This window comes from Marmota monax, unplaced genomic scaffold, assembly GCF_021218885.2.
Source record: "Marmota monax isolate L192 unplaced genomic scaffold, Marmota_monax_Labrador192_F-V1.1 WCK01_AAM20220418_F8-fsc00024, whole genome shotgun sequence".
Taxonomy (NCBI): domain Eukaryota; kingdom Metazoa; phylum Chordata; class Mammalia; order Rodentia; family Sciuridae; genus Marmota; species Marmota monax.
This window is the reverse complement of record NW_026695224.1, coordinates 1,249,302-1,355,962: the sequence shown is the minus strand read 5'-3', so window position 1 is coordinate 1,355,962 and position 106,661 is coordinate 1,249,302. Positions and strand designations below refer to the sequence as shown.

The following is a 106,661-nucleotide window of genomic DNA, read 5'->3' as shown; positions in this document are numbered from 1 at the left end:
CAGACACAATCATCTCAAATGTCCTGTTTTCATGATGCTAATTTCTTCTTTTGCTTGTTTAAGTCTGCTATTGAACCCCTCTAGTGAATTTTTTTTTAAATTTTTAGTTGTGGATGAACACATACCTTTACTTTATTTATTTTTATGTGGTGTTGAGGATTGAACCCAGCGCCTCACACATGCTAGGCAATTTTCTTTATCACTGAGCTACAACCCCAGCCCCTCTAGTGAATTTTTAAATCAGTTATTATAATTTTAAGCTTCAGGATTTCTGGTTTTTGTTTGTTTTGTGCTGGCGATCAAACCCAGAGCCTCATGCAGGTGAGGCAAGTGTTACCAATGAACCATTATCCCTAACCTTGTTCATTCTTTTTTTATAATTTTTTGTTAATTTATTTCAATTTGCTAATATTTATTTTTCAGTACTGGAGATTGAATCCAAGGGTCCTCTGCCACTGAACTACACCCCTGGCCTTTTTCATTTTTTATTTTGAGAAAGGGTTTCATTAAACTGTTAAGATTAGTCTTGTAGCTGTGTGTGGAGGCACACACCTGTAATCCCAGCAGCTCAAAAGTTTGAGGCAGGAGGATCGCTAGTTCAAAGCCAGCCTCAGCAAAGTGAGGTGCTAAGCAACTCAGTGAGAACTTGTCTCTAAATAAAAAGACTAAATAGGGCTGGGGATGTGGCTCAGTGGTTGAGTGTTCCTGAGTTCAATCCCTGGTATAAAATAATAATAATAATAATAATAATAATAATAATAAAGGCTGGCCTTGTACTTGTGACCTTCCTGCCTCAGCCTCCTGAGTTGCTGGGATTATAGGTGTGTGCTACTATGCCTGACTCTGATATTCCAAATTTGTTTATGTATTGTTTTTCTAATTTCCTTTAGTTCTTTGTATTACTTTTTAGATCTTTGAGCATATTCAAGAAAGTTTTTTTTTTTAAAGGTCTTTGTCTAGTAAGTCTGGTACCTATGTTTCTTCAGAGATGATAGCTGGCCAGGCATGGTGGTACACACCTGTAATCCCAGCTACTCAGGAGTTTGAGGCAGGAAGGTCACAAGTTAGAGACCAGTCTGGCAACTTGGCAAGGCCTTATCTCAAAATAAAATAAAAAGGGTTGGGATGTAATTCAGTAGTTGAACACCCCTGAGTTTAATTCCTAGTAGCAGAGAGAGAGAAAGAGAGAGAGAGAGAGCAAGCAAGAGCTTCTGGACACTTATTTTGGTCTTTTGTATGTCCTGGATCTTTTGGTAAAAACTTAGCATTTGAAAAAACAGTCACCTCTCCCAGTCTTAACAAATTGGCTCTGTGCAGCAGAAGACCCTCAGTAATTATGCAACCTAAAGCTTTAAGGTCTTCTCAAGCTGTGTCTCCTCAATACTCCTGTATATGCAGCAGCTCAGTCAGTTGTTCTGCATTCCTCGTTCAGTAATCTCTTGCCCCCTGTATCTGTGGGTCAGTAGTCTTCCAGTGACTTTCACAAGTGATGCCTATGTCTAGCAGTCACTGATCTTATCCATCTGGGGTTTGCTATATCATCTATCAGAACACAGTCCTGAAAGTTCTGTTCTCTTTTTCTTCTGGAATCTGGCGTTCCAGTTCCTTACCCTATTTGCTTCAGGAGGAGGTGGTGTGCCTTGAATATGTGGCTTTACCATGGGCAGAATTAAAGTTGCGTACCTCAAGTCACAGGGAGCAGAATTGGCTCTTAAAGAGTTTGGGGAAACAGAGAAGACAGAAATAATACAAAAATAATGAGAAAAAGGCAATCTTACAAAGACCTAACAATTCATAGTAGAGTACCTGCCGCAGTCTGGCTGGGCACGAATAACCAAGCCACCACAAAGCCTTGTAGGTTCAAACAGCAACTACTTTATTTCAACTCTCACCAGCACTGCACGCATGCTTTTCCGCCAACGCCACCCACGTGGCCCTTCCAGAAAACCCCCACACCAGAAATCCCTCCTCCGGCACTTCGCCAACCAATGGGAACTCTCCGGGAATCCCCAGGAGAACTCCAAAGTAGCACAAGAACTCCATAGTAGCAGGCGCCCGAGGCAGCAAGAGCCTCCCCATAGATATACAATACAATCAAATATACAATACAATCAATCCAGCATCACAGCAATTATATACAGCTTAACTCAAATCATCATCTCAATGGTTCGCTGGCGTCACCTTTCAAACATTCCCTCTGGCAAATGCCATGCTCATCCTGACCCAGCCGTGGCTCTCAACAAGTACCCAGGACCCTACTTGGCCAGTCAGGACTTCTTGGAGATTAAGAAAGGCTCCATCCAATTCAGTTGTTTGAGAATCACTCTTGCATTAAAGGGGAAAAGGCCAAAGTAGAGTACAAGAGTTGTGACATTTTAATTGATTAATGTATATATGTATTGTAATGCCAGATTCTTGGGACCCCAATAGACCTCCAGGAGCCGAATCCAATGCAATCACACAAGAGTCTTTATTGCAAGCTCGAGCCTGGACTCACAACCGTTTCAGACGCAGCAGTCCCAGGGAGTGAGTTCTGGTCCTTTGTTCAGTGAGATTTTATAGGTTTTGGGGGGTTACTCTATGTGTCACAACATCACACAGCAAATCATTTCACACTGAGGGAAAGTCAAACAACAACTCAGCAGGGTGGGGATGTGCCTAGAAGTGCTCTGTGGGTTTTTCCCAGGACAAGGATCATGCCCCCTTCCTTAGGACAGGCCTTGAGGTAGAAAATTGTTTCTCAAAAATGGAGTCACATCAGTTTCTCAGTATGTATTTATTTTTGTGATAACCCAGGGTTGCTTTTCCAGTTAGCTACGTTCCCAACCACTTACCTCTTTTTTTCAGACTGGGTATCACTAAATTGCCAAAGCTGGACTTGAACTTTTGATCCTCCTGCCTCAGCCTCTTGAGTCCCTGGGAACACAGGTGTGTGCCACCACAACTGGCTTATTTATGTATTTTGTAAATTTTTTATAAGAAAAATTTCAAACCCATGGAATAGTCAGACACTCAAATACTCACTGCCTAGATTCAACAACAGTTAACATTTTTTTAATATTTATTTTTTAGTTTCGAGTGCACACACAATATCTTTATTTTACATTTATGTGGTGCTGAGGATCAAACTCAGTGCCTCAAGCATGCTAGGCAAGCACTTTACCTCTGAGCCACAACCCCAGCCCCTGTTAACATTTTTGCTATATTTGCTTCATCAAATCAAATCAACAATTTCCTGGAGATACCTTATCACCTGGCTTTATTGGAGATATTGTCCATAGGTTTTTGGTTTCATCATCTGCTTTTGCTTGCTCTTTCTTTCTTTTCTCCTTAGAGGGTAGAAATCAAGGAAATTAAAACAACAATAACAACTTATCTCTGCTGTGTCTTTTCTGAATTATGTAGGGAAAAAGAGCCAGGAGAGTAAATTAATATATTTGCTTCCACTGCCAGACCAGGACCATGTGATATGTCCTTGAACCAGTTAGTTACAAATAGAAGGTGGTTTCCAGGAAGTAAAAACACAACAGATGGCTAGGCATGGTGATACACACCTGCAATCCCAGCTACTCTGGAGGCTGAGATAGGTGGATTACAAGTTCAAGACTACTGGGGAAACTTAATGAAAACCTGTTTCAAAATTAAATAATGAAAAGGACTAGAGCTTGGCATGGTGGCACATGCCTGTAATCTTGACAATTTGGTAGGCTGAGGCAGGAGGATCACAAGTTTGAGGTCAGCCCCAGCAACTTAGTGAGGCCCTAGGCTACTTAGAGAGATGCTATTTCAAAATGAAAAATAAAAAGGGCTGGAAATGGGCTGGTATTGTGGCTCAGTGGTAGAGCGCTTGCCTAGCACAGGTGCGACCCGGGTTTGATTCTCAGCACCACATAAAAATAAAAGCATGGGCTGTGTTGGGAAAATGTATAACGGCAGCAGCACCCAAGAGAAAAACCCCAACATGGCGCTTAATGACCCTCTTTCTCCTCTTTTTTTCTTTCACTGGCGCGAAACGTTCCCACTGGCGCCAACGTTCAAATCCTGCGGGTGGGAAACCTTAGCCCCAATAAGAATTAACTTCTTGGGCTCTGGAACTGACATATGGAAGAGCTTGCCAATAAACGGGTGACCCATTATCTACCTCAGCCCTGCTACCTCTCCTTAGACCTATATAAACACACAGCCTTTTGTAATAAAGCGGAACCTCTTCGGTGATCTGTGTCGTGTGGTGTCTCCCATTCGTAGTGCGGTGTGGCATCTTCCAGTCTTACAGGCTGGGAATGTGGCTCAAGTGGTAGGGGGCTCACCTGGCATATATGGGGCGCTGGGTTAGATCCTCAACAGCACATAAAAATAAAATAAAGATGTTGTGTCCACTAAAAAATAAATATTAAAAAAATTCTCTCTCTCTCTTTAAATAAATAAAAATAAAGGCACCTCCATTTAACCCCTGGAAGAGATCCCTAGTACTGCTAAACAAAACAACAATCTGTTGGGAAAAGTATAAACGGCAGCCATACCCCAGAGAAAAAACCCCAACATGGCGCCTAAGCACCTCTTCTTCCTACCTTCTTCTTTTCTGCAGTGGTGCGAAAAGTTCCCGCCCATGTGAACCCCCCCCCCCCCCCCCCCCCGCGCCAATTTCAAATCTCGCTGGCGGGGAACCTTAGCCCCAATGAGAACTAATTCCTGGGCTCCGGAGCTGATATCTGAAAGAACTTGCCAATAAACGGGTTGCCTGCCATTTATCTAAGCCCTACCATCTCCCCCTTAGTTCTATATAAGCACACAGCTTTTTGCAATAAAATTGAAATTCTCCCGGCGAAGTGTCTTTGCGTGGGGAATTCTTTCACAATCGACATTCACTATAGCATTTTTATATAAGATTTCATTTGAGGAATCCCATACAAAAGTATAAGAATATTCATCTAACACAGTGTAATTATATGACTTGTTCTTTAACTCCAACTTTTAAAAGATAACTTTTAGTTATATGAAGAATTCATAAATACCTTTTTTTAATAAGAGATTAACACAGATAAAGCTAAAAGCCACATTGACTATTCCCCCACCCCCAACTGAGGTTCCCTGACTATTTTTTTTTTTATTGCCTGGCTGGACTTTAACAGGACTTTAACAAACTCTGGGTTCTGACCCTCTGTCCTGCTATAATAGCATTTCAAGTCATTTTAACATTAACCAGAGTTAATTGTAATTATGAAAGTGAATCTGTAAACAGCAGTTTTGAGGAATTGTGTTGTTGCTGTCCTCTGTACAAAATGTTAAACTTGAGAAAGGTTAAAAATTTTAGAACTATGTTACTGGTTCTTTCTCTGTTCTTCAGCATAGTGTAGGCTGCTTACTCTTCCACCAGAGCATTGCTAACTGATAGGTCTTTTGGCTTTGTTTATTGGTTTATTGAGTTTGTTTTGATTAGGATGTTTATGATTCAAGAGGCAGAAAATCCTACTCACATTGGCTTTTAAAAAGGTATTTATTGATTCATGAAAGCCAACCATGTGGAGGTGTTTGACACTTCGGGAGTGACTAGATTTGTAGCTCAAATCAGGTGAGGGCTGCTGGGAGCCATTAGCCAAGTAGGTATGACAATTTCCTTGCCAGCGTACCCCATGTTGCTGACATGTTGCAGTGACATTGAATGTAGGTGACCTTGCTCAAGGACCAAGGCAGATTAGGGTGTTCCCGGTTTTAAGATAATCGTGTTTAGGGCGTTCCCAGTTTAGGTTCCAGGTTTAAGGTTTAAGATTATTCCTGCTGGGAATAGGGCGTATCCTGCTGCCTGAGTTCCCCTTGAGTTCTCACGGGATTCAGACAGTATATTTTGGAGATAGAAGCCCAGTGGAGGTGGATTTGGGCAGAGAACGTGGATTTGGGAAGAGAACGTGGATTTCCCCAGAACGTGATTGTAGACGGCTGGTGTGAGTTCGGGAATAAAGAGTTGCTGTTTGAATCTACAAGCTGTGTGGTGGCTCGTGATTGTGTGCCCAGCCAGACTGCGGCATTTGTGCCCAGCCAGACTGCGGCATTTGGTGGCCCGTACGGGGAACTTCTGAAGCTTACAGGTAAGTGAAATTTCTCACCCTTGAGGAAGAGAGAAAGAATGGGTGACCAATTCAAAAAACAATGTGTTAATGTTTTGATTTATTTTGTTTTTATTTCAAGTTGCCTGTTCCTAGAACTTTCTCAGGCAAACTGGGGAAAATGGTTGACTCAAGGTTTGAAGTTGTTAGCCTCTGAGCAAGAGAAATTGTTAGAGGAAGGAGGCACCCCAGTGAGACCAAGAACAATTAGGGCATATGTTGATACAATACAAAAATGTAGCCCATGGCTTTTTAAAGATGCGTTATTAAGTATATCAATGGGACCATCATGGTATCCTGTAGAAAGATTTTTCTTCAACAAGAAAGAGATGGCTAGTTCTGTTTACTACATTTGTCTAAGATCTTGGTTTTCACAGACATCTAATTAATTTACAAAGCTAAAGTGTTAAAATATCAACCACTAAATATAAGATCAAGTACTCTTTACTTATTAAGTTCCATAAGGTAATATATTTAAACATTATGTGTGTTTTCATAAATTGGTGAATGGAAAAAAGGTTTAATATTGCTTTGGTCTGTGTCTTTGTTAAAACAAGGTTACTAAGTGTTAAGATTCTATCATGTGTAATTTATATACAAAGAGTAGAAAATTTTTCAGTTGGGTTTCAATTATAGTATTATAGTATCATAAAAAACATGAAAGTCTTTCATCTTATTAAAGTGGAGTAATTTGTCTAAATCAGAAATTTTATAAGAGTTGTTTCAAAATGTGAATTTATAAAAGGGTTAACAGTTAAAAAAGAGATAAAAAGATTCAAGATGTGGGAATATATTTTAATATAAAAGGTTAAAGGAGAAAGAAATGTTTCTAGATGAGATAATCTCTATGTGGTAAAGTAAAAGTTGTAAAATGCCATTTAAAAAGATTTTGAGGAAACTAGACTTACTTTAAAAGCTTGAGAAAGGAAGAAAGAAGAAAAAGGTATTTGTACATGGCAGATTGAGACAAAGCTTCTCAATGGAGTTTAAAAAAAAAAAAGCCTTTGGTTGAAGGGCAGCCATGTAAACTAACATTAAAGCGATTTAAACAGAATCTAAGCCTCGTTTAAAAGAGTGAAGTTGTAGGTGGTGAAAAAGTACATTTAAAAGTACAGTATAGATGATAATTAAAAGGCTTTAAAAGGTTAAATTGAAGGTGGTCGAGATACCTTCATGGCGGAAAAAAGATTGCTTTATTGCATCATTCGAAGCCTAGTTAATCTTAAAGGCATTACTTTAAAAAAATGGGAAGATAACAGGATAAAAGATATTCAGATAAAGAAGATTAAAAATTTGAAGTGAAAAACTTTAAAGACAGAAGTACAGAAAGGTAAAAAAAAAAAAGAGAGAAGATGTAGAAAGATAGATTAAAAATTTGAAGTGGAAAACTTTAAAGACAGAAGTATAGAAAGTTAAAAAGAAAAAACATAAAGAAGATGTAGAAAGATAAAAAAAATGTAGGAAGACAAGAATTTTAAACCCACAAAATAGGAAGAAAAAAAAATAGGAGGAAAAAAAAGCAACTAAGGGTGAATGTACTAACCTTAAAGGAAAACTAGAAGATAGAAACAAGATTAAAAAATGGTTAAAAATGTTAAGCAAAGGTATTTCAGATAAAAAATACAAAAAGCTAAGACAACTATTAGATACAGACATATACTTATTAAAGCAAAAAGAGGGAATTGGAAGGGGGTATATATCCCCCAAAGATAAACTTAAAATAACGCTTTTTACTCTAAACTTTTTAAATTTGGATTCATCAGGACTTAGTGCTGCGGAAAGGCATATGTATCCAAAAAATGTACATAAGCCTAAAGTACTTTGGAAAGATATTCTAACAGGACAATGGAAAGGTCCTGACCCAGTGATTGTCTGGAGTCGGGGGTCTGTTTGTGTGTTTCCACAGGGAGAACAGCAGCCGATTTGGATTCCAGAGAGATTAACTAAAACAATTTCTACAGATCGAAAAGAAGATGATTTGACTCAAATCCATAACAGCTGATATCCAGAACTCCAGCTTGGCCATTCTTACATCTGTGACAGTGATTAACCAGGATGCTTTTTTCAATAGCTATTTTATTATTGCATTTTTCCACATCATAAGGTTCTATTTTTATTTTTTGAGCTCATACAAACCTAGGTTAATGTTTTTCTGATCAGTTTTATTTTTTGACTGTGGAGTTTTTAAACATTGCAATAGAGATTTCACCTAGGTAAAGCTACAAGGCCTTTACTATTGTCTTATGTGTTGTACGTTTGTGTGCACTCTTGTGTTTTGTGTTGTATGTCTGTATGTGCGTATGTCCATATTTCTTATATGAGGAGCGCTCATGAAAAAATGGATCCGAATTATTATTTTTTTTTTATTCACGTGATTTAAATGGTTTAATTTAAATTATGTAAACAGCTGTTAAGGATTGTTTTTAAAGGTGGTTAACAGATCTGTTTGTTTACTAATTTAAATTAGGTAAAAAGCTGTTAAGGATTGTTTTTAAAGTAGGTTAACAGATCTGTTTGTTTACTTTCACCTTTCCTTTTCATTATATTTAATAATTCTTTTCAGGATAATGTCTCTTTAGCATCATTGCCAGAATTCCTATCTCCATCCCAGTGCCGGTGAAGAACTCAACAAGTAATGCTCAATCAAAGAGTCAACTTACTTTGGGAGGAAACAGATTTTGGGAGGAAATGGACATATTGATAGATTCCTCTGCTTTGAACTGCTTGCAGAACTTGCCTGGACTATGTAACTATCGTTTGGTGCAGCGAATTGTGGTAATGCTGGCATATCTTTGCTGATGGTGTCACTGGTGATGCAATTTTTCCTTGCCAGCACACCCCATGTTAATTGTGGTAGTGCTGACATATCTTTGCTGATGGTGTCACCAGTGATGCAATTTTTCCCAAGGAGCCGTCAATTGGCTTGGTGTCATGGCATTTCTGTATCCTCCTCCCTTCTGCTAGTGATGGTCTAAAATTTGGGGGCCAATGGCTTATGCTGGACCGGTAGTCAGTGACGGGTATGATCCAATTGCAGTGGTATCAACCTAAGACAGGAGGCTGACGCCTAAAGGTCAGTTTTCCGATGACGGATAAGAACCATATGTTGAATTGGACAACCTACCAGGCACGGTCCATAAGCCACATTAACCTCACTCCCCCACTGGCACCAAGGCCAAATTTGGGGGCCAACAGAGGTGAGGCAAAGAACCTCACCCCCCCACTGGTGCATAGACCTATCCACAAGTATGGCTGTATGCTGGACCGGTAGTCAGTGATGGGTATGATTCAATTGCAGTGGTATCAACCTAAGACAGGAGGCTGACGCCTAAAGGTCAGTTTTCCGATGACGGGTAAGAACCATATGTTGAATTGGACAACCTACCAGGCACGGTCCTTAAGCCACATTGCTTGTTGTTTAATTAATCAGAAGGGGGGAGATGCTGGGAGCCATTAGCCAAGTAGGTATGACAATTTCCTTGCCAGCGTACCCCATGTTGCTGACATGTTGCAGTGACATTGAATGTAGGTGACCTTGCTCAAGGACCAAGGCAGATTAGGGTGTTCCCGGTTTTAAGATAATCGTGTTTAGGGCGTTCCCAGTTTAGGTTCCAGGTTTAAGGTTTAAGATTATTCCTGCTGGGAATAGGGCGTATCCTGCTGCCTGAGTTCCCCTTGAGTTCTCACGGGATTCAGACAGTATATTTTGGAGATAGAAGCCCAGTGGAGGTGGATTTGGGCAGAGAACGTGGATTTGGGAAGAGAACGTGGATTTCCCCAGAACGTGATTGTAGACGGCTGGTGTGAGTTCGGGAATAAAGAGTTGCTGTTTGAATCTACAAGCTGTGTGGTGGCTCATGATTGTGTGCCCAGCCAGACTGCGGCATTTGTGCCCAGCCAGACTGCGGCAGTGAAAAGGTATTTATTGATTCATGAAAGCCAACCATGTGGAGGTGTTTGACACTTCGGGAGTGACTAGATTTGTAGCTCAAATCAGGTGAGGGCAATACTGCCCTGCCCAACCCCAGGAGGCCCCATTGTGTGGCAGGAGGAGCCACAGTGGAACATGTGATATGACCTTCTGGTATAAAACCTGGGTCCCTCTCTTTATTCTGCTTTCTCTGTGGATTGACTCAAAAAGCAAGTTGTATATTGACTCAAGAGGCAAGGAAGATGGAATCAAGCATGGTTAACAGGGGAAGGAGGTTGTGACAAGGAATGGCTCAGCAAGACTTAGAGACTTCTCTCGGAAGGTGCAGCATATCAGGATGGTCCAGGGCATGGGCTATGAAATCAAACCACACTGGTTCTAATTCTGACTTTACCATTTAAGGGTGTGTGTAAATTACCAAATCTCTCTGTGCCTTTCCCCTCATAACATTGTTGTGACACAAAATCGATTCAATAGGCTTGGAACAACAACTGATGAGTCAAGATCTAGATGAGCCTTTGCCATTATGTAAGTTCAGAGATCCTTAGGAGACTGTGGGGGAAATCCTCACTTTAGTGCATGTTCAATGAAGGATATGGTTCCTTTGATCTAAGGTTGTAATTTTGGGCCTGGTAATGACCTTTTTTTTTTTTTTTATCAGTTCATCCATCTTCTTTGGATCTAAGCAGTCTCCAGATTCCATTCATTTGCATGCTGGGATGTGGCTTGTTTTGAGGCAGGCCTGGGGGTGAGGGTGCAGATGGTGAATACCACTATGGTCAATCCTTTGTGAGATCTGATTCACATTGTTCTAGAACTTTAGACTCTGATTCATGATTTTGTTGCCAGCCTGTGCAGCAACAACTGCTTCAATTTGTGACACAACACACTGATTTATAAACCATTTATAGTTCTCCTCTCCACTTAACCCAGCTGTTCCACAAATGCAGCTAGGGGGAAATTGTGGACTACTATTGAACTTTCTCTATAATGAAGTGTAAATTGTCCTTTTGAATAGGAGTTTTCTTTATAAATTCCAGGTCTCAAATGTGGTAATTAAGAGAAGGCTGAAAAAACAAAAGAGGCTTGTGTTCCAGGTCTTCTTTTCAAACTCCAAATGCTGCATTCTCTGTGCCTGTGTCCTGGCCTGGCATCTTATTTCCCTCAATGCCCTCCTCCCATGCCTTTCTTAGTAACAATCTCACATCCTGGCAGCAAATTATATGTGAAGCTGGGCACATTTTTATTCTACCCAGAAGGGTTATATAAATCTTCCTGTTTTAAAGTTATTTATTTTGCCCTTTATTTCTTTTGTGTGCTTTTAGGAATCTGCATGGATTCCTAATGGGCTAGATCTCTGGCTAGCTTTGTTCTCTGTTTTAAGCTAAACATATTGATTCCAGTTACTTTTATCTAGGGGTTCAAATATTTATTGAGGTCAAATTATATGATAATTGCCTTACTAGGCCTTGATAAAGAGCTTCTTCATATCCTTTTTAGCTAGTTCTTTGTCCAGAAACATTCTTTTTTTTTTTTCATATTCCCCCTTTAATTTTCAATTTTTTTTAAAAGCATTGGCCTGGCTATAAGACCTAGTTCCTATATAATTACTTCCTGTTTTGGGAAATTAATGTGGAGAAAGTGAGGCCATCAACTGGCCACTGAATACATCAGGCTATGTTACATTTTCTTGTCTACCAACATGCTTCAGAGGGCACCATCTTCCTCTCCTTCATCTTGCTGATAATTCCTTATCCTTTTGCTAAAGTTAGGTCAACATCCCGAATCTGCTGAGAAGCTTCCCTGGATCCCTTTCATTTAGATCATCCTTTCCCAGGATCCTTTGAGTCCATCATTCTTGGAGAAAGCATTGCAGTTGGACTGTGATCGTTGATTTATATCTCTGTGTCCCTCATTAGGATAGAAGCCAGGAAGGGACAATGTCTAAGTGGATTTACTATTCTTGGTTTTTAATAGATAATTATCAAATAAATGAATGAAATATATTTACTGAGTTCCTACTGTGTGCCTACTATAATAGGCTCTGGGAACACCAAAGACCTTGTCCCTTTGAAGATTATAATCTCGTGGAAAGATACTTCTAGGATAATAATCACACATATCACTATGTAATCTTGAACTGATCAGTTCTTTGAAGGAAAAGAACAACATGTTAGGAGCCTACGTGATAGGAGGACCCAGAGACAGAATAAGCAGGACTTTTATCTTGAGAGAAAGGGAGAGCAGGGGCTTGAAAGTGCTTTGAGGCAAGAGGGTCTGAGGTGTACTGAATGAATGAATGAATAGATTACTGTGTGGAAAGAAAAGAAAAACTAGCTGGTCATGATGGACATCTGCTGATTGAGCTTGTCTTGTGTTCCTTCTTTGGGTGACAGAGCCTTGATTTTATTTTTTTTAAGCTCCAAACCTCTCATTCTCATCCTAACCTCCCTCTCTAATAATGGGCACTTGGCCTGACTAATGGGGGTATGTCATCTCCCAGGTCTCCTCCCTGTGATTAATTTAGGATTGAGTTTGACTTTAGGCAAGTCTAGGGCTTTTGACAGAACTATGAGGAAAGACATGTTTCTTTCATCACTTGGGAGATAGTGTTTGAGAGAAAATGATGATGTAGATGGAGACAAATAGATTCCTGATGATATTTTTGAGCACCTGGATCCAGGCATGCCTGAAACTCATATGATTGATAAAGCCATGTCTAAATTCACATACTTAAGGCTCTTAAAGTTATTTGCTAAATAATTTCCCCATCTTTTTATTTGGCTTAAGCTAGTTTGCACAGGGCTTCAGCTATTTGTAACTAAAAGTGTCTTTATTAACATAATGGTTTTGATTTGTGTTACTCATTTGGCAAGTCCAAAGAGGGTGGGGGTGACCAACTAAAGTGATTACTTAGGGTTATTTAGCCAGGAGGAAGGACAGCCCAAACACACCAATATTTGTTTCCTGGTTAGAAGGGTGCATATTCTACAGCAATCTCCCCAGAGAACCAGACCCTTGGGTCTGTATAAATGTTTAGGTGTTTAGCAACGAGTGGATAGAGGGCAGGTGAGGGAGATATAAAAAGGAAGCTTCCAGGTCCTGGCAAGGCAGGAAGGCCCAGGTATCCAAGGTGCTGAAAAACAATAGACTGATTCTGCCTTGAAAGAATGGGGGAAAACCCTGATTTGAATGTGGAGAGCTGGCTTTTGCTGAACTGTGAATAGTGAACATGCCTGGCCAGGCAAATGGGGACTCCTAATGGGTGTCTGTGAGCAACAACCGTGGTGGGTCACAGCTGCCACCTAGCGCCAGATGTTAGCTTTTACAAGTTGTTTATTGCCTGTTTCCAGTTGGAAGGCTTTCAGAGGGCCAGATTAGGGGGAAGAAAGATGGGTCCTTATCTCTACTTTTATATTCAGGAAAAAAAAAATCAGACTTTCAGTATGTTCTCTAAATTAGTGTATTACATGTATAGTCCTAGAGTCAAAGTGTTTGGGTGGGGAAAATGGAGACACAATCTACAACATTAAACTTGCATCCCATTCCAAATCTCTGGAGTGCTATGAATTTTATAGAAACAGTTTGGATAGATAGATATTTTAAAAGATAAGTTGTCTTATTTGTTTATTTAGTGGTACTGGAGATTTAACCCAGAAGTGATCTACTACTGAATTACACCCTCAGCCTTTATTTTTATTTTAAGACAGAGTCTCACTAAATTGCCCAGGCTAGCCTCGAAGCTGTAATCATGAGTCTCTGGTGTTACAGGTATGTGCGCCATGCTTGGCTATGTAATGGTCATATTTATAAAGATTCAGATTTCTACCTGGGCACAGTGGCCCATGCCTGTAATCCCTTCAGCTCAGGAGGCTGAAGCAGAAGGATCCTGAGTTCAAAACCAGTCTCAGCAATTTACTGAGGCCCTAAGCTACTTAGTGAGACCCTGTTTTTGTTTGTTGGTTTTTTTTTTTTTAATAAAGCAAAAAAGGGCTAGGGATATGACTCAGTGGTTAAGTGCCCCTGGGTTCAATCCATGGTACCCACTACCTCCAAGTAAGATTCAGGTTTCTGTCAGGAAATACCCAAAGGAATGACTAGGGAGAGTTGAATAAAAGACCACAAACAAAGATGTGAGAAGGAATCAAAGAAAACATTCAAGGAGCAGGGTTAGTGACAGTAGGAAGTAGCTACCCCTCACAGGTCTGATGGGTAAAAAGAGAAAACCCAGTAGAAGCAGGTCAGTAGGAGAGAGCCAGTTGACGGGTGCCCCAGTTGTTGATTGATGGTTGGGTTCCTGAGAAGCACACCCTAAGAGAGGAGGATCCATGTGTAAATCAGTGTTTAAGGAAGGACTCCCAAGGTACATGGGCAATGGAGTGGGAAGGAACAGATCAGACCTGGTGAGAGGAGACAGGAAGGTGTGATCTCAGGCCAAGTCCTAAGAAGGGTGGTTTCAGCCTGATCTTGCAGAGACACTCTGAAAGACAAGTTATATTTCAGAATGTCTGACTGGAGGCAAAGAGGCCTGACACTGAACTCCTGACTTGTGTCATTGATAAGTGGGAGATGAGCAGGAAACGTGGGGAAGTCATTCCCCCCCACTCTGCACTGTGGACTTTCTGCACGTTGGGCTGGGCAAAGTGGTTTCAGTACTCTGACAGTTAACTAGCTGAGCAAATGTAACATCCAGAGCTAGGTGTTAGGAGAGCAAACTGAAAAACAGCAGAAAGGGGCTGGGTGCAGTGGCACATGCTTTTGTAAACCTAGCAGTTTGTGAGGCTGAGGCAGGAGGATTGCAAGTTCGATGCCAGCCTCAGCGAGGCCCTAAGCAACTTAGCGAGGCCCTGTTTCAAAATAAAAGGGAAAAGGGTCGAGGATGAAGCTCAGTGGTTAAGCACCTCTGGGTTCAATCCCTAGCACCAAAAGCAAAACAAAACAAAACAAAAACCAGAACTAAGGGACTCACAGGGATCTGTGTGAAGTAAGGACAACTGCGCTTCACATGGGGATTGGAACCAGAGACATGATGAGGCTTTGGCTTCTGAAGGAGCAAGACAGTGAAATGGAGTTTGGAGTATAAGGTTTGTTTAGGAGAAAGGGCAATGCCTGTGGAAGATAAAAGAGGAGGAAGTGGGGTTGGGCAGGAAAGGTTTAGAGCACAATCAAATCTGACGTTCTAGGCAAATTCCATGGGGAGCTCTAGAGCAGAGGTGGCCCATTATGGGAGACATGCACTGAGCAGAAATGACCAGGTCCTAGTACAACGCATCATGTCTAGTCATTGGATGGTGATTGAGAAGGTCACGGATCCTGAAAGAGGTACAGTTGGAGGCTGTAAACCAATTGTGCACCTTATAGCAATAGCAAGTTACTCTTGAAGGGAAAAAAGAAAAAATGGAGCACTTCTGTGGCTATCCCACTTAATGAAATGTAGCATATTTGACAATTCTAGTCATCCTCCCAACACCAACATGGAAACGCCTACCTGGAAAGGATGCAAAACAAAGGGCAGAGGGAAAAATAGGGTTCTTGTGGCTCACATGAGCACATAGATCTAGCTGTGCCTGAAACCCATAAGATTCTTGGCTTTTTTTTTTTTTTTGGTTATGTAAGTCAATAAACAGTCTTTTTAATTAAGCCATTTTCTAGATCAGCAAAATTTCTGATTCTTGATTTGTATATTGCCTCAGATTTATTTTCCTTACCCCATTTCAGGATTTGGGGTGGAAGCACAGGCACAGAGTAGTTGCCCAATAAATAGCATTTATACTATGAAAGGAGAAAGCAATGGAGGCAAGATAATGTGTGGGGCTCCTAGAAGCCCCTCTAGTGTCCAGGGCGGGCCAGTGGGCTGAGTTCAGTGTTCAGTGAAGGCTGATGCTTGATTTGGACTGATCAGGGTTACCCAGCTGTAAAGGAGTGATGGCCCCTTGAGTTGCTTAGAGCTTGTGGCTTTTCTCCAATCAATGCTCCCTCCCAATGCTTTATTAGCCATGTAGGAGGAAAAGAAATCTTTCAGGACACAGATGAGGCTTCTCATGCTTTTTTCTCAGTTCTTTGCACTTGTTTTTGTTCCTTTTGTTATATATGACCATTTCTTTGTAGAAATATGTGAAGTTTGTAACAAAATAAAAGGAATAAACAAGCAATGACCACATTTGCAGCACTGTGGTGATTACAAAGCTTTTGGGGAAAAATCACAAGCAAGAAGATCAAAGACCTATACTTTGTAACTATTTTTTTTAACAAAAATGGTAATTTTATATTTCAAAGATCTGCTGAGACTCCTATTGCCTTTCTCTTCCTTCTCTCACCAAAAATGTAAAAGCTTTAAATGGCTCATTGGTAGATGTATTCTGAATATTAAAACAATGACAAGAATAGAGGTGGGAACTGTTGTATCTAATTTCTTCCAGTCTTCCTGAGGAAGCTCAGGTCCTAATTATAAAAGAGAACAAAAGGCTGGGGATGTAGCTCAGTTGGTAGAGGGCTTGCCTCCATACACAAGGCCCTGGGTTCAAGCTCCAGCACCACACACACACACACACACACACAAAGAGAACAAAAACCAGCTTTGAATAGCCATTTTGTTCTTTGAGTACTTAATACCTGTTATTAAAGGAACATCTGCCTAGTCTAATTGCATATTTTGAGACAAGAAGCACCTATAGCTACTTAGCAGTATGCCCATGAAAGATCTTGAGCAAAGTAAGAAATAGCACCAAAAGCCAGTGAAAAGTGAACTTCTCTGGCACCCGTCCTGGTTTTTTCTATCTTCAGGTCAAGGACAGACTAGATGACATTTACTGGTCCTTCTCATTTTTCTCAGGGTCAACAGGATTCCAAAGGCCCACTTCTTTTTAAAAATTTTAAAAATTTGTTCTTTTTAGTTATATGTGACAGTAGAATGTATTCTGACATACATATATGGAGTTATATATATACATGGAGTTGTATGTATCCATTCTTGTGGTTGTACATGATGTGGAGTTACACTAGTTGTGTATTCATATATGAGCATAGAAAGTTATGTCCAATTCATTCTACTGTTTTTCTACTGTTTTTCCTATTCCCTTCTCCCCTCCTTTCCCTTCATTCTCTTTTGTCTAATCCAATGAACTTCTATTCTCTCTCCCTCCCCTTGTTATGTGTTAGCATACATATATCAGTGAGAACATTTGGGCTTTGCTTTTTTTTGGGTTTGGCTTATTTCACTTAGCACGATAGTCTCTAGTTCCATCCATTTACTGGCAAATTCCCTAATTTAATTCTTTAAGTCTGAGTAATATTCCATTGTGTGTACCTCATTTTCTTTATCCATTCATCTGTTGAAGGGCGCCTAGGTTGGTTTATAGCTTAGCTATTGTGAATTGAGCTGCTATACGCATTGATGTGGCCTTGTCACTATAATATGCTGATTTTTAAGTCCTCTCGGTATATGTAGAGGAGTGGGATAACAACTGAGTCAAATGTTGGTTCTATTCCAAGTTTTATGAGGAATCTCCCTACTGCTTTCCAGAGTGGTTGAACCAATTTGCAATCCAACCAGCAATGTATGAGTGTACCTTTTCCCCCACATCCTCGTCAACATTTACTTTACTTGTATTCTTCTTTTAAAATATTTTTTTAGGGCTGGGGATGTGGCTCAAGCGGTAGCGTGCTTGCCTGGCATGCGTGCGGCCCGGGTTCGATCCTTAGCACCACATACAAACAAAGATGTTGTGTCCGCCGAAAAACTAAAGAATAAATATTAAAAAAAAATAAATAAATAAAATAAAATATTTTTTAACTGTCAATGGGCCTTTTCTTAAAATTTATTTATTTGTTTATATGTGGTACTGAGAATTGAACCCAGTGCCTCACACGTGCTAGGCAAGTGCTCTACCACTGAGTACAACCCCAGCCCCTGTTACTCATATGTTTTGTTTGTTTGGTTGGTTTTAGTTGTAGTTGGAACAATACCTTTATTTTATTTATTTTTATGTGGTGCTGAGGATTGAACCCAGGGCCTCAAACGTGCTAAGAGAGTACTCTACCACTGAGCCACAACCCCAGCCCAATTTACTTTCATTCTTGATAATTGCCATTCTGAGTAGAGTGAGCTGAAATCTCAGTGAAGTGGGGTTTAGTTTTTTTCTTTTCTGTTTGTTTTTTAAACTGGGGATTAAACTCAGGGACACTCGACCACTGAGCCACATCCTTAGCCCTATTTTGTATTTTATTCAGAGACAGGGTCTTGCTGAGATTCTTAATTGGCTTTGAATTGGTGACCTCTTGCCTCGGCCCCCTGAGCCACTGGGATTAAAGGCATGTGCCACTGCACCAGGCTTCAGTGCAGTTTTAATTTTCATTTCTCTAATTGCTAGTGATGTGGAAAAGTTTTTCATATATTTGTTGACCCATCATATTTCTTCTGTGAAGTGTTTGTTCAGTTCCTTTGCCCACTTATTGATTGGATTATTATCATTATTATTTTGGTGTTAAGTTTTTTGAGTTCTTTATATATCCTAGAGATTAATGCTGTATCTGAGATTCAGGTGGCAAAAATAGTCTTCCATTCTTTGGGCTCTTTGTTCACATTCTTGATTGTTTCCTTCATTGTGAAAAAGCTTTTTAGTTTGATACCATCCCATTTGTTAATCATTAAAAAAAATTTTTTTAGTTGTAGATGAACACAATACCTTTGTTTATTTATTTACTTTTATGTGGTGCCAAGGATTGAATCCAGTGCCTCATTCATGCTAGGCAAGCAGGTCAGCCACTGAGCTACAATCCCAGGTCCTGCATTTATTAATTCTTGATTTTACTTCTTGAGCTTTAAGGGTTTTCTTGGGGAATTTGGTTCCTAAGCCCAGATGATGGAGAGCTGGGCTTATTTTTTCTTCTAGTAGGTACAGGGTCTCTGTCTAATGCCTAGGTCCTTGATCCACTTTGAGTTGTATTTTGTGCAGGGTCTAATTTCATTTTGGTACATATGGATTTCCGGTTTCCCCCAAAACCATTTGTTGAAGAGGCTATCTTTTCTCCAATATATATTTAGGGGCACCATTGTCTAGTATGAGATTACTATTTTTATGTGGGTTTGTCTCTGTGTCCTCTATTCTGTACCGTTGGTCTTCATATCTGTTTTGGTGCCAATACCAGGCCATTTTTGCTACTATTGCTCTGTAGTACAATTTAAGGCTTGATATTGCAATGCCTCCTGCTTCACTTTTCTCACTGAGGATTGCTTTGGCTTTTATGGAAGAGCCACTTCTTATGTCACTTCCTCTTTAGTACTGGAAATTGAACTCAGGAGTACTCAATCACTGAGCCACATCCTAGTCCTATTTATTATTTTATTTGGAGACAAGGTCTCACTGAGTTGCTTAGCACCTCCCCGCTGAGGCTGGCTTTGAACATTTGATCCTCCTGCCTCGGCCTCTTGAACACTGCTGGGATTACAGGCGTGCGCCTCTGCACTGGCTGCTAGCTGGGTTTTGATAAGGATAGTGTTGACTAAGTAGATCCATTTGGGGAGTATTGTTACCTAATGAACATGAAATACCTTTCCATTTATTTAGAACTGTAATTTTTTTTCGTAATGACTTGTAGTATTTATAGTAAGTATTTTTTTTTCCTTTATTTTGGGGGTGGTAGTGATGTTAGTGAATGAGGTCGGTCTTGCTAAATTGCCTAGGTTGGTCTCCAACTCCTAATCTTCCTACCTCAGCCTTACAAGTAGCTGGGACTACACACAGGTGCCTCTATGCTTGGCTCTAAGTTTTTTTTTTTTTTTTTAATCCTTATTTAAAATTTTTTTAAGTTGTTGATGGATCTTTAATTTATTTATTTATATGTGGTGCTGAGAATCGAATCCAGTGCCTAGGTTGCTAGGCAAGTGCCCTACCATTGAGCTACAAATCCAGCCCCAGCCCCAGCGTTTACAACTTTTTAAAGACAAGAATTCGTCAGACCTGTTCATTTTTCTAATATCTTTGGTATTTTAAATGATTCTAATATATTACTTCCTCTTTTGCAATTTAGGTGCTTTATATTTCTTTTTCTTGCTTAATTATTCTGGCTAGAACTTTTAATGCTGACTTAAGTAGAAGTGAATCTGGGTATCCTTGTCTTGTTCCTGATTTTAAGGGAACAATTTTCAGTCCTTCATCATTGAGTATGATGTTAACTGTGGATATTTCAGATATGGGCTTTTGTCATGTTAAAGATGTTTCCTTCTATTTCTGTTCCTTATATCATTTCATTATAACATTTCAAGTCTCATTATATCATTTTAAGTATACAGGTTAGTGACATTAAGTACATTTATATTATTATATAAGAATCACGGCTCTCCATCTCATACCATACTAAATTTTTCATCATCATACCATACTAAAACTGTATGCATTAACAATATTTATCCCCTTTTTCTTTTCTCTAGGGTCTGGTAATTGATGGTCTACTTTCTGTTTCTATGATTTTTTTTTTTTCAGTGCTGGGGATCAAACTCAGTGCCTTGTACATGCCAGGCAAGCAGTCTACTACTGAGCAAGTATACCTGTAGTCCTTTCTCCATTAATCTGATTACTTTAGATACCGCATATAAGTGGAATCATATTTGTCCTTTTGTATCTGATTTATTTCACTTAGCGTAATGTCGTTAAGGTTCATTTGCCATCTGCGGTCCAGCACAGATGGCTAACTCAAGGTCACTCAGGGGAAATTCCCAAGGCGTTAGAAATAAAACAGACACACAGTTTACCTTTAAACCAAGCTCGGGATGGCTCCTCTGCCCTCGGCCTCATGCTCTCCAAAGGGGAGACCAAGGAACTACAGAAGAGGCTGGTGAGAGAGAGAGAGAGAGAGAGAGAGAGAGAGAGAGAGAGAGAGCGCAAGCATGCTTTGGAGTGACCTTTTATTAGAGGAATCTAAATTCTTTGGAAATCCTGTCCGATAAAGGTCAAGGGGGGCAGGGTTACAAGGACAGGTGAGGTGATTGGATCCCTGGGGATGCGGAGAGACACACCCCTGCACAAGACACAGTCACTGGAACCCTAGAAGACTGGGGCTATCTAGCAGCATGACCCCACAGGATGCCACACTGCTCAGCAGGGGAGTCGGACCCAGTTACATGCTAGATTGGTCTCCCACATTCATCCAAGTTATAGCATGTTGGAATTTCTTTCCTTTTATGGCGTATAATATTCCATTGTATTCCATACCCTACATTTTGTTTATCCACTCACCAGTCAATGGACATTTGGGTTATTTCTACGTTTTGGTTTTTGTGAATAAAGCTACCCTAAGCACTGGTGTGCAAATATCTGTTTGAGTCCTAGCTTTCAAATTTTGTGTATGCTATGATTTGAATGTGGTTCTCCCCCACCCAAACTCATACTAGAAGGGGTATGTTTTCTCTCATGTGGAAGTTAGAGGGAAAAATAGGAGGAATCTCTTGAAAATGAAAGGGAGATCAGTAGAGTAGAGAAGGGGAGGAAAAGGGAAGTACTGGGAAATGAAATTAACCAAAGGATATTGTGTGCATGTTCAAATAAGTAATAATGAATCTCACTATTAAATATAATTATAATGCCCAATAAAAATTTTAAGAAACCCACACTAGATTTTAACTTCCATTGTAAGGTATTAAGAGGGTGGAAATTTAATCTGATTATGGGTGTTTAGAGGTGGGGCCTTTGGGAGGAGCTTCGAATTAGATAAAATCATCATGATGGATCCTCTATGATTGAATATTAGTGAAGAAAGACCAGAAGATACATACACATGTGTGCTCCCTGACTCTTGCCATATGATGCCCTGCCCTGCTTGGGGACTCTGCCAGCAACAAGGCTGTATTAATCAGAATCCCATAAGAAATGTAGAGAATTGTCTCATGTGATTATAGAGGCTCAAAAGTCCTAGACAGATCCTCTGCAGGTTATAGACTCTTTGAATGCTGGTAGCATTTCTCAGCCCACATCAGCAGGCCTTCAAATCAGGGAAGTTACTGGTGTTAATTCTCTACAAAATCCTGAGTACCTTGGGAGGGAGCTGATGGAGTTAAGTCCTAGAGTGGAAAGGCCAATAAACCTGTAGATAACAAAACAAAACAAAACAAAAAACAAAAACATGTAGATCTGATGTCTAAGGCAGAAGACAAGTATCAGAGGGGAATTATCAATTTGCCCTCTGTATTTATTCTCAAAAGACCCCAGCCTAATGGATGGTGTCCAACCACATTGGGGGACATGTATTCCCTAACTAGTCTGTTCAGACTATCTTCTCTGGTAACACTCTCATAGACACACCAAAAACAATGTGTTACTCCTTAATCCAAATTGACTGTTACAAATGTCATCACCAGAATGGTCCCTTGACTTTGGACCACAACTGTGAGTGAAAATAAGCTTTTTTTAAAATAACATACCCAGTCTGTGGTATTGTTTTATTACCAAAAGAGAATGGATTAATATAGTACATATACCTAGAAGTTGGACTGCTGGATTAAATGCTAATTCTATGTTTTATATTTTGAGGAACATCCATGCTGCTTTCCACAGCAACTGCACCATTTTATACTCCTATCAGCAGTGGACAAGAGTTCTAATTTTCCACATCCAGGTGAACACTTAATTTCTGTATTGAGTGTTTTTATCGTGAAAGAGTCTTTAACTTTGTCAAATGCTTTTTCTGCGTTAATCAAAATGGTAATATGGTTTTCCCCTTCCTTTCATTAATGTGGGATACTACATCAGTTGATTTTTATATATTGAAACATTCCTACATTCCAGGAATAAGTCCTACTTGGTCATGGTGTATAATTCATTTAATATGTTGCTGAATATAGTTTGCTAGTATTTTGTGGAGGATTTTTGGTTCTTAATAATTTAGTGTAAGGAAGAACATAGTATGTTTTTCCATTAGGATCAAGGGTACAAATTTAAGTTAACTTGGAAGAACATAAATATTGTTATGAAATGTTCCATATTTTAACAATTTTTATTAATCAAAGAGGCAAGGAGCTTGACATCACACAGCTGTGAAAAGTTATAACTAAAAATTTTACAAATATGAGACAAAAGTTTTGAATTTAATTTTCCCTTAAAAGAAAATTCATGCATAGGAAATCATGGCTTTGGAATTCATTTCTTTCAAGGAAAGATGATTTAAAATTTACTACTTTATAGGACAAATTGTTAGAACTGGCCAGTTATGAGGATTGTTATATGAATTTTCAATATACATCACCTTTTTTTTTTTTGGTACTGGTGATTGAACCCAGGGGCACTGAACGACTGAGCCACATACCCAGCCCCCCAACCCCTTTTTGCATTTTATTAGAGACAGAGCCTGAGTTGCTTAGTGCCTCGAGGCTGGCTTTCAATTTGAAATCTTCCTGTCTCAGCCTCCCGAGTCGCTGGCATTACAAGCGTGCGCTACTGCACCCGGTATCAATTCATTTTGAATAGAAATTTAAAATGAATATCCTTGCCGGTGTGGTGGTTCATGATGTTATCCCACCTATTTGGGATGGGAGGCTGAGGCAGAAGGATCACAAATTCCAGGACAGTCTGGGCAACTTAGGCACCCGCTCAGAGTGGAGATTGCTCCTCCAAGGCAGACATTTAATATTATTCAATGTATCTGCAATGGGCCTTAAACAATTATTTTTTGACTAAATGAATGAACTTTCAACTACTGCCTCGGGTCCAAGGCTTTCGTCAAATATCTATTATAGTTGCTCGCCAACTAGCCTTGCTAATATTTACTGAAGTGTACTAAATGACAGGACCTGTGCTAAACATGGTACCGTCCCCTTTCCCTTCAGGGAGTTCAAACAATTTGTCCTGCAAAGGAACAGTTAAAAGTTTCTTCTGCCAGGGAGGGGGCGTGCCCAGCACCACGGCCCGCCCTACCCCGGCAGCCGTAGGCCGAGCTCGACCCCGGTTCCCGGAGCCACGCACACCGCAGTCCGCCCGGGAGGAGACTTGGCCATCGCCACGCCAGACTGCCCAGCAGGCTCCTCGTGAGACTCGGGGCGAGCTCCGGGGGCGCAGGGTGCAGGGCACAAGCTGAGGCACTGGGGCACGTGAGCCTCAGTCCCGAGGACCGGGCGCCGGGGACCCTCAGTCCACCGCCGGCCACCACGGCGCCCCGCCCCTCCGCACGCAGGCCCGGCACGAGCTCGCGCACGTGCGCGCGCGCCGTCAGATCCTGGGTCCTACCTGCGGGAGTGAGGACGGGGCTACCGGAGGCCGGGCTGCTCAGGTACTTAGGGGAGGAGCCCGAGCCGCCGCTGCCGAAGGAGAGGAGCATGTCTGCAACTCGAGCCAAGAAAGTAAAGATGGCCACCAAGTCATGTCCGGAATGCGACCAACAGGTGGGCGCCGGGGGCCGGGCGCGCGCAGGCAGGGGCCGTTGCTAGGCTGCCGTTGGGACCGGTCGGGCGGAGCCGAGGGGTTGCCAGGGAAACGCCCGGGCCGGTGGCCAGACTGGAGGCCCCCTGGTGGTCTGACCCGGCTGCGCGGGAGGGGGCGTGGGTTTGTGTCGGGACCCTACGGAGTCGCCTTGCGGGCCGCGGGTGACAGCGCTAGGACCTTAGGGGCCGCGGCCCCAGTGGAGGAGCAAGGCCCCTTCTAGCTCCCTTGGGCTGGCGGGAATGCCCGGTGTGCCCGACTCCGAGTCCAGGCCCCTGGCTCCGAAGGCTCCGTCCTGCCACACAGGGTTGCTTTGTTCCCATTTCAGTTGTGTGTGGTGATCTCCCAAAATTGCCCAGACAGTGTTTGGGTGGACACTTTAACGTGACGAAAGGGACCCTGATGTAATGACGTAATTCAGTAAATTGGTGATTTTAATATACTTTAAAATTTAATAACCACAGTAATAATCTGCTGTAAAGTTTTTATTTGAATTTATACTTTATCATTATTAGCAAATATTAATTGTACAGAATAACGAGTTTCATTGTGAAGTATCCGTGCTTTATTGATAACCACTCTCTCTGTTTACATATTTTACTGACACACTCCCTACTACTTTTTGTAGTCCTCCTTACCCAACCTTCACTCTCTGTGCCGCATTTGAGGAAATGTGGAATACTTGTATGAGTCTGGCTTATTTCGCTTAACGTGATGATCTCCAGTTCCATCCATTTACCTGCAAATGACATAATTTCATTCTTCTTTATGACTGCAAAATACTCCATTGTATTATATATAGCATTTTTTAATCCATTCATTCATGGGCATCTAGACTGATTTCATATCTTCGCTATTGTAAACAGTGCTGCAATAAACATTGGGAATGCAGGTGTCTCTTTTTTTGCATGCTAGCATTGATTCATTCTGCTATATACCCAAGAATGATATAACTGTATCGTATGATGGTTATATTTTTAGAAACCTTCATACTGGTTTGGCTTTACTAATTTACATTCCCATCAGCAGTGTGTAAGGATTCCTCTTTCCCACATTCTTAGCATTTGTTATTTTTTGATTTCTTACTAGTAGCCATTCTGGTTGGGGTGATATGGAATCTCAATGTAGGTTTTTTTTTTTTTTGGTATCAAGGATTGAATTTAGGGGCACTCGACCACTGAGCCGCGTCCCCAGCCCTATTTTGTATTTTATTTAGAGATAGGGTCTCATTGAGTTGCTTGGTGCCTAGCTTTTTTTTAAAATTAATTTTTAAAAAAATATTTTAAAATTTATTTATTTAAATTAAATATATATAAATATATGAAGCGCCTAGCTTTGCTGAGGCTTGGGTTTGAACTCAAGGTCCTCCTGCCTCAGCCTCCCTAGCAGCTGGGGTTCCAGGGGTGCTTCAGTCACCACACTGGCTCAGTGTAGTTTTTGTGATTTGCATTTCCCTAATGGCTAATGATGTTTACCATTTTTCATATTCTTATTGGCCATTTGTGTTTATTTTGGGAAGGTGTCTGTTAAACTCATTTGCCCATTTATTGATTGGATTACATTTTTTTAGTTCTTTGAATATTCTGGATATTAATTCCTGTCAGATGAGTAGCTGGCAAAGATTTTCTCCCATTTTGTAGGCTGTCTTCATCCTGTTGATGGTTTCCTTTGCTGTGCAGAAGCTTTTCAATTTGATGTAATCCCACTTGTCATTTCTTGCTATTATTTCCAGAACTATTGGAGCACTATGCAGGAAATGGTTGGTGAAACCAATATTTTGAATTGTTTCCCTTATGTTTTCCTCTAGTCATTAGAAAGTTTCAGAACTTAAGATCTTTGATCCATTTTGAGTTGAATTTTGTACAGGGTGAGAGATAAGGATTTGAATTTCAATCTTCTACAGAGGGATATCCCATTTTCCCAGCACAATTTGTTAAAAAGACTATTTTCATAAAAAAAAAAAAATTTTGACTCCCTTGTTTAGAATCAGATGACCTTCAGTGTGTGGGTTTATTCCTGTGTATTCTTGTTCTATTCCATTGGTCTTAATGCCTATTTTTATGCAAGTACCATTCTGTTTTTGTTATTATGACTCTAGTACATTTCGAAATCAAGTATTGTGGTGTCTACAGCATTGCTCTTTTTGCTCAGGATTTCTTTGGCTATTTTGAAGTCTTTGTGCTTCCATATGAATTTTAGGTTTGTTTTTTCTAGTTCTGTGAAAAATGTCATTGGTATTTGATAGGTATTGCACTGACTTTGTAGATCAATTTATAAGGCAATTTTAACTATTAAATTCTCCCAGTCCATGAACATGGGAGATTTTCCACATTTACTGTCTTACTCAATTTCTTTCTTCGTTGTTTTATAATTTTCATTGTAGAGGTTCTAGATCCATTATGTCTTGGAAATTTTGTTTTTCTTAGCCTTTAAATTTTTTTTTGTAATTGTAGATGAACAACATGACTTTATTTTATTTTATTTATGTGGTGATAAGGATCAAACCCAGTGCCTCACATGTGCTAGGTAAGTGTTCTGCCACCGAGCTATAGCCCCAGCCCCATTTCTTAGCCCTTGATCAAAACCTTACAGGGAATGTCATGATTTTAATGTATTTAGGGAGGTTCAGAGGTATGGCTTTTCATTAGGTGCATCCTCAGTGCAGAAGCCAAATGGGTCATTTTTACCAAAAGCAGAATTGCCTGGTAGCATTGCTGACATTCCACCTCTATCATACTAATAGTACCAGAGGAAGGTTCACAAATGGCTTTGTTCACATAAAAGTTTTGTTAGTCCTTTACTCATATCATAACCCAGATTTTTAAAACTGTATCCTCTGTGAAAGTATATAGCATATAATTATTCTTGACTAGAAAAGTTATTCATTTAAAACTCCCTCTTAAAACCATTTTAAGGCCTCTACTTTCATGCCACAATGTGAACCTTACTCTGTTTTTTTCAAAATAATTACCTCTAGCTTTCTCTCAGCAAGAGAAGTTTATTGCCTCCTCTTCATTTCTCTCAGCAGTGTTTTCCATTTTCAGTGTACAGGTTTTATACATATTTTATTAAGTTTATCCCTGTGAATTTGTTTTCAGGATGCTATTTTGAGTGCAATTGGTTTACAATTTTTTATTATTTTTTTAGTTGTAGTTAGACACAATACCTTTATTCCATTTATTTATTTTTATGTGGTGCTGAGGATTGAACCCAGGGCTCTGTGCATGCTAGGCGAGCGCTCTACTGCTGAGCCACAACCCCAGCCCTTGGTTTACAATTTTCATTCATTGCGGATTATATGTAGTGTTGAACTTTTTATTGTGGTAAAAATATATACTGTTTTCAGGGTTCATCCAGATATGTAGCATGTGTCAGTTCTTCATTCCTTTTCATAGTAAAATGACATTTTGTTTATCCATTCTTCTATTGAGGGACATAAATAATACTTGTTGGTTATTGTGAATAGTGGTGTTGTGAACATTCATGTACATGTTTTTGTTTCAACACCTATTTTTACTTTTAGTATATACCTAGAAGTGGAATTGCAAAGGCATATGACAATTTTAACTTATTGAGGAATTGCCAGTTTTCCACAGCAGTTGTATTATTTTAAATTCTCATCAGCAGTGTAAGAAGGTTCTAAGTTTTTCATATCCTCATCAATACTTCGTTAGTTTTTGTTAGAAAAAATAGTCACACTAGTGTGTGTGATATGAGATATCAATTGTGGTTTTAAACTGAATTTTTCTATTAAGAACATTGAGCATCTTGTGCTTATTGGCCATTTGTATATCTTACTTGGAGAAAAATCTTTTAAAAAAAAAACTTTTTTTTTTAGTTGTAGATGGACAAAATATCTTTATTTATTTATTTATTTATTTTTATGTAGTGCTGAGGATTGAACCCAGTGCCTCATATGTGCAAGGCAAGCCCTCTGCCCCTGAGCTACAGCCCCAGCCCTGAAATGTCTAATTTTTTAAATTGGGTTTTCTTCTTGGTGTTGTTATAAGAGCTTTTGTACATTTTGTATATTAGAACCTTATCAGACATATTATTTGAAGATATTGGCAAAAACTCATTGTGTAGGTTTTCTTTTTTATTTTCTTGATAGTCTTTTGATGCTCAGAAGTTTTAAATTTTGATGTAGTCCAATTTGATGTAGCTGCTTGTGCTTTTATTGTCACAACTAAGAAAGTATTTTCAAACCCAAGATCATGAAGATTTACCCCATTTTTCATCTAAGAGTTTTATACTTTAGTTGTTCTATTAAATAGGTCTCTAATTAATTTTGAGTTAATTTTCATTTATGATTTAAGGTAAGGGTTTGACTTCCTTGTTTTGTATATGGATATCTAGTTTTCTTGGCACCATTGGTTGAAGAGGGGTTTTTTCCCTTATTGAATGATGGTGGCATTGTTACGGAAAATCAGTTGACCATAAATGAATTTGAAAAAGATTGGAAATAAAAAGTGAATCCTTCAATTTTGTTCTTCTTTTTTAAGATTGTTGTGGCTTCTAAGGATCCTATATAATTCTATATTAATTTTAAGATCAGAGTTTGCATTTTTGCAAAAAAAAGACTATTGGAATTTTGGTAGGATTGCACTGATTTTATAGACTGCTTTTTGGAGTATTGGAATCTTAATATTAGGTCTTTAATTAATGTTGTCTTACATAAAGGGTTGTCTTACCGTTTATTTACGCTAAGATTTCAGCAATGTCCTGTAATTTTGAGTGTATATAAGTCTTGTATTTCCTTGGTTAAATTTATTCCTAAGTGTTTTATTTCAATTTTTTCCCAGAAGAGACAGGCTCTCAGTATATTTAATAGGCAGGCCTTGAACTCCTGGGCTCAGGTGATCCTTGATTCTCCTGCCTTAGTTTCTGTTACTAGTACTCACTGTGGTGCCTGGCTGTGTATTATTTTATTCTTTTTGATAGTCTTATAAATTAATTGTTTTTTGGATTGGTCATTGCTTGTATATAGAAATAAGGCTGATTTTGAGTTTTTTTTTTTTTCTTACATCTGCCAATATTACCTGCAAATAGAGATAGTTTTGCTTCTTTTTCAACTTAGGTGCCTTTTTAAAATTTTTCTTGCCTTATTGATCTGGTTAGAACTTCTAGTACAGTGTTGAACAGAACTGCTTATAACCAAAGCAGATGAAACTGGATGCCGTGGTACATGTTTGTAGTCTCAGCTGCTCAGGAAACTGAGGCAAGAGGATCATAATTTTAAAGGCCATCTTGGACAATTTAGCAAGACCCTGTATCAAAAAAATTTTTTTTTAATTGTTTGGGATATAGCTTAGTGGTAGAGCACTTGCCTAGGTTGTAGTAGGCTCTGGATTAAATCTCCAGTAAAACACACACACACACACAAAAAAAAAAAAAAAAAAGGCTCAGTTTCATTTGAAAGGAGCTCATTGGGTATTGTTAAATTAAATTTGGCCTAAACCTGACTCCTATCTAGCTAACCTTGACTTTAGTTTGTAAATAAGCTGTAACCAACTTAAGTGTATATTCTTGTGACAAATTGCTGAGTCTCAACCAGTCATGGGCTGCCAATTGATCAGAATACATCCAGAGCAAGCTGTGCCCTGCTCTGAATTACTCTGTTGTATAGAACAGCAGTGCCTAGCCCTGAGTTTTTCCATTTTGTACTCTATCAGTTTGCTTTTAGCTATGCCATTTTGGTGCAAGGGCTAAGGCAGAATGACTTGGTGACTTGTCTGGGCAAATAGATAACCACCAGACATTGGACTTATAAAATTTGTCAAAAAGAGTAATATCCAACTGCACAGCAAGATCCTAAGGCACAAACTGATAACAAATTAGTTTTGCTATAATAATAATAATAATACACCTGCGGAGTATCTGAACTAAATCAGAAGCACATGGATGCATGGGTGTATAAAACTCTTGAAAGCAGGCCCTAGAATTTAACAGATATATCAGACCTCTGAATGGTGCAATTCCTTACCTAAAACACATAAAAGTGGGGTGGGGTTGTGGCTCAGTGGTGGAACGCTTGCCTACCACGTGCAAAGCCCTGGGTTCAATCCTCAGCACCACATAATAATAAAGAAAATAAAGGTATTGTGTCTAATTACAACTAAAAAATAAATATGAAAAAAGAAAAAAAAAACACAAAAGGAGAGGCACCTAAGTTAGTGGTATGAGTGGGTACACTACAATCCCTCATCTTGTTAGACCACGAGATTGACAGGCCACAAACTCCTAACTCCCTAGGTCTTTAGATCTGATCAGTCTCCCTGTTTGATGTGGCCCACTTAATACTGCCTGCTGTCCAGACCATTTGGACTCGAACAGTTTTGTACCCTGAGGGTTCTGTGCCCTAAACAAGTTCTTTGATTGGTTCTTAATCTTATCTAACCCACCTGCATTGACTCTTTTGCATATATATTCAGCCCTCTGCCTTTGCTCTCAGTTCTGCCTCTTGGAACCCTGTGACCACTGTTAACCGTTTCTTAGAAGTTTTGTAACTTCTAAATCACTATGTAAAGTGTGATATGTGACTTGAGTATTATAGTTAATAGTAGTTAAGATTGGAATGGAATAAAAGAATTGTGATTGCTTTGGTCATAACACAAATGAACCATGAGTATTTTGATGAGTTGAAGTGGATGAAAGTGATGTAGCTTGTGACGTTATTGTTATTCAGTAAATTTTTACATTGTGGAAAGACATAAGTGTGTGTGGTATATATTAATGATAATATATATTTATGTGTGTGTGTGTGTGTGTGTATATATATATATATGTATATATATATATTTAAATGATATAGCTCACACGGGACTTATCATGTCCACATTTGGGCCTCATATTATGCCCAAAGTAGGCAGTTGAGACCTGTAACTATTTAAGATATTTCTGTATTTTTTTCTTTCCTTTTTTTTTTTTTTTTTTTTTTTGTCTAGAAATACTGCCTACTTATATTGATGGGTGGAGTCCTCTCTTCTTTTTTTTTTTTTCCTGGTACTGGGGGTTGAAACCACAGGTGCTTTACCTCCCCAACCCTACTTTTAAAACTTTTTTTTTTTTTTCCTTGAGAACAGGGTCTTGTTAAATCGCTTAGGCTGGCCTGGAACTTTCAATTCTCCTTCTTCAGCCTCCCAGATTGCTGGGATTACAGGTGTGCATCACTATACTCTATGAGCTCAGGTGGAGCTCTCTGAACTTCTGTTGGTTTGGGGTGATGCCCAATTCATTAATTGTTTTTTGTGTAAGTAAACACTTGTGAGTATTTTGTTAAAAACAAAATGTTACAGTATGTTACATATATTCTTTTTTAAAAATATTTTTTAGTTGTTGATGGACCTTTATTTTATTTATTTGTATGTGGTGCTGAGAATCAAACCCAATGCCTCATGCATGCCAGGCAAGTGCGCTACCACCGAGCTACAACCCAGCCCACATATATTCTTTTGAGTATACCAAATATTACATAAATTGGAATACATCGTGTTAGTTAAAGGAACTAGTATTCATTTTAGTAAAAATAACTGAAGAAAGTAAAATTGTTTTTTGATTATAACGGGATGCTTTCTAATTTGGCGGGGGCAGTTTACTGGAGATTGAACCCAGGGGTACTTATAACCACTAACCATGTCCCCACCCCTTCTGATTTTTCATTTTGAGACAGGTCTCACTAAGTTGCTTAGGGCCTCGATAAGTTGCTGATGCTGGCCTTGAACTTGTGATTCTTCTGCTTTAGCCTCCTGAGTTGCTAGGATTACAGGCATGTGCTACTGCTTGACTCTAATTTTTTTTTTTAAAGGTGAGGGTTCTTTTTTTTTATTATTAATACTTAACTCTGGTTATGAAACTATGCTTTAAGTTTTAAATAGAGGAGCAGGATGTATCTCAGTGGTCAAGTGCTTGCCTAGTGTGTGCAAGGCCCTTAATTTAATTTCCAGCACTGCCAAAAAACAAAACCAAAACCAAAACACACACACACACACACAAAAAAAAAAAAAAACCCACAAAATTGTTTTATTTTTTGGAATCAGCCTAGATGCCCTTCAATAGATGAATGGATAAAGAAACTGTGGTATATATACCCAATGGAATATTACTCAGCATTAAAAGAGAATAAAATTATGGCATGTGCAGGTAAATGGATAGAGTTGGAGAATATCATGCTAAACAAAGTAAGCCAGAAAACGAAGACTGAATGTTCTCTCTGATAAGTGGATGCTGATCCATAATGTAGGGGCAGGCATTGGAAAAATGGAGGAACTTTGATTGGGCAAAGGGGAGGAAGGAGAAGGGAGGAAGAATGGGGGGCAGGAGAGATGGTGAAATATGGACACCATTACCCTAGGTACATGTATGACTGCACATATGGTGTGATGCTACATGGTGTATAACCAGAGAAAGAAAAATTGTGCTGCAATTGTGTACAGTGAATCAAAATGCATTCTGCTGTCATACAGACCCAATTAGAATAAATAAATAATGAAAAAGCAAAAACTCCAAACCTCCAAAATGAAAAATAAAACCCTCAAATCCCCCAACAAAAATATTAGGAGTATCAAAATTGAGACCCTGATCAGTGTTTTTTACTTTTCATTTTCAAGGTGTTTCATATCTGTTTTTCTTATCACTCAGTTTACTAAGTCCTTGTGATGTGTATATTTTATTCAAAATTATTACTATTCTTTTAATATTTTTTAGAATTGTGGTAAAATATGCATAACTACCATTTTAATGATTTTTCAGCATATAATTCAGTAGTGTTATGTACATTCATAGTGTTGTGCAGCCATCACAACTATGAATTTCCAGAACTTTTTCATCATCCCAAAGAGAAACTGTGTCCATTAAATAATAACTTCTCATACTTTTCTATACCCTACTCCCCTGGTAACCTCTTTTTTTTTTTTTCCTGTCTCTGAATTTGCTCACAGAAGTTGAATCACATGATATTTGTCCTATCTAGTAATTTTTGTTTATAAGTTTTAATTTTTACCTTAGTTTTCTCCTATTTGGTTTTTGGTATAGAACAGATTTTTTATTTTTATTTTAGAGACTGTTCATAGAATATTTTTTGTTGTATGTCTACTGACAAATGATTTTTGGTTCTTAAAATAATAAAAGGTTGAGAAGAATTATAGAATTTTAAAGCCGCTTTAAAAGGAAACAAAATAAGACAAGGTCTTTTTTTCTTTTCTTTTTTTTTTTTTTTGACTTTTTTTCTTAATAGTTTCCTTCAGTCTTACTTTGAAAATATAAAAACAACCTGTGTTCAAAGAATCATTTAATATAGTGCTCCACAATTTTTTTATGGTTGCATGATTTTTTAAAAATATTTTTTAGTTCTAGTTGGATGCAATACCTTTATTTTTTTATTTTTTTAAAAATACTTTTATTTTATTTATTTATTTTTCTGTGGTGCTGAGGATCCAACCCAGCGCCTGGCACGTGCTAGGCGAGTGCTGTATCTCCTGCTGAGTCACAATGCCAGCCCCATGGTTGCATATTTTTTATGCTTAATTGATCAAGTAAAACAATAAGAACAACAAATGTGATAGCAATACTTTTTTTATCATAAATAAAATTACAAATATGCACTTCATGTGCTCTGTGAGGAGGAAAGAGAGTAAGGTGAAGAAACTTTCATACAGGGTGCTCAAGGAGCTGTGGACAGGGTTAAGAGAATGAATGGAATCCTGGGTCTAGGTAAATCTATAATTAGAAGAAGGAAAAGCACAAATACCCAGAGAGTAGAGTCCATCATAGTCATTAAAACCAGCACTCAAATTTTGCTTTGATATTTTTGACAGTTAAGGTTTAAGGAAGATATGGTCCTCAGTATCATCCTCCTCATAAAAATATTTGCCATTCATTCATGCAAATACCCTAGCATGGTGCTGAGTAATTGTTAGAAAAATCAACTGGAGTTAGTGAGAGGACAGTGAATGCCCCCTTTCTGTTCCTAAAAAGCTAGCCAGTTTAGGGAATGATGGGAGCAAGTCTGGGCCAGATGGTCCATAAACATGCTGGTTTGTTTGTTTCTTTCTAGATACACATGACAGTAAAGTGTATTTTGATATATTATACATACATAGAATAAGTATAACTTGTTCCAATTAGGATCCCATGATTATGGTTGTATATGATATGGAGTTACATTGGTTGTCTATTCATATGTAAGGATAGGAAAGATACGTTTGGTTCATTCTACTCTCTTTTTTATTCTCATCCTCCCTCTCTGCCCTTCATAATAAACTTCTAATCTTCCCCTTTCTTGTTGTGGGTTAGCATTCACATATCAAAGAGAACATTCTGACTTTGATTTTTGGAGGGACTGGATTATTTCACTTAGCAGTTCCCTCCTTTTACAGTACCATTTTTTTACTGGCAAATGCCATAATTCTTGTTTATGAGTGCCCCACAATTTTATCAATAAATATTTTAACTTTAATTTTCCTTCTTAAATTCCTGGAAATACAGGATTAGAATAATTTATCAATGGATTCCACCTCTTGGGTCCCCTTCTTCCTCCGGGAGAAGTCTTTTCTGCTGTCCTTTAATAAACTTCTAATTTCTACTCTGAAAAAAAAAATAATAATTTATCAATAATTATCTTCAACACAAAATACAAATTATATTGTAATTAACCCTTGGATTAATGCTATCCAGCTTGTTCAACCCATTTTATAAGTGTTTTTACAGTAAACTTTCTTTTCATAAATGGATTTTGTGGAAGTAGTGATTGTTTTTGTTTGTTGTGGGAGGTGATAATTAGTTCAGTAGATGGGATGTTTATATTAAATATTTTCATTAACTAGTGGAAATCAACCTTTTTAATTGAATATCAGCATATCCTTTAACTAGAAAAGTCTCTGCTAGTTTTGAATAAGGTCATATGATTTTCCTCATATCTTGAATTTTTTAGAAAATGTTTTTAGTTGTAGATGGACAAAATAGCTTTATTTTGTTTGTTTATTTTTATGTGGTGCTGAGGATTGAACCCAGTGCTTCACATTTGCTAGGAAAGTGCTCTACCACTGAGCTACAGTTCCAGTCCTGATATGTTGAATTTTAAGCAATGAGTTAATTGTCTTTGAATTTCATTTGAACTGAGATGTAAAATGAAAAACAAGCAAATGTACCACACCTATCTATGGCATATTTTACTTTAAAAAAATAATTTTTAGTTGTAGTTTGAAATAGCCATGAGTCATACTTAATAAAATATGGACTTGAGTTTATCTGGAGTTTAGTTGTGTTTTATAAATTAATTATTAAGGATTTTATTCTCTAAAATACAGGCTTTTGCAGTATTTTTTAAAAAAACTATTATTGTTCATTGTTGTTTTGGCTATATTATTTACAATTTCAGCAGCATCTTAAATAGACAGCATGTCTAGGTACAATGAAATAGTCTTACAATATTTTTATTGAAAAAGGAATACTAGAATTTGTTAGCTAATTAGACAACATGTTTATACACTAGAGTATTAGGCATTTATAAATACATGAATATAAAGTATGACAGCTAAGCTTTATTAGATAAAAACAGAGAAGAATTGGCTTTTTTACAATTTTTTGGCTATATAGCAGTTCCTCCTTATTCTCACGGGATATGTTCCAAGGCCTTATATATTTATTGTTGTTTCCCTATATATATGCATACCCATGGTAAGTTTTAATGTATAAATTAGGCATAGTAAGATATTAAAAGAACTAATAAAATAGAACAGATAAAGGAATAAACTGAAATAAAATTGCTAGCATCACTATTCTTGTTCTTTGGTGTCATTATTAAGTAAAGTAAGAGTTACTTGGAAATATGCATTGCTGTACCAAGACAGTTGGTCTGATAACCTGGAGCTACTAATAGGTAGATAGAAACAGTGAACAAAGGGATGATTCACATCCCATGTGGCATGAAACATGTTGGCATAAGATTTCATGCCATTCAGGCATGTAATTTTAATTTTATAAATTATTTCTGGGATTTTTCATGTAATATTTTGAAACCTTGGTTGACTGCCAGTAACTAAAATGGGAGAAAGTACAATTACAAATAAGGGAGAACTGTACTTATTCTTGCAGATACTGTTTTGTTGAAATTCATTTTGGGGTTTGATAAATCTTAATTCAAGGATCTTCATTATTTGGGGGTGACATCTCTTCAACAGATTCTCTTATAGGGAATTTAAATATTAGAATATGGAAATGTCTGAATGAAATCAGTGAATTGTATTAATATCAATATCCTGGTTGTAGGAACTAGGAGTATGTATTCACAAGGCCCTAGGTTCAATCCCCAACAACTCCCCCCCCAAAAAAAATTCTAGTTGTGGTATTTATTATACTATTTTTTTTTGCAAGGTGTTACTATTGGAGGAAACTAGACACAGTATATAAGGAGTCTCTGTAGTGTTTCTCATAACTATATGAATCAAAATTTTCTTAAAGGAAAAAAAATGAGAAAAGACTTTCATTTTTCCTCCCCCATGAAACAACTGTAAAAAAAACAGGTGAAATAATTGAAATGATTCTTTTCAAGGCGTTGGACATTATGTAGTGAAAGAATATTGACCTTGAAAATTTGAAAATAGAGGTCTTTTATTGCCTTGTGCCCTTGAGAGAATTTTTTTGTTGTGGCACAGGGAAAGGAAACAGCAGTAACATGGAAGACTCTACTAAACCTCCAGAAAGACTAATGAAACAAAAAAACTGAAAAAGTTCCAAAATTTGGTGTTTTTTTTTTTTTTGTTTGTTTGTTCTTTTGTTTTTAATGTGGTATGGGGGATTGAACCCAAGGGCATTTAAGTATATGGCACTTAACACCAGCTGGAGCACATGAAACCCTGAAGATCTTCCCTGCTAATTCAAGCAGTTAATATGGCCCAATATAATTTTTTTTAAAAAGAGAGAGGGAGGGGGGAGAGAGAGAGAGAATTTTAATATTTATTTTTAGTTTTTCGGCAGACACAACATCTTTGTTTGTATGTGGTGCTGAGGATCGAAGCCGGGTTTCACGCATGCCAGGCGAGCGCGCTACCACTTGAGCCACATCCCCAGCCCAGCCCAATATAAATTTAAAAAAGGGCCTTGATGGATTGAAAATTGGTATATAAGACCCACTTAGAGAAGGGATTGTTATCTTCTTGGCTTGCCCATCTAATAATCCAATTTTACTTTCTTTTTAAACTTGGAAAAAGTAAATAATGCCTCACAGTTGATTGCTGCCCCTTAATGCTATAGTTCTATTTGTCAAGGCCTCCATACCCAATATTATTGAAATTATTGAGTCTTTCTACTATATAACTCATAGGCACTCTGCATAGGTTTGGCTAACATATTTTGAACAGTCCCTATTACAGGAGTCTCTCAGCTGTAGTTTGCTTTCATTTTCAGGAAATATAACACTTTCCTAGCCACCTATAAGGTCCCTATTCCTCAATAGCCCTGCCATCACATACATCTTTATAAGCAAGATCTTAAAAATATCCAGCTTTTTCCAAAAACACAGGTAAGACATATCATTGATATTATCTGCCTCTGAAGAGATTGATGTGTAACTTTTTGTGTGTGTGGTGCTGGGGCTTGAACCCAGGCTCTTGTGTGTGCTGGGAAAGAGGCCTGATGAGCTACATCTCTAACCCCCAAGAGATTGACTTGTCAAACTCATTCAAGACATATAAATACTTAAAAAGGATTTCACAAAAAGAGCATGGGTTGTTGCCTTAAACACAGTATAAGGCCCTGCCATCTTGGTTAAATTCTTGAAAAATTATTTTGTTAGCTGAGGCCAGCTCTACCCTGTCTAGAAACAGGTATTAACTCCTCTGCAGGTCTCATATAGTACTATAATGACTTGTTTATAAACAAATTCACATTCAGTTAAACTGCACACTTTAGTGATCAGGTAAACATTAGGGAGTGAATTGTAATAAATTTATTTTTGCAGTACTGGGGATTTTTTTTCCTTTAATTTTTATTGTTGGTTGTTCAAAACATTACATAGTTCTTGACATATCATATTTCACACTTTGATTCAAGTGGGTTATGAACTCCCATTTTTACCCCGTATACAGATTGCAGCATCACATCGGTTACACATCCACTGTTTTACATGTTGCTATACTAGTGTCTGTTGTATTCTGCTGCCTTTCCTATCCTCTACTATCCCCCATCCCCTCCCCTCCCCTCCCATCTTCTCTCTCTACCCCATCTGCTAAAAATTTGTAACTGAACATCTTTTTTTTTTTTTTTTTTTTTTGGTGGTACTGGGTATTGAACGCAGGGCCTTGTGCATGTGAGGCAAGCACTCTACCAACTGAGCTATATCCCCAGCCCTTTGAGCTATATCCCCAGCCCAGTACTGGGGATTGAACCCAGAATTTCATATGTGATAGGCAAGCACTGTGCTACATCTACATCTTCAGATCTTTGTTTCCCCCATTTTATTTTGAGATAGGGTTTTACTCAGTTGCCTGCACTGGCCTCTAACTTGGACTCCTCCTGCCTCAGCCTCCCAAGTAAACGTTATTATAGTTGTGTGTAACCACAGCATGCCTGACTATTTTTGATGCTTGATTGCTGATATCCTTGAAACTTCACCACTTATTTTTCCTTCTGTCCCTCATCTGATGAAATCGATAAGAAAGCCCAGGGGCTTTTTTTAAAAATTTCTTCCTTTAGAACTCACAGGATATTCAAACTACACATGCCTCTTGAAGCTCATATGTAAGAACTCTCAGTTAAGCCCCATCTTCCAGCCACAATAAAAATTGAGAAGGTCTCCTGTTTTTGCTCTGTCAAGATGGTTTTGGATCTGTATGGAGCCACAGTTTCATATCCTGTCAGTACAAAGGTGGTGTGGTGTCATCTGTGTCAATACCTAAACTGAATTTTGGTTGGGAGGTCCATCTATCCTCTTTAGGGTGACCACAATAGAGAAAGGATTTTTCTTTTCAATAAATATTAAGAAAGATAAACCCCAAACAAAACTCTTCTTGTTTTTTAAAAACTATCATATATTTATTATATAGAACATAATAAACTTCATTTTTAAATTTTTATTTTTTAAAATTGACAAAACCCATATATCTTTATGGTATAACATTATATTTTTGAAATATGTATAAATGATGGAATGGTTAAACTAAACTAATTAACATGCATATTACCTCACATACTTGTTTATTTGTGATGAGAACACTTAACGCCTACTCTTTCAGCAATTTCCAAGAGTGTAATATTGTTATTAACAGTAGAGAACAGAATATACTAGAAACATTAATAAAGAACAAGCTGAAAAAATTATTTTCTTTTATAATATTTTATTCTATACTGTGGGAAGCCATTCCCGCACGTGATTGGGCACCTCCCTGATTGGGTGTCAGGCGTTCTGGTTAAACTGTGTCAGAACTAATCCCCACCCTTTCCAGGGTCCATGTGGAGGTGTGAATGACCATTGACCCTGAGACCAATCACTGACCCTGACCTTGGAATGCTGTCCCCCTCCACCTTCATTGGATGGAATTTTCCCCTGAATTTCTTGTTCCTCAATAAAAGGCCACTCTCTGGCATGCCCTGTCTCTCTCTCTCTCTCTCCTGCTAGTCCTGAGTAAGCCTCACTGCCCCACCGGGTGGCTGGAGGCAGGAGCCAGAGGGAGGGCCGTCTCAGACCTGGTCAAAGAAAAAGGTAAATTGAGTTTGTGTGTTTATTTTGATCTCACTAGTTAACTTCTATGCTTCAAATCTCTTGTATGAAGCTAGCGTGCTGGTCGCGCGGTTGACTATACTTTTCTTTTTTTTGGTACTGGGGATTGACCCCCAAGAGCGCTTAACCACTCACTGAACCACCTCCCTTTTTTTGTGTGTATGTGTGTGTTAAGATATACATAACAGGGCTGGGGATGTGGCTCAAGCGGTAGCGTGCTCGCCTGGCATGCGTGCGGCCCGGGTTCGATCCTCAGCACCACATACAAACAAAAGATGTTGTGTCCGCCGAAAAACTAAAATAAATTAATTAAAAAAAAAGATATACATAACATAAATTTACCATCTTAACCATTTTCTAAAAACTGGACTTCATTTTAAGAGTTATTTTAGGTTCACAGCAAAATTGAGTGGAACCTGGTGTGTGGTATGGTGGTGCATATGTGTAATCCCAGCGACTTGGGAGGCTGAGGCAGGAGAATTGCAAATTTGAGACCAGCCTCAGCAATTTATTTTATTTTTATTTTTTTATTTTTTAGAATTTTTAAATATTTATTTTTTAGTTTTCGGCGGACACAACATCTTTGTTTGTATGTGGTGCTGAGGATCGAACCCGGGCCGCACGCATGCCAGGCCAGCGCGCTACCGCTTGAGCCACATCCCCAGCCCCCAGCCTCAGCAATTTAGTTGAGACCCTGTCCCTGGGTTCTATCCCAGTACCTCTCCCCACAAAAAAATTTAGGTGGAAGGTATAGAATAGCCTTGTTCATATCAGTACCATTCCCACCAGTGGGTAAATCTGATAAATCTACTTTGACATACCATTATCACCTAAAGTCCCTAGTTTACATTATGATTCGTGATTCTCTCTTGGTGTTGTACATTTTATGGGTTTGGACAAATTTTATAATGACATGTATCCAACACTGTAGTATTATATAGAGTTGTGTCACTACTATCAAAATGCTGTTTGTTCCACCTGTTCGTTCCTCTTTCCCCCAGCTTGTGGGGAAAATGCATTTACTGTATTCATAGTTTTTTTTTTTTTTTTTCAGAATGGCATATACGGAATGCAACTTTCTTCAGTTGACTTCTTTAACTTAGTAATATGCACTTAAGATTCCTCCATGTCTTTTCTTGGCTTGATAGTTCATTTCTTTTTAGTGCTGGATAATATTCCATTGTCTGTATAACGATGAGGGTCTCCTTCCTTCTTCCGTGTAATTCCCCTTCTCCCTCCCTTTCCCTCCCACCTCTCTTCCCTATTTAGTGATAATCTTCTTCTCATACTCTTCCTCCCTATCCCATTTTGAGTCACCCCCCTTATATCAGAGAAGACATTCGGCCTTTGTTTTTTAGGGATTAGCAAACTTCACTTAGCATAATCTGCTCTAATGCCATCCATTTCCCTGAAAATGCCATGATCTTGTTATTTTTTAGTGCTGAGTAATATTCCATTGTGTATAAATGCCACATTTTTTTTTTTTATCCATTCATCCATTGAAGGTCATCTAGGTTGGTTCCACAGTCTAGCTATTGTAAATTGTGCTGCTTTGAACATTGATGTGGCTGTGTCCCTGTAGTATGCTCTTTTTAGGTCTTTTGAGTATAGTCCAAGAAGGGGAAAAGTTGGGTCAAATGGTGGTTCCATTCCCAGCTTTCCAAGGAATCTCCATATTGCTTTCCAAATTGGCTGCACCAATTTGCAGTCCTACCAGCAATGTATGAGTGTACCTTTTCCCCAAAATCCTTTCCAACACTTATTGCTTGTATTCCTGAGGATAACTGCCATTCTGACTGGAGTGAGATGAAATATTAGAGTAGTTTTGGTTTGCATTTCTCTAATTACTAAAGATGAACACTTTTTCATATATTTGTTGATTGCTTATATATCTTCTGAGAAGTGTCTGTTCAGTTTAGCCCATTTATTGATTGGGTTGTTTGTTTTTTTGGTATTAAGTTTTTTGAATTCTTTATATATCCTAGAGATTAGCATTCTATCTGATGTGTATGTGGTAAAAATTTGCTCCCATACTGTAGGCTCTCTCTTTACCTCAGTGATTGTTTCTTTTGCTGAGAAGAAGCTTTTTAGTTTGAGCCCATCCCATTTATTGATTCTTGGTTTTAATTATTTTGCTATAGGAATCTTATTAAGGAAGTTGGGGCCTAATCTGATATGATGATTTGGGCCTACTCTTTCTTCTATGAGGTGCAGGGTCTCTGGTCTAATTCCTAGGTCCTTGATCCACTTTCAGTTGAGTTTTGTGCATGGGGAGAGAAAATGGTTTAATTTCATTTTGCTACATATGGATTTCCAGTTTTCCCCAGAAGCATTTGTTGAAGAGGCTATTCCTTCTCCAATGTATGTTTTTGGCACCTGTGTCTAGTATGAGATAACTGTATTTATGTGGGTTGGTCTCCGTGTCTTCTGTTCTGTACCGTTGGTCTATATATCTATTTCTTGACAATAGCATGCTGTTTTTGTTACTGTTTCTCTGTAGTATAGTTTAGGGTCTGGTATTGTGATGCCTCCTGCTTCACTTTTTTTGCCAAAGATTACTTTGGGTATTCAGGGTCTCTTTCCAAATGAATTTCATGATTGCTTTTTCTAGTTCTATGAAGAATGTCATTTGGATTTTAATAGGAATTGCATTAAATCTGTGTAACAGTTTTGGTAGTATGGCCATTTTGACTATTAATTCTGCCTACCCAAGAATATGGGAGATCTTTCCATCCTCTAAGGTCTTCTTCAATTTCCTTCTTTGGTGTTCTGTAGTTTTCATTGTAGAGGTCTTTTACCTCTTCTGTTAGATTGATTCCCAAGCATTTTATATTTTTTGAGGCTATTTTGAATGGGGTAGTTTTCCTAATTTCTCTTGCAGTGGATTCATCACTTGTGTATAGAAATGCATTTGATTTATGGGTATTGATTTTATATCCTGCTACTTTGTTGAATTCATTTATTAATTCTAGAAGTTTTCTGGTGGAGTTTTTTGAATCTTCTAAATATAGAATCATGTCGGCATATAGAGTTTGAGTTCTTCTTTTCCTATGCATATCCCTTTAATTTCTTTTGTCTGTCTGATTCCTCTGTAGTATTTTAATTTTTTCTAAAGTATTTTTTTTTAGTTATAGATGGACCTTTATTTTATGTATTTATATGCAGTGCTGAGGATTGAACCCAGGGCCTCACACATGCTAGGCAAGCACTCTACCACTGAACCACAACCCCAGCCCCTTAATTTTTTCTTGATAGCCACATGTGATAAACTGAGTAAAAGAAATTGCTGTAAATATGTCTTCAATAACATGGTGTAAGATGTCGGGGAAGGGAGATATTCTGTAGCCTGTGCCTCTGGAATGTGAACTTCATTTGTGAATTTCAATTTTTCTCTCTCCCTCTTAATTGGATCAGGATTATCTGAGTGGGTTGGAGTTGGAATTTTCCTTTGCACAGGTTAGTTAAGCTCTGATGAAATGACCTGGGATGTGCCTAGTGGCACATATGTGTAATTCCAGTGGCTGGGGAGGCTAAGGCTGGAGGACCACAAGTTCAAAGCCAGCATCAGCAATTTAGCAAGGCCCTAAGCAACTCAGTGAGAGACCCTGTCTCTAAATAAAATACAAAAAGGGGTGAGGGGGTGTGGCTCAGTGGTTAAACACCTTGATGCCAAAATAAACAAACAAAAAAAACCTCCCAAACTAACAACCAGTGTGTTAAGCTCTGGTTAAACATTTCTCCTGAGGGCAGACCTTTTTAAGAATGGAATAATGGTGTCTTTCAAAACTTGCCTTTGCTGTATGTTCAGTGGGAGGACTTAGAGCTTTAGGAGGTAAAACTCATAAAAGTGTGGATCCCTTATACTGGGTTTCCCTGAAGTATTTAACTCTCAGAGTTGTCCACTCTGAGCTTACAGCAATTCATCATTTACAGTTCAGGTTTTCCTACCACATGAGTTTCTGCTCTAGTTGTGATTCTTTGTATTCACCTGTTGGGCTCTTCAATTTTGGAGGCAACAGTTTGCCCTGTGATCTCACTTCTCTTTTTTTTGGTGGTACTGGGGATTAAACCTAGGGGCCCTTTACCACTGAACTACATCCCCAACCCCTTCTAAAAAAAAATTTTTTTTTTGATACAGGGTCTCACTAAGTTGCCCAGAGTGACCTTGAACTTGTGATCTACCTGCCTAAGCCTCCCAAGTGGCTGGGATTATTATAGGCATGTGCTGCTACAACCACAATTTATGGATGGATCTAAGAAGAATTGCTGATTTTTCAGTTTGTTTGGTTTTTTACTTTTTGTTAGGATGGGGTACCAGCTTAAAGCTTCCTATATGCTGGACTGGAAATTGGAAGTTTAGACTATTAAATATATTCATATTGTTGTGCCACCACTACCACCATGCATCTTTAGAACTCTTCATTTTGCAAAACTAAAGTTTTATCCTCATTAAACAGTAACTTATTTCCCTCTCCAACTACCCCTGACAACCACCATTCTGCTTTCCATTTCCATGAATTTGTATTCAAATAAGGTATTTTCTATAAGCGGAATCAAACAGTATTTGTTTTATTTTGTTTTTTGTGACTTCCTTATTTCATTTAGCATGAGGCCCTTTAGGCCTGTGTTTTATTATGTTTTGAAAAAGCTTGAGGGAGACTAGTATTGTTTTTTTTAAATGTTTGGTAGAATTCACCAATGAAGCCATGAGGTCCTAGGCTTTTCTTTCTTGGAAGATATTTGATTACTGATTCAGTCACCTTGATAGTTATAAGTCCTCTCAAATTTTCTATTTTTTCAAGATTCTGCCTTGGTAAGTTTTGTGTGTTGGGGAATTTGTTCATCTAGCTTATTCAATTTGGCACAAATTGTTCATAGTTATAACCTTTCATATTTTTGTAGAATTGATAGTAATGCCTTCCCTCTTTGATTTCTGATTAAGTAATTTGAATGATCTCTCTTCTTATCTTAATCTGGTTAAGGGTTTGTCAGTTTTGTTGACCTTTGACGAAATCAGCTTTTATCATTGATTTTTTTCTCTAGTTTTTGGTTTTTTAAATTTCAGTTATTCTTGATCTAATTTTATTTCTTTCCTTCTGCTAGCTTTGGTTTAGTTCTTATTTTTCCAGCATCTTATACTGTAAAGTTAGGTTGTTGATTTTAGATTTTTCTTCTTTTTCAACATAAATGTTGATGTGTATAACTTTCCTTTTTTACAGTGCTTTAAATGTGTTACATAGTATGAATATGTTGTATTTAAATTTTTGTTCATTTCTAAGTATTATCTAATTTCCATCGTGATTTCTTCTTTGCTATGTTGATTGTTTGAATATTTTGACTATTTGCATAAATTTGTAATTTTTCCAGTTTTCCTTTTGTTTTTGATTACTAACTTCATTTTATTGTGATTACAGAAGATGCTTTGATATTTTAAAAAAGGAATTTTGATTCTTATCTTAGGTTGTATTCAAATAAGACTATAGGCCTACCTGAAAAAATTTTCTAAACTGTGAAACTTCTAAAAAATAGTGAAATTTTTTTGTGACTTCAGGTTAGTAAGCAAATATTTCTTATGACACCAAAAGTATGAATTATAAAAGAAAAATGGGGTAAATCTGGGTAAAGGTAAATTGGGACTTCTTCAAAATTAAAACTTCACTCATAGAGAATGAACAGAAGATACAGACTGGGAGAAACTTTTACAAGGCATATATCATATAGAGGACGTGTACTTTTATAGGACACTCAGCCAGGGCAGGTGGAGCATACCTGTAATCCCTGATTTGAGAGACTAAAGCAGGAAAATCACAAGTTCAAGGCTTTCTAAGTTCAGAAACTTAGCAAAACCCTAACCATCTTAGTGAGATCCTGTTTCAAAATAAAAGGACCAAAGGGTTAGGGGTGTGGCTTAGTTGTTAAGTGCCTCTGTGTTCAATCTCCAGCATAAATAAATAAATGAATGAATAAATAACTCAAAACTCAATAGTAACAGTCTGATTAAAAAATGGGCAAATGTTTGCATAGATAACTTCACCAAAGTTGATAGTGGCAGATAAGCACACGAAAATATGCTCAACATCTTAATCATTAGGGGACTGCAAATACCATGAAGAGATCTCACTACCCATTTATTAGAATGGCTAAAATTGAAAAGACCAAACAATTGAAAAGACTTAAGTATTGTTAAGGATATGTAGGAGTTGGAACACTCAAACACTACTGATGAGAATACAGAATGGTACAACTACTTTTAAAAAAAAGTTTGGCAGTTTCTTAAAATATTAAACACCAACTTACCATATGATTTAGCCATTCTACTTTTAGCTAGTTTATCAAAAACCAAAAACCTAAAACAAACAAACAAACAAAAACACTAGAACAACAACACTTGTGTCTGCACATAGACTTGTATATAGATTTGTATGTTAATGTTCAGAGAAGCTTTATTTGTAGTTGCCCTAAAGTGGAAACAGTCTAAATGTACATGAATAAATGGACCATAGCCTTATGATGGAGTTCTTTTCAGCAATTAAAAAAAAAAAAACTTGTTACTTGCAACAACATGGACAAATCTCAAAATAACTATGCTGAATGAAAGAAGCTAAACAACAACAACAACAACAAAAAGATTAGGAACTTGTTTTCATTTAGATAAAACTGGAACATTTAAACTAATCTATACTGACAGCTGGTTAATTCTTGTCTGAGGATGGTAGAAAGGGAGTTAAAGAGAGGTAGGAGGGAATGATTTCAGTATGATGATGGCTACATTCCCGGTCTTGCTTGTGGTCATGGTTTCACAGGTATAGACATATGCCTAAATTTACCAAATTGTATATTTTAAATATGTGTAGTTTATTGTATGTTCAGTATACCTTAATAAGGCTTTAAATAATAGAATAAAAATTCTATTTCTAAAAATATGTATAAATTATAAACTGCTTCAGGTAGAATAGATTTTTATGATATTTGTTCTAGATCTTTCCTAGAGCAGAGAATTGGAGAACTTTTTTTTTTTTTGTTCTCCAAGTTTTGGACGTTTTTTACCTTGTTCCTTTCCTCCAGATAATAATAAATAATACTTTGCCTCTTCTGTTATGCTTGAACTCAGGCTCATTTTAGTTGTTATGCTTTATCATCAGTAATTAATCTGTGTTTTAAGTCTTTTCCCTTTCCCCAGTTTGAAAGGTCCATCAAATTTTATCTTTTTTTTTTTTTAATCCTTTTAAAATACCTATCATCATTACAGAACAGGTCAACAACCTTTCATTCATGGATTAATGTAATAATTTCCTAACCAGTCCTTTTCTCGTCTAATCAATTTTCTGACTGTTATCAGACTAACAGTTGGGAAAATAATGTTGTGCTTCACATTTTTCAGCAGGCCACTCATGTTAGCATTACTAAGCATCCACTGTGTGAATGGAACTGTAAAGGATTAGGAATAGGAAAATGGGAAGCTGAAAAGGATAGGATACTTCTCAATTATTTATTTATTATTTATTTTGCTGTGGGTTGAACTCCAGGGTCTCTAGAATGCTAATAAGCATGTGCTCTACCACTGAGCTATATCCCCAGCCCCATTTCAAATAATATTTATGAAGAAGTGGAGTTTAAATATAAATGTGATTTTTACCTGTAACATTGTTTTGTCAAAGAGAACACACTTGAGGCATTTAATGAATAGCAAAATAGTAAAATATTTTTCCTTCCCCCCCCTTTCTAGGTTCCTGTTGCATGTAAATCTTGTCCCTGTGGTTACATATTTATTAATCGGAAGCTTCTAAAAATAAAACACTCAGAGAAATCATCACCTTTTACAGGTAATTTTGAGAGTTTACCACCTTTCCACTTTTTTTCATTTCAGTTATATAAATTTAAGATTAATTTTTGTGAGTTAAAGTTTATTTTTGCTACCGAGGTTAAAATGTTAGTTTATGGACATATTATTGTTTTTTGTTAGATATAATAAGTCAGTTTATGACACTGGTTTGTTTTTTATCCACTGTAAGTGTTAACTCCCTCACAATGCTGATAAAGCTTGTAAGGAATTTTATTTTTATTTTTTAAGCTTGTAAAGAATTTTAATGAGAAATTTCAATTTGCCAAGGAAGTTAAATGGGAAAGAATAGTATTTTCAACAGATGGTGTTGAGATACCATGATATATATCTACATGTGAAAAATGATATTGGGCCCTTATCTTTGAAGATACTAAAAAATTAACTTTAAATAGATCATAAAAAGAAAATACCATAGACCTAAAGGTAGGAGCTAAAATAAGAGTACTTTTAAAAGAAATCCTAGCAGCAAATCTTTGTCCCCATGAGTTAGTGTTTTCTTAAATATGACACCAAAAGTGCAAGCGAAAAAAGAAAAAAATAGATAAGTTGGACTGCATCAAAACTTAGCTTTAACTGGGTATTGTGGCTCACATCTGCAGTCCCAGCAACTGGGAGGCTGAGGCTTGAGGATCACAAGTACAAGGCTTACCTCAGTGATTTAGTGAGTCTCTGAGCAACTTAGTAAGACCCTGTCTCAAAATGAAAAATTCAAAAAAGGGCTTGGGGTATGTAGCTCTGTGATAAAGCACCCCTGAGTTAAAGCCCTAGTACCCCAACCCCAAATTGAAACTTCATATTCCAAACAATACTATCTTTGAAAGTGAAAAGGCAAGCCACAAGATGGGTAAAATAATATTCACAAATTATATATCTGAGATTTGTGTCCAGAATGTATAAAGAACTCTTACATCTCAATAGTAAAAAGAGAAATAACCCAACCGAAAAATGGGAAAATAAATTGAATGGTTAGTTATCCAAAGAAGATATTTTAAAATGTACGAAAAGGGCTGGGGATGTGGCTCAAGTGGTAGCACTCTCACCTAGCATGAGTGAGGCACTGGGTTCGATTCTCAGCACCACATAAAAATAAAAAAAAGATATTATGTCCACCTAAAACTAAAAAAAAAAAAAAAAGTATATGAAAAGATTCTCAACATATTAGTCTTAGAATATGCAAGTCAGAACCACGGTAAGATAATTTCACACCTATTAGGACTGCAATAATAAAAAAAAAGACATAAAATGACATTTTGGTAAGAATGTGGAAGAATTGGCACCGTATATACATTAGTGGGAATGTAAAATAGATCAGTTGTTTTTTGAAAGAGGCAGTTCCTCAAAAAGTTAACCATTGAGTTACAATATAGTATGTAGCGATTTTCTTGTAGCTATATACTCAAAAGAATTGAAAGTAGAGATTTTTTAAAAAATATTTATCTTTTAAGTTGTAGTTGGACACAATACCTTTATTCCATTCATTTGTTTTTTTATGTGGTGCTGAGGATCGAACCCAGGGCCCTGCGCATGCTAGGTGAGCACTCTACCGCTGAGCCACAATCCCAGCCCCCAAAAGTAGAGATTCTTAACACATACTTACTTATACACCATTGTTCATTAGCAGCTTTATTCATAAATAGCTTCAAAATGGGGAACATCTCACATGATGTTAATTGAAATATAGCCATATAATGTAATACTCTGTGACAATAAAAACAAAGGAAGTACTGCTACATGGTACAACATGGATGACACTTACAAGCTGTATGAAAAAAGTCAATTATGTATTATTGTAGGGTTCCAATGCTCTGAAATGTTCACATAGGCAAATTTATAGAAACAAAACATATTATTGGCTTAGGGCTCTTGGAAAGGGGCAAAGGTGAATAAGGAATGACTGCTAGTGGGTAGAGTTTGTGTAAAATACACGGTAACTCTGAAAAACCTTTCTGTAAAAAAATACAGATTTGCAACCTTGTGGAATGTATTAAAAACTATTGAATTGTATACTTTAAGTAGGTGAATTGTATGGTATGTGAAGTATATCTCAGTAAAAGTATTTTTAAAAAAAGTCAGGAAGATACTTATGAAAACTATGAGAGCTGATCAGTCCTACCAATCATTAAAATACTATATGAAATATTAAATGAAAACATTGTAGAATTGGCATATAAATAGACAAATAGAGGGAAAGAATGGAAAGTACAGAAATAACCAGGTGTGGTGGCACATGGCAATTTCAGAGACTCCGGAGGCTGGGACAGAATTGCAAGTTCAAGACCAGCCTTAGCCACTTAGTGAGACCCTGTCTCAATATAAAAAATAAAAAGGGCTAGGAATGTGGCTCAGTGGTTAAGTGCCCCTTGGCTAAATCCCCACTACCCCCACCTCAAAAAAAAAAAAAAAGTACAGGATTAGACCCAAATTTATATGGAAAACTACAGATGACAAATCATTAGGAAAAAAAGTAGACTTTTTCTTTTTTTCTCTTATTGAGGTAATATATGCATGATATAGTAGTCATCTTTTTAACCATTTCTAAGTGTATAATTCCATGGCATTGAAAACATTTTAATGTTTGTACCTATCACCACTGTTTATACTCAAAATTTTTTTTGCATTCCCAACATAATTTCTGTACCCAGTAAACAGTCTCCCCTTGCCTTACTCCTTCCTGCCCCTGGTAATCTCTATTCTTCTTTCTCTCTCTGATTTTGGCTACTCTAGGGACTTAACATAAGTGGAATCATACAATATTTGTCTTTTTGTGTCTGGCTTATTTCACTGTGTATTATGTTTCTAAGGTCCATCTATATTGTAGCAAATATCAGAATTTCATTTTTAAATGGCTGGATAATATTCTATTGTATAGACACATTGTGAATGCCTCTGATGCTGAACATCATTATACAAGTTTCTGTTTGAGTCTCTACTTTCAATTCTTTTAGATATATGGTGGGAGTGGAACTGCTGGATCATATGGTATTACATGTTCAAATTTTTTGAGGTGCACCATTTTACTTTCCTGCAAATAATATATGAAAGTTCCAATTTTTCCATATCCCAATATTTGTTATTTTCCTTTTTTTTCTGTAATGGGGATTGAACCCATAAGTTCAACTAACAAATAATATTTAATAGTGTTATTAAATTATTATAAATAATATTCATTAATATAAATGCTGTAATATAGTCAATAAATGCATTTCTCATAGGGATATGAATTAGAGATTCTGAAACTATATATGTACTAAAATTGCACATAGGTAAATATATTTTAGATAAGAACTGGGTGTCTTACAAATAATGAAAAGGGCAACTAAAATAAACTGTATTGGGTTGAAATTTGAGATAGTCTGTATATGTGTGGGTTAATATGAATATATGTATTTCCTAACTGTCCACTGAGAGGGACTAGAAGCATTAACTAACATCCCAGTAGTAATAAAGAATTCTTGCACCCACGTTTGTCTTCTCTTTTTCTTTCCTTTTTTATTTTTTTGAGACAGGGGTCCTGCTGTGTTACTCAGGCTGGCTTCCTGGGCTCAAGCAGTCTTCTTACCTCTCAGTCTCCTGAGTAGACTTTTGTTTCTAAACACAATTCTCCAATAAAAGGAATCAGAGCTATTTGGGGAAGTGGTCAATTCCAGGACTGGGACAGGGAAAATACTAGGGAAAGCTGGAATATCATGAAGTATAAAAAAACATTTCAGGGCCAATATTGTTGAAAGAATATGGGAGCCAACTGAAGAATCTACTAATAGCTAAAGTTGAAACAACCTGAGCAAAATAAATAATGTTAGTGGTGAGCACTTATAATCCTAGTGACTTGGGAGGCTGAGATAGGAGGATCACAAATTAAAGCCAGCCTCAGCAACAGTGAGGCACTAAGCAACTCAGTGAGACCCTGTCTCTAATTAAAATACAAAATAGGGCTGGGGATGTGGCTCAGTGGTTGAGTGCCCTTGAGTTCAATCCCTGACACCATAATAAATAAATAAATAAATAAATAAATAAATAAATAAATGCTGTTACCATTGGATCATAATCCATAGAATAAAGTAAATATCTACAAGTCCATCCTTGCATACATAAATAAATAAGTAGGGTAGAAGGGACAGTTCTTCCTTATAGGAGATTTCCAGTTAATAAATGTGGAAGGAACACAGGAAATAGGAAATCAGCATTAACAAAACAAATTAATAGTTGCCACAAATATGATTCTCTGATGAATCATAAAATTAGTGGGTGAAAATTTGAGGAGAAACAAAATTTATAATCTTCAAGTATCTTCCTCAAGATCTTCATTAACCACAAAAGGAAACAGTAACTTTATAGTGATGACATCTGACAAAAATTAATTTAACCAAATTACCAAAGTCAGTTTCATAATAAAACATGTTGGTATCATGGATCCTATGATGTGATGCACTGAAAGAATGCATTTTTGTGCATTCTTGCTGAAAATACGTAGCCCCCAAGCTACATTAGAAAGTATGGGCTAGGGCTGGGGATATGGCTCAAGCGGTAAAGCGCTCCCCTGGCATGCGCGGGGCGCTGGGTTTGAGCCTCAGCACCACATAAAAATAAAATAAATATGTTGTGTCCACCGAAAACTAAAAAATAAATATTAAAAAATCCTCCCCCCCCCCGCTTTAAAAAAAAAAAAAAAGAAAGTATGGGCCAAACCCAAATGAGATAACATTTGGGAGATAATTCTTCAGAAAACTCAAAGTCAACAGATAAGAAAGAACCTAAATACATTTGTATACTCCTGTAACCCTAGCTATTTGGGATACTGAGGTAGGAGGATCACAAGTTTGAGGCCAGTCTGGGCAACATAGTAAGACCTTGTCTCAAAAATAAAAAGGGGGACTGGGGTTGGGGCTGTGGCAAAGTGCTTGCTTCACATGTGTGAGGCACTGGATTTGATTCTCAGCACCACATATAAATAAGTGAACAAAAATAAAGGTCCATCAATAACTAACAAAAATTAAAAATAAATTAAAAAGAATAAAAAGGACTGAGGATGTAATGCAGTGATAGAGTGCTACTGGTTCAATCCCCAGCACTCACAAATGGAAGAGAAAAGAAAAAAGAAAGATAAAACTGAGGAACTGTCATGAATTGGATGAGACTAAAAAGACATGACAACTAAATATACAGTGGGATTTAAATAAATAAATAAATAAATATTCTTTTTACAGTATCCAGCTTTGCCTAATGAAGTCAGAAGTTCTCCTTTTGAACATTTTAAGCATATTTGTTTAAAAATATCTGTTTCAGATCCATTATTTTTATGTATTTTTGGGATATATAGTTTGGCTTTTTATTTTTAATTTTTATTTATTTTGTAGTTATATTTGGACTTAATAACTTCTTTATTCTATTTATTTATCTTTATGTGATGCTGAGGATTGAACCCAGGTGGGCCTTGTACATGCTGCACTAGCTATTTGGGATACTAAGGTAGGAGCTCTTTACCGCTGAGCCACAATCCCAGCCCCTGGCTTTTTGTTTTTAACTAGCGTGTTTGGAGTAGGAGAGGTAGCATCTCATATTAATGAAATCTGTATTTTGGAAAATTTTGTTCTCCCATTTCTGTTCATTTAGTAACAATAGGGTAATTGCTTTCCTTATATTGGAAACTAAAATTAAGTTATTCACTTCTCTCATTGTCTTACTGTTGCAATATACCTATTTTTTTGTTTTTAGTAACAATATACTATGGTTGAGATCAGATTTTTTTACCTGCCTTGGTAATAAAAGATTAATTACCAATTTATTTCAAAGTTTAAACTGGAGTTTTGAGGACAAAAAGGAACTGAGACCTTTCCTTTTTCTTCTTCTCCATTTTGGAGGCAGGAAAGTTGCTATGGAGGGATATGTATAGGGGCTGTATATGTATTTATAAGTTGCTAAAAAGTAAAGTTCCCTTCCTCCTACCCCAAGATTCCTCTCAACTCACATGTTGACCAGATTTAAATTCTGCTGAATCACTCTGTAGTTTGATGGACTTGGGAATGAGTTTATTATGGTTGTAGTTTTCAGAAACACCCTAGACAGTAGATTCTAGTGCCATATGTGCCTGCTGAGGGAAAAATGTGAACTTGGACAGTTAGTTCTTTTATTCCCCTAAAATATTACTTTTATTCATGTACACCAAAATTAAGAATGAACCAAAAAGGTCAAAATAGAGAGGTAGGTTAAAGAAGATAAATTCTACATAAAGATTTAGGGAACAAAAGAAGGTTGTGGGGCTGGGGATGTGGCTCAAGTGGTAGCATGCTCGCCTGGTATGTGCGAGGCACTGGGTTGGATCCTCAACACCACATAAAAATAAAATAAAGATATTGTGTATACCAAAAACTAAAAAATAAATATTAAAAAAAATTCTAAAAAAAGAAGGTTGTGAAGTAGCAGTCATTCAGAACATATGAAATGGGGAAGAGACAGATGTAAAAATGAATTTTTTTCAAAAAGCATAAGAAATAGGCTTATCAGTCCATTATGGGAGAATTTACCCCCAACTCTTAAATTGTACTAGATCCCTGCTACTAAAAAAATTGTTTGGTAGGCACTGAATTCTTGGATTCGAAAGCACAACTCATATTTTAGTTTGAAAGCATTGTCTTCTATGGTAGATGATTATAAAATTATGAGAAATTTTATTCATGTCAGAGAAAGCCAAAAGGCCTAAAAGAAATACCCACCTAATATGAACTGATAGCAGCTGAATACAGTGACAAAAAGTTGTATCCTCTAAGTGAAATTGCTGATGTTTGATCAGTTGAAACTTTATCACAATTGGTAAAGTTGATATCAGGTCTATTTTTACCTGTGCTCTTCAGTATTTTTAATAGTACTGTACTCTTCAATTTTCTTTGATTGAGTTTTTATGGTTTATTTTCTCCACAGAGGTGAATAATACCATATCTTTGAAAGATTTGCGAATACTTTTTTTATATGAATTTAAACTAGGACACAGTGCAGCCATGGCAAGTAGGAACATCAGTTCTGTCTTTGGAGAAGGCTCTGTTAGTGAAAGGACCATCCGTTGGTGGTTTGAAAAATTTCGTTCTGGGGATCTGAGTCTGAAAAATGAGCCTCGAGGGAGACCCAAATCTGTTTTAGATGAAGATCACCTGAGAGCTCTGGTGGAGGCTAACCCCCAAACAGCAATTCGAGGCCTTGCTGCAGACTTAGGAGTTTCTGCTACAACAGTGGCTCGTCACCTGGCTGCAATAGGGAAAGTGAAAAAATTGGACAAGTGGGTAGGTACCACACCAGTTGATGGATGATCACAGGCTGAGATGGTTAAAATTTGAAAGCACAGAGACCTGTTTTGGAGAGGATCGTCAGCTTTAATGAAAAAAATGGATACATACATGGCAATTGAAAGTGATCTGATCAACAATTGGATGTTGGTGAAGTTCCCAAACATTTGTTAAAGCCATTGTTACAACCAAAAAAGATTCTGGTAACTGTAGGTGGTCTGCAAAAAGGGTATTTCATTACTGCTTAACCTGGGCAAATCTAATTAACATTGTATTGTGAAGAAGTTGACATTATGCATAAAAATTGATCTAGAATCATTCTGCATTTGGTTAGCAGACTTGGATCTATACTTTTCTGGGATAGCATTCAGTCACAGACAGCACAAGCCATCATAGCGAAGTTAACAGAATTGGACTGAGAAATTGTGTCACATTCATTTTTACTCACTAGACCTTTTTCAGAGGATTTAAATAAATTTTTAACAGTGCTGAATTTTATGAACATTGTATATATCATTTAATATTTTACGACATTATTTTGAGAAATTTATCATTTGGGGAATACTAATCACTTGGTGACAGTAGTTAATGCTAACAATGCATATTTTGGTTGAATATTTATTTTTTTGCTGGGGGTATAGCTATGATAGAGCACATGTTTTGCATGTACAGTTCCTGGGTTTCAGCTGTAGCATATGTGCCTGTGTGCACCTGTGTGTGTGTTCACACACTCATACCACAATTCAGATTGATGTGTTTCTCTCAAAATAGAACATTTTCATTTTGACATACAAAAAGTCACTTTCATGTAGTTTAGCCTGATACCTTCCCAGCCTCTGGCAGAACATGAAGACTGAAAGGTACTGGCATGGTAGAAAATTTAGATTTGCTGATGAGTTTTTGAGATTCTTCATGGGAGGAATGTGCAACAACTTCGATTGTATATGTATGCAAAAGATATTTAGGAGTCAACCATGGAAAAATCTGGGTATAAAAAGAACTCCAGGGAGATGAGAAGCCTAGGCAAATGCCCCCAGGCTCTCAGAGAACAGTTTTTGAAGAAATGGAAATCATATTACTAACAATGAAAGCCATTCACGTAGAGACATGGCTATCCAGATTATAGTTACTCTATGGCATCCAGAGATTATGTTGGGGTAAGGAAACTGAATTGGTACTCTCCTGCCTCTCCCTCAAACAGCCTGCTAAAGTCTTCTCATCCATGAGAGAGAGGAGAGTCAATAAAGCCTACAGTGAGGGAAGGACATCTGGATTGGGTCTTACCTAGAGGGAGGCAATGGAGGGAAAGATGGAATGAAGATCACCTAAAGTAGAACTGACTGTAAGAACCTCAGGATACTTTAGTGCAAATTTAAAAAAAAAAAAAAAGCCTCATTCTTTTGGGTTGAAGCAGTCCCACGTGGTGACACAAACTTTGATGAGCAGAGCCTAGGCTGCTTATAGTCTAATTTACCTCCCTGGCTGGGTGCTTTGATCTGAAGTCATCTGCCTATTTACTACTTATCCTTGGGTTTGTCAAAGAAAATCCATTGTTTTGGTGGACTCTGCCTTGCTGCAGAGAGAATGAAGCCTCTGATTAAATCATGCCATTCTGGTACAGAGCCGAGACCAGAAATGTGGGAAGGACTTTTATTTCAAATCAGTATGAGGGTGAAGCTTAGTAGTCACAGAGCACAAGAGAAGTAGCTTGACCAATGTGAAAGAATGTGATGATGTATAGTTACTTAGTTTCTTTAGAGTAAACGGCAGTTGTTATTTTATGGCCATCTGTCTTTCCCCTTTAGACTTCTCAAACTGCAGAGCAGGAGGCCAGGCTTTGGTCTAAAACTATCAGGGGATATTCTTATCCAATTCAGTGTGGTGGTTTGTGGATAGGTAGGAAACCCAAAACAGAAGCAGTGAAACATGATGAGACAGGAAAAGGAACAGATACAGGGTTTTACACTATCCCAGTGATCTTACCTACTACCTCCCATAAGAGAGACAGAAATGGGCCCTGTGGTTTTGTGAGTGCTTCGATACAGTTGTGTTTGAAACCAGTACTACCGTTAGAGTTTTTTTGTTTTTTGATGTGAGCTAGTAAATATCCATTTTGCCTGAGCCACTTTGGATGTGAGCTAGTAAATACCCATTTTGCCTGAGCCACTTTGAATTGGGTTTTCTATTTTGACAAAAGAAACATTCTTTCTTCATATACTTCCTGAACTTTGCTTTCCTTAATTGTAGAATTTGCTACCACTATGTAGGGTTTGAGTGACAATATGAAGAACAAGACACAGACTAGATGTCCAATAAGTAGTACTTAGTAATATATGAAAGAAAAAGCAATGGAGGTAAAGTAAGGTATGGGGCTCCTAGAGGGCCCTCTGGCATCCAAGGAAGGCCAGTGGGCTGAGTTCAGTGCTCAAATGAAGGCTGATGCCTGACTAGCATAGATCAGAGTTACCCAGCTCTAAACGCACATTAGCTCTTTGAGTTGCTTAGACCCTGTGGCTTTTCTCCAGAGAATGTTCCCACCCAGTGTGTTATTAGTCATGTAGGAAGAAAAGAAAAGCTGTTAGGACAGAGTGGAGGCTTATTATGCCTTTGTCCTTGACAGTTATTTCTTTTTTAAACTTTTTTTTTTATTGCAGCCTTTCATTTTAGGCGTATGGAGGGTATATGTGAAAGAATCAACACAAAATGACTAGATTTTCATCATTGGGATAATCCTCCATTGCCTTGGAAGAGTAGGGATTTAAATCTATAATTTTTTAAATTTAATAGTTATGTTGGATTTCTAATACAAAGGAGAAAATTTATACCTGTATAGACTTACCAAGCATCCTAATGTTCTCATTCTCCTTTTCCAAAGAAGAAGGAAAAGCTTTAAAAAGAATCTTTGGTAGAAAATTTGTTTCGAATGTCAAAATAAGGAAAGGAATGGAGATGAAGGCTGCTACTGTGTCCCTGCAGTATCTTGAGTCCTAATAGCAAAAAAGAATAAAAAGTAGCATTTAATAGCCATTTTATTTCATCAAGTATTTAATACTTGTTATTAAAGTTCCTGCCTAGTCTAATTGGATATTTTGAGACTAGAACACCTATAGCCACTTTAGCAGCGTACATGCAAGATCTTGGGCAAAGTAAGTAATAGCATCAAAAGCTAGTGAAAAGTGAATTGAAAGAGTACCCATCCTCAGCAGGGTGCGTCTTTCGTCCTCTTTCCATTGGTGCTGCAGCCACAGAGACTTCTTTCACTTTTACTGTTCTGTCTGAATATTTGCTATCCCTCCCCATCTCATTAATTCCTTTAGCTCAATAAATGGAATCACACAGTACATACAAAACCTATACATCATGCAAATTCCCTCAAGGAAGTCTTTACTGATTCCTTTAGCCACCACAGGTTACGTCCTTCCTGCCCTAAAGCCTGAATGTGCTTCCTTCATAATTTTAATAACAGTGATTATGTGTTTGTGTCTACCTTTTCCACTAGTTTATAATATTCATAAGCACGGGGACTTTATTTTGTTTATAAGATCATATCCTCATCAAGAACACAAGGCCCAGTACACAGTATATACTTATTCAATATTTCTTAAATGAATAATAAATGTAAAGGCAAATTAATTCACTTTGTAGAAAACTTTTGTGTTGGTATCAGTGTAAGGATTATATCCTACAGCAAATAATTAAAAATCTAATGAACAATGGCTTAAACGAGTAGGTTTTGATTCCTATAGTTTATGGAAACTTCAGACATGTAACATATTTGAAATTTATAGTAAATCCTAAATGCTGATTATACCACTTTTCTATTGTACCCATATTTTACTATAATTGCTTGATCATTTACCCACATATCTACCTATCAATTATTCATCTTATTTTTTTAATGCATTTCAATATAAATTGTGCATCAGCACATTTCACTTTAAGGTAAAAGTATATATGAAGTAATTAAATACTTCAGCATACACATCACCACTTAATGTTCAAAATTTGCTTAAGGTTCTTATTTGAGGTAAAGTTTAGCTCAGTAAAGTCTTAGGTGTACCATTTTGTAGGTACTAACAAATGCAAACACTTCTGTACACAAATTGCTATTAAGATACAGATTGTTACCATCAGTCTAGAAAGTTCCCTCATACCTCACTTACCCTGGCAAACCATGCTTTGTTTTTCTACCATAGAATAGTTTTCCACATAAATGAAATCGCATAGTACATATAAAACCTTTACTACACAGATTTTTTTTTTTTGATACTGGGAATTGAACCCAGGAGTGCTTTTAACACTGAGCTACATATCCAGCACATTTTTTATTTTGACATAGGGTCTCATTGAATTGCTCAGGTCCTTGCTGAGTTGCTGAGGCTAGTCTTGAATTGGCTGTTCTTTTTCTGCCTCAGCCTCCTGAGTTGCTGGGATTACAGTTGTGTGCCATCATGCCTGGCTACTACCATTTTGATGTTCATCCAATTTGTTATGTGTATCAAAAATTTGCTCCTTCTTAAAGCTGGTTAGTATTCCATGAATACCACAATTTGTCTGTTTACCTGCTTGATGAGTAGTCTTTGGTTCCCCCTTCCCCAGTCTGTATATGTTATTAATAAAGCTGTTATGAATATTCTTGCATAACTCTTTTTGTGAAAATGTTTTCATTTCTCTTAAATACTTAGGAGTGGGAACTGGGTCATAGACCATGTGTGTATTTGGTTTAACTATTACATAGACCCCATAGTGTTAAAGACCTCTTCTTTAAAACCCACTCCAGCCAAGTTGCTTTTCTAGGAAATTTACAGAAAGAAACACATTTCAGATGAGATTTTCAGAAAACTCTCTTCAGGGCCTAGTTTTCTGATTTATGCCCTACGCCATTCTCATCAGAGGAAAACTGAAGTGCTACCCTTCCGTTGTTACCTCTTCTCCCCAGTTTTTTTCATAGAGATTTTAGCCATCCAAGAAATGGCCCTTGCAGCCGTACCCCCATCCCACTTTTGCTAATATTATGACCTTCATATTTTTTCAGTCCTGTCCCTATTCTTCCCTACTGTCCTTGCCTCAGGTTTGATACCTGATAATCATTCTCAACTTCAAACCTAATTCTGTCTTACCTTGTTGTCCCAATGCCCTAAGAATAAAACCCAAATTCCCTTAGAGGTGGATATAACCTACTCTCCAGCCTTGACTCTGCCTTGCCCTTGGTATACCTACAACACAGAACTACTGACTCCCTTGCCTTTGCTCATACTGTCCCAGTCTGAATAAAGAAATCTGTCTCTTACTATTGTCCTGCAGTTTGTTAATGCATCTACAAGAATAAATATCACATTTGTACCTCAGAGTTACATTTTTTTTTTTACCTTTTTTAAAAATTTTATTTTTACATGGTGCTGAGGACAGAACCTAGGGCCTCGCACGTGCTAGACGAGACACTATCGCTGAGCCACAATCCCAGCCCCTCACCAGAGTTACATTTTAAATAGTGTTTTTTTTTTAAATGGTGTTTTGGTGATTTTCATATAGATCTCTTCTTAAGAGCTGTAATGATATTCTTTTTGTATGTCTACTCTTTAACTGCCTCATGTAACTTATTGGATTCTCAGGTTATTCCCAAAAGTTTGTTCTAACCAGGAGTGCTATAGTGCAGTAATCTTTGCACAAGTAGAAGTGAGCTCAGGAGGAGAATATTTATTCAGGTTCCTTAAGGTGGGTTGCTAGGTCAAAGTCTAACTGGCTTTTAATAGTCAACCTATTTACGCTTCCCAATAATATCTCAACTTTGCGGTGAGACGATTTACACCACTAGACTGCATGTTCTTTGAGAGCAAACATTTTCACATTTGCCTGGTCGAACTGGCCCTAAAAATATTTAAATTAACAAATTTTATACTGTGTAGTGCCAAGCCCAGTGCTTGGCATGGAGAACACTTATAATTCCCCACCGATTCGCCTTGCTAACCGAAGTGTATTAATCCCGGGATTTGTGCTAAGCTAAGCCCCTCACCGTCCGCAGCCCCTTTCACTCCAGAATTCTACTACTAGGGAGGGGGCGTGCCCAGCACCTACCCGGGCATTTATTGGTTGAGTTCGACGCCCGTTACCCTGAGCCACGCCCCCCACAGTCAGGCCTGGAAGAGACTTGGCCATTGCCACGCCAGACTGTCAAGGAAGTCTTCCCGTGAGACTCGAGGCGAGCTCCAGGCCGGGCAAAGTGCAGGGCACAAGCTGACCCACCGTGGTGGGGAGAGTGAGCCGCAGTCCCGAGGAGCGGGCACCAGGGACCCGCTGTCCACCGCCGGTCAACGCCGCGCCCCGCCCCTCAGCACGCAGGCCCAGCGCGAGCTCGCGAACGTGCGCGCGCGCCGCCAGATCTTTGGTCAGACCTGCGGGAGTGGGGACGGGGCGGGCGGAGGCCGGGCTGCTGAGGTACTTAGGGGAGGAGCCCGAGCCGTCGCTGCCGAAGGAGAGGAGCATGTCTGCAACTCGAGCCAAGAAAGTGAAGATGGCCACCAAATCATGCCCCGAGTGCGACCAACAGGTGGGCGCCGGGGGCCGAGCGCACGAGCAGTCGGGGCGGGTGCGCGCAGTCGGCGGCCGTTGCTTGGCGGCCGTTGGCTAAGCAAAGGCCGCCTTGCCTGGGTCCTGGCGGTCGAGCGGGTGGGCCGGCCGGATTCTTGGTGGCAGCGGCCGGACCCCGGGACCGGTCGGGCGGAGCCACGGGGTTGCCGGGGAAACGACCCGGGCCGGTGACCGGCGGGTTTTCCGCCTGGCGGTGGTCAGACTGGAGGCCCCCGGGTGGTCTGACCCAGCTGCGCGGGGGGGGGGGGCGTGGGTTTGTGTCGGGACCCTATGGAGTCGCCTTGCGGGCCACGGGTGACAGCTCTGGGACCTTGGGGGCCGCGGCCCCAGTGGAGGAGCACGGCCCCTTCTAGTTCCCTTGGGCTGGTGGGAATGCCCGGTGTGCCCGACTCCGAGTGAGTCCAGGCCCCTGGCTCTGAAGGCTCTGTCCTGCCACACAGGGTTGCTTTGTTCCCATTTCAGTTGTGTGTGGTGATCTCCCAAAATTGCCCAGACAGCGTCTTGGGCGGACGCTTAAACATGACAAAAGGGGCCGCGATGTAATATTAAGTTTTTGCGAATTTGGATTTTTTTCTTCTAGATCTGTTTATTATATTTTTAATGTTGTGTAATCTCTGATTCTTTCATTACATTGTTTTTTTATGGAACATGATTGAACAACGTCCACGATGAAGCCCTTCCCTCCTGGAAGCTCCTCATCCCACCCGTCGCGATAATCACTTATAAATTTGACGTTTCTGTTTCCAGATCTTTTAAAACATTTTTCATGTGGTTTCATTAATTTGAAATGATTCTTGTCTGCACCAAATTCATGTTGCAATGGTTGTAATTAAAGAAAAACAAACCCGAATTTAAGCATGCCTCATTCTTTACTATAATAGCAGATGTTCTTCTAAGCCTTTCCATCTAATGAGTTAAAACTTCCTCAATTAAAACCATTCGTAAGACCCCCATTTCATGCCAGCATGCAGATATGGGTGTGTTTTCCTTCTCCAGAGTGAATTTTTTCAAAATGACTACCTCTTTCTCCTCCCCTTAAAAAAAAAAAAAAATCAAGAGTAATTTGAAATGGCTGGAGACGTTATTTTAGAAGCTGATTTTAGATGCATTCTTTCAGAAGCGGTCTTATAGGTTGACCAAATATTGTAACAGAAAACACGTTAAATATTTTAGTATCATTTATGGGTAGTGATAAAAATGTGATGAGAGAAAGGTTGTGCAAGAATACATTTTGTTGAGCCTTACAAGTATGCAGCATCAAAACAATTTGGTCATATTTTCTAAAATAGTTACTTTCACTTACCATTATACTAAATTTGTTAAATTCTAAAAAATTGTACATGGTGAATTAAGTGTGTTGGCAATAATTTCAACTTATTCCAGTTAATTGTTTAAAAGTATAAGGTTTACATGGTATCCATTGTGCATTCCAGTTTCTGTAGGGCACAAGTCATTGCAAATCCTGTTCTTGTTTTACTTGGCAAAAAGTTATCTTTTGGGGAAAATAATCTGTTTTTAATATCCTGGTTAAAGAAAGAGCAAAGGATAATAAACTTGTAGGAGACCCTGACATTGTTCAGCAAAACATGAACAGTGTTTTATTTTGAAAGATCACTTTAATTTCATTATACACATATATTCACTTGTATAAAAATAGCTGTATCTTGGTTTGCTGTGGCTGCTATAACAAAACACCATGATGGGGTGGCTTAATCCACAAAAATTTATTTTCTTATAGTTCTGGAGCCTGCAAGTCCAAGATCAGTATTCTGGTGAGGACTTTCTTGGCTTGCAGATGCTGGCTCTCCTTATTACTATGATGATGATGATTATGATTTTTATTTAGCTTTTATTTTGTGATCGTCTTACCTCAGCCTCTAGAGAAGCTGGGATTCCAGCCATGTGCCACTGCATCTGGTTTAGCTGGCTGTCTTCTGAGTGGCAGCGACAGGGCAAACTCTCTCATAAGGTCACTAATTTGATTATGAAGGTACTATCTCCTGACCTCATCTAAACCTTACTATTTCTTTTAAGGCCTTATCTTCAAAACCCATCTCATTGGAAGTTAGGGCTTTAGTATGTGAATTTTTGAGTGGATGGTGGGAGGGACAAAATGTGATCATAACAAGCTATTACACAATATGTTCGTGGTTGTTTTGTTCTTTAATCACTTAAAAGAGTATAATATGCATGTTGACAAACTAAAAGTTATGTTGATTTTTTTTTTTTTTTTTGGTGATTCTGGGGATTGAACCCAGGAGTGCTTTACCACTGAGCCACACGCCAGCCCTCTTTATTTTCAACTTTGAGATAGGGTCACACTAAATTTCAACTCTCTACCTCAGTCTCCTGAGTTGCTGGGATTACACACCCCGTGAAAAAGAAGCATATACTTTTAAATAAGCAGAAGATAAGTTTAAATTACTTTTACTAAAAGAAAAATCACTTTTTAAGAATCACTAAGCTTATTATTATGGTGCATGCCTGTAATTGCAGCAACTTGGGAGGCTGAGGCAGGAAGATTGTAAGTTGAGGTCAGCCTCAGCAACTTAATGAGATCCTGTCTCAAAATTTAAAAATTTTAAAAAGCCTGGGAATGTAGCTCAGTGGTAAGGTGCCCTTGGGTCAATACTCAATATCCCCCACCAATTTATAGTATAAGCTTCTTTTAGTTATAAATTGGAAAAAAATTACAATCAAGAAAGCAATTTTCTAAACAACATTAGAATAATGCTATTACTTTTATAACTTTAAGTTACCTAGTGAACATTAACTTTGAATTTAGTTGTTAAACATAGATGTAAAATCTTTAAAGTCTGAGATTTCTATACTTGACTAATTTTGCATATCCTGTGTTCAAGTTTAAAAAAATAAGATACAGAGAAGCAAACAGGAAAGAGCTAGATTTTCAGCTGCTCTATAACATCTCTTTCATTGGCCTCTCAAAAATAATAGTTCTAAGACATCTAAATCACAGTGCTCTTCATTTTCAATGGAGTTTCACATCCACTGACCACTCAAAATTACTAAGCCATTTTGTGTGTAGTAATTTTCAAGATTCTTGCCAGTTTTCTGGTGTCTTTTATGTACTTTTTTACCTTCATTTTTATAAAATATATGTGTCTGCTCTACATAACTTTGGTTCTTTTAGCAGTAAAGAATATACAGTTTAGTTGGATGTGGTGGCGCATGTCTGTAATTCCAACTATTTGGGAAGCTGAGGTAGGAGGACTGCCAAGTTCCAGTTCAGCCTGGACAATTTAGCCAGACCATGTCTCAAAATAAAAAAAATATAGAAAGGACTGGGGATGTAGGTTAGTGTTAAAGTGTCCCTGAGTTCAATCCCAGGTATTTCAAGAAAAAATAATTGTAATAGTTTACCCTCATTTGCAGGGGAATATATTCCACGATTACCTAGCATATGCCTGAAACCTCAGATAGTAAGAAACTCTGAATGCAATATTTTTTCCTATACATACAAACATACCTCTGCTAAAACAATTTATAAATTATACATAGTAAGAAATCAATAAGCAATAATAAAATACAATCATAACAAATATATTGTAAAAATTATGTGAATGTAGTTTATCTGGATCTCAGGATAGTTTACTGTACTGTGTTCACCCCCCCCCCCTTTTTTTTTTTTAACTTTAGGTAATTAAAACTTCAGAAAGTGAAACTGGATAAGGTAGAACTACTGTAAATGAGTTCTCTGTAATATGGTTATTTTAGAGCTTTTGAAATATCAGTAAAGCAATGTAGGACCAGGATCTTTTTTTTTTCAGTACTTAAAAAAACTGTTTTACTTAAAATACAACAAATATATGTACTTTTGAAGAAATGAGTTGATAAATAATAAATCATCAATAAACAATATTTTTGGTTCTTTTAAATTTTAAAATTGTGAAAGTATAGCATTAGATTTTTTATTACAATTGTCTTCAGTATTATCAACTGAAATTTAAGGGAAGTTTTGGATATTTGCATAAGATCCAAATTATTTTAGTTAATATAATGAGATTAGTATTGCTTAAGTTACCTAACCTATTTCATAGTTTTTTTTTTTTTTTTTTAAACAGAATCTAGGGTGTGGTGATGATTGGTGGTTTTGTTTCTAGGGCAGTAGTTGGGAGGGACTTTCCATTTTAAACAGGACTTTAGAGTAAATTAGCTGATACACACAAAGATTTCTTGATCAGAACTCATTAAGAGATGAAGATCAAATTATTAATTGAGTTAATGTGTGTGCATCTGGATCCCAAAGCCCTATGTGTATTTCTCATTTAACTGCTGCACTCTCCTAATTCTGGATATAACATAGGTTGATATGATTTTCTTTTGTATGACAGACATCTAAATTTATTGGATTCTCGTAGTTGGAAGAAAATGCTTGCTGATTAGGATTAGCAAAGGAGCTGTTGATGTTGAGTAAGAACATCATGCTTCTGTGTTTTTTGGATAGCATTAAATAGTTTACATTATTGTGGAGGCCCTTGTGATATGTTTAGGTATAAAGGAAATAAGTACCTTATTATTATTATCATCTTATTATTCAGAGAAACCAAACAATGTGAATTTTAAAAATGATAATCAATTTTGGCAGATTTTACACTATTAAAAATGTAACATTACATTTTTCATCAAGGTTTGGAAGGAATCTCATTACAATCTTAATAAAATAAGCTTGTTAGACATATCTTTTTATAGGATCATTGTTATATCTCTTAAATGCAAATTAGAGATCCTTTGTTGGGTATTTTTATGCAAAGAAAAAGAACTCTTCTGCCAAAGTTTCAATTTAGCTTAATTAGATGGAATATATTCTAGAATCTGAGACATTTTGTACATATATGGATAAAAAGCTTTATAATTATAACTTAAGCAGAGCAACTGGCAAACGGAATTTATCTTACCCAGAGAATTTCAGTTTTCTGGCTATAATTACTCAGAGAGTACTTTTTTGTTAAGATTAGTTTCTGACTTTTGGTGAAATTGTGATTCCAAGGATTATTAACTAAATATTAATGAAATGCTTGTGGTGGGGAAACTAAAAAAATTTAAATGATTTTTAATAATATGTATCTATTGAAATATTTATAGGTATGAAATTGAGAAAGGAATATAAGTATTTTGCAGATTTGGCAACAGAAGCCTATAAAAGAACTAAAGTGTTTAGTCTAAGATTGTTCCTGGAGTTGAGACTTTAAGATCTTAGATCTCAACTCCTACGTTCTATTTTAATTATATTATATTCCCCCCCATCCCTCCCCTCCTCCAAAAAAAAAAAAAAAACCTGGTGGTTATAAAATGTTAAAGTCCCCTCTCTTGTTAGAACCCTGAGGTATTTTTGGTTCTTCCCACTGTGGTCAGTTTGGTCCTAAGTCTTGTTTTTCCTGGTTTTGAAACATCTGGTAAATCTACCTCTTCTCCATTTTCATTCTCACTATTCCAGTTGAGCCTTCATAATCTTATACTGGGATTACAGTTTGTTCTGCAGCATAAACTGCTATCAATTAACATTTTAGGAAATGATACTTTTTCCTATGTACCTCCTCTGGTTTTGACCCTGAAAAGGTTTTCTCTTGATTACTCATATCCGCACATATTTGTCATGCGTTTACTGTTATGGTATTAGTATAGTAAGCACTAGGAGAATGTGAATATGTATATAATTTGTTGTAAGGAGGTAGGGTTTAAATAAATCAGATTGCCACTTATCATTCATTTATGGAGATAATATGCACTGAAAATCTAATAGAAAAAGTAATATATTTTTATTTTTTTCCCCACAGGTTCCTGTTGCTTGTAAATCATGTCCCTGTGGTTACATATTTATTAGCAGAAAACTTTTAAATGCAAAACACTCAGAGAAATCACCATCTTCTACAGGTAATAGAGTTTAATATTAAAATATTAGCTATTAGAGGGATGTAACTCAGTGGTAGAGTGCCTTAGCATGCCTGAGGCTTTGGGTTTGATGTCAGTGCGTGCACAAAAAGAGTTGTTAGAAATTGGCTTATGATTGGTTCATTTCATTTAAATGGTTAACTACCTTGTAATGCTTATAAAGTTTATAAAAAATATTTATTTTAAATTTTATTATTTTTTTTGAGAAGCTAAGCAGTAATTGATGTTGAGTAATTATACATATCCTAGTTCCCTCTGAAATTCCACCTTCCTGCTTCCCCCATCCCAAGTAACCACTGCTGCTTTCTACCTCTTTTCATCTAAATGGAATCATATAGTATGTATGATACTCTTAACCTGGTTTCTTTTACTGATCACAATTATTTAAGATTCAACCCAAGTTTTATGTATCAATAAGGTTTAATTTCTTTTTATTACTTAGTAATAATATTTGTATAGTTATGCCACAATTTGTTTATCTACTCATCTGTTGGGTTTTTTCCTCCAAAAGCTCTTGTAAAATTTGCAACATTTCTAAAGTGTTTTTTGGTGGTATTGTTGTTTTTTTTAATCTAGTCACTGAAAAAATACATCTTGGTTTTGTGTGAATATATTTTTTATTGTTTATTCATAATTCTCTGAGACTGTCTAAAATAATCTTATTTGAATTTATTACTTTTCTGTTAATATAGTCAAATGGGTTTATTCAGTAAAAGACAAAATTTTGTTAAGCATTCTTTGATGAAATCATAGCCTCATACACTGGTATCAAAATAAGATTAGACTGATAACAAAGACACAGTGAGTACCTACATGCTGGGTGCTGTTCTAAACTTTGGTTATAAATCTGTGAATTTACTCTAAATGCTGGTTCACTGCTATTATAGAGTTTATATTCTCGTGAGAGGAAGATAGTGAACAGATAATGGGCAATATTACCTTGTGATAAATGCTTTGTAGAAAATTAAGGTATCATACTAGCATGTGACTAGAAGGCTACTTTTGACTGGACGGCATCTCTGAGGAGGTGATATTTAATTGAGCTTGACTGGGAAGATGGGGTGGGCCATGATGAGGTCAGGGAGAGGAACATTCCTGACAGATGGAAATAGCAAATGCAAAATTACAAGGCTGGATAAAGTTTTTAAATTTTAGAAACAAAAATGCCCAGTGTGGTTACATCCTAGACAGTAAGATAAGAAGACTGAGAGTCCAGAGGGATAGGCAGGCCATATTATGTAGAGTTTTGTAAACCAGAGTAACAAATTTGAATTTTGTTTTTAAAAGGTTGGGAGAAGCTCTCCCTGGATTTTAATTTATAATTAAATTTCTTAAAAGTAAGATTTACTTTGGGCAGCTGGGATTGTGGCTCAAGTGGTAGAGTGCTCGCCTAGCACACATGAAGCACTGAGTTCGATCCTCAGCACCACATAAAAATAAAGATATTGTGTCCACCTAAAACTAAAAACTAAAAAAAAAAAAAAAAAAAAAGATTGGATAATTTGTAGTATATAGGAGAAATTTAAAAGTATTTTTTAAAATTAATTTGTAATACTGGGAATTGAACCCAGGTCCTTAAGCATGCTAAGCATGCACTTTACCACTGGGCTAAGTCCCCAGCCCTAAAAAGTATAATTTCAAAAAAAATTTAACAGTAATATGTATAATGTATAATGACTCGATTTGAGTTATTAACATTTCTGTCTCTTCTAGCATTATCATTTCTCTGTTTTGGGAATCTTTGGACCCTTCTAATTATTTTGAAATATATCATAAATTTTTGTAGAGTATAGTTTCCCTACTATGCTATAGAATACTAGAATTAATTCCTCCTGCGTAACACTGTACTTGGTACCCTTTATCCAACCTTCTGTCTATCCTCCAACTGCTTTACCCTTCCTAATCTCTAGCGACCGGTGTTCTATCCTCTTTTGAGATATTAACTTTTTTAGCTTTCACATGAGTGATGAAAATATGCAATACTGTCTTTTGTGTGTCCAGTTTATTTCACTTAACATGATGCCCTCTAATTGTATATATATTGACACAAACGACTTTCTTTTTTGTGGAGGAATACTAGGGATTGAACTCAGTGGCACTCAACCACTGAGCCACATCCCTGGCCCTGTTTTGTATTTTATTTAGAGACAGGGTCTTACTGAGTGGCTTAGTGCCTCACATTTGCTGAGGCTTGCTTTGAACTTGCAATCTTTCTCCCTTGGACTTCCAAGCTGCGGGAATTACAGGTGTGTGCCACCTCACCTGGCCATGACTTTCTTTTTATGGCTGAATAATATTCCATTGTATGTATACCACATTTGCTCTACCCTTTTGTACACTGATGGACACTTAGGTTGATTTTCAAGATACGGATTTCACTATTGTGAATTGTGCTGCAATAAATATGGGAGTGCAGGTGTCTCTTTGATACATTTGATTTTATTTTCTATGGATATATACCCAGTAGTAGGGTTGCTGGATCATGTATGATAGTTCTAGTTTTAGTTCTTGAAGACCTCCATAGTGTTTTCCATAGTGGCTATACTAATTTACATTTCCACCAACAGGGTTTAACAGTTTTCTTCCTCTACATCCATACTAACATTTCTTAATTTTTTTGTTGTTTTGGTAATAGCCTTTCTAGCATGGGTAAAATGATATCTCATTGTATTTTTAATTTGCATTTACTTGATGATTTTGATATTAAGCATTTCATGTACTTATTGGCCACTTGTATATCTTCTTTTGAGGAATGCCTATTTAGATTTTTTTTGCCCCCTCCTTTTTTTTTTTTTTGGTACCAGGAATTGAACCCAGGGGACTTCACCTCTGAGTCACATCCCCAGCCCCTGTTTTTTATTTTGAGACAGGGTCTCATTAAGTTTCTTACCATCTCGCTGAATGGTTGAGTTGGTCTTGAACTTGTGATCTTCCTGCCTCAGCCTCCTGAGCTGCCGGGATTACAGGCATGTGCCACCACACCTGGCTCTTCACCCATTTTAAAAATCAGATTGTTTTCTAGCTGTTGAATTGCGTTTCTTAAATATTTTGGATATCAATCCCTGTTGGTTAAATAACTTCAAAGTATTTTATTACATTCTTCAGGTTGTCTTTTCATTCTGTTGATTGTTTTTTTTTTTTCCTTGTACAGAAGCATCTTAGTTTGATATAATTCCACTTGTCCATTTTGATTTTTATTACCTGTGTTTCTGGGATCTTATCTACTCCCCTCCCCCCAAAAAAATCATTGTCTGTACCAATGTCTTAAAGTGTTTCCTTTCTTTTCTAGTAGTTTTTTAGTTTCAGGTCTTAGGTCTTTGATCCATTTTGAGTTGATTTTTATATATGGAGAGGGTTAGGGATCCAGTTTCATTCTCCTGCACATACATATACAGTTTTCCCAGTACAATTTATAAAGAGAATTAACCTTCCTACAATGCACTTGGCAACCTTTGTTGAAAAATCAGGTGACTCTGTGTATATGGATTAATTTCTGGGTTTTCTGTTGTTTCATTGATCTCTGTGTTAGTTTTATACTGGTACCACACTGTTTGGTTACTGTAGCTTTGTAGTATGTTTTGAAGTCAGCTATGGTAATGCCTCCACCCAGCTTTGTTCCTTTTGCTCAGAATTGCTTTGGCTATTCAGGGTTTTTTGTGTTTCCATATGAATTTTATGATATTTTCCCCTCTATTTTGGTGAAGAATGTCATTGGCATTTTTAAAAAATATTTTATTTTTTTAGTTGTAGATGGACACAATATCTTTATTCTTATTTATTTTTGTATGTGGTGCTGAGGATGGAACCCAGTGTCTCACACATTTTAGGCAAGCACTCAGCCAATGAGCTACAACCCCAGACCCGTCACTAGCATTTTTTAAAAAAATATTTTTAGTTTTAGATGGACACAATACCTTTATTTTGTTTATTTAGTTTTTTTTACGTGGTGCTGGGGATCGAACCCAGTGCCTCACGTGTGCTAGGCAAGTGCACTGAGCCACAACCCTGCAATGCAATGGGGGTTGCATTGAATCCGTAGATCACTTTTGATATGGATATTTTAAAACAAGTAAATAAAGGCATTGTATCCAACTACATCCCCCCCCCCCAAAATATTAATTCTTCTAATCTGTGAACACAAGGGGATATCTTTTCATTCTTCATTTCATATTTTCATTTTCTTTCATCAGTGTTTTGTAATTTTCCCTGTAGAGCTCTTTTTCTTTCTTGGCTAAATTTAATTCCTAGGATGTTTTGTTGTTGTTTTGTTTTGCATTTTTGGTAGCTAGTGTGAATGGGGTTGTTTTCTTAATTTCCTTTTCATCAAGTATGCTATAAGTATATAAAATGCTATTGTTTTTTGTTTGTTGATTTTGTATCCTGCAATTTTACTGAATTTGTTATCAGTTTTATAGTGGAGTCTAGGTGTTTCTCCATATTAAATGTTACTACCTGCTAACAGGGATAATTTGACTTCTTCCTTTCTGATATGGATGCTCTTTACTTCTTTTTCATGCCTAATTGCTCTTGCTAAGAAGAGTGTTTCTGGATATTGTTTTGTTCCAGACCTTAGAGGAAACAGTTTTAGTTTTTTACCATTCTTTATGATGTTGGCCATAAGTTTGTCATAGGTAGCCTTTATTGTGTTGATGTATGTTCCTTCTACACTTAATTTTTGAGAATTCTTTTTTCCATCATGAAGGAATCTTGAGTGAGAATAGTGTAATTTTAAAGTCACTACAGTTTATCAAGTGCTTAATGAATGTTGTAAATTGGATCTAGACCACTACAAGGAAAATCAATTGCTAATATCTGAAAGATATTAGAAATGAAAATTGCTAATATCTGAAAGATAATCTACTTCATTAATAATAGTGTGGTTGAAATGAAATACCTGTTTTTTGACCACAGTCTGACAAAAATGTAAAGAACTTTGTCTTTATGAACATGGCAAACCTAGGTACTTTCATTATTAATAGGAGCATAACTTGGCAAAACTTCTTTAGAGAGCAATTTGGGGAGTGGTGTCGGGAGGTACTGGGGATTGAACCCAGCAGTATGCTACATCCCCAGACTCTCTTGTTTTTTATTTTGAGACAGGGTCTCACTGAATTGCTTAGGGTCTCTAAGTTGCTGAGGCTGGCCTTGAAGTTGGAATCTTCCTGCTTCAGCTCCTTAGTTACTATGGTAACATGCATGCACTATCATTCCCAGTTTGGAGGGCAGTCTTAAAATAGTAGTTTTAAAGACACATAACTTAGAATCTGAGGGTTTTTTATGAATAGACCTATAACAGCATAATTATTTATATACTCAAGGATATGTTTTTTAGGGAACAGTATAGAAAAAAATAATACAGATTTTTATGTACTGACATGGAAAAACCTCTAAAACAGTGTTAATTTGTTAATTTAAGAAAAAAGTACAAAAGAATGCTTGTAGCATGAGCTCATTTGATTTTTAAAACCCCACTAAAAATTTTCTTCTCCGTACTGGCTATAAAACCCAGGGACTCAAACATGCTGTGCAAGTGTTCTACCAGTGAGCTATACCTCCAGCCCCACCAAATGGATTTCTGTATGGGATATTAATCAGTAAAAGTGAATCATTACTAATGCTCAAATTATAATTACTCATTCTAAAAATGAAATTAAAACTGTAAAAGATACTTTAAATTTTAGAGGACCATGTAACTATTATCATATACAATTTTTTTAATATTTATTTTTTAGTTTTCGGTGGATACAACATCTTTATTTTTATGTGGTGCTGAGGATCGAACCCAGTGCCCCGTGCCTGCCAGGCGAGCATGCTACCGCTTGAGCCACATCCCCAGCCCTTCATATACAATTTTTATGTTGTGTAGGAGGAAAAGAATCTGATAGGTCGAATAGATTTATTTAGGTATGAATTGTTCAGAACTCCTGTTTTTGAAATATACCTTCATAATACATAGAAATAAAGAGAAAGTAGAATAATTTACTATAGAAGTTAATCTAATTGAAAATAATGTATAAATAATCTATTGTAGAAATTAAGATTTTTTAAAGGTTTAAAATTAATTTTGGTGAAAGGGAGAAATGAGTGTTACAAATAAAACTGTGTTAAGAAGTATATTGGGTGATATGTCGGTATTACAGAATAACTACAGTGTTTTCAGCTGAGCATTCAGGTGGAGCATGCCTGTAATCCCAGTGACTCTAGAGGATGAGGCAGGAGGATTACAAGTTTGAGGCCAGCCTCAGCAATTTAGTGAGGATTTAAGCAACTTAGTGAGACCCTGTTTCAAAATAAAAAACAAAAGAGCTGGGGATGCCACTCAGTGGTAAAGTGCTCCTGATTTCAATCCCCACAATCAGAAAAAAAAAAAAAAGTGCACAGTGTTTTGTAAAAGTTCCTAGAACCTCAGACAATTAATTATTCTTTGATGCCTTTCCAAGTGAGTTAAATGTATGTCAGTTCATTTATTTATTTATTTTTGTATGAAATTGAGGTAAGTTTTTGAAATTAGGATTTAATTTTTAAATTGAATGGTTGAGAATTTAAAAAGTAGCCTTGAAATTTAACTTGAAATTGGCAATTTGAAGAAATTTCTTTGACCCATCAAGTCCCAATTTTTCAACTCAGTGAATATTCAGATATTATTTCAGTTACCATAAGTGTTATGTTTCTTGCCCAATTTAAGTCTTTGTATTCCACATCTGTTTATAGAACAAAATGGGTTAAAAGAGGGATTAAAGAAACATTGTGTTGGGAGTGTTTATACTGTGAGTTTTGAGCTTTGTGGTAGTTTCTAATCAAACATTTGGTCAAGGGACCATTAATTAACTCATTTTGTTCTAGATCATTTCAGTTTGGTTTACCAGAGGAGATTTCAAGTGGTTAGTAACATCAGAGGTGCCATTCTGCATTTAATTCCTGTGGCTATATGTTTTCCTTTCTAAAATTTAATTATAAGCCTTATGAAAGCAAAAGTAAAATGAAATTCTAAATGAGGTACTAATCCACAAAAGACTTCCTCTATAGGTGAGGAAAAAGGGTTCACCTGGTACAAAAAGAAATTGCTTATTAGTATTTTAACTCTATATTTCTCAGTGAGTATATGTTTTACTGTAAACTTAGTCAAAATACCTCCCCATTTTTAATTGGGAGAAGAAAATAAAGGAAAGTAATTAAACCCAAATTTTTCAAATTATTCTTAAAGATAAATTAACAGGCAACGCTGATAAAATGTCTGAAAATGGCAAATTCACTTTAGTTAAAAATGAAGAAATCATCAGTCCCTTTTGTAAACTCAAAGTGATTGAATATTAATAATTTAGAAGTAAGTAGTCCTTAACTCTGAAAAGGAGATGTGGTATTGTTATTTCAGAAAATGTTGTTCTCCTTATGTATTTAAATTGCTATACATTAAAATATGGAACATAGCTTTTATACACTTATCTTTTTACCTGTGGATTAAAAAAAAACCAAAACCAAATACCTTCACCTCTGAACCTATAGTTTTAGGCTTTTAATGATATATAGAGATGTCTATATTCATCTTGAAGACATTTTCGTAGACTCCTCTGACTTGTAATTAAGACTGATTGTTTTTAAGTTTGCTTCACAGCTGTGTGATTAGATTTCTTTCTACTATGCTCCCAAGATAATTCTGCTTTTTCTCATATACACATGTTTTTCTTACTTCACATATTTTTATTTCTGGAATACATTTCTCAGTAATTATTGTATATATGGGAAAAACCTTTCAGAAAAGGAATGTGATGGTATATTCTATCTTTCATTGTGAATATTTTGCATTCACTTTGATGTTCTTCCTTGGTACTCAGTGAGTACTCTCTGGGGCTGGGCCTGTAGATCAGTGGTAGAATGCCTGCTTGCTTAGCATGTGCAAGGCCTCTGGTTCCATTCCCAGCAACACATAACCAACCCCCATCCCCACATACATACAAACACACACACACACACAAAAAAAAAAAAAGAAGAAGAAGAAGAAAGTGGTTATTTTCATCTGAAGGCTAAAATCTTCCTATCAAGGCAGTTTTTAATCTATTATTTCTTTTTCCTTGTTCTCTTTTCTTGTTGCAATATATATACTGATATTTTGGGTGATGTGTCAGTATTACAGACCACAGAAATTGATACTGTGTTGGACAAATAGTTTATTTTTCCTGTTCACTGTTCAGTGAATGATGAAGCCAAGCTGTACAGGATAAATATCTAGGTTCTTTTCTTCTGTCCTGAGAAGATGTGGCTTTCATATTCTTTGTTATAAGTTAACTATTATACCTCCAGGAATCCCATAAACATTCTAAGCAAGAAGAAGAGAGAAGGGCAGAGAGACTAATTATCCTTATATCTTTGGGGGAAAAAAATCTGGAAACCTAACCCAGTGCCACTTACACGTTATTGGTCAAAACTAAATTTCCTGGCCATCTTACCTGTAGGATAATGTATAGTAGATACTTAGCAATTCTGTTTCATGTTTTAGATTTTTTTGGATCTTTCCTTCATTTCTCTTTCTTGTATATTATCAGGCTCTTTTAAGAAGCTAATAAACCAAAATAGAAAATACTGAGGTTCTTATGAATTGTTAGTTCCTTGTTGTATCTCCCCTTCTATAACATTAATGAAGGGAACATTTTACTGGAAAGAAAATTGTATTTTATGGATCACTGGCTATGAATTTTTATAACTAGTTATTACATAAATTCTTACTACTTCCAATTATCCAATTGGCATGATCATTTTGTCCACAATTCACTTATGCATTTACAAACAGAATTTTCATTATTTATATAAGCATATCTACCAGTGAATATTTAAGACTGAGATGTATCTGATATCCATAATCTGATGCTTTGCAGAAAGTGTAGGAAAGAAGGGTTTTTAATCACTTTTCATTTGAGAGGCCTTATGTAAAAATCAATAATTTAGAAGTTCTAAGTCTCCAAAGGAGATTTTTAAATGCGCCTACTGTAGAAATGGCTACATACATGAGATTTTTAAAAAACGTCCTGCATGTGCACATCCTTTTGTAACTGCTATACCATTTTTTTTTTGTTTGTTTGTTTGTTTCAGCTGTTTTTCCTTGCCTGCAAGAGAGGCCTGGATAAGGTGGATATTTTGCCTTGACTTCTTTGATGTCCTGAACTTTGTATAGTTCTTTATTTTTCTCTAATCTGTTCATTATAAATTTAGCTTGCCATTTCTGATTAATATCTTTAATTGTCTTCACTATATTATTAGTTTTTGTTCTGAAGCTCTTGCTGGTATTTGACAGGTTAATGTCTGTTTTTCAAATTCAAATAAATTATCCAGATCCTTACCCCTAAAGCTTTCTGGAATGCTTTAGTCCATCTGACTTTGTGAGAATTATGCTTCTTTTATAAAGTTTTTAAGACATTTGGATTTATAAAATCTGAATACTTTTGCAATCCTTGAGTATGATTATGTTGAGGCTGGGGACGATGAACAGAAATAACCCTTCTCCTTAAGCATTTTGAACCTGTGTGTATTTGGGTACACTGAGCTGGGGAAACTATTTTTATTTTGATAAGTGATGTTGAATATCTTTTCATTTGCTTGTTGGCCATTTGTAGATATTCTTTGGAGAAATGTTTATTCAAGTCCTCTGCCCATTTTTTTTAAATCTTTATTTTTTTATTTATTTTTATGTGGTGCTGAGGATTGAACCCAGTGCCTTACATGTGTGAGACGTGTTCTGCCACTGAGCCACAATGCCAGCCCCCTCATGCCCATTCTTAAGTTGTTTATTTATTATTGAGTTGTAGGAATTCTACTTATATGTACATATATATATTCTTGATATTAATCCCTTATCTGTTAATAGTGATTTGAAATTTTTTTTCCTGTTCCACGTGTTGACTTTTCACTGTTAATAGTGTCTGTTGATGCACAATAGTTTTTAGTTTAGTTTTTTTTTTGCGGGGTGGGGTAGGGTGCTAGGGATTGAACCTAGGGGTGCTTAGCCACATCTCCAGTCCTTTTTATTTTGAGACAGGTCATCTTCTTGCCTCAGTCTCCTGACTTGCTGGGATTACCATGCTAATTTGTTTGTTTGTTCGTTTGCTGGGAATTGAGCATCGGCAACTTGTGCATGCTCTAGGCAAGTACTTTGCCGCTGGGTCACATCATCAACCCAAAACCTTTTAATTTTTTTAAAAACATTTTTTTAGACATTGGTGGCCCTTTATTTTGTTCATTTATTTATATGTGGTGCTGAGAATTGAACCCATTTTCTCACACATACTACAGAAGCACTAAACCACTGAGCCACAGCCCCAGCTCCAGAAACCTTTTAATTTTGATGAAGTCCCGTTTGTCTGTTTTTTTTTAGTTGCTGTGTTTTTTGTATCATATTAAAGAAGTTATTGCCAAAATTAAATGTCATGAAACAGTTCCATTATATTTTTTCTAAGAGTTTTATGTTTATGAGTTTTATGTTTAATAGTTTATGTTTAGGTCTTTGACTCATTTTGAGTTTGGTATATGTTGTAAGGATCCAGTTTCATTCTTTTGCATGTGGATATCCAGTTTTCCTATCATAACTTATTAAAAATACTGTCCTTTCCTCAGTGAAGGATTCTTGAAGTTTTATTAAAAGTCATTTGACCATATATGTGTTTGTGAACTCTTTGTTTTCCTTTGATCTGTATGTTTGTCTTTATGTTAATACTACACTATTTTGATTACTCTAGTTTTGTAGTAAGTTTTGAAAAGAAGGGAGTGTGAAATCTCTTTACTTGTACATTTTTAAGGTTGATTTCATATGAATTTTGGAATAGATTTTTCTGTTTATGCACAAGAATCTTATTCTTAACAATATAATCTCCTTTCATAGCTTTCCGAAGATACACAATAATAGAATGTTTTAAAATTTTATTCTTGTTTCCTTGATCCTTCTCTCATACTTTTTATTTTCCTCAAATTGTTGGTAATCCTTGATTTCCTGTTTTAATAACAGTTTTTATTAGTGTATAATTGGGAGGAGTTTAGCAGCAGTTTTGGATGTGCATTAGATAAGCATGCAGGATACTGCTTAGTAATATCCTTATTATTACTAAAATAAAGCAAAGCTTCATTCTGGAACAGGATGTGAAATCTCATAGAGTATTTCATTCTTGTGAGGAGTTGCCTTTTTTCTTTTAAGGCTTAAAGTTCTCTTGCACATTGCTCTGTTTTTTGCATTTTATTTCTGTATGTTAGTTGTTCTCTGTATATAGATTCAGTTATTGTGCAGTAGTTCTATAGTTTTTCTGATGATCATGCAGTGGCCTGCTTCCCATTTCTGTACTTTTTATTGTGTTCTGGAAATATCTTTAGGACTCTCTTAGTAAGAACAACTCTCTCCCTTCTATAGGAGCTATAATTTATTCCTATTTTGGGTTATCCTTCTATTCTAGTTTCATTTCTTTTTCTTTTTTTTGCTTTGGTAGTTGGAAATGGACAGAATGCCTTTATTTTGTTTATTTATATGCGGTGCTAAGGATTGAATCCAGTGCCTCACAAGTACTAGGCAAGTGTTCTTACCACTGAGTTCCAGCTCCAGCCCTCTATCCTGATTTCTTAATCAGAACCATTGGCTTTCTACTTTGCTGAAATTATGTAATTTTTGGATCACTAGTAGCACCTTTTCTTTGTTTCCAGCACAAATTTATTTTCCCTTTTCTCACATTTACCTTCATTTCAGTAGAATTTTGAGGTGGTGGTGAGGAAAATGTGTATACTGAGTCTGATTTTATTTATTTGGTAATACTTAATATGTGGAGTTTATGTTCTACATTCTGTGAAAAGACAACGGAATCCCACTTTCATAAAGTATAGTTTGATGGGGGAGACATTAAACATATTAGTAAATATATTATAGATTGCAGTAGGAGATGATAGGAAGTAAGTTGGTTGGGAGATTCAGAGGGAGTGACAAATAAATTATGGCTGGGCTGGAGGTGTTGCTCAGTGGTAGAGTGCTTACTTATGTGCTCAAGGCCCTGTGTTCAATCCCTAGCATCACAGAAAACAAAACAAATAACCCCCCAAAACATTTAGGAACATATAGATGGATATCTGAAGGGAGAAAGCCAGTCTCATGAAGACCTCTTTGAGGAGAGCTCTAGGCAGGAGGATTACAGATACTTAGACTCAGGCAGAGGGAGGAGCTTGTTTTATTAAAAAAAAAGGTATGTCTAGATTGTAGTTAATGATGTGGTATAATATGCAATAGAATTGGAGAGAAAGATGAATGTTGGATCTTATGGGAACTTGTGGTTAGGAATCTTAATTCTAAACAGTGGAAAACTAATGAAAGCCTTTTCATCATTTTCAAAGTTAATGAAAGGCCTTCATGAAGGAAAGATGTACAATTTTTTTAAAAAGATAATATTGGCTGCTATGTAGAGAAAGGGTTTGATTAGGATGTTGCACATGGAGAAATGAAGATTATGGATATATTTTGGTAAGAGTATGAATGGACCTTTATGGTGGTATAAGAAGCGAGACGAATCAGTTGGCTTGTGCAACTGGTTGGTGTTTTTTTACTAATATGATGAAGGTTGGAGAATAAGCAAATTGGAAAGAGGAAGCAAATTATTTTTAATACATTTAAAATACTTAATATAAGTGAAGTTGTCTGGCAGTTTAGGGAAGAGATTAGAGCAGAAGATATAAACTTTGAAGCTACCATAACAGTAGTGTTTGATACTGTGGGTCTGTAAAAGTTAAAATGATAAAGGAAAAAGAGCTTAGAACAGGTCCTTGGGGCTTTAACATTAGAGATTGAGAAAGCACCTAGGGAAGGGAACACAGCAAAAGTAATAAAGAGGAATGGCTGGGAAATCTAAAGAGCCTGAAAAGCCAGTGAAGAAATAATTTCAAGGAGTGGAGTGGTCATCTTTATTGAATTTTTTGAAAGATGGTTTAAGATGATAAAAAGTGAAGTTTCTCAAATTGAAGTTGATTTGAAAATAGAGGTGTGTTTTTTTTTTTTTTTTGTTTTGTTTTTTGTGCTTGATGTTCAATTTCACTGAATTGAGAACTGTTTACTAGCATGTATTGAAGAGTAAATTGGAGGTGAGAAAGTACAGGCACCTCTTTGAGAGTGTGGTTGTGAAGAAATTTGCAGAGATGGGTGGGTAGCTGAAGAAACAAACCTGAATTCACTGTTAAACCTTGAGAGGCGTACTGTGTAAAGTATTACTTATCACTTTCTTTTAACCTTTTTTTTCTTTTGAGAAATTCTAAACATACAAAAAAGTAGACTGTAATCAACCCTGACTTATCCATACCTACAACCTCTTCCCTTGATTATTGTTTTGAAGCAAATATCGTATAATTTCAGGATTCTAAAAGATAGACCTTTAAAAACTAACATAATACCATTATAACAATAAAAAATTAACAATCATTTGTTAATATCAGGTGTCCAAATTGTGTTCAGATTTTTACTTTACTCTTAAATGATTTTAAAGTTTTGAAAAAAAAGATTCCAAGTAAGTTCCATAAATTACATATGGGTGGTGTATTTTTAAAAATTTTATTCTAATTTGTTATATATGACAGCAGAATGCATTTCAACTCCTACTACACATATAGAGCACAATTTTTTATGTCTCTGGTTGTACACAAAGTAGAGTCACGATTCATGTCTTCGTATGGGTGATGTGTTTTTAGTTCTCTTTTTATCTACTGTTTTCTTTCTTTTCCCCTTATAAATTGTATGTTGAAAAGCTGCTTTACCTGTCCCTTTGAATGTACCTAGCCATGGTATAGGTTCTTTTAGTTTTTTTTTTTTTATGTTGTAAGTTGGATCTAATGGTGATGAGACTGAATTTTTTTTTAACATAATTAGTAGGTAGTAATGTGTATTTCTGTTAGTAGGCATTTAAAGTCTGCTTATTTCTCTTTGAGTGATGTTAGCAGTTATTAATGTTTAGTGCTTAGATCAGATTGAAAAATGGTGAGACTCTAATTCTGTCATTCCTTATTCTTTCCTTTTAAGTTTTCAAAATAATGAATTGATTCTTACAGTAACTTCCTACAGTGGCCATGTAGTTTTTACTTTTAATGTTGTGTACTCAGGGCTTTAAGTATATTTGGTATGTTTTAGTCTGTTGTTGTTTTTATTTTATTGATGTTCATATTGTCTTATACTCAATGGGAACCTTTTCAAATTGGACCCTGAGTCTTAACAGCCCTGATTAATAACTTTTTCCCATCTAGAATAATTAAATGTTATTTTATCATCCAGTATATGTTGAATCTCTGACCTAGAATTTACTAATTCTCTAAAAGTATAGTACTAAGAGATAATAATTATTATTTTTAACAATGGCCTTTTAAATTTACTGTATAGTCTTTTAAATTGTTTTTCTTTAGTTCTGGGGATATGAATTTTTCCATTCATTTTGCCCTCTTACCATTGTGATCTTAGGCATTTGTGGAATTCTCTTTCTTGCTTTTGAATTCAGGTATGTATTAAAAGAATTTTTGTTTGTTCTTTAAATTATTTTTTTTATCCAGCATTTTGATTTATTTGGAGTAGGGTGGGTGGTTTTTTGAGTTAATTAAATCACCAAATTAGTAAAGTTCCTCTATTGCCATTCCATTTATGGAGCAACATTCTCTTATATCAGTAATTGCCTCTTATGTGGCTTACGTGAAAACTACTCAGTTTTATAATGTTTTTAAAAGATTTTCTGTGGGCGCTCTCTATTTGATTTTTTAAAATATTCTATTTTTTACTTGTAGCTGGACACAATACCTTTATTTTATTTATTTATTTTTATATGGTAAGGATTGAACCCAAGGCCTAGCACATGCTAGGCAAGCGCTCTACCACTAAGCCACAACCCCAGCCCCTCTATTTGATTTTTATTGTAACCTTAGCATGTTATACATAAGGTTAGTTTTGCTTCTGCATATTTGACATATTTCAGTATATAATTCAGGTAGGAATGGAGTTCTTTTTATTCCTTTTCTTTTATAATTTTTAGCTTGGAAACAGAAACGCAGAAAGGTTGCTGTGGAATTGTTCAAACTTTTAGGGGCTGAAATTAAAGCTGTCAAATGAAACTTTTGTTTTCTCTTTCAAAATTTTTCTACCTCTCATGTGTAATGTGGATCTGAATTCTGTTGAGCTTCTCTTTTTCCTTCGTGGGTTAAGGGAACATATATTGCTGTAGTTTTATAAAATATGCCAGGAAGCATATTCTAGTGCTATTTAGAAAGAAAAAGAGAGAATAAACAAGTCTAGGACAAACAGGTCTTGCTAAGCCCTAAAATATATCACTTTTATTCACCCATACAGAAAACAAGCATGAGGCCAAGAGGAGGCGAACAGAGAGAGTTAGGAGAGAGAAGATAAATTCTACAGTAAATAAAGATTTAGAAAACAGAAAGAGGTCTCGAAGTAACAGCCATTCAGATCATATCAGACGAGGAAGAGGAAGACCTAAAAGTGCATCTGCCAAAAAACATGAGGAAGAAAGAGGTATGAATAAATTCAAGCAGCTTTTTTTCCCCCCGGTATTAAAATTGGTCAGAGATCTTAATTAGATAGTAGTGAAGAAAGTGGAGTCTGGCATGAGCTTCTGGACTTAAAATCACATGTATATTTTCGTTTGAAATATTTCCTCTATGTTAGATGCTTAGTTAAAAAACTCACACAAATTCTTATTGGAAAGATTTAGATTAGGTAAAATCCACTTTGCTATAAACTGGTATTAGTAAAATACACAGATAAGTTTTTTGTTTTTGTTTCCTGGTACTGGGGATTGAACCCAGGAACTCTCTACCACTGAGCTACATATATGTCTAGCCCTTTTTAAAATTTTTATTTTGAGAAAGGGTCTAAGTAGCCCATGCTGGCCTCTAACTTGTGATCCTCTTGCCTCAGCCTTCCCAAGTTGCTGGAAATACAGACATTCCACTGTGCCCAGCCAGAGATAATAATTTGTATATAACATCCTTGAGAAGCATATTAAAATCATTGTACTTTTTTTTTTTAATTGTTGGTTGTTCAAAACATTACATAGTTCTTGATATATCATCTTTCACACTTTGCTTCAAGTGGGTTATTGTACTTTTTTTTAAAAGAAAAAAAACTCAAGTCAAAGTTCTTTTAAGACTTATTTTAAACTATTATGCCATGAGTTTTAAACATTTAATGTTTGAAGTGTTTTTGGTATGAATTTTTAAAATGTTTATTGGGAGATTTATGTGCTCCCTGCATTGAGGCAGGTTTTGTTAAAATTAGGTGAATTCTTCTTGATCCAAAATGTATTTCTGTTCCTCCTTATAGGTCTTCTCCTTTTTCCTTATAAGTAGTCTACAAATAACTTGAATTAAAACTTCAGCTTTTTTTTCTTTGATGTATATGTCATTTAAAAAACTTTTTATCATGGAAAATTTCAACATATTCAACAATAGGGAAACTAGTAAAATGAATACCTATATGCCCATGAATGTCTTTTTTAAATTGAGATTTTCAAAGCCAGTAATTAATGAAAAAGGGATACTCTTTATAATTCTTTAAAAACCTCTGTCAAAATGATTTCATCTGTAGTGAAATGCATTTATAGTTTCTTAATATATTTGTGAATTATGCTTTGCTTTTTTTAGTTGTTCTGTGTTAGATACTCAAGTGCTTCCTGCATAAATATATACTGTTGTTATTTGAAACACTGAGGATATTCTGTTTACCATTTCTCTATGTTTTGTATGTTTTTATTTGAATGAAGTTAGTACTGTTGGAGAAAATAACTTCATTGGTATAGCTGTCCTAATTTTTATCAAAGGTGTCTTAAGATAGTGTGACTAAAGGAATGATGTTTATATCATAAATTGACTATCCATGAAGACTGTACTTGGGATCTTTAATTCCTTGGATAATTTTACTGTTTTTTTTTCTCTTTCCTTTTTCAATTATGTTTTTCTAGAGCGTTTTGAGTTATTTGCTTAATTTGAATGTGCTTATTTAATAGATCATCAGGATATTTATGTCAAAGGTTATTTTAGAAAGGAAACTGGGTAAAGAAAAGTCAACAGAGAAGAAAAAAGGGAAATATTGCTTGGTCCAGAGAACAACATATTTTTTTCAGTTGATGTAAAGGGAATGTAAATGAAAGAATAGAGAAGGAAATTCTTCTGATGGTAAGAAGAGATAAGAAAACACAATGACAGTCTTTTAGTTGAGGAAATAAAGTCTGAATTGTTTTGCTAAGACTTTACATATACAGACTTGAATATTTATTTCATGATAACTTGAAAAAAGAAGCATTTATTTGGCTGTAAAATTTCTCAGGTGGTATTTTAGTGTATTATAGAAAACTTTTAAGGAAGCTATTTCAAGAGTAATATATGCTATTTAAATTTATTTACTTTTAATTCACATTGCAGGAAAATGCTCAAAGCAATTTCTACAGCACAATCTGGAATCTTTTACTTTTAGACTGGAATTCACCAAACTTTTTCTGTAAAAAAATTTACATATTAGATAGTAAATATTTTAGGCTTTGTGTACCATGCAGTCTCTGCCACAACTACTTTACTTTGTCATTATAGCTGGAAATTAGCTACAAAAACAGGAGATGGGTGAGATTTGGCACCCAGATTGTTGTTTTCCAGTTGTTAATGTAGACCATTATTCTCTAAATATATGGATAGAAATTACAAACTATTGAAATGTCTGTATATTTTGGAATAGATTCTTTGGTAATGCTTCTTGTGACTGAGTAGCTATTTAGTTTAATTCTGTTTTTATTGAGTCACTACTCTTAAAGGACACTTAAAATTTTTGAAGCAAGTTTTAACTTTCATTTTAAACATATGATTTAAGGAAAAAAATCTTACAATGTGTCTAAAAAACCAAAACTTTAAAAATTATCCTTTTTGATTTTGAAAAAGGATAGGAAGAAGGAAAAATGGAAAAGGAAAGTATCCTTATTCCCTCCGCCTCCTACAAGTTTATCTTTAAAAAGTAGAAGTTAAAACAAAGTCTCTAGTCTAGGGAACACCAGACATAGTTGAGGGAGGGCTACTATATTTATCTTAGGAACATTAGGTGAAAATTTGACTTGGTAAATATTGAGTTCTTGATAGATACTGAGTTCTTGGTAAATGTTGAGTTGTGTTCCAAATAAGAGATCAGAAATAATCTTCTCTAGGGAATCTCAAGAGCCCAGGAGAAAAAGCCTAAAATAAAAATACTGTCATTCATTCTTTCACAGTCAAGTTCCACATATGTGTACATGCTTCTAATCACCTTTTTTTGCTAATACTTCTAAATGTGAACACTTTACCAGGAATAGCCCAGATACCTGGAAGAAAGTATCTAATATGTGAAAGGCTGAGACTAAATCAAAAGGTATGAAGAAATAACTTAGAGAAAACAAGTCTTTGCTTGGAAAAGAAAAAAAATCAAAACTATCATTAATAATCTTTAGCAAAAGAAGATATAATCATGTAACTAGACCAAATAATATTTGAAAGGCAATTACAGAGGTCAAAAAGGCACCTGAGGAACTTCAAAATATAAACTTGAAAATATTCAGAAGCACCCAAAGCATATATGATTCTCAGAAATGAAAAACCTTAATAGAAAATTTAAAGATAAAATTGAAGAAAAGTTCTAGAAAGGATAGTAATAAGAAAAGAGGTTAAAAAAATAAGATGGAAAAGATAGTAAATTCTCAGGTCTAACATCTATAAATAATCAGTTTCAAAAAGGAAAAAAACCCTAAAAAATACAAAAGATGGAGGAGAAGGAAGTCTTCAATGAAACAATTCAAGAAATGTTCCCAAACCTGAAGGACCTTGAGTTTCTATATTAAGAGAACCTGTGAAATTCCCAATCTAAAGGATGGTTAAAAATAGAAATGATACCTCAGTGTTTCTTCATATTATATATCTCTAGAAAGAGAAAAATCATTTAGGTTTTCAGAAAAAGGAAAGAATCAAAATGATATTGGAATACAGTGAAATATTGCCTAGCAAGGAACAAATTATTATTATATTAATACCATTGATGAAAGAAGCTAGACACAAGAGAACATATTATATGACGCCATTTATATAAAGTTTAGTAAGAGAATTTTATGGAAATGGAAATCAGTACAGTGGTTACTGGTGGGCTTAGGAAGGGACTAACTATAAAAGCATGAGGGATTTTCTGGAGTAAAAGAAATTTTGTATATCATCATTTTGTGGGTTATATGAGTATGTATTTATCAGAACTCATTAGTTGTCTTCTTAATGTATTTGTGTATTTCACTGTTATGTAACTTTAGTGATAATTTAAAAAAATAACTATAAAAAAGTTTTGAAAAAAGATTCAATTCAGGGAAAACAATGTGCAAGAAGAGTGAAATCATTCACATAGTCACTGAAAAATGGGTGTTACTGAAATTGCAATTCATAATGAGAAGGTGAGGGCACAAAACCAGAGTGTTTGTGGTGGGAACAGGAGATGCAAAACAAAAAAAATCCTAATTTTTCATGGTGGAAACTGAATATGTAATGTCTAAACCAATAATTGAATTAGCATCTTCTAAAAAAATTAGAGATAGATATGTTTTTGTAAAAACAAAGAGAAGTAACTGAAAAAAAAAATCAGTAGTTGCATCTGGAAAGTGGGAAATTTGCATGGAGGGATGGATGGACTTCTTTTTTTTGGTAACAAGTTTTGTAAAATAATTTGACTAAATTATTTGCATGTTTAATTTTGATTGAAATGTCAAAATAACAAAATCATAGTACAAGCTGAAAAGGGCACTTGGAAAAAACATCCAGCAAGATGTTTATTGTGGTTTTGGCTGGCTCATAATTTAATAGGTGGTTTTATCTTTATTTTTCAAATTCTCAATTTTATTTTTTTGTGGTATTAGGGATTGAACCTAGTAATGTTCTGCGTTTGAGCTACATTTTTATTTTGTATTGAGATAGGTTCTCATTAGGTGAAGCTGGCCTTGAATTTGGCAATCTTCCTGTCTCAGCATCCTGAGTCACTAGGATTACAAGCATGATCCACCATGCCCACCTTGTTTTTCAGATTTTCTTACTGTGAACTTGGATTTCATCTGTAATGAGGAGGGGAAGGGTGGAAATAAATGTTGTTCTTGTTTTCTATAGCAGGGCTATAAGGTGACAATATTAATATATTATCATTGATGTTCAGAAATAAACATCTAGGGTTAGAAATTTTGATTGAACTCATAGTAGTGAGGAAAAAGAAATAGATGAGATTCTTATAGAAATGATGTAGCTATTGGACTGTGTGTGTATAGAAAGAGTCTCCATTTCAATACCTTTGTGTAATTTAAAAAAAAATTAGTACCATAACACTAAACATATTGTACAATTATGTATAATATTTATTGTCATTAAAAGAAATACTTGAAAGCTTTATAATTTTTTTTAAAGTTGCTGCATTTATATTAAGCTTTCCCTTTTTCTTTTAACAGAGAAACAGGAAAAGGAAATTGACATCTATGCTAACCTCTCTGATGAAAAGGCTTTCGTGTTTTCAGTCGCCTTGGCAGAAATAAATAGAAAGATTATCAATCAAAGACTTATTCTCTGATACTTGTCTGCACAATCTGTTGAAACTTTCTTCAGGATTACATCAGCAAATTGTCAAACAGTTGTGGACTCTCAGGAGCATTCTGATTGCATCAATAAGGGCCATTGATTTTTTTTTTTTTTTTCTCTTTCTATCATTTAGCCTGTGCCACACTTTGGAAACAAAGCTGTAGGCTTGGACTATTTTGGTATTTCCTTGTTTATCAAGGAGAATTGTCAGTGTTTTGTGTTGGCATATAAGTAAGTGTATTTACAAAACAAAGTGCTGGATGGTATTAAGAGGATAAAAAGGGGTAGGACTAACTGCTGAAGTATGAAAACTAGGGAAATAAAATGTTTGATAGTTTTCAGGTTTGCCACCAGAGATGCAATATTTTAAATACTGTCAGAAAGATTGACTTTTAAATATATATAGTTCAGATTTTCAGCTCTAACGGACTGCATATATATAGTTCATTTACTTTTAATAAATTGGCAATTGATATTTTATTGAATGGGGAATTAAGAATATAAACTGTAAATTTTGTCTTACATTGATTTTTTTTCTTGGCCATTATTTTTATGACTTAAGGTATGAGTTATATTTTAGGAGATACTTTCCAGACAGTTTGGAAATTTGGGTGCTATATGAAGAAAAACATTTAAGGATATATCATACTTCAGATATTAACACCTCTTTTTCTTGAATGTAATTTATTTATTGGTTAAAAAAAACAAAGTTTTCTGCTCTCAAGATGGTGCCTGTTAACCTAAACATAAAATATATTTATTATTATTACATGCAAAATATTTCTTAGATAGCCACTTTTAAGCAGTAATGTTTTATCTGAGTGGATGTTCATTCGTACACATCCTGATGATTATTTAAATTGTTACTTAATCTCCTGGAAGAAAAAATAAATCTTAATATTGAAACTAAGTAGATTAAATAGTGTGGTATAAGCTTTTTGTCCTAGTGAAGTTTGTGAAATTTATTTCAATTCTTAATTTTTCTAGTGTCAAATCTTAAGTTTTTATAATTGACTTATTTTATACTAAATGTTTTCTATTTGGCAATTTAATGACTAATGTATTCAAAGTTGGCAGTAACTCCCCTTCTTTTCAATTCCTCCTCACCCAATCTGTTTGGAAGTCCCAAGCTAACTATGGAAGTTACTTACCAATTAGACCTGGTCCCTATTAAAGAGAACTCCCCCTTTTGGGTATATATGTGTATATACATCCCCCCCACACATACATGCATGTGCATACTCACACACATACATACATATTTTTTAATTAACACAATTACATATTTATGAGGCACAGGGTTATTGGCATATTCATCATCTCAAACCTATCATTTCTTTGTGCTGTGAACATTCAAAATCCTCTCTTCTATACATTTTGAAATATATAATTATTGTCAATCATAGTTCCCTTTCCCTTTAAACTACAGCATTGTCAATTTTATTCTTCATCTTGTATCTCCTGTCACCCTCAAAGGTTCCTTTCCTTAAAAGAAAAAGGTCTACATTTTTTTTTCTCTATTTAAATTGATAGCCAGCAGAGGGAGCTTATGAAGTACTCAAGATGAACAGTAGAATTTTCCTAAGAATTCTTTTTCTTTTAATAAACATATATACCTGCAGGTACTACTGCACTTATCTTGTATGCATTTTAAATAAAGGTTTCCCAAGAATGTAATGTGATTTTTATCTTTGAAACATACTATATGAAAGCTATTTTTATTTTGAGCAAGAAAATGTAAAACTGATTAACATGAGATTCCTTATGAACATAAATATGTCCTCAGAAAAACAAGAACAACTTATGGAGAGTTAACTCTTTAAAGAATTATCATGTCAGAGTCTATCCATTTAAAACTGAACACTATTAGAGAAAAGTTGTGTTAAAATACTCATTGAAAGGAAAAGGGAAGATACTGACCTGAGCTTGCTGTATAGCAAATTATTTTATTTCACATGCTCATGAGGTTATTTAAAAATAATGCTTATTTAAATATTTCTTTGGCAAAGATATAAACTAGGTTTTTGTTAGTGACAAAATTCATTCTACCATTTTGCCTGAAAATTGTTTCTGGTAGATGTATTTATAAACTTTGGTATAAAGCTAAAAAATTTAATTTGTCTAGATGTTTTGTAATAGCCCCAGAAAATATTACTTTGCCCCTGGTGTTGGAAAAAACCTCTTGTGAAAGCAGATATCCTTAGAACAAAATTACAGTCCTTTAATTACTCGATATAAAATTTGTTCTTCTGTAATATCTGTATGATTATATTCAGAATGTCCTGATGGTTCCATGATTAGATAAGGTCTGTTGAAAATGTTTATTTTTAAATGTAAGCAAGAATAAAAATAATATGGAAGAATTGGAGGGTAGGTTAAACCAAAAAATTTGTATGTTACCCCCCCCCCCAAGTTCCTAACTTCATAGTATTCTAAAATGTTTAGGGGAGCAGTTTAGCAACTTCAGTCTTGCAAATTATTTCTAAAGTAGTAATCATTGGAAGTGACCAAGCAGCTTGAGGCAGTTTATGTTCTAATGAGATAAAAATTGCAACTGTAGGGCCGGGATGTACCTTTTTAAGAGGTCTTACTTAGCATATGTGAGGTCCTGGGTTTTCAGATCCTCAGCACCAAAAATAATAATAAAAAAATTTACAATTACAAATGACTTAAAAAATTAATTCAAGTAAATTCTTAGTTCTTTAAATTTCAGAAATATTTAAGAAAAAGTCAACAACATCTGTGTTGCTTCCTAAAGGTAATTATTTCAGTGCTTTTTCCTAAGAATTTACATTACAAAATACTTGATTTCCTAAATTCTAGTAATTGTACTTGATTATCCAAATCTGATTATAAAAATGACTTTTATAATATATTTTATTTGTGACTTGTCTCAACCTGCGTGTTCATCTTAAATTTGAAGAACTTAAGCTCTTTGTATATTTATTATAAAAATATTAATAAAATTGATTCCTTTTTCAAAGAGCATTCTAGATGCAAGAAATCATACTGCTAGTCCCTGCTCCCTCACCCCGTGGAAACCAGGACTGCAAAGCATGAACTTTACCACTGACCTACTCAGCCTTTTGCCATGTTTTAATGGATTGTTTTTTGTTGTTGAGTTGTAGGAGTTCTCTTGGTCCTTACCAAATACATGATTTGCAATATTCTCTCCCATTCTGTGAGTGACCTTTTCACTTTGTTGAGTCTTCTGATGCACAGAAATTTAAAATTTTGACTTATTCTATTCATTCTAATTTATTTATTTTGTTGTTTGTGCTTTTGTTGTCATATACAAGACATCATTGTGAAATCCAGTGATATGAAGCTTTTTCCCATGTTGTCAAATTTAATGTATTCTTCCCTAAACTATTTAAACTTGTGGTTTTGGTTTGGGGCCTTATATTCATTCTAATTTAAAAAATTTTTAGGGTTTTCTGTCTTTTTAGACTTTAAAACTTACATTTTTCTAAACAATTTTTTTTTTCTTCTTTACAGTCATTTTTTGTTTTGGTACACCAGGATTGAGCCCAGGGCACTTAACCACTGAGCCACATTCCAGCATTTTTGTTGTTGTTGTTTAAATTTTTTATTTTGACAGAATCTTATTAAGTTGTTTAGAGCCTTGATAAGTTGCCGAGGCTGGATTTAGCAAGGCTCTAAACAACTTAATATTATTTTACAAGCTCTATTTTTACATTTGGAGGCGTGTATATATTTACAAATTTAATTACTGTTTTTTCTGATTTTGTGCTGTTTTAACTCAATTTAAAAAATATTTATTTATTCATTGTAAAACTGAGGATTGAACCGAGGACCCTGGGCAGTCTGGTCAAGCGCACTGCTACTGAGCTACATCTCCAGCCTTTAACTCAGTTCTTACAGTCTGAACATTAATGTTTATATTTAAAGAATACAATTGTAGTAATGAATATCTAACATATAAAGCAAACTTTCCATAATTAAAAGGCTTTAGGATGGACTGAATAATTCTTTTCACCATAATCAAAATTGCCTTTTGTATTGTTAAAAAAATCTTAAGTATCATTAAGTATCAAGGAATTGGCCTATTTCATCTGAATGGTTGAATTTTCATGTCCTCTCTTTTTGACAGTTTACTAGAGGTTTATTAATTGTATGGCTCTTTCCTAAGAACCAGCCTGTAGTTTATTAATATGCTCTGTTGTTTTTCTGTTTTAAGTTTCATAGATTTCTTATCTTTATTGTTTCTTCCATTCTACTTGCCTTGGTTTTATATGTTCCTCTTTTTCTAGTTCCTTACAGAAGAAGTTTAGATTGTTGATTTCATGCTTTTCTAACAAAAACATTTAATGGTATAAAATTGCCTTTAGGCACTTTTGTTATTTCCCAAATCTTGTTGTGTTACAATTTCATTTTTGTTAAATTCCAAATATTTTCTGATTTTCATTGATAACTGTCAGTGATTTGTTTTATTATGGTCAGAAAATATATTTAGTATGATTTCAGTTCTTTTAAAATTGTTAGTTAGGACCTAGGATATGGATTGGTCTTGGTAAATGTTCCATGTACACTTGAAAAAAATGAAGATGCTACTGATATTGTTTAAAAGTTCTGTTTCCTTAATGATTTTCTACTAGATTCCGACAGTGGGAGAGGAGTATTGACATCTCCCAACTACATGATCTCTTTCTCCCTTTAGTTCATTTTTAAAACTACCTATATCATCATATTTAAAGTGATTTTTTTTTGTAGACAGTGTATAGTGGTTCATGTCTTACTTCTGACAATATTTTATTGTTATTTAGACCATTTACATTTAATTAGTTTATGTATTTGGATTTAAATGTGCACTTTATGTTTTCTGTATGATCCCTCTCTTTTAAGTCCTTTTGTTTTCCCTTCCTCTTCTTTTTTGACCCACTTCTGGATTTTTCGAATATTTCTTAGTATATTAATTTATCTATTGTGATTTTTTTAATGTATCTATAATATTTTTAGTGTTTACTCTGGAGATTACCATAAAGAAGCTTAATGTTTACAGTTTACTTAAAATCAGGTTCAGTTAATATTATAATTTTTGCTTTGATCTATTACAGATTTTTTAAATTCAAGAGAATACTCCATCATATTTACCCAGATATTTATCATTTCTCTTACTCTTAAATTTCCTGATGTTCCAAAGTTTGCGTTGGTGTTATGAGCTTTCTATCTGGAAAACTTCTTTCAGCATTTCTTTTAGAGCTAGTATGCTGTAAATGGTCTTAATTTTCCTTCATCTGAGAATATCATTATTTTAATTTACCTCATGAAAGATATTTTGGCTGGATGTGAACTCTGTGTCAATAGTTATTTACTTTTAACACATTAAAAATTGTCATATGATTTCTGATGAGAAATGTATAGCCATTCAAATAATTTTTTCCCTTACATAAAACCTGATTTTTCTCTGGCAACATCAGGAAGCTTTGTATTTTGTTTTTATTGGTTTTATTATGATGTGCCTGCATATAGGATTTCTTTGAATTTATCCTGTTTGGGGCTAATGAGCTTAAATGTGTAGGTTCATGTCTTTGACCTAATATGCTAAGTTTTCAACCATTTAGGTATTTTTTTTCTGTTTCACTTTCTTCTCTTCTTTTGAGAGTCCAGGGACACAAAATGTTATACTTTTTGTTATTGCTTTTTAGAGGTGCTATTGATTTATTTCATTTTTAAGTATTTCAATTGACATAAAAATTGTATGTATTTGTACTGTGCAACTTGATGTATATGTGTACATTGTGAGATGGCTAAAATCAAGATAACGAACATTTATACTACCACATACACTTATTTTTAGTGGCTATAACACTTAGCAATTTGCTTGTATATATTGTTATTAGCTACAGGCACCAGGATATATAATAGAACCCTTGAACTTATTCCTCCTGGATAACTGAAATAGCCCTCCACCAACATCTCCCTGACCTACACTGCCCCCATAACTATCATTCTGTTGTTTCTGTAAGTTTAGCTTTTTTAGATTTCACATTTTAATGAGTATAATATAGAGTATTTGTCTTTCTGTGCCTGGTTTATTTTACCTAACATTCTCAATGTTTATCCCTGTTGCCACAATTAGTAAGATTGCCTTCTTTTTAAAAGATGAATCGTATTCCCTTTTTTCCATACATAAAGCATTCCATACTTTATTCATCGTTGAACACATAGGTTGATTTCATACTTGGCTATTGTGAATAGTGCTACAGTGCACGTGGGAATGCAGATGTTCCTCAACGTATTGACTTTATTTTTATTGGATCTATACACACAGAAGTGGGTTTGCTGAATCCTATAGTAGTTCTGTTTTCAGTTTTTTGAGTAACCTTGTTGTTTTCCAAAATGACTGGACTAATTTACGTTCCCCCATTACAGTGTATAAGGGTTCCCATTTCTCCATATCCTCACCAACACTTGTTATCTTTAGTGTTTTTGGTAATAGCAATCTGAATGGATATGAGATAATTACCATTGTAGTTTTGATTTGCATTTCTCTGCTGATTAGTGATGTTGAGCACCTTTTCATATACCTGTTATCCATGTGTATCTTCTTTTGAGAAGTGTCTGTGTAGCACACTTTATTTTTTTATTTTTTAATCTTGAGACAGGGTCTCAAATGAGTTGCTGAAGCTAGCCTTGAACTTGTGATCCTCCTGTTTCAGCCTCCTAAGTCACTGGGGTTACAGGGATGCACCACTGTGCCCAGCTTCTTTGCCAAAATTAAAATTGAATTATTTCTCTTCTTAATACTGTTTTGAGTTCCTTATGTATTGAAAGGGGATATTAGCCCCTTACATATATATCTTGCAAATATTTTTTCCCTTTCTGTGGGTTGCCTTTTCATTTTGTTGATTATTTCCTTTGCAGAAACTTTTTAGTTTGATATAGTGCCACTTACTTAATTGTAAGTGCTTTGTTGCCTGTGATACCCAATCATTGCCAAAGCCTTGAAATATCAAGGAGTTTGTCCCCATTTTTCTTCCAATATTTAGTCTTCATTTACATTTTTAATCTATTTCAAGTTAGTTTTTGTATATGACATAAAGGATCAGTTTAAGTATTTTGCATGGTGATATCTAATTTTCCCAGTCCCATTTATTGAAGAAACTTTCCTTTCTCTGTTGTGTCTTCTTGGTGGTCTTGCTGAATATCACAGGCATACCTCAGAGGTGTTACAAATGGTTCCAAACCAGTGTAATAAGATTTTTTTTTTGCAATGAAGTTGATCTTGAATTTTTTGGCTTCCCGGTGCGTATAAAAATTATGTTTACCTTAAATCATAGTCTTAACTGTGTAATAGCATTGTCTAAAATATGTACCTTGATCTAAAAATATTTATTGCTAATAAATGCTAATGATCATGTAAGCCTTTAGTGAGTCATAGTCCTTTTGTTGGTGTAGGGTCTTTCCTGCTGAAGGTTGGAATGGCTGTAGCATTTTCTCAAGACAACAAAGTTTACTGTATCTATTTACTCTTTCTTTCACAAAATATGTCTCCATAGGATGTGATGCTGTTTGATAACACTTTACCCCTAATAGAACTTCCCTCAATTGGAGTCAATCCTCCAATTATTGTTACTTTTAACTGAGTTTATTTAACATTACTAAGTCCTCTATTTCCATTTCAACAATGGTCATAGCATCTTTACCAGGAGTAGATTGCATCTCAATGAACTATTTTTTTTTCATTCTTAAGAAGTAATTCCTTATCCATTGAACTTTTGTCATGGGATTGTAGCAAATCAGTTACATCCTTAGGCTCCATTTTAATTCTATTTCTCTTGCCATTTCCAGTACAGCTACAGTTATTTCCTTCACTGAAATCTTGAGCCCCTGCAAGTCAACTGTGAAAGTGTGAATCAGCTTCTTCCAGACTCCTGTTGGTGTTGATTTTTTGACCTTCTCCCATGAATCAAGAATGTTCTTAATGGCATCTAGAATGGTGACTCATTTCCAGAAGGTTTTGAGTTTATTTGCCCAGATCTATTTGAGGAATCACTATCTATGCCAGCTATAGCCTTCTAAAACTTCTTAAGTTAAAAATCACAGTTACCGCTTGATTCATAGACTCTGCATGAGAACATTAATCTCAAACATCTCCATCAGAGTTCTTGGGTGAACAGGTGAGCAGTAATATTTTGAAAGGAATCTTTTTAATTTTTTTTCTGAGTAGTGGTCTCAACTATCATGTTATAAACAGATGTGCTGCCATCCAGGCTTTGTTGTTTCATTTATAAGCACAGAGTACATTTAGTATATTTCCTAAGGGTCCTAGGATTTTTTGCAGTGGACATGAGCATTGACTTGAACTAAAAATCAGCTGCATTGGGTTCTAACATGATTTTGAAACTTTGAAGCCAAGCATCGACTTCTCTCCAACTGTGAAAGTCCTATATAGCATTTTCTCCCAGTGTATGATTGTTTACATTGAAAATCTGTTTAGTGTAGTAGTCACCTTCATCAGTTATAATAGCTTAATCCTTGAATAATTTGCCACAGCTTCTACATCAGTAATTGCAATTTTACCTTCCACTTTTGGTTTTGGAGATGGCTTTCTTTCCTTTAACCCCATGAACCAACCTCTTCTACCTTCAACCTTTTCTTCCATTATCTTTTAGACTTTACAGAATTGAAGAAGTTAAGACCTTGCACTGGATTAGGCTTTGGCTTATGGGAGTGTCATAGCTGTTGTGATCTTCTATCTAGATCTCTAAAACTTTGTTCATACCAGCAATAAACCTACTTTGCTTTGTATTTTCTCTGGAGTGGCACTTTTAGTTTCTTCTAAGAACTTTGCCTTTGCATTTTCAATTTGGCTAATTGGTTCAAGGGGCCTAGCTTTTAGCTTATCTTGCTCAGCTTTCAGCATGGTTTCCTTTGAAATCATTTTGGTTTTTAATATCATGTGAGAAGTGTGTGACTCTTCACTTGAACCTTAGAGGCCACTGCAGGGTATCTGTTTGTTTGTTTTTTGCAGTACTGGAGATTGAAATCAGGGCATTGCACTGTTAGACCACGACGCAAGAAAAGACCACTGACTCCAATTAAAATCAAATTAAAGCAAGCTTATTATTTCGACCTGCCGGGCTGCCTTGCCCATCAAAATCGTGGGAGCCAAGGACAGCCGCGAGGCTTCTTTGTGGACCAGTTTTATAGCCCAAAGTTACACAAAGGGGGGTTACAGATAACAACACTCTGAGGAGCATAACACAAGTTTACATTTTTGCTGGCCCCGGCATCAGAATTTATGGAGATCTTAGAGACTCAGAGAGGGTCCTTATCCGGCTAGGGAAGGCAAGAATTTATAAGGCGTCACTAAGGTTTAGGAAAGGGTTGTTATATGGTCAGGGAAAACCGGACATGGGTGAGTTCAGGGCACGGGCAGGCATTCCAATCAGCTTTACAACCTCAACTAATGGCCAGGCCATACAGACATCCTGATATTTTTACAGAAAACAGAAATGAATCCTTCATAACTTGTGACAAGCTGGCTTCTGATCTAATGAGATAACTAGGCTAGGTATATCAGCACATGGTAGGCAGGGCCTCTATCACTGAACTCCTTCCCTGGTCCCTTTTTTTTTTTATTTTTTTATTTTTTAGTTGTTGTTGGACCCTTACTTTATTTGTTCATATGTGGTGCTGAGAATTGAACCCAGTGCTCCACATGTGCTAGGCACAACCTCAGCCCTCCCTTGTCCTTTTTAATATTTTATTTAGAGGCAGGATCTCACTAAGTTGCTAAGGATCTCGCTAAGTTGCTGGGGCTGGCTTTGAACTCACAATCCTCTTGGCTTAACCTCTTTTTTTTTTTTTTTTTTTTTGAAATTTACATCATTAATTTTATTTGCTTTTTCTTCTTTTTTTTATATTTTTAATTTTTTATTGTGGGTTGTTCAAAACATTACAAATTTCTTGACATATCATATTCCACACTTTGATTCAAGTGGGTTATGAACTCCCACCTTCACCCCATACACAGATTGCAGAATCACATCAGTTACACATCCATTGATTTACATATTGGCATACTAGTGTCTGTTGTGCTCCGCTGCCTTTCCCATCCTCCACACTCCCCCCTCCCCACCGCTCCCCTCCCCTCCCCTCCTCTCTCTCTACCCCCTCCACTGTATAACCCTGAGGGTCTCCTTCCATTACCATGCAATTTCCCTTCTCTCTCCCTTTCCCTCCCACCTCTCATCCCTGTTAAATGTTAATCTTCTTCACCTGCTCTTCGTCCCTACTCTGATCTTAGTTACTCTCCTTATATCAAAGAAGACATTTGGCATTTGTTTTTTAGGGATTGGCTAGCTTCACTTAGCATAATCTGCTCTAATGCCATCCATTTCCCTGTAAATTCTATGATTTTGTCATTTTTTAATGCAGAGTAATACTCCATTGTGTATAAATGCCACATTTTTTTTATCCATTCGTCTATTGAAGGGCATCTAGGTTGGTTCCACAGTCTTGCTATTGTGAACTGTGCTGCTATGAACATCGATGTAGCAGTGTCCCTGTAGCATGCTCTTTTTAGGTCTTTAGGGAATAGACCAAGAAGGGGAATAGCTGGGTCAAATGGTGGCTCCATTCCCAGCTTTCCAAGAAATCTCCATACTGCTTTCCAAATTGGCTGCACCAATCTGCAGTCCCACCAGCAATGAACAAGTGTACCCTTTTCCCCACATCCTCGCCAGCACTTGTTGTTGTTTGACTTCATAATGGCTGCCAATCTTACTGGAGTGAGATGGTATCTTAGGGTGGTTTTGAATTGCATTTCTCTGACAGCTAGAGATGGTGAGCATTTTTTCATGTACTTGTTGATTGACTGTATGTCCTCCTGAGAAGTGTCTGTTCAGGTCCTTGGCCCATTTGTTGATTGGGTTGTTTGTTCTCTTATTGTCTAATTTTTTGAGTTCTTTGTATACTCTGGATATTAGGGCTCTATCTGAAGTGTGAGGAGTAAAGATTTGTTCCCAGGGTGTAGGCTCCCTATTTACCTCTCTTATTGTTTCTTTTGCTGAGAAAAAACTTTTTAGTTTGAGTAAGTCCCATTTGTTGATTCTAGTTATTAACTTTTGTGCTATGGGTGTCCTATTGAGGAATTTGGAGCCCGACCCCACAGTATGTAGATCGTAGCCAACTTTTTCTTCTATCAGACGGCGTGTCTCTGATTTGATATCAAGCTCCTTGATCCATTTTGAATTCACTTTTGTGCATGGCGAGAGAAAGGGATTCAGTTTCATTTTGTTGCATATGGATTTCCAGTTTTCCCAGCACCATTTGTTGAAGATGCTATCCTTCCTCCATTGCATGCTTTTAGCCCCTTTATGAAATATAAGATTGTTGTAGTTTTGTGGATTGGTTTCTGTGTCCTCTATTCTGTACCATTGGTCCACCCGCCTGTTTTGGTACCAGTACCATGCTGTTTTTGTTACTATTGCTGTGTAGTATAGTTTAAAGTCTGGTATCGCTATACCGCCTGATTCACACTTCCTGCTTAGCATTGTTTTTGCTATTCTGGGTCTTTTATTTTTCCATATGAATTTCATGATTGCTTTCTCTATTTCTACAAGAAATGCCGTTGGGATTTTGATTGGCATTGCATTAAACCTATAGAGAACTTTTGGTAATATCGCCATTTTGATGATGTTAGTTCTGCCTATCCATGAACAGGGTATATTTTTCCATCTTCTAAGATCTTCTTCTATTTCTCTCTTTAGGGTTCTGTAGTTTTCATTGTATAAGTCTTTCACCTCTTTTGTTAGGTTGATTCCCAAGTATTTTATTTTTTTTTTTTGAAGATATTTTGAATGGAGTGGTTGTCCTCACTTCCATTTCAGAGGATTTGTCACTGATATACAGGAATGCCTTTGATTTATGCATGTTGATTTTATATCCTGCCACTTTCCTGAATTCATTTATTAGCTCTAATAGTTTCTTTGTAGAGCCTTTTGGGTCTGCTAGGTATAGAATCATATCATCTGCAAATAGTGATAATTTAAGTTCTTCTTTTCCTATTTTTATGCCTTCAATTTCTTTCGTCTGTCTAATTGCTCTGGCCAGTGTTTCGAGAACTATGTTGAACAGAAGTGGAGAGAGAGGGCATCCCTGTCTTGTTCCAGATTTTAGCGGGAATGCCTTCAGTTTTTCTCCATTCAGAATGATGCTAGCCTGAGGCTTAGCATAGATTGCTTTTACAATATTGAGGTATGTTCCTGTTATCCCTAGTTTTTCTAGAGTTTTGAACATAAAGGGATGCTGTACTTTGTCGAATGCTTTTTCCGCATCTATCGAGATGATCATATGGTTCTTATTTTTAAGTCTATTGATGTGGTGAATAACATTTATTGATTTCCGTATATTGAACCAGCCTTGCATCCCAGGGATGAATCCTACTTGATCATGGTGTACAATTTTTTTGATATGTTTTTGTATCCGATTCGCCAGAATTTTATTGAGGATTTTTGCATCTAGGTTCATTAGAGATATTGGTCTGTAGTTTTCTTTCTTTGAAGTGTCTTTGTCTGGTTTAGGTATCAGGGTGATGTTGGCCTCATAGAATGAATTTGGAAGTTCTCCCTCCTTTTCTATTTCCTGAAGTAGCTTGAAAAGTATTGGTATTAGTTCTTCTTTAAAGGTTTTGTAAAATTCTGCTGTATACCCATCCGGTCCTGGGCTTTTCTTAGTTGGTAGTCTTTTTATGGTTTCTTCTATTTCCTCAATTGATATTGGTCTGTTTAGGTTTTCTATATCCTCCTGACTCAATCTGGGCAGATCATATGACTTAAGAAATTTATCTATGCCTTCACTATCTTCTAATTTATTGGAGTATAAGGATTCAAAATAGTTTTTGATTATCTTCTGTATTTCTGAAGTGTCTGTTGTGATATTGCCTTTTTCATCCCGTATGCTAGTAATTTGAGTTCTCTCTCTTCTTCTCTTCGCTAGCATCGCTAAGGGTCTGTCGATTTTGTTTATTTTTTCAAAGAACCAACTTTTAGTTTTGTCAATTTTTTCAATTGTTTCTTTTGTTTCGATTTCATTAATTTCAGCTTTGATTTTAATTATTTCTTGCCTTCTACTTCTTTTGCTGTTGTTTTGCTCTTCTTTTTCAAGGATTTTGAGATGAAGTATGAGATCATTTATTTGTTGGTTTTTTCTTTTTTTAAGGAATGAACTCCAAGCAATGAATTTTCCTCTTAGAACTGCTTTCAATGTGTCCCATAGATTCCGATATGTTGTGTCTGTGTTTTCATTTATCTCTAAAAATTTTTTAATTTCCTCCTTGATGTCTTCTATAACCCATTGATCATTCAGTAACCTATTGTTCATTCTCCAAGTGATGTATGCTTTTTCCTTCCTTCTTTTATCGTTGATTTTCAGTTTCATTCCATTATGGTCAGATAGGATGCATGGTATTATCTCTACTCCTTTATATTGTCTAAGCGTTGCCCTGTGACATAATATATGATCTATTTTTGAGAAGGATCCATATGCTGCTGAGAAAAAAGTGTAACTGCTTGATGTTGGGTGGTATACTCTATACATGTCAATTAGGTCTAGGTTATTAATAGTGTTATTGAGTTCTATAGTTTCCTTATTCAACTTTTGTTTGGAAGATCTGTCCAGTGGCGAGAGAGGTGTGTTCAAGTCTCCCATGATAATGGTATGGTGGTCTTGTTGGTGTATGGTTCCCTTAAGCAGTATGTAGTGTCCCTCTTTATCCCTTTTGATTAACTTTGGCTTGAAATCTATTTTATTTGATATGAGTATGGACACGCCTGCTTGTTTCCGAAGTCCATATGAGTGATATGATTTTTCCCAACCTTTCACCTTCAGCCTATGTATGTCTTTTCCTATCAAATGCGTCTCCTGTAGGCAGCATATTGTTGGGTCTTGTTTTGTGATCCATTCTACTAGCCTGTGTCTCTTAATTGGTGAGTTTAAGCCATTAACATTTAGGGTTATTATTGAGATATGGGTTGTTCTTCCAGCCATATTTGTTTATTTCTGTTACTAAACATGGTTTGTTTTCCTCTTTGATTATTTTCCCCCCCTTTACTGTCCTACCTCCCACTGTTGGTTTTCATTGTTATTTTCCATTTCCTCTTCCTGTAATGCTTTGGCGAGGATGTTTTGAAGAGATGGTTTTCTAGCTGCAAATTCTTTTAACTTTTGTTTATCGTGGAAGGTTTTAATTTCATCTTCCATCCTGAAGCTTAATTTCGCTGGATACACAATTCTTGGTTGGAACCCATTTTCTTTCAGTGTTTGAAATATGTTATTCCAGGATCTTCTAGCTTTCAGAGTCTGTGTTGAAAGATCAGCTGTTATCCTGATTGGCTTACCCCTAAATGTAATATGCTTCCTTTCTCTTGTAGCTTTTAAAATTCTCTCCTTATTCTGTATGTTGGGCATCTTCATTATAATGTGTCTAGGTGTGGATCTCTTATGATTTTGCACATTCGGCGTCCTGTAGGCTTCTAGGATTTGGGATTCTGTCTCATTCTTCAAGTCTGGGAAGTTTTCTCGTATTATTTCATTGAATAGACTGCTCATTCCTTTGGTTTGGAGCTCTGTACCTTCCTGTATCCCAATGACTCTTAAGTTTGGTCTCTTAATGTTATCCCATATTTCTTGGATGTTCTGCTCATGGTTTCTTAACAGTCTTGCTGAGCTGTCTATGTTCTTTTCCAGTTGAAATACTTTGTCTTCATTGTCTGATGTTCTATCTTCTAAGTGTTCTACTCTGCTGGTAGTATTCTCCATTGAGTTTTTAAGTTGGTTTATTGCTTCCTGCATTTCTAGGATTTCTGTTTGTTTGTTTTTTATAACCTCTATCTCCCTGTATAGTTGATCCTTTGCTTCCTGGATTTGTTTGCGTAATTCATTGTCGAAGTGATCTTTCATTGTCTGATTTTGCTGTTTAATGTCTTCCTTGATACTCCAGATCATCTGAAGCATGTATATCCTGAATTCTTTATCTGACATTCCATCTGCTGCAGCTGTTACCTCTTCTAAAGTTGCGTTGACCTGCATTGCTTGTGGTCCCTTCTTTCCTTGTCTTTTCATACTGCTTGCGTATCTTTCCTGCAGGTGCGGGTGGCGGCTCTGCTCTCTCCTTATTCCAATTGGGGTGTCGTGGCTACCATGCCGGCAGGTCACTGGGCCTGTTCTGGGCGCTGGCGGCGGCTCTGTTCTGCCGCTACTCCAATTGGGGTGACAAGTGTACCACGCCGGCAGGCCACCGGGCCTGATCCGCTGGTCGGTTGCAGGTTTGCCTACCCTGCAGGCGCGGGCGGCGGCTCTACTCTGCCCCTACTCCAAATGGGGTGACGTGTCTGTCGTACCGGCAGGCCACTGGGCCTGTCCCGCTGGTCGGTCGCAGATCTGCCCACCTTTCGGGCACAGGTGGAGGCTCTGCTCTGCCCCTACTCCAATTGGGGTGTTGTGACTACCCCGTCTGCAGGACGCTGGGCCTGTTCCTGGCACGGGCGGCGACTCTGCTCTGCCCCTACTCCAATTAGGGTGGTGTGTGTACCATGCCGGCAGGCTCCTGGGCCTGATCCACCGGTCTGTTGCAGGTCTGCCTACCTTGGAGGCACGGGCGGCGGATCTGCCCTGCCCCCCTACCACGCCTGTGGACCCCTGGGCCTGATCTGCAGGTTGGTCACAGGTCTGCTCACCCTGCGGGCACGGGTGGCGGTTCCGCTCCGCCCCCACTCCAATTGGGGTCACGTGACCACCACACCGGCAGGGCCTGATCCGGGCGTGGGAGAAGGATCTGCTCTGCCCCTACTCAAGTTGGGGTGACGTGTGTACCACACTGGCAGGCCACTGGGCCTGACCCGCCAGGCTGTCACAGGTCTGTTTACCTTGCAAGCGTGAACGGCGGCTCTGCCCTGCCCCTCCTACCACGCCCATGTACCACTGGGTCGCGGGTCTGCCCACCTTGCGGGTGCGGGTGGCGGCTCCGCTCCGCCCCCTCTCCAATTGGGGTCATGCGGTCACCACGCTGGCGAGCCGCTGGGCCTGCTCCGGGCGCTGGCGGCTGCCCGTCTCCTCCCCTCTGGCTCGACGACAAATTGAGGAGACTCGGGTGTCTGTGCCTCACCCCCCCACCAGGAGACCAACTGTTTATGTTGCCGCTGGTATTGATGAAGTTCTCTCTTCCGCCGCTTTCTGATGACATCAGATCTCTGCCATGTTGGTATCCTATGCGAATGGCAGCATTTCGTTCCCCTTGCCGGGCAACCAAAGCAACGGGTGAGTCCTGACCGGCCCTCAGTAGGACCCGGACCGAGAAGCAGTTTCCGCGGGCTCCTAGCCCCTGGCCAGGGAAGTTCCGGGAGCCGGAAGTCGGCCGCTCCGTGCTCGGTGTAAGCTCCTATAAGTGTAGGCTCCAAGAAGCAGTCCCCGCGGGCTCAGTTCCGGGAGCCGGAATTCGGCCGCTTAGTGCTTGGTGTATGCTCTGATAGGAGCAGGGTCCAAGAAGCAGCCTCCGCAGGCTCCGCAGCTCTGGGCCATGGCGGTTCCGGGACGGTTCCGGCCGCCCCGCGCTCGGTGTTCGCTCCGATAAGATCAGGTTCTAAGAAGCACCCAGGCACTGAACCCTAGCAATCTGTCTGCAAGCCGCAGGCGAATTGCAGCCTGAAATTACCTGTTCTATGGCTGAATGAGCTGCGGTCAGTCGAAAACAGGTATGGTGACGTCAGCTTTCCAACATGGTGGCTGCTGGCCTCCTCTGTGGTCTGACCGGTGTGGAGAACCGAGATGGACCGCTTCCTTCCCCCGTCTCGAACCCAGAATTCAGCCCTGAGTACGGTGCTTGCACGGCTGGCAGAAACTGCAGCGCTGTATCCCTGCGTCGCTATCTCCTCGTTTCCCAGCGCGCGCTGCAGACTCTAGCCGTGGGGCGATTTGCTGAATAAGCAGTGTTACCCTCCGTGCGACAAACCTCTCGCGTTTGAGTCCCCGTAGCCGATCCTCGTGCGATGGAAATCCTTCCTCCAGGTTCCGGAGCACCCCACTATTGCTGGAAATTCCTAACAAGATATCCTTTAGCCGTCCTGACTTGTCATACTCCCACACAGTGAAGCAGCACACGGGGGCAATGCACTCCCCTCGCCGCCATCTTCCTTCTTGGCTTAACCTCTTGAGGTACTGGGATTACAGGCATGCGCCACCGTGCCCATCCTTTTTTATTTATTTTACTTTGAAATGGTCTTGCTGAATTGCCCAGCCTGTCCTTGAATGTGTGATCCTCCTCCCTCAGCCTCCTGAGTAACCATTAAAATTTAAAGTGATTATTGATATAATAATTAGTATAATCACTTATATAATGTCCTTTGTAGTAGTTGTTTTCTGTTATCTGTCTTTGCTTCCCCTCTTTTCCTGCTTTCTCTGATTGAACATTTTATGTGACTCTTTTCTTTCCTCTCTTGGCATATCAATGGTATTTCATTTAAACTTAAAATTAGTTGTAATTAATTTTAGTGGCTGGGCACAATGGCACATGCATACAGTCCCAATTACTTGGGAGGCCAAGGCAGGATGATTGCTTGATCCTGGAAGTTTGAGGCCAGCCTGGGCAACATAGTGAGACTTCCTCTCAAATAATATTAATAATAATTTTAGTTGTTGCCCTAGAGTTTGCAGTATAAATTCACAGTATTCTTAGTCCATTTTTAAATAATACTCTACCAGTTCATGTATGGCACAGGTATAACAGTATTCCCAATTCTTCCTTCTTGTCCCTTTGTAACATTGTCTCATTTATCTATATGCTTTAATCACCCAGTATATTGTTAATTAAGTAGATATATTTTAGATCAATTAAGAATAATAAAAATAAACATTTTATTTTACTTTCATTTAATCCTTTTCCAAAGTGCTTCTTGTCTTTATGTATTCAGGTTTCTGACCTATATCATACTACTTCTCACTGAAGAACTTTTTTTTTTGTAGTTGTAGATGGACAGAATGCCTTTATTTTCTGTTTATTTGTATGTGGTGCTTCAAATTCCTCCATTATTTTTGTTTTTATCTCTTTGATTAAGAACTCCCCTGATTTCTTTCAGCTGTACTGTGCTGTTATACTAGAACCCTGTTGATGTGATAAAGTGTAGGGAAAAGGAAGCTTTTTATAATCTTAGGACTAAATCTCAATCTTAGTTGAGGGACAGTGCCTCTTAGCATAAGAGTTTCTTAGCTATCCCCTGCCCTCTCCTTTACTAAGGAAGGCTATAGAGGGAAGATGTTGGATAAAT

The 106,661-nt window shown here is 36.6% G+C and overlaps 2 protein-coding genes across 3 annotated transcripts; both read left to right on the top strand.

Annotated features, from left to right (window-relative positions):
- Nucleotides 1-23,926: 23,926 nt before the first annotated feature.
- On the top strand, nt 23,927-59,910 carry LOC124086375 (histone-lysine N-methyltransferase SETMAR-like). Its single transcript, XM_046434547.2, has 3 exons — nt 23,927-24,400; nt 47,876-47,972; nt 54,908-59,910. The coding sequence occupies exons 1-3, from the start codon at nt 24,335-24,337 to the stop codon at nt 55,288-55,290; spliced, it is 546 nt and encodes a 181-aa protein (XP_046290503.2). The 5' UTR covers nt 23,927-24,334; the 3' UTR covers nt 55,291-59,910.
- A 1,722-nt stretch (nt 59,911-61,632) lies between these two features.
- Nucleotides 61,633-90,048, top strand: CUNH16orf87 (chromosome unknown C16orf87 homolog). 2 transcript variants are annotated; one of them, XM_046434780.2, is made up of 4 exons: nt 61,633-61,813; nt 67,650-67,746; nt 83,093-83,275; nt 86,088-88,192. In XM_046434780.2, exons 1-4 carry the CDS (start codon nt 61,748-61,750, stop codon nt 86,153-86,155), a joined length of 414 nt encoding a protein of 137 aa, XP_046290736.1. In that variant the 5' UTR covers nt 61,633-61,747; the 3' UTR covers nt 86,156-88,192. The 2 variants fall into 2 exon arrangements, with proteins under 2 accessions (XP_046290736.1, XP_046290735.1); XM_046434779.2 differs by lacking the exon at nt 86,088-88,192 and adding an exon at nt 88,245-90,048 and having other exon boundaries at nt 61,642-61,813.
- Nucleotides 90,049-106,661: the final 16,613 nt, after the last annotated feature.

Coding starts and splice junctions, on each gene's coding strand:
- LOC124086375 (XM_046434547.2), top strand. CDS start 24,335: ATGTCTGCAACTCGAGCCAAGAAAGTAAAGATGGCCACCAAGTCATGT. Junction 24,401..47,875: donor GTCCGGAATGCGACCAACAG/GTGGGCGCCGGG, acceptor CCCCCTTTCTAG/GTTCCTGTTGCATGTAAATC. Junction 47,973..54,907: donor GAAATCATCACCTTTTACAG/GTAATTTTGAGA, acceptor TTTTCTCCACAG/AGGTGAATAATACCATATCT.
- CUNH16orf87 (XM_046434779.2), top strand. CDS start 61,748: ATGTCTGCAACTCGAGCCAAGAAAGTGAAGATGGCCACCAAATCATGC. Junction 67,747..83,092: donor GAAATCACCATCTTCTACAG/GTAATAGAGTTT, acceptor TCACCCATACAG/AAAACAAGCATGAGGCCAAG. Junction 83,276..88,244: donor AAAACATGAGGAAGAAAGAG/GTATGAATAAAT, acceptor TTCTTTTAACAG/AGAAACAGGAAAAGGAAATT.